The sequence below is a fragment of the Durotheca rogersii genome, assembly GCF_024521655.1.
Source record: "Durotheca rogersii strain YMJ 92031201 chromosome Unknown GGS23scaffold_21, whole genome shotgun sequence".
Lineage (NCBI taxonomy): Eukaryota > Fungi > Ascomycota > Sordariomycetes > Xylariales > Xylariaceae > Durotheca > Durotheca rogersii.
The window spans coordinates 499,542-622,211 of NW_026251252.1; the positions used below are offsets into that span (position 1 = coordinate 499,542).

At 53.3% G+C, this 122,670-nt stretch overlaps 28 protein-coding genes and 1 non-coding gene across 29 annotated transcripts; 13 read left to right on the forward strand and 16 right to left on the reverse strand.

Annotated features, from left to right (window-relative positions):
• Nucleotides 1-12,878: 12,878 nt before the first annotated feature.
• On the forward strand, nt 12,879-13,018 carry GGS23DRAFT_t68. Its single transcript has one exon. It is a non-coding gene; the product is annotated as a tRNA-Thr (tRNA).
• Nucleotides 13,019-13,646: 628 nt separating this feature from the next.
• Nucleotides 13,647-16,332, forward strand: GGS23DRAFT_579364 (uncharacterized protein). The gene has a single exon (XM_051517049.1). It carries the CDS (start codon nt 13,862-13,864, stop codon nt 15,989-15,991), a length of 2,130 nt encoding a protein of 709 aa, XP_051369596.1. The 5' UTR covers nt 13,647-13,861; the 3' UTR covers nt 15,992-16,332.
• On the reverse strand, nt 16,116-19,740 carry GGS23DRAFT_613441 (acetyl-CoA synthetase-like protein; the record flags this gene model as incomplete). Its single annotated transcript, XM_051520568.1, has 3 exons — nt 16,116-17,579; nt 17,658-18,693; nt 18,758-19,740. 3 exons carry the CDS (start codon nt 19,738-19,740, stop codon nt 16,437-16,439), a joined length of 3,162 nt encoding a protein of 1,053 aa, XP_051369597.1. The 3' UTR covers nt 16,116-16,436.
• A 1,782-nt stretch (nt 19,741-21,522) lies between these two features.
• GGS23DRAFT_579367 (uncharacterized protein) lies at nt 21,523-23,679 on the reverse strand. The gene is made up of 3 exons (XM_051517050.1): nt 22,737-23,679; nt 22,269-22,639; nt 21,523-22,189 (listed from the first exon to the last, which is right to left on the reverse strand). Exons 1-3 carry the CDS (start codon nt 22,998-23,000, stop codon nt 21,658-21,660), a joined length of 1,167 nt encoding a protein of 388 aa, XP_051369598.1. The 5' UTR covers nt 23,001-23,679; the 3' UTR covers nt 21,523-21,657.
• Nucleotides 23,680-25,606: 1,927 nt separating this feature from the next.
• On the forward strand, nt 25,607-31,393 carry GGS23DRAFT_215450 (phospholipase D). The gene is made up of 2 exons (XM_051511924.1): nt 25,607-31,166; nt 31,277-31,393. Exons 1-2 carry the CDS (start codon nt 25,756-25,758, stop codon nt 31,281-31,283), a joined length of 5,418 nt encoding a protein of 1,805 aa, XP_051369599.1. The 5' UTR covers nt 25,607-25,755; the 3' UTR covers nt 31,284-31,393.
• Nucleotides 31,394-33,290: 1,897 nt separating this feature from the next.
• GGS23DRAFT_606654 (uncharacterized protein) lies at nt 33,291-35,745 on the reverse strand (the record flags this gene model as incomplete). Its single annotated transcript, XM_051519924.1, has 2 exons — nt 33,291-35,249; nt 35,602-35,745. The coding sequence occupies 2 exons, from the start codon at nt 35,743-35,745 to the stop codon at nt 33,291-33,293; spliced, it is 2,103 nt and encodes a 700-aa protein (XP_051369600.1).
• Nucleotides 35,746-36,919: 1,174 nt separating this feature from the next.
• On the forward strand, nt 36,920-37,925 carry GGS23DRAFT_579374 (uncharacterized protein). Its single transcript, XM_051517051.1, has one exon. It carries the CDS (start codon nt 37,281-37,283, stop codon nt 37,623-37,625), a length of 345 nt encoding a protein of 114 aa, XP_051369601.1. The 5' UTR covers nt 36,920-37,280; the 3' UTR covers nt 37,626-37,925.
• Nucleotides 37,926-38,950: 1,025 nt separating this feature from the next.
• On the reverse strand, nt 38,951-40,503 carry GGS23DRAFT_606655 (DUF1479-domain-containing protein; the record flags this gene model as incomplete). Its single annotated transcript, XM_051519925.1, has 3 exons — nt 38,951-39,273; nt 39,334-40,056; nt 40,119-40,503. The coding sequence occupies 3 exons, from the start codon at nt 40,501-40,503 to the stop codon at nt 38,951-38,953; spliced, it is 1,431 nt and encodes a 476-aa protein (XP_051369602.1).
• Nucleotides 40,504-41,138: 635 nt separating this feature from the next.
• On the forward strand, nt 41,139-43,534 carry GGS23DRAFT_579388 (uncharacterized protein). The gene is made up of 2 exons (XM_051517052.1): nt 41,139-42,693; nt 42,751-43,534. The coding sequence occupies exons 1-2, from the start codon at nt 41,490-41,492 to the stop codon at nt 43,410-43,412; spliced, it is 1,866 nt and encodes a 621-aa protein (XP_051369603.1). The 5' UTR covers nt 41,139-41,489; the 3' UTR covers nt 43,413-43,534.
• Nucleotides 43,535-44,312: 778 nt separating this feature from the next.
• GGS23DRAFT_579393 (ankyrin repeat protein) lies at nt 44,313-45,458 on the forward strand. Its single transcript, XM_051517053.1, has one exon. The coding sequence runs from the start codon at nt 44,367-44,369 to the stop codon at nt 45,270-45,272; it is 906 nt and encodes a 301-aa protein (XP_051369604.1). The 5' UTR covers nt 44,313-44,366; the 3' UTR covers nt 45,273-45,458.
• A 933-nt stretch (nt 45,459-46,391) lies between these two features.
• On the forward strand, nt 46,392-48,166 carry GGS23DRAFT_579395 (thioesterase-like superfamily-domain-containing protein). Its single transcript, XM_051517054.1, has one exon. The coding sequence runs from the start codon at nt 47,015-47,017 to the stop codon at nt 47,813-47,815; it is 801 nt and encodes a 266-aa protein (XP_051369605.1). The 5' UTR covers nt 46,392-47,014; the 3' UTR covers nt 47,816-48,166.
• Nucleotides 48,167-50,489: 2,323 nt separating this feature from the next.
• GGS23DRAFT_215707 (ubiquitin fusion degradation protein UFD1-domain-containing protein) lies at nt 50,490-53,576 on the reverse strand. The gene is made up of 2 exons (XM_051511925.1): nt 50,811-53,576; nt 50,490-50,596 (listed from the first exon to the last, which is right to left on the reverse strand). Exon 1 carries the CDS (start codon nt 53,382-53,384, stop codon nt 51,135-51,137), a length of 2,250 nt encoding a protein of 749 aa, XP_051369606.1. The 5' UTR covers nt 53,385-53,576; the 3' UTR covers nt 50,490-50,596; nt 50,811-51,134.
• Nucleotides 53,577-55,746: 2,170 nt separating this feature from the next.
• On the forward strand, nt 55,747-57,677 carry GGS23DRAFT_606660 (uncharacterized protein; the record flags this gene model as incomplete). The annotated part of the gene is made up of 4 exons (XM_051519926.1): nt 55,747-57,045; nt 57,352-57,393; nt 57,470-57,569; nt 57,628-57,677. The coding sequence occupies 4 exons, from the start codon at nt 55,747-55,749 to the stop codon at nt 57,675-57,677; spliced, it is 1,491 nt and encodes a 496-aa protein (XP_051369607.1).
• Nucleotides 57,678-58,685: 1,008 nt separating this feature from the next.
• GGS23DRAFT_606661 (Actin/actin-like protein) lies at nt 58,686-60,099 on the reverse strand (the record flags this gene model as incomplete). Its single annotated transcript, XM_051519927.1, has 2 exons — nt 58,686-59,596; nt 59,679-60,099. 2 exons carry the CDS (start codon nt 60,097-60,099, stop codon nt 58,686-58,688), a joined length of 1,332 nt encoding a protein of 443 aa, XP_051369608.1.
• Nucleotides 60,100-60,709: 610 nt separating this feature from the next.
• On the reverse strand, nt 60,710-61,827 carry GGS23DRAFT_215883 (putative iron reductase domain protein). Its single transcript, XM_051511926.1, has 3 exons — nt 61,511-61,827; nt 61,179-61,446; nt 60,710-61,117 (listed from the first exon to the last, which is right to left on the reverse strand). The coding sequence occupies exons 1-3, from the start codon at nt 61,557-61,559 to the stop codon at nt 60,796-60,798; spliced, it is 639 nt and encodes a 212-aa protein (XP_051369609.1). The 5' UTR covers nt 61,560-61,827; the 3' UTR covers nt 60,710-60,795.
• Nucleotides 61,828-63,943: 2,116 nt separating this feature from the next.
• GGS23DRAFT_579433 (Aldo/keto reductase) lies at nt 63,944-65,910 on the forward strand. Its single transcript, XM_051517055.1, has one exon. It carries the CDS (start codon nt 64,127-64,129, stop codon nt 65,369-65,371), a length of 1,245 nt encoding a protein of 414 aa, XP_051369610.1. The 5' UTR covers nt 63,944-64,126; the 3' UTR covers nt 65,372-65,910.
• Nucleotides 65,911-66,121: 211 nt separating this feature from the next.
• Nucleotides 66,122-68,717, reverse strand: GGS23DRAFT_606663 (uncharacterized protein; the record flags this gene model as incomplete). Its single annotated transcript, XM_051519928.1, has 2 exons — nt 66,122-68,287; nt 68,343-68,717. 2 exons carry the CDS (start codon nt 68,715-68,717, stop codon nt 66,122-66,124), a joined length of 2,541 nt encoding a protein of 846 aa, XP_051369611.1.
• Nucleotides 68,718-71,542: 2,825 nt separating this feature from the next.
• On the reverse strand, nt 71,543-73,736 carry GGS23DRAFT_579437 (uncharacterized protein). The gene is made up of 2 exons (XM_051517056.1): nt 72,503-73,736; nt 71,543-72,424 (listed from the first exon to the last, which is right to left on the reverse strand). Exons 1-2 carry the CDS (start codon nt 73,182-73,184, stop codon nt 71,973-71,975), a joined length of 1,134 nt encoding a protein of 377 aa, XP_051369612.1. The 5' UTR covers nt 73,185-73,736; the 3' UTR covers nt 71,543-71,972.
• Nucleotides 73,737-74,110: 374 nt separating this feature from the next.
• Nucleotides 74,111-75,271, forward strand: GGS23DRAFT_599116 (uncharacterized protein; the record flags this gene model as incomplete). The annotated part of the gene is made up of 1 exon (XM_051518880.1): nt 74,111-75,271. One exon carries the CDS (start codon nt 74,111-74,113, stop codon nt 75,269-75,271), a length of 1,161 nt encoding a protein of 386 aa, XP_051369613.1.
• A 103-nt stretch (nt 75,272-75,374) lies between these two features.
• Nucleotides 75,375-77,510, reverse strand: GGS23DRAFT_216034 (glycoside hydrolase family 71 protein). The gene is made up of 6 exons (XM_051511928.1): nt 76,731-77,510; nt 76,558-76,626; nt 76,381-76,503; nt 75,931-76,323; nt 75,599-75,864; nt 75,375-75,510 (listed from the first exon to the last, which is right to left on the reverse strand). Exons 1-6 carry the CDS (start codon nt 77,191-77,193, stop codon nt 75,478-75,480), a joined length of 1,347 nt encoding a protein of 448 aa, XP_051369614.1. The 5' UTR covers nt 77,194-77,510; the 3' UTR covers nt 75,375-75,477.
• A 2,558-nt stretch (nt 77,511-80,068) lies between these two features.
• Nucleotides 80,069-82,175, forward strand: GGS23DRAFT_216179 (polysaccharide lyase family 4 protein). The gene is made up of 3 exons (XM_051511929.1): nt 80,069-80,686; nt 80,748-82,069; nt 82,132-82,175. Exons 1-3 carry the CDS (start codon nt 80,431-80,433, stop codon nt 82,159-82,161), a joined length of 1,608 nt encoding a protein of 535 aa, XP_051369615.1. The 5' UTR covers nt 80,069-80,430; the 3' UTR covers nt 82,162-82,175.
• Nucleotides 82,176-82,415: 240 nt separating this feature from the next.
• GGS23DRAFT_216200 (MFS general substrate transporter) lies at nt 82,416-84,863 on the reverse strand. Its single transcript, XM_051511930.1, has 3 exons — nt 84,680-84,863; nt 84,400-84,602; nt 82,416-84,266 (listed from the first exon to the last, which is right to left on the reverse strand). The coding sequence occupies exons 2-3, from the start codon at nt 84,449-84,451 to the stop codon at nt 82,561-82,563; spliced, it is 1,758 nt and encodes a 585-aa protein (XP_051369616.1). The 5' UTR covers nt 84,452-84,602; nt 84,680-84,863; the 3' UTR covers nt 82,416-82,560.
• A 934-nt stretch (nt 84,864-85,797) lies between these two features.
• Nucleotides 85,798-88,200, forward strand: GGS23DRAFT_606668 (general substrate transporter; the record flags this gene model as incomplete). The annotated part of the gene is made up of 9 exons (XM_051519929.1): nt 85,798-85,874; nt 86,062-86,178; nt 86,426-86,626; nt 86,731-86,814; nt 86,928-87,056; nt 87,128-87,557; nt 87,619-87,756; nt 87,837-87,995; nt 88,045-88,200. The coding sequence occupies 9 exons, from the start codon at nt 85,798-85,800 to the stop codon at nt 88,198-88,200; spliced, it is 1,491 nt and encodes a 496-aa protein (XP_051369617.1).
• Nucleotides 88,201-88,209: 9 nt separating this feature from the next.
• Nucleotides 88,210-91,708, reverse strand: GGS23DRAFT_579459 (Pex24p-domain-containing protein). Its single transcript, XM_051517057.1, has 3 exons — nt 91,118-91,708; nt 89,270-90,637; nt 88,210-89,210 (listed from the first exon to the last, which is right to left on the reverse strand). Exons 1-3 carry the CDS (start codon nt 91,127-91,129, stop codon nt 88,722-88,724), a joined length of 1,869 nt encoding a protein of 622 aa, XP_051369618.1. The 5' UTR covers nt 91,130-91,708; the 3' UTR covers nt 88,210-88,721.
• GGS23DRAFT_579460 (uncharacterized protein) lies at nt 91,584-95,920 on the reverse strand. The gene is made up of 2 exons (XM_051517058.1): nt 94,849-95,920; nt 91,584-94,748 (listed from the first exon to the last, which is right to left on the reverse strand). The coding sequence occupies exons 1-2, from the start codon at nt 95,263-95,265 to the stop codon at nt 92,244-92,246; spliced, it is 2,922 nt and encodes a 973-aa protein (XP_051369619.1). The 5' UTR covers nt 95,266-95,920; the 3' UTR covers nt 91,584-92,243.
• A 120-nt stretch (nt 95,921-96,040) lies between these two features.
• On the reverse strand, nt 96,041-104,846 carry GGS23DRAFT_579463 (FAT-domain-containing protein). Its single transcript, XM_051517059.1, has 6 exons — nt 104,456-104,846; nt 104,319-104,386; nt 102,906-104,237; nt 101,926-102,815; nt 97,132-101,619; nt 96,041-97,072 (listed from the first exon to the last, which is right to left on the reverse strand). Exons 1-6 carry the CDS (start codon nt 104,518-104,520, stop codon nt 96,614-96,616), a joined length of 7,302 nt encoding a protein of 2,433 aa, XP_051369620.1. The 5' UTR covers nt 104,521-104,846; the 3' UTR covers nt 96,041-96,613.
• A 549-nt stretch (nt 104,847-105,395) lies between these two features.
• GGS23DRAFT_579465 (DUF602-domain-containing protein) lies at nt 105,396-106,532 on the forward strand. Its single transcript, XM_051517060.1, has one exon. It carries the CDS (start codon nt 105,548-105,550, stop codon nt 106,406-106,408), a length of 861 nt encoding a protein of 286 aa, XP_051369621.1. The 5' UTR covers nt 105,396-105,547; the 3' UTR covers nt 106,409-106,532.
• On the reverse strand, nt 106,533-108,869 carry GGS23DRAFT_579467 (glucosidase II beta subunit-like protein-domain-containing protein). Its single transcript, XM_051517061.1, has 3 exons — nt 108,589-108,869; nt 107,475-108,416; nt 106,533-107,392 (listed from the first exon to the last, which is right to left on the reverse strand). The coding sequence occupies exons 1-3, from the start codon at nt 108,686-108,688 to the stop codon at nt 106,746-106,748; spliced, it is 1,689 nt and encodes a 562-aa protein (XP_051369622.1). The 5' UTR covers nt 108,689-108,869; the 3' UTR covers nt 106,533-106,745.
• Nucleotides 108,870-109,843: 974 nt separating this feature from the next.
• On the reverse strand, nt 109,844-113,103 carry GGS23DRAFT_606672 (hint-domain-containing protein; the record flags this gene model as incomplete). The annotated part of the gene is made up of 6 exons (XM_051519930.1): nt 109,844-110,600; nt 110,721-111,397; nt 111,455-111,581; nt 111,678-111,871; nt 111,946-112,253; nt 113,085-113,103. 6 exons carry the CDS (start codon nt 113,101-113,103, stop codon nt 109,844-109,846), a joined length of 2,082 nt encoding a protein of 693 aa, XP_051369623.1.
• Between the last annotated feature and the right edge of the window lie 9,567 nt (nt 113,104-122,670).

A 122,670-nucleotide genomic window follows, 5' to 3' on the forward strand; every position in this document is an offset into this window, starting at 1 on the left:
TTTAAATAATTACGATTTAAGGAAGGGTCCGATCGAGTTAGGATCCGATATAACCTAGGCCTTCCGGCTATCCGTTAATCGATCCCGAACTATAGACTAATAATTATAAAAGTAAACGAAGGTAACTTTAATTAATTCTTTCGTTTACGTCGCCCGTTACGATTACCTTATTAACGAAGATATCCGCGCCTTCTATATTATAATTAGTTACGACCTCGAAGGTAAGAAAGCGGCCTTCGAAGTAGATCCGTATTAGACGATAGGCTACCGATCGGTAGGATCGTTCGATTTTCTAACCCGCTAATACCTCCTCGATAACCTTATCTTTACTTTAGTTTTTACGATCTATACGGATCTAATAGACCCTAAACGAGTTATTACCGACCCTTTAAAGTTCTCCTAAGCCTATTTCGCCGTAGTACTATATCTTCTTAAGCCCCGAAGATTATTTAGCTTTAATATAGTTAAGGACGGCGCCTTAGATTAAGCGGCGTACGCGTTTAGCTAATTATAATAGGTATAAAAAAACGGTAATCTCGAGCCTAATATAATTTCTTAATTTACTTATTACGTCGCGTTAATAAACTAATAAGATAGCTTTAGTTACGGTTTTTAAAGCGGTATTCTACCGTATCTTATCTTTAAACGACCGATCGAGGTCGCGCGCTAGGCCTAAAAAAATAAGGGCCTCGACCTCCTTAATACCATAAGAAAATACGCCGAAGTAGTAGAGTAATTTTATAGCGTTCGGGTTTTAAAGGAAGGGGTTAATATCGTTAAGCGTTTCCGATAAGCCGTAAACTACTAGAAGCGAATCGACCTTATTAACGCTATAGCCTCGGCGTAAAATACGCCGATCGGTAAGCCCCTTAGCCGTAAATCCTCCGTCCGGTTTATCGCGTAAGCCGAAGTCCGTCGTTCTTTTATAGCCTTAGTACTTAATCCCCCTTATTTCTTCGTATTAACGGACGTAAACCTCTGCTATAATAACCTCGTTAAGGTTATAACGCGTCCCCTTCCTCCCCCCCGACTAGGAAGGATTAAGGCTTTTTAATCGGGGGAAACCTCTATACCGTATAAGTAAAGAAAAGATACCTAATTAACCCTTAAGACGCGCCCGCTCCCTTATTATTCCCTTAATTAGGAGGGCTAGGCCGAAACTAAGAAGAAGGTAGCCGAAATAAAGAAAGAGAACGCCGATCGGGTTAGATCGGTAAGAATAAACTAAGCTAAGTTAGCCGTAAAGTAATAAAGAGGCCTCCTTATTATATTAAACGAAAAACTAAAGGCCCGGCTTTAGTAATTAAATAATAACCGATGGAATAAAGTTTCGCGATAGTTTTTAAAGGGAGATATTAATCGGGATATACCGTATTATCCTTTTTAGTTTAATTATTCCTTACGGTATAATTAAACTAAGGAAGCTATAGTAATACGGTAAAATATACCCTCTTAATATATTACGTAATACGTTACGATAGGCCTTATACCTATATAAAGTAACCATAGCTCCCGTAAGTACGGGATATACTATACTTATTATCGAATTTATTACTTAATTAGATTATTATCTTTACTATTTTTACCTTAATTAAAGATTCGTTTTTACTATTAGATTTATCGTTCTCCGATTAATATATTTATTTTAATTATAGGTACTTAAGTTACTTCGTCGTACCGCTATAACCGAATAAGTAACTTTTACGTTTTACCCCTTTTCTCCCCTTACCTCTTATACCTTCGGGCTAGCGACTACTATATCTCTACGACTAAGAGGCATAACTAAGATACGATAACTATATTAAATTCCTTACCTCTCGATTAATATAGCGATACTAGTTTCATCCGTCTTAGACCATCGTACGTACTATAGTCTTCGATAGAATATACTTTCGAGTAAACCTATCCGGGTCTCTAGTATCGCGTACGCTCTACTCCTCCTTAGTACTAACGGTACGTAAATTCTTCCCTTAATTAATTAATATATAGGTATAAAGTACTATCGCTATATAGAGATAACTTTCCTTACCGCTAAATACCGAATTCGTACTACTTTTAAATCCTAACATAGAAAGGCTATTTTAAGATAAAGAACTTAATTACGGAAGTAATAAACGCGGTCGGATTAACGGGAAATATAAATATTAGCGGGTTCGTTTTAATATTTAATAATTTCCTCGTATAAGCGGTCGGCCTATCGGTATAATACTTTATATAAGTATTACTCGAAAAAAATAGGCGCGTAAACGTAAGCGATTTTAAATATTACTTCCTTAAAAGATTACTCTTCGTCCTCGGAAGTCTCTTCTTTTCCTTTTCTTTCTTTAACGTCTTTTATTTTTATATCTAATTCTTATTCGGAAGCGATAACGGGCGAAGCTACGCTAGGTATTACGATCGATAGGCCGGCGGAGGCGTTACTTACGCCGGTTAAAATAATAAAAGGATTAGTAGGTATAAAGTTAAAGGCGGGTACGGTAAGAACGGTCGATAGTCCGATAACCGAAAGGCTTACGCCTAGCTAGGTAAATTAACCGGAGTTAGTTACGCTTCGTCGCGACTTTACGGTTTCGGGAACCGCGGGTATTTATTCCTTATTTTAATAAAAGGTTAGGAGCTCCTTTATTATCGTAACGAGCTTAAGGGCTTATAAGTAACGTTAACGAGTATTAAATAACGCGGAATAAGGCTTATATATCGGTAGAACCCTCGATACGGGCGACGATAAAGTAAATAACCGATAGGATTAAAGCGTCGGCCTTATATAATATTAGCTTTAAACCTTAACGTACGGAGGTAAGAAGACTTATAAAGATACGTAAGCGTAACCGGATAAATAGCGGTAGTAACGGCCGGTACTTTAAAGAAAATCGAAATACTCTTTAATAGACTTATTCTAAGCCGTATTACGTACGTAACTTAAGTAAGGGATTATACGGCGAGCTTCGTACTTTCGATTACGGAAGGTCGAGGTAGTTCCTAGGACGACGGTAGTAAAAGCAGGAGCGGCCGGTACGACGGGGGTATTAAACGGAACCGCCGGAGCGGCCGGGTTAAAAGGAGTAACGAAAGCGGTAATAATTCCGGAAGCCGAGGAAGCGCTACGGCCTCGTTCTTATCCTCGTTTTACGATATTATTACGAATCGGAATAATAATAATAACGGCCGCTTAAGTTACGTAAGTAACGGCGATATTATTAGAGGACGTAACTTAATATACGTAAGTCTAGGTTCGGATTTTACGCGAGGAAACCTTACGAGTAATTAATATAACCGGACGGTCGCCTTCCTCGATTACTCCTTCGTATAAAGAGAAGGAGTTTTCCTCGGAGAATTCCTTTTTAAAAGATTCGTCGGTAGAAACCTTAATAGCTCGGGATACGATACCCTAAGGAACGCGAGTAACTAAGGCCTAGGTACGTTATACTAAGGCGTTAGGTACGATTATATCGACGTCGCCTTCGTCGATAAAAAGGTCCTTAAAAAGCTAAGCGATAACTAAGGCTCCGGACCCGGAAGTAAAGGGTATCCTTCCGCGGCGAGTAAAGCTACCGGCCGAAGCTCTAACGCTATCCCCCGTACGAATACGGGAGATAGGTTAAGAGCTCGCGGCGGAAAGGCTAAGTATCCTTTATTCTAGCGAGGCTACGATACCTTAAAGCGCTAATATTATCTTACGAAGCTCTTAAGTATCGGATATATTAAGAAATCGTTAATTACGGTATTATATTACTACCGGTAAATAACGAATAAGTAATAAACGGATTATCTCGAATAACCTCTTACTTATTAATATAAAATAACTAACGGTCGCTTTATTATCCTAGGATACTTTAATATTAAGAATAATATATTAGTCGTAAATAATAACCCTTATCGTAATAAGTTAAGTTATTATTCTACGGTCGCTTAATAAAAGTATATTACGATTCGTATAATACGCGAGTTACGTTTTACGTAAATTATAAAGGAAGCGGACTTACCTTACGATAATAAATTAACGAAGCTTTATTAATTATATTAGCTTACGATCGCGTAATTAATAGAATTACTTAATTATAGTTAGGTATATATACCTATAATAAATAACTTAGGGAAGAAAAGAAGAAAGAGAGGTATACTTAATTCGAAAGCGAGAAATCCTAGATATATTTATACTTAACCGCCTTCGTAAGGGAAACGGTAGAATCGGTTAGCATAGGTAACGCGCGCGAGCGCGCGCGATAGTAATAAAAGAGATTAAATCTTAGTATTAAAACCAGAGCTATTATTACTACTATTACTATATTACTTATATAGCTAATTACCGTTTAATCGAAAGCGAATAATTATACGAATAATTATACGAGTAATTATTTTCATTTATAATAAACTATGGAGTATTAAGTAAGGGATACGAAAAGTATATAACTTAAGAGAAAATATTACTAGTAATAAACCGGAGTATATACGGATAAGGGAATATAAGGAAGCCCGAGATAGGGTACCTAGTAATCGATTAACCTTAATAAGATATAGCGAGACTAGGGAATAATTCCTTAGGCTATTATCGAAAGTAAAGGACTATAGTTAACCTTATTATCGTAAGCTTAACTAAGGAATATATTACGTAGGTATATACCTTTAGTAGGAATTACCTAGCTTACCTAAGCTAGCTAAGTACTACTATATATACTTATAAATCGCTCCATATTCTCTAATAGCTTTCCTTCTTTTCTAGTTAGTTAATATATACCTTCTTACCCTTATTCCATTACTTTCTTTACGAATAACCTATTAACCTAAGCTTAGCTCTCGCTAGTTACGTAACAAAGGGAAAGTAAGGAAAGTAATTCATATTAATAAAAGTAAAAGAAAAAAGAAAGAAAAGGAATACGCGTCTAAAAATAAGCCAGAAGTAACGTATACCCGCCGATTAATACCTTTCTTTTCCTCTTTATCCTCTTATCCTATCCTTTATTTATTAATTATTAAGAAAACTAGAAACTTACTTACTTTCCGACCCCCGGAAAGTAGCGATCTTCGAATTTATTATAAATAATAACTCCTCCTTCGTTACCCGTATTATAAGCGGGTATAAGGCCTAGCTTAGATCCTTTACTAAAGGAGGGTTACGATTTATCCTTACCCGTAAGTAGGTAAACCGCTCGTTCCGGAATTTATAACGTATCCCGTTAATAAAAAAAAGGTAAATACCGTAAGAATACCTAAAGATACGATCGGGGGCTAAGGATCGGTAGGAAAAGAAGGGCTATATATCCGCGTATTTAGCGGTATCGAAAAAAGCGAACCGGCGTTCGTAATATTAATAAGGTATTTCGTTAGGTACTTTATATTATTAAATAAATAAACTAGCGACGTAATAAAGGTTTATCGCTAACCGACGGAAATATTCGTTAACTAGGCCCTTATTATTAATCTTTATAAATAACGTCCGACGGCGAAAGGATTAAACGTAACGAGCGAGAAATATAACGTAGCTTTAAAGGTAGGTAACCTCTTAAAAGTCCTTACTTATAATTTCTTATACGATATACCGGCCGGCCGCCGGCCTACCTAGAAAATAAAACCAGACGTTACGAATTATCTTATTATTAATTAATATAGCCCTCGATTAATAGATCTTATTAATATTAAGAGCTATATATCTAGCGTTATTAATTTATTACCCGAATTCTCTCGATATCTCGGAGCTACCGGCCGATGATTACTTTCGGGCTTTAGTCTAAGGGACGGAAGTACGGGGCGTATAGTACCTATTAAGGCTTAGGAATTAATCGATTAACGTCCCGGAACTCCTCGGTAAAGGATAAGCGGCGGAAGGATTCGTCGGGTTACTTATTTATTAGGTTTACCGGCGGCGGTATCGACTTAATCCGTTAATACGTTACGGCTTTCTTTTTATCCTCCTTAGCCTTTTTAAACGCTCCGGTAATCTCTTCGTCGGTAATTCCCGTAGCTTTTAACTACTCGAGTAGCTTAAAGGCGGTCGCTTAGTTTAGTTTAAGGAGTTACTTTTAAATGGTAGGGTTTATTATATATATATATAAGAAAAAGAGAAATAAGGACGACGAAATTATAAATCTAGAATTAAGAAAAATCGAAAAACGAATTAAAACGAAGATAAAGGACCTAAGGAATAAAAGAAAGGAAGTAAATCGGAACCGTAGAATAACGAGAAATAAGAAGGGAGGTCGGACGAGAATAAGAAAGTCGAATACGTTACTTAGGTCGTAAGTACCGTACTTAGAAGAGTCTCGATAATACCTACCTTAGCCTACGTTTAATTACGAGTCTACGAACGTACGTACTTATTACTTTACTAAGAGTATATAATAGGAAGCTATAAGCTAACGCGTTTCTTATTATAGCTCTATACGTATATAGGGGAACGCGCTTTCCTAAAGCGTTAATCGTAAAGGTATATCTAACTATATCGTTAATACGTCTCCCTTCCTCCTTTTCTTTTTCTTCTTTAGGTATTCTATTTCGAAAACCCCCCCCTTATAATTATTATATTCTTATTAATCTCTAGCCTACCTTTCTTATTATTAATTTAAATTCTTATTTTTACCTTTAATTTATTATCTTTACTTCTTCTTCCTTTAATTCTTTTTTTTCATTTTTATTATATCTTTCCCCCGTTCCGCCGGAATCCCTCCTTCCTTCTTCCTTTCTTCCGTTTATAGAAACGTACGTCGTACCGATTTAGCCGACTTAATAAAACTCCTACGGGAGATTTATAATAATAAAGATAACTAAAGTAATATAGAAAAGTATTAGCTTAGTATTCTAAATAATTACGATTCGAGGAAAGGTCCGATCGAATTAAGATCCGATATAACCTAAGCCTTCCGGCTATCCGTTAATCGATCCCGAATCATAAACTAATAGTTATAGGAATAAACGAAGGTAGCCCTAGCTAATTCTTTCGTATGCCTCGCCCGTTACGATTACCTTACTAACGAAGATATCCGCGCCTTCCATACTATAATTAATTACGACCTTAAAGGCCGAAAGGCGGCCTTCGAAGTAAACCCGTATTAAACGATAGGCTACCGATCGATAAGATCGTTTAATTTCCTAACCCGTTAATACCTCCTCGATAACCTTATTTCTATTTTAGTCTTTACGATCTATACGGATTTAATAAACCTCGAACGAGTTATTACCGATTCCTTAAAGTTCTTCTAAGCCTACTTCGCCGTAATATTATACCTCCCTAAGCCCCGAAGATTATTTAGCTTTAATATAATTAAGGACGGCGCCTTCGATTAAGCGGCGTACGCGCTCGGCTAGCTACGGCGGATATGGAAAGACGGTAATCTCGAACCTAATATAACCCCTTAGTCTACTTATTACGTCGCGCTAATAAATTAATAAGATAGCTTTAGTTACGGTTTTTAAAGCGGTATTTTACCGTATCTTATCTTTAAACGACCGATTAAGGTCGCGCGTTAAGCCTAAGAGAATAAGGGGCTCGATTTCTTTAATATTATAAGAAAATACGCCGAAATAATAAAGTAATTTTATAACGTTTAAGTTTTAAAGGGAGGGGTAGGTATCGTTAAACGTCTTCGGTAAGCCGTAGATTATTAAAAGCGAATTAACCTTATTAACGCTATAATATCCGCTTAAAATACGCCGATCGACGAATTCCTTAGCCGTAAATCCTCCGTTCGGTTTATCGCATAAGCCGAAATCCGTCGTTCCTCTATAGCTTTAATACCTAATTCCTCTTACTCCTTCGTATCGACGGACGTAAACCTCCGTTATAATAACCTCGTTAAGGTTATAGCGCGTTTCCTTCCTTCCCCTAGACTAAAAAGGATTAAGGCTTTCTAATCGGGAAAGACTTTTATACCGTATAGGTAAAGGAAAGATACCTAATTAACTTTCGGAACGCGTCCGTTCCCTTACTATCCCCCTAATTAAGAGGGCTAAAACGAAATTAAGAAAAAGGTAGCCGAAATAAAGAAGAAGAACGTCGATCGGGTTAGATCGGCGAAGGTAAACCGGGCTAAGTTAGCCGTAAAGTAATAAAAGGGCCTCCTTATAATATTAAACGAAAAGCTAAAGATACGACGGTAATAATTAAATAATAACCGGTAAAATGAAGTTTCGCGGTAGTTTTTAAGGGGAGATATTAATCGGGATATACCGTACTATCCTTTTTAATTTAATTATTCCTTACGGTATAATTAAACTAAGGAGGTTATAATAATACGGTAAAACATACCCTCTTAATATATTACGTAATACGTTACGATAAGCCTTATACCTATATAAAATAACCATAGCTCCCGTAAGTACGGGATATGCTATACTTATTATTTAGTTTATTACTTAATTAAATTATTATCTTTATTATTTTTACCTTAATTAAAGATTCGTTTTTATTATTAGATTTATCGTTCTCCGATTAATATATTTATCTTAGTTATAAACGCTTAAGTTACTTCGTCGTACCGCTATAGCCGAATAAGTAACTTTTACGTTTTACCTCTTTTTCCCCCTTATCTCTTATACCTTCGGGCTAGCGACTACTATATCTCTACGACCAAAGGGCATAGCTAAGATACGATAACTATATTAGATTCCTTACCTCTCGATTAGTATAGCGACATTAGTTTCATTTATCTTAGACTATCGTACGTACTATAGTCTTCGATAGAGTACGCTTTCGAGTAAACATATCCGGGTCTCCAGTATCGCGTACGCTCTGCTCCTCCTTACTACGAAAAACGGCTCTGGAGTTACGAAAATAGCTCCTGATTAACTAAAAAACAGGGAATCTCCTAATCGTCGTATCCTAAACCTATTAACTATAAAAACGGGCGCAAAAGGTCGCTCTTAAGACTAATGAGGTTACGGCTCGGGCTACTAGGTAGTCGCTACTAAACAAGAGTAGCGTAAGTACGCTAACGGAGGTACGAAACGGCTACTTAACTACTAATAACTAGCCTAGTACCGATTAACTAAGATTATAGCTATAAATAACTATAATCGGTTAATCGGCCAGCTAAAACGGTAGCTAGGAAAGGAAACTAGAAAAGGGTAATGAGGAGGATAGCTAGAAAGGCATAGCAAGAAACGAATAAATAGCTATAGGTCGTAATATCTATATATCTAAGTCTAGCTAATGAAAATATAAGTACGCGGCCTATATAAATATATATCGAAAAGGCTACGTAGTGTAGTGGTGCGGTAAGACATGCCCTCTTGATGTATTACGTGACACGTTACGATAGGCCTTATGCCTATATAGAGTAACTATAGCTCCCGTAAGTACGGGAGATGCTATGCTTATTATTTAGTTTATTACCTAGCTAGATTATTATCTTTGCCATTTTTACCTTAATTAAAGATTCGTTTTTGCCATTAGATTCGTCGTTCTCCGATTAGTGCATCTATCTTAGTTATAAGCGCTTAAGTTACTTCGTCGTGCCGCTATAGCCGAATAAATAACTTTTGCGTTTTGCCCCTTTTCTCCCCTTACCTCTTATACCTTCGGGCTAGCGACTATTATATCTCTACGACTAAGGGGCATAACTAAGATACGATAACTGCATTAGATTCTTTGCCTTTCGATTAGAATAACGATATTAGTTTTATTTATCTTGGACCATCGTACGTGCTATAGCCTTCGATAGAGTATACTTTCGAGTAAATATATCCGGGTCTCTAGCATCGCGTACGCTCTGCTCCTCCTTAGTAGCCTAGATCTACCGTATTACTATAGCCTCCTTAGTTTAATTAATCCGTAAGGAGTAATTAAACTCCTAATAGTAATAGGTACGGTAGCTCTCGTTTCTATTAAACCTAATTAACTACTAATTAACCTAATTACGATTAACCCTAATTAACTAAAAGCTAGCTAGTTTAATTAAAGGCTAATAGGATAAGTTAGGAAGAAATAAGGTAATCCTAATAACTGGGAATAATTACAATAGTAATAAGTAGGTGGTGGAGTGGGTAACTAACTGCAGCCGTACCTAATCCTAAACCTAATTCCTAATCAATTCCAAACCTATTTAATCGCTACTAACTAGGAGCTAAGCTAGTTTAACTAACGATTAATAGGAAATAATAGGAAAGATTTAATAATAAGAATAACTAGGCTAGCGGAGCTATAACCTATAAACTAACTTAATTAACCTATTCCTAATTAACCCTAATTAATTAGGAGCGAGCTAGGTTCATTAGGGCTATTAGGAAATAATAGGGATTAATTAAAAAATAGGAACTATAACGGGTAGGTAAAATAAGCGTAGCTCCCGTAAGAAATAAAGAAATAATCCCATACGATATAACGTAATCTCCGTCCTTTTCGTTTATAGTTATTAATCCTTTTAATTAATCCTAATCCTATAAACTAATTAATATATCCTATTTAAGGCCCGTTTCTGATTCGTTTCTAGTTATTCTCGTATAACCGTTCTTATATTCGTCTGGTAGTATCTACCGGGCTTCCCTTAACCCTCGATCCCTCCCCTGTACGTAGTTCTAGGGGCTCTCTAGGCTCTTCCTATTAACCATATATCGGTAAGGGCGATAAGAAGGGTCTCCGGGTATTACTATGACTATTTTCGACTATGACTTATAACTGTTTTTTTTTTTCTAGGCTATTTTATTTAATATCTATTTAATTCGTTCGTTTCGGTATCGTTTATAGGTCTCTCGCGCTAATCGGTAGGTTCCCCGATCACGTTCGTAGGTATAAGGTCTATCGGTATCTTCGTATAGTAAATAAAGGCATCGTAGTACCTTATCGGTTAGGGAGAAACCTCCCTAGGTACCGTAACTAGCTAGTAGGGATAAAATAAAGGCGATCGAAGCTATCGGTAAGCCTCTTATAATCGAAATAAATTAATCGGTAAAGAACGGATGCTTTTAAGCGCGTACGAGGTTATTATTATAAAAAAGGAGGTAGTAGCGGTAACTTGGTTAAATCAATTAAGAAAACGGCCATCTAGGTACTATTAAAAACGAAGGCGAAACCGGGTAAAAACGGACATAGCTCCTTTAAAAAAAATAACTAAGAAACGAGAATAAGATAAATCTATTAATCGACGAACGAGCTTTTAAGTAAGCTAATTAAAAGCTAATGGGAGGGCGTAGGTTATTAATGGTCGCTATGGTTATCTGCCCTTCCTATTAATTCAGTTACCTGAAAAGGCTTAATCTAAAAGCTACGAAAAATAGCTCCTAATTAATTAAAAATTAAGGAATCTCTTAATCGACGAATCCTAAACTTAATAACTATAAAAACAAACGTAAAAGGTCGCTCCTAAGACTAATAAGGTTACGGCTCGGGCTATTAAGTAATCGCTACTAAATAGGAGTAACGTAGGTACGCTAACGGAGGTACGAAATAACTACCTAACTACTAATAACTAGCTTAGTACCGATTAACTAAGATCGTAGCTATAAATAATTATAATCGGTTAATCGGCTAACTGAAACGGTAGCTAGGAAAAGGGAACTAGAAAAAGAAAAGGAGGAAGGCTAGAAAGGCATAGCAAGAAACGAGTAAATGGCTATAGGTCGTAATATCTATAGGTCTAAGTTTAGCTAATGAAAATATAAGTACGCGACCCATATAAATATATATCGAAAAGGTTACGTAGCCTAGATCCACCGTACCACTATAGTAAATATATCGATATAAGTATAGTTAATAATGTTATTAATAAATTATATAATAAATTATTAATATCGTTTTAAAACCCTTTAAATCATAAATAATTTCTTATATTATTAAGTAAAAAATCCGAAAAGTTTATATATTAATTTAATTAAGCTAATTAATTACGTAAGTAAATTTCCGATTTTTCCGATTTCTTTCCGGTTTTTTACGGTAATAAATCGTTTATATATAAACCTATATAAAATACCTAGCTCGCGAAGGGATAGTCTAGCTTACCTATTAGCCGACCTAACCAGAGGGTAGCTCCTTCCCTACGTATAATTGAATATTCAACCTGTACCTTCCTACCTACCACACCCCTAGGGTGTACGTACCGAAAAGTGGAGTTTTTTCCCAGTTGTAGCTATGCGACTCCGTATGCCTCCTTACTTAGTGTAGAGGCTCACAGCATGCGCAAATGCATTAAAAACAGATGTTCCTAGCCCCAGCAAGTTGCAATCGGCTCAAATATTATCTAAATATGGGTATCGGAATTGCCTGCCGTTTGCCGGCCTGTCACATGCTCTACATGCTATACTTTAGGGGTGCGTAACAATACGGAACTACGAGTAAGTAGGTACCTGGGGGGGTAACAACGGCGCATGACAGCGCACCACCACCTCGTTACCAGACGGGTGTATACTATACGTATACATCAAACAAACATACTACCTGTGCTTAATGAAGTACCTGCTTAAGGGAGTAGCCGCCCCTGATTAGCTAACAGTCGTGACCGCGACTAGGCTTTTTAAGCCGCCACGACCGGAGGCGACATCGCCGCGCCTGGGTTCTCATGTTACCAGTGAGCACTTCCTCCCAAGCGCTGCATGTGCCGATTCGCAGTTTTCGGCCGTAGCTTCCACCATCAAGAAGATCTGGCATTCCGCCTGCTGGGCAGCTGCAGGACTGGCACCTGGTGAGTGAGTGAGCATCTGAGAACCCGGACCGCCAACATCAACACGCTGCTTTCGGCCCAAATGACCTGCATCATACTTGGCCTTTCCGAGGCTACGATTCCGTAAATGCAACCCTAACAAAGCTCACAACCGCATAGCATTGTACACTGCCTTTCCATGCGCAAGTTGGCAAAGAGAATATAAAGACAAGTACTCGAGATTTGGTATGTACAATGATTGGTTGAAAAAGTTTGTGCTCTTAACCAATGATCCCACATGCTGGGGGAAAGAATGCCCTCGTGGCGTAATGGTTAACGCGTCAGACTTGTACGTATTCCTCTGAAGATGTCGCATGTATTTATGTTCTAACTCGACCCCTAGCTATGTAAAAAGAGCGATCTGAAGATTGCGAGTTCGAATCTCGCCGGGGGCTGTGGTTTACCTTTTTTGCAACATTTCCGTCCTTTTTATTCTTACCAGTTCAAGGCTCCTTCTGCGAACACCTTAGATACGGCATATGACGTGTACCGTAAAGGAAGGTATACTCTTAGCTCTGAAGGGGCAGGCAATCCTGCTGTCTCTTCCACCTTGTTTTCCCAATACATATATTTCACGCTTGCCTCAGGAGTTCGCAGTAATAGGCTTAACAACAACTCAATTTTATAAGCAGCACGGATATGATCTCGGCACCATGTAGGTATTTAGGTACTGATGCACTCAGGGAGGGAAGCCCCTTTTTCCTAGAGCTAATAGAGCTTCTGTCTCCTGGGTGCCTTGATGGAATGGGGGGCTTGGGGGCTGGTCAGAGGTCTCCTCTCCCCCTGGGGGCATTCCGAGGCTCGTCTGTGTGGAAGTCCTAATAAATATACCTAAGGTACCTTCCTACATAACACAGGGTATGGAGGTACCTGCCTTAGGGGAGTAGGTACCTGACCCCTAAGATAGGGAGCTCCTAGGTATTGTATTGGTCGGAAGGCTGGATGAGAGGCGCAAGAAGTCACGTGCTTACTTATGTACGCTACGCTTTTGGGGTTGTTTTTGCTGAGGCGGATAAGGCTGGTGATATTTGTTGCTCTGTCAACGAAGGAGAGAACGAGGCCTGACCTCTTGCGGCAGCACAACTCCTTGAACAAATCCATTTCCCATCCCGCCCTTCCCGCCTTTCATAATTCTTGCTCCTACCACAGCAGAACACGCATTAGCACCTTCGATCTCTTTGACATAGCCAAGAACAGCGCACGCGCATTCGCATCTTGATAACCAATTCCGTTCCTGGATGGCCTTGCCACTGACTCCCGCCCAGAGCAGCATGCTGAACATCGCGACGCCTCCTGCAAGCCGCCTCCTCGACAAATACGAAGCCACAGCCCGCACAACTGAAGCAAGCAGAGAACCCGCTGCTGACCGTCACGATATGTCGAGCCCCCCGCCTGCCCCTCAGGCGACGGATGAGAAGGGCCCCGCCGGCCATAACCAGGAAAATGTCTCCCCGTCCAAGTCTCGCCATTCGAGAATACTGTCTGGTACCGAGCTTTCGCCTCTGAAGATCCTAAGCGCGCATGATGTGGGCCTGGACCTCGACTCTCAATCACCCCGAAAGCAATCGCCCTTCACCAAGAACCCGCGAAAAATCTCTCGCTTCCCTGTTAGGATAAACAACGGCAGCCTCTCCCCGACGCCTGACAAGCAGCCCAGCGTGCCCCCGGTGCGGGAACAAGAGATGAGTCTCGAGGAGGCGCTGCGTCAGAATGAGGGCCTAGCAACCGCCATACAGATCTTTGAGGATGATGATACCGCGCTGGACGATGCCCATGAAAACGACCCTAGTACTTCAGTAGCGGCCGTGTCTACTGGTGGCCAACACGCAGACGCGGACTCGGACGAAGACCCCTCGGCAGATGACACCGCGATTAGCGCCTTGAGCACCTTCTCCGCTGTGCCCGACATGACTATGTTTGCCAAAATCGGGCATAGTCCGACTCGGTTTACCAATGCCGGCATGTCTCCTGCCTCTGTTCGAAGTCGACCCGAGCCATCGCCTTTGAGAAACCCCAGGCCTCCTACCATGCATGAATCCGGAAATACGACAAACCTACTCATGGACTTCACCGATCAGCTCCCAGGTAGACTCTCCTCTTCTAGAGCCCCACAGAGCGCGGTCGCTGCGACACCCCATCATCAACAGTCCAACCTCCTCGACTTCGAGATCCCACCTCTCCCCACGCCTCGCAGTATCCCTACCATAACGCCCAGGGAGCTGGAATCACTCAAATCCGGCTTCCTCTCCGAGATCAGTAGCTTGAAGGCATCTCTTAGCGGCAAGGAAGCCGAAGTCTCGTCGCTCAAGACGGCGGTTGGCGATGCCGAGAAGCGCGTCGGTGAGTGCATGGAGCAGCTTCGCGAGGATAGGGCCGCCAGAGAAGCGTTGGCCGAGGAGAAGGATAGCTGGGAGAGGCGCGGCCGGGAGATGGAGGCTGTGCTGCGCAAGGTGAAGGAGGAAATTGTGATCGGCCAGCGAGAACGCGAAGAGCTCGAGTTCAAGTTCGAAGAGAGCGAGAAGCGACGCGAGGCGGCCGAGATGATGGCCCAGGAAGCCGAGAGCAAGATGGCGGGTATGCGAGCTGGCAAGGCAACCTCAGACGCGTCCTCCGACCCCGGCAGCAATAAGTCGTCTGACAAGACGAAGAATTCCGGGTCCCGCGATGTCGAGATCGCCGTGGAGCGTGTCGCTCGCGAGCTCCACGCACTCTATAAGAGTAAGCACGAAACTAAGGTCGCGGCGTTGAAGAAGAGCTACGAGAACCGCTGGGAGAAGAAGGTCCGCGAGCTCGAGGGCCAAGTAGGGGATCTTGCGGAGGAGAACGAGCGACTAAAACTTGGTCGGGATGCCACCATGACTAGGGTCGACCCCAACCAGAGTATCGTCGACGAGGAGCGCAAAGCACAAGCTGCCAGGGATTCCGCGCAGATCAAGGAACTGAATGCCGAGATCCAGAAGCTCGAGGCTGTTGTCCATAGCATCAAGACGGATAACTTCGAACTCCATCGGCTTCTGGAAAAGGAGCGTGTCGAGAAAGGAGAGCTTGTCCAGCTGGCCGAAGAGATGATGTCGATTCAGAGTATCGTCCAGGCCGAACCGACTCCAGCCCGGCCTGCCATTCCCAGGGTCCAGCCGACCAGCTCCGGCAATTTCCGCAATAGCATAAGCGGACGTCCATCGGGCCTCAAGGCTCCCGGCTCGGCGAAGAAGCCCACCGAAAGTAGGATTGGCGGCATCTCTCACGAACGGGCCAAGAACGGCGGGTCTCAGGGCGGCCTCCCGCGTCCTAGTAGTGGCATAGGCATGCGGAGCGGCATCATGAGTTCTATCGAGAAGATGGGGAATTATAGAGGTCGGGGTGAATAGGCGTCGATTGACGGCTTGGGTCATGACGGCTTACGGTTCGGTGTTACGATCCCGGTTTCGGTGTAGATATGTTGATATCGCTTTGTACCTATTACTGGCCACACTTCCCGTCTCTGGCAGGGTGTTCACATCCTAATTACGATCCGTTTAATTTTCCGAACTGTACGAAGTATCCAGCCCGTAAATAGGTCACCACCATAGCTATCGTGTATACCTGCCAATGTGTATCCTGCTTTGCCGCCGTCGATATGTCGATACATTGTGGATGTGAGCAAGAAATCAACAAGTTATTTTCTACTTGTCTACTGGACGTGGTTCGGGCTCCCATCCCCCCCCCCCCCTATCAACCCTTCTGTTTACGTACACTCCGCCAGGAATGTACATATGCCCAGCACGTATCCATAAGGGAGGAGTGGTGTCTATGGACGCTAGCCGGGGTTCCAGGTCAGGGTATGTTCGGTATGGCGCCTCCAACCCAATGGTGGACCATCCTAGAGACGAGCCCGGCCTTGAGAATCTGCGGACAGAGGCGGATAGCGCTGCTGTCCCGACACGCCCCCTGTATATCGTACCTTAAGCCAGCACCCGAGCCGACGCCTGAGCCGCTGTACGCATCCTCATAGTAACCTACAAGCTTGATGGCTGGCAGTCTCGCTTCGGCAGCAGGGCCGAGCTCTCCGGCCCGCGCCCGCAGCCTCTCCAGCCACTCCTGGAAGCCGACACGCTCGAACTTTAAGCCGGCCTCGCGCAGCGCCGGCAAGAACTGCTCGTTCCAGGAGAACCCATGCGGCGGCCTGACGTTGTAGAAACGCGCCTCGTTCGCCCCCGCCTCGACCCTCGCGGCGAGTTGCAGGCAAGCGCGGGCCGCGATGTCTACCGGCATCCAGTCGCAGACGTCGTGGCCGCCCTCGAGGCGCGGCAGCGCGCGAAGCTCGACCCCGCTGCGGACCATGATCGGGATGGCCTCCTTGGCGTTCCAGATGCCGCTGACGGTGTCCGCCGAGATCTGCCCGATGCGCAGGACGCCGACCGCCGCGCCGCCCGCCGCCGCGGCGGAGCAGATGCGCTCGCCGATCATCTTGGAGCGCGCGTACCCCGTCGCCGCGGCGTACGCGAGGGACTCCACCGGCCCCTCGGGCACCGTTGCCGGCTTCGGTGTCCGGAAGGCCGCCGAGATGCTGCTTGCGAAGACGAGGCGGGCCGGCTCGCGGAACGGGACGCTCAGCGACAGATCGACGAGGTTGCGCAAACCTGCGATGTGGGGGAGGAAGCTCGCCAGAGAGACGTTGAAGTTAACCGGCCAAGCCGCGTGGATGATGAGGGTAGCTGACGCTCGCAGCGCCGCGTAGTCTTCGGGGGCCAGGCCCAGCTTCGGCGCCCCCAGATTGTTCGTCGAGAGGGCCACGAGCGCGCGAGCTCGTCGCTCGTCGCTGCTCATAGTACCGAGCCCACGGACCTCCATGGACTTGCGGATGCGGCCCGGTCCGTCACCGCCTCTCACGAGGCAGATGACCTTCTCCACCTTGGGATCGTCCAATAGTTGACTTAGCAGATGTGCTCCAAGTGCTCCGCTTGCGCCCGTGAGGATCTAGGTTCAATCGTAAGTTGAGCAGTCTCTCGAGAAAGGGGTGAGGCTAGAGGGGGAGGGGGGGATTATGCTGCTTACCACTGTGTGCTTTTCAGGGTTCGCAAGTTTACCTGGCGTCCACGGCTGGAACTGACCGAAGTCGGCAATGATCCTTTCCATGTTCTTTATCCCATCCTCGTCGCCCGCATGTCCATTTTCCAACTTCTTTCCTGTGCGCATTGCGAAAAGGACCTGGGCGAGCTTAGCGACGGAACCCGAATCGTACACCACGTTGGTAGGCAGCACGTGTCCTCCAAGATCGACGTCGTGCTGCAGCAGCCTGCGTATATGGGCTGCGCGGAGGCTGTCGACCCCAGCGGCGAAAAGGTCGGCATCCCGGTCCAGCGCCTCGACTCCTGTTTCCTTGCACACGAGTCGCATTATGAACTGCTCTAGCTGCGCGACATCGAGCTTCAGGTGCTTGCTGTCTTGCTGGTCGGCAGCGACATCATCCTTGTTGTAAAGGGACTCGATCACGTCCTTGAACCGAGCGTACGCTGCTGCACGAATGATGGTGTTCTTGTCCGTGGTGGGGTATTCGGCATCGGAAGCGACGGGGAGTATCATGTCTGGGGTGAGGCGGGCGAACTCTTCGGCGATCTGATTCGCCCTGTCTATGTAAGGCATGATGGCGCCGACGAACTCTTCATCTGATAGACTATCCGCAACTGAAGAGCGGAATACTAATAGGCCGGGCACGAGACGATCGTTCCCGACCATGAGGGCGTCGCGCACGAGAGGGCTCTCGCGGACGATCCCCTCCGTGTTCAGGGGCATAACCTTCTCCCCGCTAAGCAAGGTAATCCTATCATCGGCGCGAGCGACGTATTTCCAGGCCCAGTCTATAGTTGGGTGGGGGGTGAAGAGGTCGCCCGAGTGAAAGGATCCCGGAGGGTCCTCCGAGTTGCTCCCTATGAGCGCAGGGTGAGACTTGAGGTAGACACTCTCGTAAACATCATCGTGGACTTTTTGGAAGGTCATGTGTTCACGTATGTTTGGATACGGCCTGATATAGTTCCATGTGCCATCGCCGGGTTCGCGATGGATAGAGTCGCCAACGTGGCCGACCTCGGTTCTTTAAAGAGGTCTGATTAGTAGGTATTCTCGAGAAACGGTTAGGGGCCCCATGGGAGACGAACAAACCATATATGAGGCCGAGCTTTACGCCGGCTTGGACTACCCTATCACCGAGCTCATCCGGCGTCCTCGCACCAGCCGACGTCACAACCTTGCAATTTCTGAGGACGTCAATGCCGTCCTCCTCCTCGGCCATCAACTTCAGCACGTATGGTACCGTATGGCAGATCTCGGGCCGGATCGACTTGAGCGCCGCGATCAGGTTATCTGCCGTCAGCGGCAAGTTCGAGTTGAACAGATGGGTAGGCCTGCGCATCCACATTGCTTGGAAGGATGTCATGACACCGTGAATGTGGTACCATGGCAGTACGTTAAATGCTCGGAGGCCCGTTCCCAAGACTACGGAGTTCAGGAGGCTTCGGTGGGACAGTAGCAATGGCTTGGGAAGCCCCGTGGATCCAGACGAATGCATTACGAGCGCCACCTGTGCGTGTTCTGCCTCTATGTCGGATATAGGACGATGGAAGGGTCTCGAGGGTCCTTCTGGCTTATCAAAGTCCTTCCTAGCCGGTATCTGTATGAGCTTGAGATCTTGACGCGCGGTCCCGATCTCGGCTATCGCTGTCGTAATACGAGCCGTGGTCCCGTATAATATTGTATCACAGTTTGACCGCTGGAGCAGGTTGATACATGCTATCTCGCTCAGGCGGATTGACATGGTTAATACCTTACATCCGAGGCGGAAGAGGGCGAAGAAACAGACGACAAAAGACAAGTCAGAAGGCGCGAAGAGGGCGACAGTCCTGTGTGAGTTGACCTTGAGGCCGGCGCTTACCAATACCCGACAAGCTTCATCAACCATACGATCGAGGTCCTTCCCCGTGAAGTATTCATATTCAGTAGCGTCGTGTTCGTATCTGGGGTAGCCGAGGATGGGAACTTGTTCTTCGTCCCTCCCTCGCACGCGGAGAAGGTCGTCTATCATCCATAGCTTGCCGAACTTGCGGATTCGTTCTTCAATAATCTCGGATGAGATATTGGCCATGACGGGTGAGCTTATAGTAATATCAAGTTACTAAAACCCAACAACGACGGGAAGAAGTCCTTCGCGAGCGTCGGTCAAAGTATGGAACGTGTAGTTGCAAGGTAGTAAGGGGGGAATAGCTGTGGGCATGGCTTCGGGTGTGTACGGGGTGCATGCTATGCGTACGACTTTATACTCTTACAACGGCCTCCTGATGCCTGCAGAGCGGCAGCTTTCACCGCTTGACTGGACTCATTGTTGTTGGCACGTGGGAGCCGTGTGTCCTCCGTTCTGTTGGGTCTACCTCGAGATGCATCAACAAAGCGATAGTACTGCCACGGCAGCCCAGGACTCGTGTTACGATCAGAAAGATATTTTTGTAATGCAACACTTACTTCAATACCAATCCTTTGTATCTCGCCGAGGAAGCGATCCTTTCATGTACACCCGCGAACTCGGGATGTCACCGAAGACACGGGATATATCGGCATGAACTTGGCAACTAATACCACCAACATCACTCCGCTCTATGGCGTCCTCTTAGACCTTCGATTCTGCGAGTAGTTCAGAAGCCAAATGCGACTTTTGCCACTTCCCTTTGATATGCAAATAGGGATGCTTTGATCAACCGGCTCTCTACCGCTAAGAAGTCGGGTTTCCTCAGCCCACCTTTTATACTGGCTTTGGCACCACTAGTCGATGGGTTTTATCTATTAGTTACGGGCTTAGGTGAAATCCCCCTCTCGTCCAGGGCGAGTACGGTGAATATCACGGCACGGATGCGGAGGGAAATAAGCTGGTTCTTTGATGCATACCCTCCCTCGTTTAAGGAGAGGGGATACTCTAGGTGTGGCTTGTTTGTAGTTCAGTCAAGCTTCACCAGGCCCTAGTGCCCGTGAGAATAGACCGGTAGACCGGTCTACGTAATGCCTTTGCAGGAGGGGGCCTGGGCCTGCCGCCGAGAGGGCTGCATGGGAAACTGGCCAGGTTAGGTTGGAACGTCCGTGATTATCCACATATCCCTCCTTCTCCCGCAGGATCCTTGCGGCCTACGCGAGACTCTATAGGCCGCCGGCCACCACTGCCGGTGCGAAGGATTCTGTCCCTGGTTTGAAGGGTGTGTGCGTACCGCAATGGATATGTGATGCCTCATGCAAATGGCGACGCAGCAACAAATGGACGACATATTGATATCAACCATCTTTGTGAGAGAAACTTGTTTGTAGTGGGCTGTAATAGTTGGAAGCCCAAGGGGGCGGTGGGTATCTACATATCCTCATTGGTTCGCACTACCTAGTAAATTCCCATCCCTCGCTTTGTGCGCTTTGACGAACTATACACCTACTTGCAGAGATATAGGTGCGCGTCACGTACGGGATCGGCCCTTATAAGCCTACGTCTGCAAGTCGCAGAATGTAGGCGTCTACGTTTTGCGCAACCATCCTTCTTTCTCTCGGTATGTCTAGGATGGAGCCGGGTAGTGGCAAGTAGGTATATTTCCGAGTGAAGGGTTTCATCCGGTGGTAAGGAGGTATTGCAACCGGCGAATCCTCCGGCGGCAGCAAGTAATTCTGCATACGAACTTCACATATCATGTACTCCCCACAAAGGCAATTCCGTCGTAGATCCTTTATCTCGGACCTTCGCGGTGCCGCGAACTTGCAGAGTTGTTAGCCTACTGGTCGCCGCTACAGGGCTTACGCGTTATTGTACTATTAAGTGTAGCTATATGTAGGTAGGATATGGTAGCATATCTGTAGGACCGACCGCTCATATGGTTGCAATAAGCCTCGGGGAGCGGTATTAGGTGATAGGCAGGGTCAAGAAGCCAGCCACATATATTATTAAGTAGGTACATTAATATTTTCCCATTCAGGTTACATGTACAAGAGGATTATACCGCTTTTCAAGGGGTGAATCGCGAGTTTGAGTGCTGTTTTACTTGTAATAGTCTTTCCCCGCGCCTAGTGCCGTGATCCGAACGAAGTGACTCGGCTTTCCATTGTGCAATGGGGAATGGTTGGGATCTATCGATATACCGATATCCGTCTTGACGACAATTTCAGCGAGCCCAAATGCCGAGCCTCGACCGTCACCGCTTAGCCCTCCCGTGGTAGTCAGGGTTAATCCGCTATCCCTCCCTCGCCTTGTGAGCGCTTCTGTATCCGAGTCGAGCAGGTCCGGCTCCCGCTGTCCGCTTCCGAGGACAATGTGGCCAGACCTGCTCGCGCCTTTGGCAGAGATACCGTATTGTCTCGGACCAGTACTCTCGGATCCGTAGGCGGCCGCCGAGCTACCAATTCCGAACCACCTGAATACGACAGGTCGGACCGCGGGGAGATTGGCACAGATAAAGCCGATTTCCACTTCGATCGTGCTCCACAGCCCGCCAGAAACATTACTGTATGTGAAGTCGGTCGGGTCGATCTCGTACACGCCAACGATGCGAAAAATACTCGCGATGCAGACGCTGAGTTATCGGGGTCAGCAAGAAAAGCGAGTTTTCCTTCTTCTCTCTCATACTTGCCCTAGGTGGAGGCTCGACTTACAAGGTACCTAGAAGAAATAGGAAGCTCAGCGTCCATTTCTTACCCCTCGAGGTATGTAGGCCCCAGATAACTGGCAGCGGCAAGGCGAGCACGGTAACGTCACCGACGACGTTGATTACGGCAGACGCCAGATAGAACGAGTGCTGATCGATGCAATCCTCCGGCCTGGCCATCCAGAAGCTCTCGATCGGGGTGCATTGGAAAGTGAAAGAAAAGAAGTTGGAAACGAACATCCCGACCGAGAAACAGCCGACGACGAGTGCTGTTGCGCGGAAGGCATTCGTGTGAAAAACCCGCCAGTAGAACAGAAGGATGCCGACCTTCACACTGAAGACGCCTATTGACCAGAAGATCATGTAAACGTAGAGATTCTAGGCCGGTGGTATATCGGAGCTCTTGATTAGCAGGGCCGTTGTAACATCCTCGCCCGCGGAGAGGACGAATTTGAAACTTTCGTCTCCCTCATACCTTCATAAAAGCCATCACTACATCCTCGTCCAGTTCCGCCTGGTGCTTGCCGGACCCGTATACGAGTCCGATGAAGTCGTTTGTGCTCATGGCTATACACACAAGCATGGGCAGGGCCATCCAATAGTCGTCCCACCAAAGCTTCGCGGCCGAGACGCTTCTAGCATATATCCGCAGGCCAAAGGATAGGACGGACATCCCGAGGCATACGACAACGATGCCGATGGTGAGCCTTTGGGCATGGGTGTCGATGATGGACGCCATCGTTCCGCGGCTTGGTCTCGGCAGCCTGGCGAAGACCAAGTAGGATTCCCATCAGCTCGCCCAGAGGAAGTAAGCCCAGAATGGGTCGAAGTAAGACGTATAAGACGAGAGGCCCGGCATTTGGTACGCACGTTGGAGGAGCGAACAGATGTCTGGCTTTTACAGTTCAACCATCACGGGAACACGTCCAATCTCTGGCCCAGCGGCGGAGGAGGGGAGGGTGGGGAGTAGGGTTTGAAACATCGTGACAACCACCAGAACACCCACACGCGCGAAAAGAGATTTGGAGGGTTCTCAATCACGATCGGGGGAGGGGGGATGCAGGCGGAATTGGTGGGTTGGGGGCGGGTTTGGCCTTCAGCTTCACTCTGTCGTGGGGAAATGAGTTGGCTATGGGATGGCGGGCTTGGGAAGAATAAAATCAAGGTTTTCCATCTCGACACATGGGGCCTCTGGTGCGTCTGGAGGGACCCATACCGACGAGGACGCAGCCAGAGGATGGGACTTTGGTACACAGGTGGGATTTGGGATGGATGTCTTAAGCTCGTTCGCGAGATGTTACACTGGAAAGCGGTCGAAGGGTTGCAACGGAAGAGGGTCAGTAAAAACATATGCCGACAATTAGACGATGCTGCAGCGGCCTCGCCATGTCCCGTCGCCGCGCACCATTACTACACGTATATGTATGTAGGTAGTATTCCCTGTAGGTCGGATATGCGGCCAGGGAAGGGTCATGCATGCGTGATCATGCCCATCACGTCGATACGGCAACCTTCCGGCCCCTCGAGGAGTCCTAGCCAGGAGCAAGCGAAGGGAGCGTGAGGCACTAGGCTGCCTCGGACGACGCGATACGACACGCCTCTTTTGGTCTCGAAGCCTGGAAAATAGAAGGAAGGGGAGAGCATAGAGGGTTAGCGAGGTGGGTAAATGCTCGCTGCAGAAGCGATACAACTGGGATAAGAATAGAAGACTACACATAGTCGTCGCTTGTCGATCAACTGGGGGGGGGAAGGCTATACTAACACCTAATGCACAGGAGGTCGGTAGTTATATGGCCACTGGAGATGTCAATGAAAATATTAAGCACCTCTTACGTACCTAGGCATTTACTATGTGCGTAGGTAATGTCAGAGCTTTAAATATTTGATCGTGAGCCTTCCTGGCTTCGGTCATATTCAAGTTAATACACCTGACCTGCGTGGGTTACCCACTGCGAACTTAGGTACCTACCACTTACCTACCTCCTCTAAATCCAACCAGGTAGTTGTAATGCATATGACTCTCACCTACACTTCACAATGACCAACATTTCGGTGCAAGCTGGCCCTTACAACTGCTTACGATTGAGGCTGTTTACCAATACATATATGCCGACCCATACATGCTCTACAACTTGGGTATTCTCCGCGCCTGTCGAGGCGACACGACCTGCCCTGCAAATGCCGGTGTTTAGGGACCTCTTCGTTGGCGACCCATGACGCACGGGCCGATGTGGGCATTCGGCCGGGATAGACGGATATAGGAGGTGCGTAGGAGGTACCTACCGTAGGTAGTGTTATGGGTCACTTGCCTTGGCGCTACCGTTAGATGAGCGTAGGTGCCCACATCCATATAGGGGTAAGATACCCCTGGATGGACAACCAGAGGTATTCCACGCTGTTTATAGATTGTTATGTGACCTTGAATACATTGGCAACTCTAAACATGCACACTTCCTTGAGCAGAATTCGGAATAGACGCTTAATCAAATGCGAACCGTACATCATTCTAGAGCGTGAGGTTTCCTAGGTGCCTACCTACCGTCTACCTAGGTACCTACCTCGTATCTGCGTAAGGCACCGGTGACGTAGGCTACTTAGGTATAACATATCAAATGCACGTAAGTACGTGTGTGTTACACTAGATATATATGCTGGTGGGTGCACTTAACATGAGCTGTTCACTTACCCCTTGGTACAGATGGCGATATGATTGGCCCCCTTCGTCGTCCTGTCCTAAGAGGGTTAATCGATAGCAAATACCGGGGGCACTCTTGCCATGCGCTTTAAATTAGGTAATAGAAACAGGTACCTAGGTACCTCCGGATCATATCCCTCCCCCTTAATGTAGGTACCTAACGTCTCCTGGGTTAGGTAGGTACCTAGGTAGGTACCTCCCCAGGTGAGAGGTAGCCTTACAACATCTACAGGTACACTTCTCTACCGCCTAGCACATTGCATACCTCGTTTTACCACCTATACCAGACACACCTCCCACCACACTTCATATTGCATTACGCAGGCCTCTTATCGAACGGTTCATGACTCCGACCCAACGGCTTCCCCTATTCGTACCGGCACCGACTCCATTCCTACATTTGCCTCCGCGATTCGAGACATAGCCGCAACGACTTGCCAGCCTGTCCCACGCGACGCGACCGCTAAAGTCGCCCGGTCCGCACGTCCCGGGTTGCCCATTTCACAACCTCGCAACCTCAATTTTGTAGCGCACGCCGCCGAGAGAGAGAGAAAAAGGATGATTTAGAGGGAGACTCGGAACACTCGCCGCACTCGGGAAGCCTCAGATCCGCGCCGAGACGTGTACGGCATAACCGAAGCACAATAGGATTATGCTACTGAGAAAGACACCGTCAGACAACGGGCAGCCTTGTTATCTGCTCGCGAGCAGGTAGACCTAAGTCGCCGGGGCTGCAACAGAATTTCCCGCCTTGCATCTCGACGCTACGTTTCTGCTACCTCTCAGCCTATCAGATACCATGTCAACCCCGGGTCGAGACCATTCGACCTCTCCTATGGCGAGCACTCCTCGTGCTCCTCCTGTACCTACACTCCCTGACCCACCGCCCTCTCTGCCGACCGCCGCGAGCAGCCTCCCGTCTGTCTCTCTTCCTTCCCATAGCAGTCCTCCCGACGATGCCGCTTCTCGTCCCCCTCCGGCGCCCGAGTCGGATCCCCCGTTGGATTATCTGAATGGGGGCCCCTCCACCGCGAGCGGCGGCCTGGCGCCCGCGTCTTACCGCCAACCGGCTCCCGCGCGCTCTCTATCTCCCTTGCGAAATACCCTGTGCCAAGAGCCCGATCAAGGTACCGCCGCACCAGGGGAGCCCGTGTCTCCTGGGAGACCTAGCGTGCAATTTGCTCACGCCGATGTGTTATTCGATCCCCCGCGACAACAGTCTCCGCACGGATCGTGGGACGAAGGAGACCTCGACGCCAGGAATAATAGGTCACGCAGCGAAAGGTGGGTGTCGAAGCTGAGGTCCACCCTAGGCAGTTCGGCTGCTCTTCAGCCGCCGAAATTCTCCAGTGTATCGGACCACCCAGCTCAGCCCGCGAATGCCTCGCCTGTCGTAGGCAGGTCTCATAGGGTTCCAGATACCCTCGATGAGGAGGAGGGGAGCGACGCTGATGTGGAGGCAAGCGGTGACGAGGACCAGAATAGAGATTTGCCCAAAAGTAGAAGGAAAAGGATGCGGCGTCGCCTGAGGCAGTTGGACGTATTTACCGCCCCCAGCAGCCCTAGACCCATGGACGACCTCGACTCTCCTCATCCGGGCCGTTTAAACACAATGGCGAGGCGCTCGACGATGCCCGAAGCTGCTGAACATCGTGGCGGCTTGTCCGAGGGCGAGGGCCGCGATCAGTTAATCGGCCGGAGACCCAACTGGGCCCGCGGTAGCTCGTGGATTGGCGCCCAGCGGACTAGAAATGCTACTGCTGAGGATGCCGAGAGCCCGCAGCCTCGCACCCCTGGCCACCGGCGCCGCATCTCGGAAATGTTTGGTGCTGGTGGGATGTCTGATGGCGATTGGCTGACGACCCCGAAACGACCGTTCTTAGGTGCCGATCGAGCTGCGACGTTCGGCGTCCAACGGTGGAAGCAGGTGAAGAACACGCTGCGAATGCTAGGTAAAAGGAGGACGGACCAGTTCGATTTCTACAAGTCTGCAGAACTCATGGCTGAGCTCCGAGCGGTGACGCCGGCCGTTGTCATCCTCGCCAGTATGTTGCAGAGAGATGAACACGGGAACAAGCGCATACCCGTTCTCCTCGAGCAGCTGAACCTGCGGGTAATCAATAGCCGACCCGAAGACAGCACGAGCGAGCGGCATACCATCTTCACCATCGCCCTGGAATACGGGAGCGGGCTTAGCCGGATGAGATGGACGGTTACTCGGAGCGTCAGAGAGATCTGGAATATCCATTGGAAATACAAGCTATCCCTAAAGAATGATATCACACTTCAGGCCACGACGAACCAACGGATCCGCCCGAAGCAACCTCGTTTTCCGAGGAAAGCATTCCCTTACCTGCGAACCTACCAAAATCTCGAAGAGTCTGACGAGGAAGAAAAGCCGCCTGGAACTAGAGCCGATGACACCGTCGCCGAAATGACTGCGGGCGAAGCGACGGCTGCCGAGGGGACGGCCAGCGACAACGAGAGGCGGCCGAATGCCTACCGAAAGAAGTCCCGCATCAATACCTTCTTGCCACGTCGGCAGTCGACCGGACTAGCGGAAAATGGCGAGGTGCCCCCGGCAAACTCTCAGAATTCCGCCTTGCTGAAGAAGAAGTATATCGAAAGACAGAGGAAGACGCTCGAGAAGTACCTCCAGGAAATGGTCCACTGGCTCATGTTCCGCGCCGACAGCAATCGCCTCTGTAAATTTCTGGAACTCTCTGCCTTAGGCGTGCGGCTCGCTGCCGAGGGCAGCTTTCATGGAAAGGAGTGCTACTTGCACATACAATCTACGAACGGCATCGACTTCAGGCGGGTACTAAGCCCGCAGAAGGTCATCGCGCGGCATAGCCGCAAGTGGTTCCTAGTCAGGCAGCATTACATCGCTGTCGTCGAATCGCCATCAACGATGAATATCTACGACGTCTACCTGGTTGACCCGCACTTTCGTGTCGTGTCCAAGAAGAACAAGTTACGGCGGTTCGGCGCTAAATTGCGGGTCGAGGCGGGAAAAGGGAAGCAGAATGAAGGTGGCCACCTTACTGACGAAGAGTTCCACGAAAAGCACCATACCCTCAAGATATATTCAGTCGACCGAAAAATCAAGCTCTTCTCCCGGAACCAGACGGTCTTGCATCAGTTTGAGGAGTCGGTCCTGGATATGCTGAAGCAGACACAATGGCATCAGAGCCACAGGTTTGACAGTTTTGCGCCTGTGAGAACGGCCGCGTTCGCTCAGTGGCTCGTCGACGGGAGGGATTACATGTGGAATGTTTCTCGAGCCATAAGCATGGCCCAGGATGTCATCTATATCCACGACTGGTGGCTCAGTCCCGAGCTGTATATGCGACGTCCTGCCTGTATCAGCCAGAAGTGGCGTCTTGATCGGCTGCTGCAGAGAAAGGCTAGGGAAGGTGTCAAGATATTCATCATCATCTACAGAAACGTGGAGCAGGCCATCCCTATAGATTCGGAGTACACCAAGTTCTCCCTTCTCAACCTGCACGACAATATTTTGGTTCTGAGGTCCCCAAATCAGCTGAAGAAGAACCAGTTTTTCTATGCCCACCACGAGAAGGTTTGCATCGTCGATCACGATGTTGCCTTTCTGGGTGGCATCGATCTCTGTTTCGGCCGTTGGGACAACCCCCAACATCCAATCGCGGATGATCGGCCGACTGGTATGGAGCCCGACGGAGACAGCCCTAGAGATGCAGAACATTGTCAACTGTTCCCCGGCAAGGATTACTCGAACCCCCGCGTGCTAGACTTCTTCAAACTAAATGAGCCCTACGAAGAAATGTATGACAGGAGCAAGGTTCCTCGAATGCCCTGGCACGATATTGCGATGCAAGTTGTGGGCCAGCCAGCACGCGACTTGACCCGCCACTTTGTTCAGCGGTGGAATTACCTGCGACGGGAGCGCAAGCCCACTCGGCCAACACCCTTCCTTTTGCCTCCGCCCGATGCGAACCCGGTGGATCTTGAGGCTCTCGGTCTGTCGGGCACGTGTGAGGTCCAGATTCTGCGTTCGGCTGGCGATTGGTCTCTTGGCTACCCGAAGGACTTGAGAGAGCACAGCATCCAGTCAGCGTACGTAAAAATGATCGAGGAATCGGAACATTTCGTCTACATCGAGAATCAATTTTTCATCACGAGTACCGAGACGATGAATACGAGGGTAGTGAACCGGATCGGTGATGCGCTCGTCGAACGCATTATCAGGGCTCACGAGAAGAATGAGGAGTGGCGGTGCTGTATCATCATTCCCCTCGTGCCTGGTTTCCAGAATACGGTCGACCAGGCCGAGGGGAGCAGCGTGCGTTTGATTATGCAATTCCAGTACCGCAGTATATGCAGGGGCCCGAACTCGATCTTTGGTCGTTTGCAAGCGGCTGGGATAGAGCCTGAAGACTACATCCAGTTCTTCAGTTTACGGCAGTGGGGACGCATCGGTGCCGACAACCAGATTGTGACGGAACAGCTGTATATCCACGCCAAGACTATCGTCGTGGACGACCGGGTTGCCCTAATAGGGTCGGCTAATATCAACGAACGCTCGATGTTAGGCAACCGAGACTCCGAAGTCGCTGCCATCGTTCGAGACACTGAAATGATGTGGTCAACGATGGGTGGGAAACAATACCGGGTCGGCCGATTTGCTCACACTCTTCGTATGAGGCTTATGAGAGAGCATCTTGGACTGGACGTCGATGAGATAACCGAAGAGGAGAGGCAGGCAGAGATCAGTGCAGATGCCCGCTTTGAAGCCGAGATGGGGAATATATATGGGGACGACGATGAGACACCGGGCGGGCTGGGTGCGACGTCCGCGGGGCCTAGCACTTACCACCGCGGAGCCAGCTTTAACCATGATGTGGCTCCGGGAGAAGACGCCGGTTATACTTCGTCCTTGTCCTCGTCCTCAGCTTCTTCGAACCCCTCGAGCTCCTCAAAAGGCAAGTCCCTGGATCGTGACTCGCGGGTTCACGATAATGAGAAACATAAGAGAGATGTCGAGGGGTATGGCCCGGATAACTGGAAGGCGGCACAGGCCATGGGGCTCGACCTAGGAAGCGATTCTGTCGTCATGAATGGGCACGAGGTTCTCCTCCACAGGGCCAATCGTTCCCAAAACCACAAGGACACCAAGCCTGGTCGGACGCCTCGGGAAGCATCTGCTAAGGGCTCTTCACACCGGGGTCTCGACAAGGGCAACGCTCAATTCCCCCCTCCCCATCCAGATTTGTCCGTCAAGCCTCAGTTGCCATACCCTGGCCAGCCCCCAGCATTACCGGTGCCGGATGACGCCGACATGAGCGGCGCTCAGGGGCGCCCAGAGGACTCCACGAAATCTGGAAATGAACTTCCGAACCCTCTACTGGCCGATATAGTACCCGCCAAAATCGACAAGGATTGTATGCGTGACCCGGTCGACCCCGATTTCTGGGAGAATGTTTGGATGCGTGTCGCAGTCAATAATACGAAGCTCTACCGGCGTGTTTTCCGGTGCATGCCCGATAGCGAGGTGTCTACATGGAAGGAATACGCCGAGTTCGAGGATTACGCGCGCAGGTTCAAGGAGAGTATGGGAGGCTCGAGGAATGATGAATCCGAATCAGCACCGACTTTTAGTCAAGGAGGCCCAGAGCTTTCTGAGAAACACGCTGTCGATCCGGCTGAGAATAATCCGAAAGTTTTAGTCTCTGACGGGAATGCGCTGAACGAAAAGGCGTCTACATTGGACGGCATCCATCCTATAGAAAGTGGACAATCTCACTTCGGCCCTGACTCCGAGAAGGATCGCGGGAAGAGTTCTGCCGAAGCATCTTCTCCAGTCCAACCAGCTGGGGACGTCCCATTCCCCTCCTATGATGGCCTGCATGACAACGCGCACTTAGACATTCAGAACGCGGGACGGGACCGGAAAGCAACGTTCTCGTCTTACGAAAAATCAGCACCGGAACCAGGCAGTGTCACAAACCCATATAATCACAATTCTACTCGACGTCGACGGCGGGCCACGACTAAGGGTAGCCGACGCGGAGCCGGGATTCCGTATGAACTCCTGAGCCGCGAAGAAGCCGAGGAGCTATGCGGGATGATTCAAGGAACGGTTGTGCAGTTCCCCTACGACTGGTTGGAGACTGAGGAAAAGGATAACCACTGGCTGTACCAGGCAGACCTGTTAGCGCCAAAGGAAATATAGTAAGCCTCCACCCCCCCCCCCCCCCCTCTCTTCCCCCCCTTTGATACCTGGAAAGCTTGTATCTAGGCCCCGAAGTGAACTCTTTTGGTAGTTACTAACGTGATCTTAGCGACTGAATGATTCCTCCCTTCCTTTCCACGAATGCCTTGAGTTCGAGGTTGTCGCATTCTGCCTCCTAGACAGTCTACTAGAAGCACACGGTGAGGCTTTGTGACTGCCATATTTGAGAGCCGAGGAGAAGGGACGGGAGAGGAAGTAGAAGAGAAAGGATAGGGGGATTGCACCGTGTTTTAAATCGTTCGCCATCCGTTTACCTATGTATCTGATAGGTAAAGATGGCCTACCGCGCACCCGCCGGTATCCCCCCGCACCCCATAGGTCATAGACTTCTTTTTATAAAGCGGGAAAAGCCGCTCTTGAGCAACTGGACAAGGTACTCTGGGAGGTTTATAAGCCTTTGCCTTGTCGACATTATAGTGACCACTGTCGCCGTTGTCATACTCGTGGGGAAACGGGGTGGGGGAAAGGGGCTAGTGTATGTGGGTGTGGGTGCATGTACATAGGTAATCATAATACAACTGCGGGAACCTCGCATAAAAGGGGAGAAGGGGAGGGAAGGGAGAGGGTGATAGAGACGGGGAGAGATACAGGCAGATTGTGGTCCAACTTTTGTTGGTAATACACACATACACACATGCATATATATATATATATATTGGTACATATTGTCACAGTATGATATTCCCTATCCTTGCTCCGTTACTACCGTGGTACGGATTCCCTCGCAGACGTTGCTATATATATATATATATATACACATACCTATACATATATATACTTGGGTAAATATACTAGGCATATGTGCACAGTCAGGACCACAAACGGCTGAAGTCCATACATGTGTCAACCCCCTATATCCCTCGCAGAGATCCTGGGGACATAATGGCAGATATGCAGTAACAAATGAGCAGACAGGCAGGCGTAGAATTCTTTGCCCAGACGTTTGGAGTATATTGGACGTTGAAGATATGTCACGTAGTAATTGAACCAGCCTATATAAGCCTACATACCGCAAAGCGTGAATGTAGGCGTCTACGTTTTACGCGACAAGATATTATAGATTAGTATTATTATTCTTTCTCTCTTGTCCCGTCTCTCCTCGTTCCTCCCTCATCCGACAGGAGCAAGCTACCCAGTTGTTAGGATGCTTCCCCCTTCCCCACAGGTAAGAACAACCCCGATACTACCTGGGAATATTATCTGATCACTGTTGTGAATATAGTCTGAATATGTACACATGTAGAATGCTAGCCGAGCGGGCGGCTGGGACGCGAATAGGCCTATGGATGTAACAGGAGAAGGAGTAGATAAGAAGGTGGCTGACGCAGCGATGCGTACATGGATAGACACCCGATAGACTTGTCCAAGGGGGGTAGGTAGGTAGATGTGTAATAATAATAAAAAATAGAAAACAAGGATGAAGGCGTCTGTTCCTCTTTACGCTGGTAGAAATGGTACATATGCTGGACTCTTCATCGCTAGGCTATCCTTCTGGATGCTTAAACTACGCGACTGTCGCGTTGCGCCTTTTTCAACACCTGAGACCGAAGATTAAAAAGGGGGAATATGCTGTTGTGCCCATAACGGCACGATATCCGTTCAACGCCAAACACCAATGCTAGTGACAAAGGGGAATAGAAGGACAGATGGCCGGCAACCCGCAATTGGGCTGCCTAGCATTTTTTTTTTGGAGGGCCCGCCCTGGGGCCGCGGGGGCTGGGGGATGGTGGTAAGGGAGGAGGATAATACAATAGTATGCCTTCGCAGCTCGTCGCATATTCACCAGCTACCGATTCCTGCCGCCCAGTTATAAGACATCTATAACGTCCTAGTCTCGGATCGCACATACGGACAGTAGTTGCGAATACCTCAGGGGGTGGCGGTGCGTGGTATGGGGTGTATCTTGATCTGTGATTGCGGATTGAACGCCCCCGGAACGTAATGTTGAGATGCAGACATACGTATATAGGACCGGACGGGTTGCAGCCGATCTCCTGGGTTGTAGGTGAACAGGTTTGAGAGGTGTGAGCAACCGAGTTCCCCGTAGTTCTGCTGATAATCGGTTATGACTGTATATTTTCAACGAGACCCTCCATTAATGCGTCGCGATCGACCACGTCGGGTTGAGTGTGTGTGGGTAGTGTTTTTCGCTGCGCTGCGACAGCATGAGGGAGAAACCCTGGGATCGCGCCCGGTTGGTTGATGCCGGGAGGGCGGCTCGCCGCCTTCTGGCCACCCTTCCCTCTGTTCGTTTTCGTGGATGTATCGCTACTCGCATCCGAAATGCCGCCTCCGCTGGTCCCTCCGAGGCCCCCTCCGCCCCATGGCCGCCAACCGACCCATTTCCCGAGTCTGGACGAACGAGAATCTCGCAAGGAGATCCCCAAGACGGATTGTAGGCTCCCCACAGGAGAAGTGTCGGAATCTTCACGCAGCCTTGCGCTGCTTCGATTTGCATTCCGGTGCGAGAGCATGGGTCGTGCAGTAACGATGCTACTGCCCGTTACGGAAGCGGCAGAGCCGAGATGACGTAGGGTAAGCTGACTAGGCCGCGATGTCAATGTGTGAATATCCAGACCGCCGGAGAGTGATATGATAGATTCGTGCGATGGCGGTCTTCGGAGGCGGATCGATGGCGTCCGATGGTCGCCGGTATCATCGATGGTCACCGAAAGTTCGTCGTCTCCCATATCCTGATGCTCCGAGGACGTTGTAACGTCATCTACGGTAGAGTCGTCGGTTGCGGTGGTCAAATCCGGGGGGGTATCCTCGTCGTAGGATTCCTCGATGACGGGATGGGCCCGGGTAGGCGTGTGCACGATAGCTAGATTTGGGAATTGAAAATTCCGTGAGGAACTTGAAAGTTGTTTGTGGTGAGTAGCATGCCACGAAGGCGACATGGGGTCTATACTGGTAGTCGGTGAAGCTGGGGTGGAATCGGTTACATGATCGAATAGCGAGTTCCGGTTGTTTGACAGAGGCGAGCTGGGCACCGAGGAAGGCGCAAAATCAGACCAGTAGTTAGAGAGTAGGGAGTCTTTGTGAGTGTGCAAAGACCGTGCCGGACCATTCGGGGGTGTGCTAGGCGCCGAGCTCGAGGGAGGTGTGAAAATTCCAGGCGCCAGCCCTGCGCGTTTCTTTCGGGGCTTCTTCGCCTCCTGCTTCGACTTTTCTAGGTGGTAATGGTGGTGGATGTGGACCTCCGGGGCAGGTTTCGGCGAGGTCACAGGAGAGGCCAAAGGCTCAAGCTCTGCCCGGAGCGTCGACATGGTATTCGCCCGGTCGTCTTCCAGCGGCTGGTGGTATGCGAGCTGGTCCCGGAGAGCCTGTATCTCGTCGTTGGAGTTCATGAGCATCTCGCGCAGCTCCGCGATGCCACACTGAAGATTGGCGTTATCCTGGAGCAGATCGCGGACGAAGTGCGACACGACACTGCTTCCTCCTACGTTGCCGTTGCCGTGATCTAGCGACTTAGCAGCAGCAGCTCCCTTCAGCCGGCCAGCCGCGGTGTTCAGCTCCTTCTCCATCTCGCGCTGCCGCTCTATTCGACTTATCATCTCGACGTGGTGCTCTCTCTCTTCCTTGGCTTCCCTCTCCATACGTTCCAGTTGCTCCTGTAGGTCGTTGATGCCCCGCTCCGCCCGCTTCCATCTCGATGCGGCAGATCTGGCCTCTTCCCGGGACAGAGACAGGTGGCTTTGCAGCTCCGCCTGCTCTTGCTCGAGAGCTAGGATCTGACGCTCTAACGCGGCGGCGCGAGCCGTGTCCCCCTCTAGCCGGCGGATGGTCTGCTGTGACGAAAGCAGGGTGGCCTCGAGGGATTTTATGCGATATTCGGAATCGACAATGGAACTGTTGAGGGCCTCGAGATGATCTAGGAGGTTCCTATTATCCTCTATCGTCTTCGCGTTTCTAGCCTCGAGCTCTTTGTTGTCCATCTCCAACTGTTCAATCCGAGCGGTGAGCTCCCTGCGATCTCGCTCTGCATCGGCCATATAGGCCTCGTGGCGGGCCAGCAGGGCCTGCAACGCAAAGGTCAGAGACTTAGCAGCCATAGTTGTGGGAATGGACGGTTGTTGGGGGATTTTCGAAATGTAGATTCGAGCGGGCGAGAAGCAAAACTACATAGCAGCACCGAGGCGCATTTACAGTGGAGGGTTCTGTAATGGTTCATTCACTTGATCCCGACGCTTCGAGACTAACAAAGCAGGCTAGGAATGCGAGGAGCTGTTTTAAGAAAAGAGAGAGACGGAGAGACAGAGAGTTGGGGAAACTCGAGATGAGCTAGACTCGCTGGCATTTGGGCCCCTTTTGAGGGGTAGGAGAATCTCGAGTGAGTTCGCAAGTATTATTAGTTGACGGAAAGAAACATACCTGACCCATCCGTGCCGCCGTATGGACATCCTTCTCGACGCTAGCGAGGACGGAATAATTGTGTCTCAAGAAAACGCACCCCACAGAACCGCAGCAGCACTTCATAGACGGCGTTTCTTGACGCGCTGCCGAGAGAGCGTCCATGGTGTGGTGGTTGTCACTGTCAGCCGGCAGAGCTGCAGGTAGGTGATGAGGGTTAGCCATGACGACCGTTAGGGGTCGTTAGGGGTCTCGTGGTCGCTTGGACTTGGCCGGGAGATCAGCATGCTGGGTCCAACGGGAGGTGGTTACGATGCATGTACAAGTGATAGGGGATGGGCCGGAAGTAACCGTCTTATTCTTGTATACATCAAAGATACCTCCTAGGACCTTAGGTACATTGGTAAAGATAGACAGAGTGCGCATGTGTATATGAGCGCGTGAGGGGGGAGAAGAGAGGGGAGACGAGATGGACTGGGTGGACGAGGGGGTGCAGTCCAACGTCACGGGTAGTGAAAGAAAGGCTGAAGGCCACCACTAGGTAGAGGATGCGAGGGCACGTATAGTAGCTACAGGTGAAGGCAGTCAGGCGACAAAGGAGAAAAGGAGAAGTATACACGGTAAGGGGGAGAGGGATGGGGAATGGAATTTTGGAAGGCTGAAAAAAACACAAAGAAAAAGGAAGAGTATGATGATCTACAAGAGATTCCTACTGCGCGTCCGCGTGCTGGTGCAGTCAGTCAGTCAGTCAATAGAGTGGAGGCGACGAGATCAATTGACCCATCTCGCCAAGTGGGGCTCCTCTCTATTTATATGGTACATACCTACCTAGGTAGGTATATAGTATAGGTAGGTAGGTTAGGAGGTAGGTACCTGCATCCGCCCTGCACCTACAAGGTACCTACATGCATGTCCGTCCGTTGCGCGCTGGTTGGATTGGATGTACACACACATGCGCTCTATTACCTGCCTCGCCTGAGGTGGGTATGTGCGGGCCCGGAACGTCACCGGTTCACTGTCCACCTGTAAGACGGGACTTGGCAGGTTACCTCCAATGTTACGGTAATGTTAGGTAGTATGAAGTACCTACCTTAGGTACCTACCAAAGTGGATTAGGTAGGTATCTTAGTGGGCTAGGTACCTAATTTACCAAGGCCACTCTCAGGGGGAGCCAGATGAGGCCACCTTGAAGCCCTGTCAGGCCCTATAAGATTCCAAGCCCTATGTATTTGTAGGGCACTGGCATGCCTGTATTAAGTATCACTGATGATGGTGGGGGTGGCAGTCATAACGCGGATGGAGACCGGATGCTCTCGCCAAAGAACACAGTCCGGGAAATATTCAACCTTCAATGATCATATATACACGGGTGGGCCAACAGCGGTTCGGAAAAGGCATGCTGGCTAAGCCAGATCTATGGAACGGCCGCCACTCTTTATCTCGGGCGAGAGACAACGCTGCAGCAAAGTCCGCTTGATGCTAGATCGCGCATTCCTAGACCGGTGTAACGGGGGCCAAGCTGGGTGAGCCAGCCCAACGCGAATGGCCATGCTTATGACGAGGCATAGCGTCACCCTTCCACGCTCCGTACCATCCGAGTATCTCGCGTTACGAACATACGGACACCACCAAGGCCCGTCCGTAGCGCTGCGAAATATCGGGGTGAGGGCAGGCGAACTAAGAATTAGGTTACGCAGAGCATGCCGCAGGCTATGAGTAGACTGTTCCTAATACCTACCTTGAAGCTTGCCAATGTGCGTGGGCCAGCGGAGATCACCGTAGCTTGCCTTCCGTCACCATATTCCGGAATTGAAATCGTCGCTGATGATTATGGGCATTTTACCCATCGGCTTCCAACGACCTCAGGAATCCATAGGTTCCGAGTCCAACTTAATGAGATCGCCGAGTTGATTACGCAGATGTCTGCGTGTACAATCGTGGGCGCAGCTGCTTCCTTGCGACCCGGTCCGTCTCCGGACCTTCTCGTTGCTTTTATCGTGTTCGACGACGGCTTTACGCGGGACCGGGCCGGGTTTATAAAATGAATTCAATCTGGACTTCCCTTATCGCTACTATTCATGAGACCGGCCTTAACAATCGTCTCGACAGACCGGATATTACCACTGGCCTCGGCCTCGGCCAACGGCAAGACAGATAGGAGTGCAGTACCTACATAAAGTACCTATTCCGACGTCCGTGGATTCCGGCATCACGGACATTTTCGCGCGCAGCTTGAGCCCCTGGGACTGATCGATGAACCAAGTCTAGGAAGAGATCCCCACGACCCGAATGGCGCCTGGTGTTGGGATCAGACATAGCCAACTAATCTTTCAAGAACCTGCCCGGACACCCCCCCCCCCCCAATTCGTGGGAAGTTAGATCCTCGCTGTAAACTTCAATCTCTCATCGAGGTTCGGTTTAGTGTAGCAGCTTCTGTTTCTATGCCTAAATTCTTCCACGTTAGCACCTCAAACAGTAGGGTAGCTCTAGTTGTCAATGCCACGCCTGCACCTCACTATAATCACAGACCGTTCGACAGGCCAGTAGGATCCTTGGCTCGGGAAGTACGGCCTGTACGGGTCGAGAGGCTACCGTATCCGTGAAGTAGGCGCTTCTCAAGGCCTCATGTCGCTTCACAACAACCCGGAGAGCCTCTTGTAGTCTTGTCAAGTCGAACTAGCCATGAAAGCGGCCATAGCAGCCACGTTGTACGCATTATGCTGAAGAAACTTGTTTGGGAAGTACACCTGGGCTTGGGTATGGGACATGTCGACTCTGATAACCGACTTGAGTGCCCAACTGCTCTCATTTTTCGTCGCCAGCGGCAGTCCGGGGCGATCCTCGGGTGACACCCCAAATCCGGGATGTCTGCCAAGTCTGTGCGGTTTAATGTACGGTTGATGTCAAGGTGACTCGCAGCTAAATTGCGACTACCGCGGACGATTTGTCTATTTGTGTTTTTGATCGTCATCTTCGAGTTTCTTATATTATAGTCTTAACGATTCCGGTAGTTTGGTTAGCACTTCATCGCAGACGCCATGTAATGAAGAACTGTTCAAGAATTTCAAAGCTAGCGCTACAATTTCCATTATCTTCAAGAGCAAGGAGCGCATTCTCACTGACATCCAGCGAGTCAGACCAGACTCCGGGTGACCGGAGAGAATTGCCTGAGTAAAAGTGGCGTGAAAGTCGAGTTCTGCGATAAGGGGCAGATCATCCTGGCGAAATCGAGCTTCAACAGTCGAGGTCGTCAAAAGTGCGAAGCTAGCTGTGACCTATATGCATGCTCAACTAGGTTAGGTAAGCTAGATTTGCTCTCCACATATCAATAGCTGGAGGCATATCCCGACGTGACAACTTCGTTGATAAACTAGAATCCGAGTATTTCGTTAGCTAAAGAAACCATATTCCTTGCCCCGACGGTGCTTGCGTTATCTGGTGCGAGCTTCTGGAACCCACACGCGCGTAATCCCTCTGCGGTAGCAATCGAGCGAAGGTACCTTTCCGTTGGACGATTAATATGGTCGGCCTCGCCTCGTCCGCCCGGGAAATCGGGTCCGGGGGTGCCACTTAAGAACGCCTCTCTTTGGCGAACAAGATACCGGGCATTCGATTCCGTTAACGGACATACTGGTATGTAGAGAACACTCGAGTCTGACTGGCCCTTATGCACCTTGTCGACGGCATGTATGGCTAATTGACGTGTCAGCCCCTCCGCATTGTCAACCTAAAGGTACGCATCCAGCTACTTACTGTCACAGTGCCACACCACAAGGTCTCCCGGCTTGATAGGCGGAACGTGCACCATGGTGTTCTCGAGATCCAAGTGAGGGTGTAACACCGTGCTCAGCTCTTGACCATGCCCGGGGGTGGCTCCTTGGAGCTCGCTCGTCATCTCCGAGCCCGCGAATTCCCAGTTTTCCGCAGCAAGGTAGTCATCAACGGACACACGATCGAGATCACTTATCGGCCGGAAGAAGGGCCTTAGGAGAAAGTAGGCAGTTGAGAGCTTGATCGCTGGATTTACCATGAGTGTCCCCTCGAACGGATTTGTGGCGCTCATGCTCAGCCAGCCCTGGAACATGCGGAACATCGTGCAGGCTCCCAGTCCATTGTGGTTGTCTATGACTGCCGACACTCGCGTAGTAGCATCCCACGGGTCGTATTCTTCCCAAACGCCTTCGAATATTTTATTATATACCCCACCGCGACCGTACCCATCTGGTTCCCACCTCTCCACGCTACCTCCATCTACATGGGGCCCGAGGGCAAAGGAGGCGTCGCCCGGCTGCCTAATACGAAGTCGGTCGGCATACGATAACGGGGACATGGATAAGGCACTTCGCGGATCCGACGTGCGCCATAATTTCTGCATAAGAGCGGCCTGGACTCGAAGTAGATTCGGATGGGCTCTGGCGCGGATCTGCGGCGCCGACCAATAAAGTTCGTACACCTGAGGATCGTGTGGGGGGAACGCTTTCAACAATCCAAGTCAGCTATGTGAAACTAGGTCTTGATAATTAGAAAGACATGCGGACCTTTTGTATGGGGGTTCTGCGTTACATATTCCTCGATTTCACTCTTGAGTGAACGGGCCTCTTCTTCGGGAACCACTCCCTTGACGACGGCAACACCTCGTCTCTCGATCTCGCTGCGGAGTTCTACGAGATCGCGGTCTAAATCTCGAAAACGGATGGTTGGAATGATTCGTGGACCTTCCCTGTAAATCGTCTCGTTCTCTCTCTTAAGCTGAGGGAGAAGTCTATTCCAACTATCGATCACGTCTTTTTCATGGCCTTCTACAAGGGCCTTTTTATGTTCAAGATATCGCTGGGGAAGGGGAGATCGGGCAATCCCCGATAGGGACACGAACGCATCGGCGATACTGCCTTCTCTCTTACCCTGAGTCGGGGCGGCAGCCATCATGACCGACCGCATCTGCAGTGAGGCACCGGCCGTGAGGCGTCTCGCAAGCATTCTCACGCGACTGGCGATCAGATGAAGACCCAAACAGACCACCTAGGATCGAGAGATATTCGGAGCGAGGTAGGAGAAGAGACATCGAACAAACCGGGGAATCGAACAGGAAAAGGCGGAAGTCGATTCCCCTTCGAATATCAGAGGCAGGTGTTTAATACGCCTAACCATGATGTCGAGCATCGGTCTTACCTTGCCCCCGCCATCATCCCGCGACTGCGGGACTACTAATTCGGGTCCCCAAGCCTACCTACGCTGCGGCGAGGGCGGGTTTTTTGTTACTCGAGGGTGGAGGGGATCGACTCTTCTAGCTCGTCTTCCAACACCGTTTGTTGAAGCAGCTGCTTACGATAGGTATGTGACTACGTCGGAGATCCTCGATGCGTTGCTGGGCAATTATACGATGACATGGACTAGACTAGCGCTGTTCCACTTCGTTGCCTGCTGGGTTAGTCACAAGCCAAGATGGGGATTCCGTCGTGATCCCGCAAGCGGAGTTGCTGCATCCGGTTAGTCCGATACAACTGCGAACCTCCTGTGTCGGATATTATGGTCCTCGCCCATTATCCGTTGTCGTTGCACGCTCCGCCCACAACTATGATAGCTGCTAGAGTCAACGCATTCGGAGTAACTCGATCGTCCGTACCACACTTCCTTACTGCGGCTTTTAGGACTGCGGCGGGTGGTGTATCGTGTTTACCAAGGTACGCATTTATTCGTCTCTGTCCCTGGCCTATTACCTGCCTCCCCCTACCTCTATGCTTTCCGTACCCTCCTGCCCGCCGGACTCCGTCCGCGCTTTTCTCTGCTCCCACCGACACCGACTATATGCAGCACGGCGCGCCATGGGTATGGGAGTGGCTGAATAAGAGGCAGAGTGCTCGGAACGGGTCGGAGTTGACTTCTCTAGAGCATAATTGCTGGCCGCTGTCATGGTCAGATTCGTAGAGTCCGACTCAACCGGCTTGCCACTGAAGAGGAAGCAGGTTGCTCAGGCTTGTTCAAGGTGCCGTCGGCGGAAGAAGAGGTGTGCTCATAATGGGGGTGGCGTCGATGGCGATTCGATGCCCGAGGGTGCACGTGGTGTTACTGTCCAAGCTTCTGCCGACCCCTTAAGTCCTCCGCAGGTTGACTCGCTACCTGGACCCCATGCCGCCCGAACCGAAGCCCACGAGGGGCCGGCCTCCCGGTTCGTAGGCGATCTAAGCCCTGAAGCAATTCTTATGGAGGCAACGAGCCTGTGCTCTACTCGCGATGTGTCGGTGCGTGGTGGATTGGGGATATGGCAATCTCGGGAAACCCGGCCATCCGAGTTGTCCGGGCCTCTCGCTCTCACCTCCCCTTCACGGCAGGCAGTTCAAGATATGCTTAAAGCATACGTATGGAAGAATTGCCTAGTATGTCGCCCGCCGGCGCCGGATTATGCCGTCCTTCGCCGGATTTATCTGGAGAAGTTGCATCCGATTTTCCCCATCCTGGGCGGTCACGTTGTGTCGGCTCCCCAGGATGAGGTTCAGGGCAAGGTTTTGAAGCAAATCATCAGCCTGGCCGCTGCTGCAGATCCGGAGGCTGCTCGTCACCTTCGCCTCAACGCCGACGGCCCCTTACTTTCCCGTCACGACTTTTGCACCTCGCTTTCCAATTCGATCCAGACAATTCTCGATGCTCGGCTCATTACAAACCGGGTGTTCCTAACACGTATCCTAGCCGCGCTGTCTTTATATATGCAACCTAGCTGTTCCGATGACGCTGACATTCCTGCGCTCTTGAATGGCCATGCTGTGAATCAGATGTACACATTAGGGCTCCAGATGGCAACTGGGGACAATCATGAGAATAGTCAAGTTGCTCGGTCGCTTCTCTGTTGCCTTTGGGCACTGGACCGACTGAATAGCGCATTCTATGGCCGGGCCTGCATGATACACGAACGGGATATCGGGTGGAATTTGGACAACTGCATCTCTGAACAGCCGCCTCTTTTCCGTCTGTTCCTTATGATTATCGGGTTGCTGGACAAAGTCATTGGCCTGTACCGTCCGGGCAACCGACTAGAAAGAGAAATAATCATCGACCTACCCATTTTCGAACAGATGATCCTAGACGCAGGCGCAACGCGTGCGCCTAGTTCCTGCCTAGGTGAGCCTCCCCCGAGTCGCCTAGCCTTTTCGTACCTTAACCGCATTCCGTCTCAAGCGTCTCTGGAGATTTTCTACCACTCGGTTGCCATCCTCTCGAGCCAGTCTCCGGCCGAGAATCGCTCAACGGCACTCCCGGCTCCGGCAACAAATAGTCGTCGGTCTTTAGCTGCAGACCGGATTACATCCATCGTTAGCCATGAGTTTCATGGCCAGTTGTCGTATATGCCCATCATTCCGTATGGCCTCTCCTTATCCCTCAGCGTCTCCTACCGCAAGATGCGTCACAGCAACGTACCAATGTTTAGAAGCAGAGGTAAAGAAGCCTTTAGAGTCAACACTTCGCTACTAAAATCCCTCGACGACACCTTTTGGACAGCGAAGACTATCGTGGCAATGGCTGAGCAAGTCCTCCAAGAAATGGACAAGGCAGTTGCCTCGATTACCCAAGAAACAGGCCTCGTAAACGGCTCAAAGAGAGCGGAGCCAACTCAACGGAGAGAACGTGAGCCTCCGCCTTCAGACGTCGGCGATACTGTTATTGTCTACTCTAACCATGAGGGTACCGACTTACCAGGTCTTGAAACAATTCCGGATTGGGACGTCTTCGGTCATTTCGACCCTACCTTTAACTTGGGCGCTGTTGATGCTGCTCTTGATGGGAATCTCGACTTTGGTACTTCCTCAAACTGGTTCGACTGGCAACAGCTTTGGGGATAATTTAACTTTTTCGTTAACCACTAGACTAGCGGTCGTACTAGTTGGCGGTAAAATATACACTATGTTTCACTTAACTACAGGCCACTCTCTGCGGGCTACCTTTTAATATGCCTAAACATGCTGAAGCTTAATTTTTTATTATTAATTATACTCTCATAGTATTAGTGTCTAGGTATTGTAGTATTACGGTAGGACTAAGCTACGTAGCCTTTCCAATAAGTATTTATATAAGATCTCTACTTAGTTTTTTATTATTTAATTTTTATTCTATAAATATTATAGTTTAAAGTAATTTACTCTTTTTAATATACCTTTCCAGTTACCTTTTAATATTTAATCTTTTTCTTACTAACTTTTCAGTTAGTTAATTAATAAATTACAGCTATTTATAGCTATAATCTCGTCTGATCAGCATTAGGCTAATTATTAGCAGTTAGATAGCCAGTCTATTATCTATACGGATCCTCGTTACAGCGTACCCACGCTGCTTTTCTTCAATATAAGCAGCGGCCTATAGCTATGTAGCTTTCGGAAAATTGCCGAGTATTGAACAGGAGCAGCGTGGGCACGCTGTGATGGAGGCACGAAAAAGGGCTACCCAACTGCCAACAACTGGCCCAGTGCCGATCGAACTAGATCATAGCTGTAAACAGCTGTAATTGGTTGATCGGCCAGCTGAAAACGGCAGCTGGGAAAGACTAGAAGACGAAGATAGCGATGGCAAGAAAAGGCATATCAAGAAAGGAGTGAATACTATAGGTCGTGATAACTTTCCAATGGCTATAGGACTAAGTCTGATCTATGAAAATCTGTGTGCGAAACCTATATAAATACTCATTGAAAAGGCTACGTGGCCTAGTCCCACCGCACCACTACAGTATATATTAGCATCCCTTTAAGATTCTAGTTGTGAAATTTTACATTTCTATTCTTTTTCCTTACAATACCTTCAGAATGAACTCGGACTTCGACGACACGAGGCTCTTTAATTACACGGAGGCAGAACTTATCAGCCACATCACTTCTCTTCCCAGCTTACCTGATTTTTCTAATATTATACCACTATCTTCTAAGTATTTAGCTAAGGGCTATGCAAAGGATGAGCTTGAAGATGCTACAGAATCTATGAAATTCGCATCTCAGCTTGGTATCCGTGTCCCGCACATTCAACGAATTATCCAGGTCGATGATGGCTTTTATTGCATTATGGATCGGATTCCTGGAACAACACTTGATATGGCGTGGCCAGAGCTTGGTTGGGTAGCAAGCCTGCGGCTTGCCTTCCAACTTCGTCGCGTCATCCGCCGCTTGAGGTCGGCTGCTTCAACCTCATCTGGGTCACTAGCAACTAGCAAATGCAGGTCATATTGTCTCGAGGATTCTTTCGGCTTGCCACCTAGAGCAACCTTTCACCAGGTCAATGCTTTCTTGAATTTCTGGGCCAATTTTGTCTCGCTCCGCCAGGAGATCAAGAAGACGCCGGCAGAGCATGCGATCTGCCCAAGGCCGGTGTTTTCATATAGTTGCCCATTCGTCTTTACCCATCATGGTCTGGCGCCTCGCAATATCATACTCGACCGCGAAGGGCAACTATGGATTATTGATTGGGATTGTGCGGGATTTTATCCCAAGTTCTTCGAGTACGCCGGCATGTATAACTTCATTCCTAAGGCGTGGACCAAGTTCGCGTTGTGGCGATGGAACCTGTTCGCCTGGATTGCAGGCGGGTTTTACGATAAAGAATCACAGTGGTTGGGAACGATAAGATATATATTTACGCGCTTCCGCCCAGCACGTCGGTTCAACATGAAAGCAGGAGGGTATGCTGCTGCTGCGGGTAGGATCGATAATGACTCTTAAGAAGCAGAGCTATGTGGGAGAGAGATTTCGGGTTGGGTTTATAGTAAATGTTCGACTTTGTCATTTTTTTTTTCGAAACCGCCCGTATATAGAATTTTTCCTATATTTTTTTTTTACGATTTCAAATACTTTTAAAATTTCCTTTTTCGGTAATTAGACCTATTTATTTTTGTTCTTGTATTCTACCTGTGCGTATATTTAAAAACTAATACCGCCTTTCTGATTATTAACTTAGCTAGCTATTGCTTTCTTAAGTACTAACATGGTGTTAGAAACCATAGTTGGGAGGGTACCAACAGGTACGAGTTAAAAGATATAAGAGGGGAAGGTACGGAAGTTCTAAGTAGAAAAAGGTTATTTCATTTAATATTACACAGGCAACGCCTTTTAAGAAGGGCGATAATCGCCCGCCCGAGCAGTAATCGTCCGCCTTAGAAAGAGGGCGCTCGTAAGAAAAGGATTATAAGTTACTTAACTATAATGATTCATATAAAATTAGAAAATTCTCTTACCTTTAGATAGTTTTGTCCTTAGTTCTTAGTTATTAATTTTAAATATATAATTTACTATTAATAAGTATCCTAAATCATTAGATTAAGAAGTATATAAAGTATAGGTTTTATAACTATAACTAATTTCTTGATATATTAAAATAAGTAGTATTATTACTTATAATACTAATAAGTATAGTACAGTTATAATAAGAGATACCTAGTAGGCAGGGTAATGCGACTACTAAAGCTTTATCTAACTAATACGATAGCTTTAATAAGTAGGCCTGACTACCGAAAAAGGAAATTTTAAAAAGTATTTAAAATCGTAAAAATAAAATCTAGGAAAAATTTCATATGCGGGCGTTTTCAAAAAAAAAAAAACAACTAAGTTGAACGTTTACTATAAACCTAATCTGATACTTTCCTTCCACAGGGTTAAACGGATTATAACTATCCCTCAGATAGAATAAAGGGGCAGCCTATGGAAGGGTATCTCAACTTATAGCTTGGCTTATTATGGCAACGTGATCTTCTAGAACGACCTGTCTTTCCTTACTGTATAAAGTGCAAGTTTAGCTGAGGTTATAGTTCTAAATTAAGTGCATTCCCTGCACCTAAGTATGCGTAGAGTAACCGGGGCGCAGTATGGTTCAGAAGGTGACGTATAGAAAGTGGCATCCAGAAAGCACCGCAGGGTTGATCTAATACACACAGATATAGTAGGGCAATAATCTGCGAGAGGTGCTGATAAACTCTGTTATTTCAAAGAGTCGTATAGCGACAAGAGTCTCTCATAGAACTCCTACTCGGGAGCCGATTTTATTACCTTTCCTAGCTTCATCACACTCCGGTGCTATATAAGGTTGCAACAAGTCGAAACGGATCGTGACGGGGACGGGGACCGAGTTCGGTTTCCGGCTTATGTTTAGTCTCACTCTCACAGCTGTAACCCAGATTCGTCGCCTGCAGAAAGACTCAAACGCGCACGCGCGCATTGTCGATAGCCAGCATGTCGTCTCGCCAGATCATTCCCTTTTCCGAGGCGACCAAGGTAACTGCCCTTGACGAGAAGTCTTACGCAGTGCGGCTGGTTGACGAGTATTGCTTCGGCCGAGGTAAGGGAATCTCATTTCCTGCCCACCCCTTTTCCCTCCCCTGAGCGTCGTCGCCTGCGTGCGTGGCTTACCTCCCACGCATTCAGTGCCAAATGGGGGCTACGTCGCATCGTGTATTCTTCGCGCCGCGTCGATGCACATGCAGTCACGCGGCCAGCCCGACACCATCACGGCGCATTTCCAATACCTCAACCAGACCGAGGCTGGCCTCGCAGTCCTCATTGTCGACGAGGTCAAGATCGGCCGGGGCCTTTCCACGCTCCAGGTCACCCTCTACCAGGGGGCTATCCAACCCACGGCGCCGTGGGTCTCGCCGAGCTCGCGGAAGGCCATCCTCGGACTCGTGACGAACACGCGGATAAGTCTCGAGCGAGGGATATCCCTCGCGACAGGATGGACGTTGAGGTCGCCTCCCAGCCCCATGGACCCCGAGAAGCTGTTGCGGGGCGATGACGAGCACTGGGAGCTGAGAACAAAACGTTTCACCAAGGACGACTACGTGCGAGCGCTGGAGAACATGGATCTATTCGTGCCTCGGCAAAAGCCCACCGGCGGCGTTCTGAACCTTTGGTGCCGGCTGGTGTGCGGTGAGAACTTCACCAATGTGTCCTTGGCGTATCTCGCCGACGCCTTTCCTTACGTCGTCGAGTCGTGGCGGCCGGGTCCCGGTGACAAGCAGACCCCGTTCCCGCACGACCAAGTGTTCTGGTATCCGACGATCACTCTCAACCTCGACGTAAAGAAAGATTTATCAGAGGCCGAGGTAGAGTGGCTATTCGTAAGAAACACGGCCAAGTCCATCCAGAACGGCAGATTGGATTTAGATGTTGTCATTCTAACTCGAGAAGGCGAGCTTGTTGCTACCAGTAGGCACGTATGTTTGATACTGGGCGCTGAGAGGAATCTCGGGGGTCAGAAGAAACCAAAAATGTGAAGCTTACCAATTTGCCGTTGGTAATGCAACCACACAGCGTAATAGAGAGGCGAAAAGATCACGAAACGCTGGGATCGGAATTGCACTGCTACTAAACGCAGGTGGATAACGACGAAATAGAATCCAGGTTTCGGTTAAGGAGACGAGAGCTCAACGGCCTCCACTCAAAAGTCTCTCCACGGCGAGGGAAAACTTGCGATTAAAACAGGTGTAAAGGTGGGTAGATTGAGCCTAAGACAGGAGACAGAAGATCGACATATTGAAGACCCAAGCCATAATACGTAGTAGACTAGATGATGTTAAAAAAGAAGACGACCGTTCTATACCCGCCCAGAGGTAATTTAAGGTGGAAAAGAAACCCCCCCCCCCCCCGAGAAACTTAGAGCCATCCTGGGCACATACGCAGGAAGAGAGGATCCCCCACTTCATCTCTCCCCCCCCCCCTCCCTCCCTCCTCGGCCCCCTGCAAACAAAAGCATGCGATAAGTCCGGTTCCATCCTTGGAGTAGTTATTAATATGCTGGGCTGAGTTACTCGCATGCATGCTCAGTCACCGATCGCAGACGCTGCAATGTCCGTAGGAGCTTTCACGACGGTAGGATCGTAAATGGGGCGGAAAGCAAGATTCTCGCCGAAAATGGACTCATAGGCAGCTCTAGCATGATGAGAAGAGCAGCTAGGCGCAAAAGTCTCCGGGTTCCTTACAGGTGGGTGGCCGTCTTGATGAAGAGCACCCCGGTGCCAAGCGCGTATCTATCAATGCAGCACAACGCCAAGTCTGCCTATTGCAACATTCCGAAAGGGGCAATGAGAAACCGAAGCTGTTAATGTTGCGGGTTGGAGGATGCCGAAATCACCGCGCGTAGGCCTCCGCGCTGTGCGCCGACTGGCCGGCGATATATCGATGTGTCATATGCGTGGGACGAGCTCCCAAACCTGAGGCAATTGATCAGGAGAGCGCCCTAGAGGAGACTCAGAAGCCCACCTAATCCCGCCAAACCCCCCCCTCCCCCGTGCGGGAGAGGGGATCCGTCGAGTTAGCATTAGCTAAGAAGGCCAGCACCATGGTCACGGTAGAGATTCGATCACCCCACGGTGTTAGCTAGGTAACGTTTATCTGTCCGCCGACCTTACTAGGGACGTAATGAATCCGTCAGGAGACTGAGAGGCTGTACGCGGGAGGGGGGGAGGGGGATGGGCGTCGTGGCACCGCATTTCCGCGTCTTGCCGCCTGGATGGCCGTGCCCGGCTTTCGTAGGTCCAAGCGGGCAGGCTGTTGGTCCAGCAGGTAGGTAGGTCAGCATAATGTCTTATGACTTGGTTGGACGGGATTCAGCTGGCTCTGAGTTGGAGCGTTAGTGCGAGTCTTGCTGCCATCCCGCGTAGTCCTAGTCCTAGTTTTGGAGGTCCTCCAGGATCTCGCCGTTGTTCTTCTGCTTTCCATACTCGGATCCCACCCTACCCAGCAAAAGTGCTCTTTTAAAGAGAACATGGCGGAACATGCCGTCCTGTACCAGGCGCGGGAACCTGCTAGATAGGTACACGCTATCCGTCGAGATCAGGGTGTTATCGGCCCTCGTGACTCTCAATACAACGCGGACAGAGATAGCACGGTGACGAAGGCAACCCACACAACTTAACCTTGGCTATCATTCGGTGGAGGGAGCCGAGACGGGAACCATGTCATTGGTCCCGGTTCGTTGGATCTACCCGCCGATTCCGACACCGAGGACTGGATCCCACCAAGGCCAGCGTGCGTAGGTATCCCAACCAAGCAGCCCCGAGAGCGTGACCGGTGTCGAGGGCGTTCATCGCATGCAAGCCAAGCCTGTACGTCTCCAGAAGGGGCGAGGGATCGGGGACAGCCGAGTGATAATGACGCCGCACCTGGCCACGCACCCGCGACTTAGTTCACCGCGTAAGTCCCACGCTGCTGTTGTGGTCGTTGCTAGTGGCGTGTGCGGCAGACCCGACTCGAGGTACGGATAGGAGAGCTAACCCGGGCAGACGAAGCGCGGACACGGCCGTATTCCAGACTGAGAAAAGCTCGCGGCGCTGCCCACAAAGCTATGCTTCTGCCAGCCTGGATTTTCACGTAGAGAGGCGAACAGCAATCCTTCTTTGTTCCCATACTCGATAGGCCAACCTCCCCTCTCATCATATCCAGGTTGCTGTATCAGACGCAAGAGAGTGTTGGTAAAGACGAGTATACCTCCATTGTAGATCTGGCTTGGGTAACACATCCGGTGCCATGTATGTGCCACCCTCCCTCCCTTTGCCCCCCTTTCCTTCTCGCTCCCCCCCCTCCCTTTCACCTCCCCGCTCGTATCCTTTCGCGGACCAAGCTCCGGATATCCCACTGGGCATCACGATATGAATGGCCGCCTAGCATGCCATGATAGGTCGTGCAGGCCACGTAGAGCGCCTACACACCGGCCCACCCACCCACTCATCCATCCAGGGTCAGCAAGGGGGGAGGGGGCGTGCGTAGGCAGGCGATCGGATGAGGGTGAAGATGGGGGGACAGTGTCCCGGGGGGCAGGATTCGTCACGACTTGACTAGTGGCTCGGACAGGTATTTAAGGCCATCAAGCTCCTCGTTTTCTCGACAGCCCGGAGCCCGCTCGACACCACCGACTTCATGCAATAAGTCTGCGAAGTAACACTCTCAACCCCCCAGCTACACACCAAATACTATCGATCCAACAACCCTCCCCCCCCCTTAAACGCCAACACAATGGAGCCCGCTACCTGTGGTTGTGCCACCTGCTCTTGCAGCGACTGGTAAGCTGCCGCCGAACTCCTAAATCCCCATCGGTCCCCCTGTTCCCCCCCTGCATCCGCTACCCTTACCCTCCTACACGTCTTGGAAGCCCACGGAACCATCGCTGACACTAGACGTTGCAGCAACTCGTGCTCCTGCTGCGTAAGTTACTGGGTCACACCCCTGATCACCCTTCCGCTGCCGTACTCATGTTGTAATCCGCAGAGCCACTAGGCGCAAGAGCCTCGCCAGGCACCCCGCCGGGGATCCCGCCGGATAGAGAGGGCGCGTTAGGGCGTGTTGAGATGGAAAGGTTGGACAGGGGTCATAGCTGTCGTTAGCTGTCCCCGGGGGTCGCGGCGCTGGTCATGATATGTCACACTTATTACCTAGCAGAGATTGTCCGACAGCACGAAGAATTTACACACCCCTTGGCGAGAAAGATCTGTCTGATTTCCCTTTACTCCCGGTCATGCTCGCATCTGGGTATCATCGTGTGAAATATGTACTAACGCCGTCTATTCCGCCATCCGTAACTCGTCTCGTTGCTCTTTACTACTCCTTCGAAGGGGCCCAGTTGATCAACCAGCCTCGCGCCATATCTAGATCGGGGCCCTCCGCCTCACATGCTGCTATGCACCACTCCAGATCCCAATCTTCCTCGGCCGCCATCGCCTCCGCCAGCTTCCTCCTCCGCTGGTTCACCTCGTCGACACAGAAGTAGAAAGCTGCGTGCTTGTCTCGGATCGACTCCATCAGGGGCTTGATATGGGGTAAGGCAAGCTGCGCCGTCGACGGCTTGGCCTCGAGCTTGAGATTCGCTCGTCCCGTCTTGCACCATTCGTTGACGCACCACCTCTTGCCACATCCCTGCATGAGCTGCGTCAGGTATCGCCGCTCGATCCGCCGCTTCAGCGCCTTGCCCTCGGGATCGTACAGGCTCACGTATAAGGGCGAGAAGCATAGCGAGCACAACCCGATGTCATTTCCTAGGCCTTGACCCTGACGGGCGCTAGAATTCACCGTCCCGTTTCGGCCCACGCCGTACAGAGTACGGCCGCAATTAGCATTCCGGCACGCGGGCGGCTTCGGTCGCTGCGCCTTCTCCAGCTCGTGATATTTTAGATGGGCCGACATCTCGCGGAGCCGGACGATCTTGGAGCACAGGTGGCAGTCCGTAGTCCTCGCCCCGTCGATAAGCTCATGTTCCGTGAGGCCCGTGTGCAGCGTCTCCGTGGACGGGTTGAACGGGTCGCCTTCTTGACATACCTCCAGATGGCAAAACTGGCACAGGATGATCTTGGCGGGACACAGGGTGGTGCGATGGAGGGCGAGGTCTGGCATCGACTTGGCGGTGAAGGGACAGGACGGGCACGGCTGTTCGGCGTGAAAGAGGCGATCGTGCTTCGCTTTCGTGGCCGGCGAGGAGCCGTGAGCGTCGTCGTTAGGGCAGTGCCAATGCTCCTTCCACTCGGCCGATGTCTTTTGGAAAACCGATTGACACTGGGGACACACTACGTTGTTCCGAAGACAGAAGTTCTCGTGCAACATCATGGTGCGCTTGGGGACCCATTGTAGACAATTCTTGCACTGCTCTTCATCCGGTAACCGCTCTTGGGCGTCTGGATCAGCGGGGTTCGGTGCCGCGGCCGTCTCTACCGTCTTGGCATTCCTAACTCTAAGGCGAAACGGGCGGGGGTTGGTAGCGTCCGGCGAGCCGGGATACCCGTGGATGGATATCAGCAAGCTCTCGGCATTCTCGAGCCCGGGGTTGCTAGGCTGGATGGTTATCCGCTTGCTGCCGTCCTCGGCGTAGCTGAAAGCACCAAAGACGTGCTCCGACTCGCGGGGCGGCACCCTCTGCCGAGAGGATTTCGGGCTCATGAAGAGGTCTACACCATACTCGTCCCGCAGCTCGCTAATCTCGATTTCCAGCACCCTCGACCGAGCCCACGACGGTAATTCGTAATCTACATAATCGCCGGGGAGGACTTGCCCGTCGACCACTTTCCAGATAGTCAGTTCTTGCCCGACAGAGCTGCCGCCGGCACTCCCCGGCGCCCTCGTCTGCTTGGCTGTGATCTGCCTCAGCGTTTCCCTGGCCTGTGCCTCGTCCAAGGGTTCAATGTCAACCTCCAGGTCGGTGTTAACCACGCAGATGCCGTTCCCTTCGGGCCGAAATCCATCGATAAGAAGGCGAAACACCTCTCGCCTCGCCCCCTGCACTGACAAGATAGCGCCGTTCGTGAGCGTAGTGAAGTTCTCCCGGAGCTGCCTCTCCAGCAGAGACTTCCAATCATCGGGATTGTATCCAGCCTCGAGCGGTCGCAAGCAGACATACGTGCCTTTGGGCAGATGCTCCGCATGTACGGTGATGCGAGCTGCTGCCTCGGCAGCATCAGAATTGTTGCCATCCCCGTCGCTGCCGTCCGAATTGATCCCCAGGGCCTCCATGAGATACGGGCTGAGCAGCACCTCGCCTTCTTGCGCCGAAAACTCACGGATTCCAGCATGAACAGCGTTGCCGCTCGCCGAGTTCACGAGGCGGAACATAAGAGGGCTGGGAAGCTGTTGGTGCGAATTGTGGTTATCGGACGCGTAGGGAGGGCGGGCAGACGTCGACGGATACGAGTGTCGTAGGGGAGTGGAGGCCGAGGCCTGGGCAGGGACGGGAGCAGAGCTTGCGGCCGAGAGCAACTGCTCTAGAGCTGACTGGGGGAGGATGATCTTATCGCCGTTAAGGTCTCGGGTTGCCTTCCTGGCGTCGAGGGTGACCGACCACTTTATCGAGGGTTGTTCAGCCATGGTTACTATACTGGTGGGCGACGTAGGTGTAAGGTGAGAGGTATTGGGAGGGTCGGGCGGGTTGTCGGACTAGAGCGTCGCCTTTTGAAGGGGTTGCGATTAAGTAGAAGGTTATTTAGGGATGGCATCCCCTGGGAAGAGGAAGATAGAAACCAAAAAAATAGGGCAGGGTTTGTAGAGTATGTGCATAGACAGACGGACAGACGGACGGACAGACAGGCCTGCTCGCGCGCGCGCACGAGCAGTATGGGACCGAGGGCAAGCCAGGCAAAGGTGGATGAGAAATGAAGCAGTGGGGAGGAATTTATCGCGGTGGCCGCGATGAATTAATCACGTCCCGGCTTTCCTCGGGAGCATGATGAAAATCAGTCAGCCATTTCCGTCATGTTCCATGACGCAGCTCTCGCGCTACCCCAATGGGGACAAGCGGGAGATACATGGTCAATACTTATAGTAAACAGACCTAGAATACGAGGTTACTTGGGCGCCGCCCCGGTGCCCAGGGGGGCGGGAGGATTAGATAATGTACACATTATAAGCTCGGAAGTATGGCTCTTGTACCTACACAGCTAGGGTGAAGGTACTTAAGACAGGAGGCATGAATGTACCCGCCTTAGGTGCTTCTATGGACGTTAAGGGAGTACCATGGAGCGGCCTCGGCTTCGAAGCCCTCTTTTTTACACGTATTCCCATCCTAGGTCCTTTTCTGGTTCCTGGATTCAGGGTTCAGCATCGTTATTACAATCTACCTGCCAGCCCCCGTAAGAAGCTCCTGTTTTAAGAAACGAGTATCCAGAGGAAATCTGATCGTCGGTTCATCCTCGTCTGTACGCGTTGAGGCTGTTGCTTTCTGGCTCCTGGTTCGCCTCGAGAGTACTACTGACGCGTTATATAAGTAGCAAGATGTCTTCTCAATTTTGCTTCCGGGTCAGCGATGTCCAGAGTTCGTGCGTAATTTACCCTTCTCGTCTGTGGATAACTCTCCTACGTGCGGATTACTCTAGGATCTAGGTAAGTAGCCCCTCAGGACGTATCTCGGAGAGGGTGTCTAGCAGAGATGCATAGTGAACAGGTGCCTATCAATCAGGCCGGCCTAGGTGTATTATAACGTGCGCGTCTCCAAGCTATCGTCCCGTCGGCATTCGGTGGATGCGAGGTTTCATGTGCCGTACCGAGGATCGGACCGGAAGCATTGCGGGAGGCTCGCCGGCCCGACCTCTCCCTGGCCGGCCCACCTCGGATAGAGAGGCCACTTTGTTAACCCGTAGAGCGCTGTAAGGCGGACGGGAAGGTGCATAAGCAGGTCTGTAGCGTCGAAACGGCGGAGAGCAAATCGAGAAGCAAGTTCATGTCTCTCGATCCGCCAACTGGCCTGAGGGTGGTCGAGGTTCTACCCGGCGCGGGCGCTGGGCTTGCGGTGCGGAAGGTGGCGGAGCTGAAGAACGGCAGGGGAGGCAGGGGGAGTGAGCTGTCAGTTAGCCAAGGCTTTATACTGTAAGCTGGCTGGGTCAAAGAGTCGCGAGAGCCCCAGAGTCACGGCGAGTCGGAACTTCCGGTGGGAATACCTAGGTAGGTGTAGGCAGCATGCTTTTACAGCTACCCCCGTCCGTAGTAGAAGGCATACAGAGCGAACCTATAAAGGACTTGAGATGGTATAGCGCCCAGTACGGGCTACATGCCTAACACATGCGTGTCTCCATACATGCCCTCGCCAGGTCCCCACATATACAGATGAATATAGAGGCGGGCGGCTGCTACAGTTAGTGGCCGAGCCGGCTCCGAACCAATACCTAGAACCTCCGATAACAGGTACACCCTAATATGCATGTGTGGGGGGCTTTTACGCATATGCATGTATGTGCATATTTGAAACCCCGCCTCAGATAACCTATAGGCACCCAAGGTACTTATCTGGTAGGTATCTGCACCTAATTGCTCTAGGTACCTAGGTACCTCGCGGGTCCATCCCCTTACATTCGTCATAATCCGATACCCACCTCCTAGATCAATACGGTAGGTATATGCATGTTCCTCCAATAAGCACCATGTAAGATCCTTCATTTGCCTCAAGTACCTTTGTAGCGAGTAAGCACCCGGGAGGTACCTCCCGTACATGAGAGCGCCGTTAGTGTGGTTCCTACCCAAAGTAGCAGTACCCAAGCTGAGGTCAGGCCAGGATGTTATGTACTTAAGACCAAAGTATCCCTCTACCCCACAACCAACTTGTCCATGAGGCTGCTCGACACCTACAGACTTACCTACCTACCCGTCTACTAACCTGGAGATATATATCCCGGACTCTGAACAGGTCTGACTCGCATCACTTCTCGCTAGCAGCTGGCCTGTCTTCTCTTCACATGTAATGGCATCTAGAGACGTCCAGGAGAAGCAGCACGCGCGCACCGTATCCGGCTCCGACACTCTCGACCTACTCAGCCTACTCGCCAACACCCTCGTCCTTCACCAGACCATCCCCTACCTACCCATCTCGAGCCTCCTCAACCTCGCCGCCACCTCGCCGTCCTTCCGCGACCTCCTGCTACGGCGCACCCCCGGCGTCTTCCGACATCTCGATTTGACCCGCCTCCGAACCGCCCAGTTTGACACCCACAACATCGACCGCGGCGGCGAGGTATGGCGTAATGTCCAAGTTGACGAGAACCTGACCGAGGACGACTTCTACTCGGGACCGCTGCGCGGCATCTTCCAGAGCATCCGTAAGCGTGACATCCTCCAGCATGTGCAGACCCTCGTGCTCGACGGCCTCTCCGTCACGGCCGAGTTCTGCAACGACATCCTCGTCGACCCCGCCATGCGCGTGCGCATCCTGTCCATCCGCGACGCCAAAAATCTCAACGAACGCAAGCTCATGCAGTCTCTGCGCTACGTGTGCCGATCGACCCGCCCGGACGACACCCCGCGGCTGAAGGGGCTGTACGTTTTCGGCACCAGGGACGCGCCGGCGCTCCCCCCCTCGTCGACGGCGAAGCCGCCGCCGCCGGAACCCGCCCGCCGGGGTGCCAACATCAGCGCCGGCTGGAACCTCAAGTCCCAGCACGCACTCGAGGAGTCCATCCGGAGTGAGGGCGACGATTGGTACCACAAGAAGGGCCGCATTCTCGGGAGACACATCTCCGACGGGTGGGCCGAGACGCTCCTCGACTGCCGCGAGGTAATCCGGTTCGACGCGGTGCTCTGCACCGGCCCCCGTCACCAGAATTCTCCCGCATTCGGCACACTTCCGTCGCCCGGGTTGTCCGGTACGGCGGCGCCCGGTGTCGAGAGTCCGTGGAGCGTTGCCACCTTCGCCCTGGGCGGGTGCGCGTCCTGCGGGTCGGCTCCCGAGGGCTTTACCGTGTACGGAGAGTCGCCCGGAGAGCAACTGCCGCTGCTGGCCCCTGTTCCTCTCCACTCTTCCACCGTCAAGGCGGCCACTTGCCCGAAGTCCGGCGTCGGGCCCGAGACGGGCGGATCGGACCCAAAGTTCATCCCGAGGTGCCTCGAGTGCATCCGCGAGCGGTACTGTTTCAGTTGCGACCAGTGGTGGTGCGAGGCGTGCTATCAGGTACCCAGCCTACAGGAATTAACCGCGCAGCATATCCACATCCCCGACCAGACATACGATGATCTTCCGGAAGGTCTCAAGCCGTCTACTGTCAAGGTACGGATGGGTTACTGTCCTAGTTGCAACCTGAGGTCCGCGGGTCACTCAGAGAACCGGAGTCCCTTCCCAGCCTAAGTGGTCCCTCCCGCCACGACGGCGCTACCCCGTGGCCCACCATCATGTAAGGGTGACAAGAGCGGGCATCGGCTCGCTTACGGTCATCCTCGGTAATTGTATGCGGCGAGATCCCCCCCCGGCATGGATATGCCTTCCCCTGGTGATGTTTTGTCGTCGTCGCCGTCGTCGTCGAATTCGTCCTCCTCACAGAGCGAGAAGCTACAGCTAACTGTTCTGACTGCATAGAAACCCCGCGTCAGTCGGAGCTGCTGGGAATGTGAACATAACGTACGTGTCGCCTAACCGATTCGCTTCGTGCGGGATCTATCCACCCGTCTATTCCCAGCTAACTCGCCGGCTCCAGTGCCTCGATTGTATCGCCAGCACCCAGAAGCTCTGCAGAGCCTGCGGCGGCGGTTACTGCATCATTCATTACGAAGGCTCCACGCTCACATTATGCGACTGTATGAGAGGTTCTTAGCCGTCTCCGTGGTTTATCTGTGCTAAGTAGAACCTGTACAGGGTGCTCGATGCGCCGCGGCCGCCTGTTTCGAAGGGTACATCAGAAGTAAAACCCCCGACGAGAGCCCTCGGCTGTGATGGGTCCCGACGTTTGGACACGATCTGCGAACCCTCGCCACCACCACTCTCCCCCCTCCGCCTTTGGTATGATCGCCCTACGTTGTTACGTTGTTACGCCGTCTGGTCCTACCATATAGCCGTCATTTGGGGGCGTCCAGGTCACCTCTACTCAGTTTCTTTTGATTGCTATAGGCTCGGTACGGATTCGAAGGGAAATCGGGAATTTGCTACAGCGGGATCTGGAGTTCAACAAGGCGCACTCTCGCAGTTGTTGCACGCTTCGGTAGGCCCGAAGATGATACCCAGCCCCAATACGATAAATACGCACACTTTTCACGCGTAAGCTCCGGGAGTCTGTCCAACTACACATTATAGTAGGCCGCGTTTCGCGTGTCATAGCATTGCGTCACGCGCTTTGATATTGCCCCTCGTCATATATCGTAGTTTGGATATGCGTGTAGGACTCTGTATAATGTAGCTGCTACATTCATGTTCAAGCTCGTTGACGGGACCCTTCAACCTAGGATAGATGCCAAACTACATGGGGGCAAGTACCCTACTCTTCCTCAGGCTCAACCGTCCGCTAGAATTCCCAGTCTCGCCTACACAGCAGGTAATATGAAGATGTCGACGACAAATGAGCAAATAATATAGCCTATTGTCTCAGTTGATCCAACAAGATATAACAGCTGCGAAGTATTGCTGCGTCGAGAGCTCTGATTGCTGCGCAATAAAAGAGCGCCTTAACTTGCCAGTTAGTATAGCTGCACTACTAAACGTAAGGTCGTTGAACGCTATCGGAGACGTATACCTGATGCTCGAAATGTGTGGGGCGCATGATCCTACGAGGTCCAGGAGCTCCAACAGTTGCGCGGGCTCGGAACAGATGTGGTTTTAGTTTCACCGTATGTTGCAGAGGACTACGAGCCGGGCGTTCCGCGGTTGGGACGCGTATGCGCGAAGAACGACACTGTCGTGATTCACGACTACGTAAAGTATCACGTCCCCAAACTGGTGGAAAACTTGCGGGCAACCCACGGCGCGCCGTATTCTTCGTAATCCTGTTTCGTGACTGAGAGGAGGTTGATATGTTCGTGTCGAGCTAGGTTAGCACCGCCTAACCAGGTGCTCGTCAACGGGTCTGCGGGACGGCCAACTCGAACGAGGCACTCGTCGGGCGCAAGCTGAACGATTTCTTTCCGCAACCGCTCAACAAACCCCTGGAACAAAGAGTTGCCACCTACGACGATAATGTTAGAGAGGAGGCCGGGCCACAACCCGACAGGCAACACGCGCAGAGATTGCATGACGAGATCTGCAATACCCGGTTGGCGCATGCCAATATCAGAAGGATGGAACAGGAGCTCGGGGACAGTGAACCGTTCATTCCTCAGAGTCAGGACGTCCTCGCTCGACTCGCCAGCTCTCACGGCCGCCAGTTTCTTTGCTCTCGAGGCCTGCAGGGGGTCGAATTCGCGCACAACACCTTTGGTCCTCGAGTGAAAATCGGGGAGGACGTAATCCTTGGCTATACCTCCACCATCGAGGTAAGGTTGCCGCCGCTCGCCTCTCGTACCTTTCCACGTACGTTCAAGATCGCCCTGGAAGTCGAGAGAGGTGTAGCATACGGCCTCCTTCATCTCGTTCACGATGTAAGTCTCGTTGCGCATATCGTAATGGCGGAGCGAAAGTAACCGTGTCAGATAATTGGTCAGGAATTTCCCCCCGATGTCAAGCCTTCGGATAGCAGGGTGAATCGGCCTGCCCTGAAGGACGGGAGTGATGGTGGTGTGGGAATAGCCGGAATCGATAACCAAGACGATCTCAGCCGGGAGCAGGGGGGCAGTTCCAGAATCTCGCAGGGTTCGAAAATAGGCCTGAATATCGTGGTAGGCATTGAAGGACGGGCCTAGCACGACAAGGGTAAGCCATGGGCGGCTGCGAAGAGTCGGAGCCGCCACGGGCGCCAGCAGGACACGAGACAGACATACCGATGCCGCGATAGTAGCTAGCAAAGCCAAACTCCTCGAAGACCATCTGATCGCAATTCGTCTGTAAGGTGGGGAGGGAATTGGGGGCTTCGGAAAGCAACAGTCGCGTCTCGGAGGGGTCGCACGACTGCGGTGCCTTGTCGCCGAAGAACTCGCGCTGCCAGATCTCCCGCTCGGCCTCCCAATTCACGACGAAGCCCTTCTCGATCGGGCGCCGAAATGCGACCTCGCTGAAATCGGTGCAGTTGGAGAGCTCGGACCCGACGTAAATGTTCTTGTATCGATCGCGCGCGATGCAATTCGGGATCACGCGAGGCTCATCCACGGCCTCGCCCATCACATATCCTGCTTTTATCGTGTGGGCGCCATTGTCGAGAACGAGCGTCCGGGAAGGCGAGGACAGCCTGCGAGCCGGCGCCATAGGGACCAGAAAAGGTTAAGGACCGCGTAAACAGCGGTGATGGACACACAAAGACGACGGAGGAGGCGGAGGAGGAGGAGGAGATTAAGAAGCAAGCGGGAGGGAGGTAAGGCGAGAAGAAGCTACCTACTTAGAATGGCCTAGCAGCATGGATACCTCGCATATGCAAGTCCCCTGAAAGTAATACACCCGCCACGCGCATAATAGCGGCTAATTTAATCACTCTAGGTACGCGCCTAAAGGTACCTCCCGAGAGACGAGCCAAATAACGAAGACCACCAAGTAGCGCTGTTGGGAATCGAACCTATCCTCCTTTAAATAACCCATTGATCTCCGAGGTGAGGATTACTGCTAATGACCTGTATGAGTACCAGGAAGGTAGGTACATAGGTAACGGGCAGGCAGGCAATAGAGCCATCATACACTTACACGTGTGCGCATTGTATAACTACCTACATCGTCTATCAATGGGTACCCGAGCCGAGGTAGGTACTGTATTTCATCTTCACTTGCTCTACCCATAATACCCACGTCTTATCCATCACCTGTCCTCACATTCCGTACCCTCCTTCTCCCAGGCTACGGGCGCCTTCTAAACCGTGCCATGATAACGAATGCCTCGAGTATTATAGTTCCGTACTGCTCTGATTAGAAGTCCGAGTTGCCACGTTGGACAGCTAGCCGTCATAGATACACCTACTCAGGCGTGTTCGTGGCTATCCATTCCGCGAACTTGTCCGATCGCGCGCCGGCCAGGTCGTGAATCCATCGGCCGACGTGGTCGTGAATGCTGAAACCCGTCTCCGGGTTCGTGGGCTCTTCGACAGGCGACATCGAGTACGCGTAGGCGAAGTTGGTGTCGCCAGCGCCGTTCAGGATGAACGGGTTCCCTTCGAAATCGGCCCAGCTGGCGCAGCCCGCACAAAGCGCGGTGAACTTGAAGTGCGTCTCGTTGACGCCGGTTCCGTCAAGAACCGTGTACTGGGAATCCGGGTAGACAGCCGGAACGTAGTATCCGCTGTGTCTGGTCAGCCAAAATCGAACGCCCTCGCGGATCCATGCAAAGCAACATCACTCACGTGGCCTGCCGCGGAGAGTGGTGGACCGTGTTCCCGTCGTGCCACACGATGGTTAACGGATTGTAGACCATTGCGCCGCCCCAAGCCCAGCCGGCCCATCCCAGTTCCACCGGTGCCACAACCTGAAGGATCACATCGTACCCGGCCTCATCCGTAGCATTCTCTGGAAGTGCTAATCGGTAGGTGATACCCTCCGCGCTGGTGTAGGATTGGAAGGTTATACCAGTGTCGGCGTCGACAAAGGGAGTGGAGTCTAGCTGGGCGAGGACTATGCTGCGGTAAGCCTCCCCCCTCGCATCCGAACCACAGCTTAGTTACGCGGCACTACTCACCAGGGCTAGCCAGGCCAGCAATGCCGGCAGCGATCACAGACCACTTCATGATTATACTTCCCTGGTACAGCTGAGACAGTAACTAGCAAGACATGTTCGGTGTCCGAGGGGATGAGAGAGAGGACGGTTTGCTTGATTTATACCATCGAACATCGGACACCACCCTCCACGATCGCATGTCAAGAGGTGACATCGACAGAAATAATACGGTAATTTAGAGATATCACTCCGCAGCGGCGGATGCGTGTGTGGCAATATGACCGCCTCAGAGGGGGGGAGGATAAATCGAGCCATCGCGCATAGTGCCCTTCATCTCGTTGACGATCCAGGACCCCTTCATCACGAACGACCCGAAGTGTCGCTTACAGACACACAGGCACTAACGCGGCTGAAGTAGACGGGCTAGGATAATCTGTGTGGCCAAGCGCACGCCTCCCGGACATGGGAGTATAGGTCATACTGTGTACCGCAGGCCCCAGAGCCCTCTCACAGAGATAGGTCAACATTTAGGAATGGAGCCGGCCACTCCGAGTGGTGACTCGGAATCGCGACGATCCCAGGCCAGGGAAAGGCGTGACCACCCTCTTATAGTAGCACGCGTCTAGGTAGCAGCAGGATAAGACCAAGAGGTGTCGGCGCATGCCAACTCGAGCGCCCTGGGCAGGCCGAATTAGTATTGCCTCGGACGTGATTGGAAGGATAAATGCTGGCTTAGAGCAGGCTAGGTTTACGAGTTGATTCCCATGTGGGGATCCGAGGGGAATGGCAAATGATTCTCGACGACGGGCTGTTGTCAGGGCCCCGATTCGACAGCCGGGGGAAGATCGTGCCAGCCTCGGCAGGCGGTTCATTCCCAGAATTTCTCGCGGAGCGAAGAGGTCGAGAGAGAATATTCAGGCTAATCTCGCGGCCGGAAACGTGTACCAGAGGCCCGACAGACCGACAGGATCCCATGTTTGCCATTCTGGTGTGAGATAACCCGAATGCCTCAATTCCGGTGGCTGCTTTGCTTCGGCTCGTCGTTCTGCTGTATTATATAAGACATTCGTGCCTCCTGGCTCGTTTGTCTGCCGCACACTAGTCGCCGACGAACCCAGGGGTACGGGTATGTCCATGCAGGAAAGGAGCATCACCGATGATGTGGCCTACTGTGTAGGATGACGACGACGAGCAATTTCCCTTGGGCCTTGAGATGCACCTTTTAGTATAATAACAGCTCGCCTAAGCTCGTCAGCTGCCACGTAACTTCTGGGGACCTACCGGCGTCTCCAACCGTTTATCTAGTCGTATCTGACTGAGAATCACAACCACCTCTCACCGATCACCTCCTCGAAGCCTCGGTCGCGAATTTCGGGCGGCGCATTACTATACGCGCTCCCGCATAAGTATTGCTCATGATCGACCGGGAGATATGTCTCGGGCGATGCCATGCCAGTCGCTCATAGGTGCTGTGCCCCGGAAGCCGGTGGCGTCAGAATGGAGGAGCGCAGCAGTAATGGCCATTCCGGGGGGGGGGGGGGGGGTAGCGAGACATGCCTACGAGGAGATAGGCAAATTACCTACAAATCGCCAAACCCGCCCGGACTGGTAATTTGACCTGGCTTCCTCCTAGTCTTCATGACCTCACGACAGCATCGGCAGGGTGCCAATCCAGGCGTCGGTCAAAGGTAGGGCGGGAGACCGGCAAGCGTGAACGTGCTTTCAGATTATCCGGTCGGGAGACGTTCGTGCGAATCGGCATCAGGTTGACGCCCGAAGAAAGAAGTCGATGCGAGGGAAGTTGATAAGAGGAGGGCTAGTATCGAGATTGTCAGACGGTTGACGGATATGGTTAGGTGCATAATTCCTCTGCGTTCCGGCTTTAGGTCTCGGTAAGTACCGCTGGTCCTCCCCAACTGCCCGGGTAAGTACCTAAAGTATCCAGATACAAGGTACCTATGTCAGTGCTCACCAGGTACCGAGGGTACCTGAGGCAGGGGACCTTAACATGGAGTTTAGGTCCCTCCTTACAGGCGAGCCAATGTATTGAGCTCAAGCGATCGGATCAGGCAAGATGTTCACGGGATGGCGTGCTACCGACTTCCTTAGGTACCTCCCTATACCTGTAGGTACCTAACGTTGGAGGTGTTAAGATAGGTACCTCTGGGCCCTAAGGTGCCCCTTCATAAGGTCTAGAAGACGACGCTCTACCTCGCACCCATCTTGGTATAGGTAGAGGTACCTCAGGTACAGCGCGGAGCCCACGGAGGGAGGTACATGAGAGTACTTACAAGAAGCGTGCCTATCAGGTACCCAATGTAGGTAGATCGATCTACCTTCTATAAATACGCACCTTCACGATCGGTCCACTTCTCATGGGCATCTATCGCTTATCAGGACCCTGAGAAGAAACACCCCTCTGACTCCCACCATGTTCTTCTCTTGATTCTCGCGCCCGCGCCCGCGCCCGCGCCCGCGACACCAAGTTGTGGCAGAGACCAGCTCTTCTCCAGACTCACTCACTCACCATCTCTGCTGTTTAGAGAGAGAGAGAGAGAGAGAGAGAGAGAGAGAACTCCCTCAAGGTCGTTGTCATCCGGTCGGCCCGCCTTCCCTCCCGGGCGAACATCGCCACATATGGGCTCTCTCCTTCAGGACGCGGGGCCGATGCGGCGCCCGCTCCGTGAATCTATCCCTCCTCTCGTCTTCGGCACGGCCACGTTCAATACCCAATATGTCCCCAACCCGTTCGATCTCCCCGCCCTGTCTATCGTGTCGCGCGCGCTCGACCTTGGGGTCAAGGCCTTTGACACCTCACCTTACTACGGTCCGTCCGAGCTGATCCTCGGCGGCGCGCTTTCGCACCCCTCCATCACCGCCAAGCACCCGCGACCCTCGTACTTCCTCGTAACTAAGGCGGGCCGCATCGCCGGCGACACGTTCGATTACAGCCCAGCCTGGGTTCGATACTCGGTGTACCGAAGTCTGGAGCGGCTGCATACCTCCTATCTCGACCTAGTGTACATGCACGACGTCGAGTTTATGTCGCCGCCGGAAGTCTTGGCCGCGGTACTAGAGCTTCGCCGGCTGTGCGGCGAGGGTGTGATCCGGTACGTAGGCATCAGCGGGTACCCCGTCGAGAAGCTGTGCTCGCTTGCGGAGATGATCCACCAGGAAACGGGTGAGCCCCTCGACGCCGTGCTGAGCTACGGTCACTATACCATCCAGAACACGACCCTAGGCGCGTCGGCCATGGCGAGATTCGAACAGGCCGGCGTCGACGTCGTGTTGAACGCCAGCATGTTGGGTATGGGCTTGCTGACCACAAGAGGCGCCGACGCGGGCCCGTTGGCCAAGTGGCATCCCAGCCCCGAGGCTTTGAGGAAGGCGTGTCAAAATCTGGTACCTTTGGCGACCGCCGCGGGCGAAAAGCTCGAGGCTGTCGCTATCCGGTGGGCGCTGGACAACTGGTCGCGGGTTGGTGCGCCGAGAGGCAGTTGTATTCCAACCCTCCCAGCCGCAGGCCAGGTGGGCGTGAGTGTGATGGGCATCTCGAGTGTAGCCGAACTAGAGGAGACGTGCCGCGTCTTCCAAAGTGTGACAGAGGGCCTAGCACCCGAGACATCAGATCAGGGCCAGGCGATGCGGAGGCAGTGGAGCTTGGACCGCCGCCGAAAGGTCCAGGGGCTCGTAGAGCAGATGTGGTCCGTCCTAGGGAGCTGGAAGGACTACAGCTGGGACAGTCCCGAGCCCGGCTTTATCAACGGGAGAAAACCCGCAGACGTCGGCGCCACCCCCGATGACGGTATCCTTATCAAATACTCATCCAAGCAGCATCCCGTGCGCTTCAGAGTTGAAGAGCTGCCGGAGTTGGCTGCTTGAAGTCGTTTGTTTTAAATGTGCCAATTTATCAATATTCATGTTTCGTGGAGCTGTACAAGATAGACGAGCCTAAAAGCGTGCTTCGTAGGAAAGGCCCGACACTGCACCACAGGCAAATATAAGAAACCTTTCCTCATCACCTCTGCTGTCGCATTCATGAGCTGCAGTCCCGTATATAATACCCTCCTCCCTTTCGTTTTATACGAGTTCCCCTAGGGTTAAGGAGCTTAGAATTTGCTTTTTCCCCTAATCCACCACGATCACAAATCGCAAGGCTTTGAGATTATCTAGGGAAGGGGGCCGCACTGCGCGCTGAAAGATCTGAAAATCCTTCTCTCTTTACCTTGCATTGTGATGAGATTGATTCTTCTTCTCCACTCTTCCCGGCCAATATCGCCGAATACACTAGATGATTCCCGAACCGAGCATTCATCGAACCGAGCATTGATGAATGCAAAAAGAAAGTTTCAACCCCCGAGACCCTCCGGTGCACCTTATCGTTTCTTTAGTTCAGCCGAGAAAATTGCCCTCCTTTCCCCCCCTTCCCTCCCCCCCTAAACGGCCATTGGGTGCCGAGTATAACCCTATTTATAGAACTCCCAACTCCGGGCGGGTGGAAAGAATAACGACTACCCTTCTTCGACCCAAATATCCATAATGGCCAGACCTACAGTTAGCCTTCGGACAGGGAACGGGTAAGGTGCGTAAGGAAATATAGTCTGGGTGGGGTTGAGAGAGAGATTTCATTGTTTATTGGGTGACCTCGTGCGGGCGCTCTGTGGCATTGACATGCCCGAGTTGCTTGAAATACTCGTCACCCCCCGCCGTCCCGGGGGTGTCGGGCGTTACTATGAGATGGGGAAGCGAAGTGCCGTCTTCTCTCCTCTCTTCCGAGCCCTGGACGTATCCGCGGGTCTCGATTTTTGGCGGAGTCTCGTTCTCTTCGCGTGCGTTGCCCAAGGCAGCTAGGCTTTGGGCTTGTTGTATATGTCCCCCCTGGGCCTCATCGACGTCCGCGCCTTTGATGGTGGGGCTTAGATCGTCACCGTTGTGTGGCTGGGCTTCGCCATCTATCGGAACACCGACCATCTCCGCCAGACTCCTAAAGTTGAGCATTGGCTCCGAGTTCGAATTATCGCCGCCCTCGTCGTTGCGACTGCCGAAACTAGGACCACTCGACCGTTGATCCTCGACTGGAGCACCCGATCCTCTCCCGCTGTAACTACCATGCGCGGTGTCGAGTCCGCTGGAGCTAACTGAGCTAGCATTGCTCATCTGGCGGAGATGAGACGATCCCCGCGAGGGCTGCGATGCTGCAGGTATCGGTAGGGGCGAGACGCTAGGTCCGCACGTCAAGACGTCCTCGGCCTTCCTGCGATCGATCGCCTTCCCCTTGTCATTTGATGCTACCGCCGGGGAAACGGGCGCAAGTACGGCAGCGGATTGGGATGCACTCCCCTCTTGGGTAGCTGAGGTACGGCTGGCCTCAGCGATACTCGGTTCCAGGCGCAAGTTGCTGGCGGCACTGTTATCTCGTCTGCGCCCCAGCCCTAGGGTGAGAGAACTGGCGCTGGCGCTGCCGCTGCTGCCGCCATAAACCTCACCTTTCCTCTTGGCAGCCTTACGGTCTTCCTTCTCTCGTTTTTTGGCATCTTTACGAGCTTCCTTTTCTGCCTTCTTACGTCGCTCCTCCTCGTCAGCCAGACTCAATCGTATCGCTTCCGCCATCATCAAGTTCTCGAGCTGCGCGGCGTCTAACCGTTCGCGGCCTGGGCCGGCTCGGCCTGACGTGGTAAGGCCCGCATCGGGAACTGGAGGGTCATCAGCTCCATCGTTCGGTTGGAGGTTAGACGTGCTACTGGGGCTCTCAGCGGCGCGGCTCCCACCCACATTCCTACGGCCGAACCGGGATGACCGGCCGAAAAATGTGCGGGATTCTTGGTTGCCTATCACAAATGCCGCATGGTGCAGAGCATCGGCAGCTGCTGCTCTCCGCCGCTGTTGCGCACGTGCAGCGGTCAGTTTGGTAAACCAGTCCGGGCGGATGCGGTCGGTGGTGATGACTCCTGGCGCGTTTGCAGACACGCTCTGTGTCCGTCGACGGGTAGCGTTCTGGGCCGCGGGCGAGGCCGGAGAGAGGTTCGAGCTGAGAGAGCTTGATGATGACATGGCGGTGCTCATAGCTCCCAGGGGAACAGAGTTAAATGCATACGTCAGACCACGACGGAAAGGGGGAGGGTCGTACGTGACGCCGAACTCGGTCTGCGTGCAATAGGGGCATTTGGCTGCTTCTGTGATGAGTTCACCCTCATGCTCTTCTGTGCCGGCTTGGGCGTGAGACCCCTCGTCGTCACCATGATGTTCGGGAAGATGGGGATCCGGGCGTTTGATCTGCACAAAACATTCGCTACAGATGATCTGGCAGCAACAGCGGGTACGGTTTAGGTACGGCGGGTAGTACATAAGGCAGAGAGGGCATTCTAGTCCCTCCTTGTAAAGGAAAACCTCGAGTGGCTGACCGTTGACATAGGGGTCATACGGAAGACTAATCTCGCGCGGCGTGATATCCGTGTGAGACCCGTTCCGGGACAGATTCAGAGCCGCTGCGAGGGATTTGTGCGGTTTGAAAGGCGAACTGGCCCTCGGCGAGACGGGCGAGATAGGAGAGGGTAAGACCGAGCCAGGGATCGAACCAGTCCTGTCAGAGGAAAGTGTTCTGGGGCCTATCGGGACGGTGAGGTTCGGCATCGAAGCACCTGGCGATTCGGCCGGTCTCGGTTGAGGCATTAGATTCTCGGGAACCTCGTCGGCCGGGGGGATGTCGAGGCCACGGGCGGCTGCGACGATCTGATGCTCGGCCCAGTTTTGGTCGAAATCATCCAGGCCGCGCCAAAACGGTGCCAGTTTCCGCTCGAGCTACCGGGGATTAGCCTCAAGTACAGGGATTTCAAAATGATACTAGGCGACTCACCTGCAATTGGCGAACCACCGGCTTGCTAAAGTCCTCGGATGCAGTGTATACGCCCATCGTCACAAGATAGCCGCCATCCGCGTGTTCCTCTCTCATGCTGCGCTCACGCTCCTTGGCCCGTGCTACTCGTTCCCTCTCGAGCCTCCGGGCTTCCTTCTCCTGCCTTGTTTCCCGGTGCTCAAAGGGGACGTCCTGGTGCCGTGAGCTAGACGACGTGCCGAACGGCAGCCCCAGGCCACCCAGGTCGGGCCGGCTAGCACGTCTCAACCGATCGGATGGGTCTCCGTGATAGCCGGCGCCCGAGGAACTCCCGTTGGGGTCCAGGTGTGACGTACGGCGACCACCCCCAGCCTCCTTCGTATGCGTATTCCCCATCTTCAGGACGGTACCGAGGGTCCTCCTCAGTGATTTCCTACCGTAGTCCCGACGAAAATATGGCCAGGACTAGAGAACAACCGTCCGGCGCCCCGTCTGTTGTTCGAATTCTGTCTAGCGCTTCTTTGTCTTCGTTGCCGTCGCCGCCGCGGAAAGCTGTCCACGGGAGGGTAGGCTCGTGATCGTGTTGTGTAGTTGAGTGCGGTATGGTGTCTCGTCGTGGGTGGTCTTTGCTGTCAGACCACCAGAATGAAATCGACAGATGCCCGAGAGCAGACGGCAGCATATGCACACGCACCGGATCGGCGTGGTTCAATCAGAGGAGCAGAGTGCCTATGAATGGCAGCGCTAGCAACGCATGTCGTCGATAGCACTAGGTGGCGGTGTGGGCCTAGCGGCCATCTGTCAGGCGGATGGCTTCTCAAGTTGGTGAATCGGAGCGTGAGCGTCGATACGGAGTGCGGGTGTGCGAGCGTGCGGTAGACCAGACGATCCAGTTGCTTGAAAGGGATAGGGTGTATGCAAGGAACGGAGCCGACCGGCTACCTGATCTCTCTGCGCTTGGCTTCGGCCCTTGACCCTATGCTATTTGCTAGCTGGCCTGGATGCCCTCGTGGCCAGTGATCCCGGATCAGGATTCCGATGGGCAGTGTAGGTAAGCAGACGAGCAGGCAGGCGGGAAGATCGATGGAGAAGAGGTATATAAGGCAGGCCGGTCTTCGGGTATCTGTGTATCGCGGTTGGCAAGCTGGCTCGGCCTGGACGGGCAGAGAAGGAGAAGGAGGAAGTGGCCGGTTTGGGGGTGTAGATGGTGACAACGACGCCTCTGGATGTCTCGCCTCCTTTTGTTCCCTTATTCCGTGGCAGGAAAACCGGAGGATGGGGACAGAATCAGTGTGATGGTATAGGTCAGAATGTCATGCCAGGCGTGCTAGAAGTCAGGTCAGAGATGGACCCGGCTCGGAAGCAGGATGGGAGAGAGACTGGGGCCGGGATTGGGCTATGTGATGAGGTAATATTGAATGAACCTAGTCTGTAACCTCAGGCATACGTGTGCCCAAATGCGGGAGGGCGGGAGGTATATAATTCAGGTACCTCCTAGGTACCCATCCGAGCCACCTTAGGCTACAGGTAGGTAGGTGCCTCCTAAGGTAGGTACCTAAGGTACCTACCTCTCTCTTACGGCCATTCACTTCTGCCATTGCTGCATTAGGTAACATGATACGGTACTGAAGCTAACGTCGGTAGAGAGGTAGATGCTCTTCATGTACATAGGTAGGTATCCAGAGCAGGTAAGCCAGGTACTTCTAGATATAAGTACCTCCTCTTCTTTACCTGAAATGATTTCAAAATTGGAAGTTAGGTACCTACCTACTAAGGTATACCTAGGTACCCTCTACTTAGGCACCTAAGATCTCTACGCTACGTGAGGCGCATTCCCAGGAGATCAGGATTCCTAACAGCGCTACTTGGTAGTCTTCGTTCTTTAGCTCATCTCCAGGTGGCAATACCTGCCTTGGTATGTTGGATACCTGTAGAAGGTACCGAATATCCAGATACTTTAGGTACCTCCTAGGCACTCAAGGCAGCGTATTATAGGCTGATGGGGCGGGTTGCCCAGGTACCAAAGGCCAAGGACAAGGCGTGGTTCCAACAGGTACCTAAGGTAGGTACCTAAGGTATAAGGTGATGGAAAAGCGTGTAAGGATAAGGTAAAGCACCTAAGTACCTAGGTACCTCTGTGTAAATCATAGACCTCTCAACACATAAACCTACCTATAGAATCCGGTCCATGGTAAGCGACCTTATTTCCATTATCACTACTACCCCCTCGCCAAGAGGTAATGACCTACCGTGATGGCGGTATGCCGATCTTAGGCTGGTTATACGTCCCCAGATCCCTTCTACGTGGCACCGACAACCCCCATAGTCCCCGGCTCAGGAACGACATTGCTATTAGGTATAGGTAATATTAAACCAAGTTTGCCTAGATACGCCGAATTCACCACGTGTGTTTAATCATGTTAGATTCCTCCCCCGGGGTATTAAGTAGGCAGCCAGATAATATCGTTCTATTCACACTACTCAAATGATATACTTGGTCCAACAGCAAGCGAAAACTTACCTAGTATCCCGGTTCCATATATGTTGCAGGTTCTCATAGGGTAACAACAATCCGACTATATACAGCGGGCAAGCTACCACCTTTTAAAGTACTTAGGGAGCCAGCGACGCTGAGGATCACTCTTTAGAGGATTCAAGTATTACGACTCATTCCGTGGATAGAGGCACGGAATACGTGATGGAATCAACCTAATATAGTACGAGAACAACCTCCGGGTTCGACATCAAACAACGTGCCTAATCAGGACGATACAACCAGAATGTTGAAGTGAGACTCCTTGACTTGATATTAGCAAGATAGGCCCTCGTAGTAAAACACAAAAAAGGCTACCTCAATCATCGAGACACTAACAGTTGTGTTAGTAAACAACGAGGGCCTACACCCCTCAACCGCGGCTCGGTATTAGGAAGGGCGTATTTGCGTTTACATACGTGTGTTAGCGATAGTGTATTAAGCCTGGCAAAGGTTGCTACGCTTCTCCGGGCGTAATATTTAGCATTCTAGGCAAATGGTAACCCCGTGCAAGCGGACCAGCCAGTTTTCTTTCGTGGATCCAGAGGCATCCTTCACTATTAATACAATGCATCGTCGCACACAAAGCCATTCTAACTTTTCTTATAACAGATGTTTTAACAAGAACTACCTAGGAGCAAGCGCAGGTGGCATCGTCACTTGTGCATACGGTAATTTGGTTAATGTCATCTGCCCTCTTACCGGAGACTATAAACTTACGAATCGCGATGTTAACGGAGGAGTTCTGGTTAAGCACGGCGTTAGGTAGAAATATATTGATAAAAAGACCTCCTTTTCCTTACTTGCACCTGTGTGTACGTTATGGCGTAGAAGAACCAAAGCCCGATTAAGCCTGCGTATCCAGAAGAGGAAATATAGGGGTCACCATTTTCACACGACATAGCAGAAGTAGTATTATACTTCAGGTCTGCAAATACATGATGCCCTCTGCCTGAAACGTTGATGGTGTAGTCTTCGGACGTCGAGGTGCCCGGAGCCAATGCTGTCGCGATTCCATCCCAAACATGAACTCTTGCTTGGGAGTTAGGGCCGCTACAAGCCACACGTCTCTCAGTATCTCTCCGAAGCTTGGTCGGTCCTCAGGAAGAACCTAGGATTCACGGCTGCTCGTGTGCTATGGCAAGTCCCGTTTTCTCCGCCTGGGCCTCGAGGTGGTGTACGTGCGACCCTACAAGCGGAGGACAAACGCTATCCAGCCCCCTGGCTATCGTCTCCTTGAATTCGGGCAAAGCACTGCATGAATGGTAGTAGGCCCGGCTTCGCAGGTCCAAACTTAGTAATTTATTTGCCATATCTTGCACGCTTAACTGAACATCTTCGGGTTTGGGGATGGGCCACATGTCATGGCTTGTGAGGGAGCGGATAACGGCACCGAGCATGGTAATCTCGCAATCGATTTTTTGTGAGTCGTCAACAAAACCTCTGGATCCCCTAGCTTGACTACAGAGGCGCTTAGTGCTGGTAGTGCCCTGCATGAGGCACTCGAGGACGTCCCTGATGGGCTTCAGCATATTCTCGATCGCCGCCAGCCGGCTGCGCTTGACTAGATCTGCTGCCGAGTAAGCGACGCCGTCTCGTTACGTCCTCGTCCGGGGGAGAGGGGGGGGGGGGACGGTAGCTTGCTTACCGGAGATGTCGGGGGGCTCGAGGCTGTCGGAAAATAGGGCCCTCGAAAATAGCGAAGAAACTCGGTAGCACAGCAGTCTGCCTTCGGGATCGATAGCGCAGTTCAGGATCATGAACTTAAGCGTCCTCTTGAACATATTCTTGTCTCCTAGCTCCCAAGAGACCCAGGCAGCCTGGTCCATATCTAGCTCGCCGCGCCACGCGAGGGAATCCTTGGGAGGGCCGGCATCAGCCACGCCGTCCATCCAGCTCCTAACCCAGGGCCGGAGGATCCGGGTGAGGTCGTACTTATCAGTCAGCACAGTGAGAGAATACAGTTCTACAGGTCGGAGATAGCCACGAAGAGCGGGACGGTCGGTTTGGGGCGGGCCGACGTCCGATTTGGCATCAAGGGAAAGGGGCACTCGGTCGAATAGACAATGCATGATATTGAGAAGTATCTCCATGAGCCCGGGATTGTCCTCGGGGAGCTCTACCGTCCATTCCTCGCCGCTAGATCTATCTGGCTGTACGGACTCAGCAAAGCCACCGTATAGCAGCGTCCTCAACACCGGAGATGCCCGAGCTAGCGTTTTGGCGCACACCACGAAAGCGACGGCGTTCTCGCCTCCGACGGTCAGGCAGAGTTCGCCGTTCGGGTCGACGACGACTCGCTGGGGCTTGGCGGCGTCCGTCGAAGCCATCGGCGGCGTCGAATTGTTGCCAGGACGGGGTAGGCAGGGAAGTTCGGTGAGGTCGGGTCGGGCTGGGTAGGTAGGTTGGCAGGCCGGTATGGGAGGTAGGTTAAGAGGTAGGTAGGTAGGTTAGGCGAGACAAGCAGAATCAGAGGTAAGCTCTGATAGAAGGGATCGTAGGTAGGATGTAGGTAGGTAGGTAGGTAGGTAGGTAGATACCTAAGGTAGGTAAGTAATACATACACACCTGATCCTGTAACCTCTTACCCAACAACTCAAGGAATCAATTTCTTCCATGTCAGGTGAGGTCACCTCCTACCAGCCTGTATTCTGCCCAACCAAAACCTCGACTGCTGTGACCGCCAATGATATGCGATAAGTGCATTAGGCGCTCGTACTAACGGATTACCGCACTTCGTACGCATATACTACTACCCAGGCATCTACCTGACGTAGAGGCAGTAGACGCGATGATGCGATAATGAGAGGCAGGCAGGCATTAGGTATGCAACATTGGGGTGTGGATCCTCAGGCATCCAGAATTGGAGGCCTGTGATTGGTGGAATGGAAGAAAAACAAGCAACAGCTAACTATTCGTAAAACGCTGTATTTAAGCCCTTTTAGTAGTTTAGTTTTTATACCTTCAATTGATCAACTAGGTTTACCTCTCAACTCGTCTTGCATGCCTTACAATGAAGGCAGCGAGGCCACGAAAGGAACCACCAAAACACACAGGGGCTCTACGTTGACTGCTCCCCGCCGATTAGTACTTACTTGTACTTAGGTACCTGGTGGGTACCTAACGCCAGTAGCGGGGTGGGGTGTCCCAAATGTCTTTTTTCTTGCTCCCGGCTCCATCTAGGTATGAAATAACCCCTCTTAACCCCCCCCCCCCAACCCACTGCCGTCGCATACAAATCCTACCCGGCCCAAGCATGACGACGAACAGCAGCACGGCTGAGGATGCAGCGGTGTCCCTTACGGCGCTGGTGCGGACCACGACGGACGTGATATCTCAGATCGAAGCAAGCGTCCACTCGACCGCCGTTGGCAACACCTCCGATGTCACCGCTCCGCCACCGTTGTCGTCGAGCGCCGGGTCCATCGATCCGCTCTCCCTCGCTCACGACTCCGCCATCCTGATCAAAGCTCACACCACGAAGTTATCCCTCCTCATCATTAACGAGCCTTTTACGCCCTCTGCCATCGCCAAGGTCCTGCGTGAGCTAGTAGCCAGCCCCGTGCCAGCCATTGCCTCCGCCGTCCAGCTTTGTCACGTCGAAAAATACACCGCAGTCCTCCGTCAGGACCTGGCATGGCGGTGCCTTCGTGTATTGAAAGAGCTGAAGAGCCTCGTCGAATTGATCCCTCTCGATGGGAGGGTCCTCCCAGATACTCAGAAGAACGGCGGCCAGGGAGGCAAGGGCAGCCTTGCCGCAACGGGCGTCATCTGGGCGGCTTGCGACGACGTCGTTCTTCTGAAGAATATGGGAACCGTAGGGCTCCTGGTCAAAAAGGCCGAGGAGTACCGAGATACGCTTAAGGACATACTCGAGGAGTTGAAAGAGTACAGAGAGGAGGTTGACGAGGAGAATGACGGAGATAGCGATGGAGACCAGACGCAAGCGGCCGGGATCCCGAGTGTTGCCGTCCATATGCAAAGCACACACCTTTCCGCCCAGGAGATGCTGGACGATCTTATGGCGCCCAGGCGTATACCGCGGGGTGATCCCGACAAGATCCGAGAGCGCCTAGACTCGTGCTTAAAACGGCTACGTCTGACCACCCTACTCTACGCGGCCATCGTCAAACGACGATTAAAAGCTCTCCCGTCGCTGCCCACCGCATCGCAGTCGACGATCACGCAGCGCCTAGATGAGGTATTTCCCTTGCTGAAGAGACTGCCGCATCGGTTCGGCGAGGTGGCGTGCGCATTTTATGAGCTAGATCGCGACTCTATCGACCGAGCAATGGATTGCTGCTTCTTTGACGCCTTTGCCGCGTCAGAAATGCTAATGAAGCCGTGGGAGGGCCAGAGAGACGAGTTCACCGAGTGGGCCGAGAAGTTCCAAGTCGGCATCAAGAAGCCAGACTAGCGACGCACACACCGTTCAGGACCATTGAGACACTTAAATATATGTGTATATATCTCTCTCTATATATACACATCTATTTATCCGAGCCAAGGGGCCAGCCGTTTTTCGCACAAGAAAAGCATACAGGGATCTACCTCTGCGACGGTAATTATCACACGTGAGAAGCACAACTATGGACGGAGATCTCCCCACCCGGCTACGCAGACTCACAGCTGGATAGCGACCGAGTTGAAATTGACCTGTTCCACCGTCAGTTTCGCAAATATGAATTTCAGCATAACGCTCCGCGAGGACGGGAGGGGGGGTTGAACCGAGTTGGACACTCACATGACCGGAAGCGGGGCAGGCGTTGGTAATTTCGGGGCCGGTTGTGGTCTTGCAGCCTATCGTCACGGTAACGGCGCCGGATTGCCCGTCGAACGGGACCTGGTAGAACGAGGCTTTGCCTACGGTATCCGACGGGCTGACGGTCTGGGTCGAGCCCCCGATTGTGACGGTGATGTTCTGGGGGGAATTCGAAAGCGCGATGACGGAGATGACGTCCCTCGTCCCGCCCGCCGCCGACGCGTCTCCTCCCTGTCCCCAAACGGTACCTACGATCGGCTGTTAGCTTACACGTGAAATATAACATGCCCGGACGTGGTTATCGCGCCGCTTACCGCCATCGGAGCACACGGAGATGGGCGTCGTCCTGTACCAAGCCACGGCCCCTTCGGCCTGGAGCTCCACGTCTCTATTTCCGGTCTTGTAGGCGCTGATAAAGTAAGGCAGGATAAAGCGGAATGCCGAGTGCGCGAACCCGTCGACATACGTCTCCGCGCCGCTTACTATCTGAGCTGGAATGGGGTCGTTGATGTAGCTAGACTCTCCATAGTCATTCCCTATGCTGGTCAGTCCCGGTTGACGTGGTATCGTCCGCCCACCAGCATACACGACGCGCTTACAAGTGATGATTTCGATGTACTCTGGATCAATTTCCAAAACCTGCTTCCAGCGGTCGTACCACAGAGAATCGCTCGACGAGTACCAGTTCTTGTTGTACTGAGGAAGGTCTGTTGTTCCGATTAGCTTACAGGCCTGGTCGGGGTGATGCCGGCAGTTTCCCATACTCGTGTAGAAGTAAGGGCTAACACCCATCATGTAGGCCTTGCCCTGGAGGGCGGACTGGTAGGCTATGTCGTTCCCGGTCGATATGGTGAGCTCGTTTGCGTTCGGCCAGGCGCCCCAGTTGACTAAGTAGGTTAGAGTGCGTACGATACGAGGGCGGGAAGAAAGAGTTCACGTACAAGCGCCGTCGATTAGAGGAAGCCTCTCGCCAACGCCGGGAGCTCCTAGCGAAGACCAGTCCGGAACCACTATTATTTCGTCGCGAACCGAGTTAGCGGCTGCCCACGCACGGAAAACAGTTGAGTGGCGCCAACCCGGCTCTCCGGGACTCGATATTTGCTTCTTAACCTACAGAAGATGTCACCAGTAGCCGAACGCACAGAGGCCCAGTTGTCGACCCAATCAGTGCCTTCGAAAGTGGAGACCAGGGGCTTGCCGTCGACCTTGAGCTGGCTTCCCACCTCCTTGTACTGGTTGACTAGCGAAACGACCTGGTCGATGGACCAAGAGCTGGCAAGCATGTCGAAGGAGAGAAACAGGGAAAACCCGTGGGATGCGGCAGTGTCGTATGCCAACTGCAGCTGATCGGCGTTCCAGAAATCGGCCGATCCGATATTGAGAGCAAAGCCGTCGATGCCGGCCGACTGGGCTTCGGTGATGTCTTTCTCCCACTGGTCTCTGGTTTGGCCGTTGGTCAAGCCGACCATGTAGTGGGCAAAAACCTGATGTTTCCCATCTCCCTGCCTCGGCAGCACTCTGGCTATTGCGGACCTGGCCAGTAACAGGGCGGCCAACCCGCAGTTTAGAAGACGCATCGCTGCTCGTTGTCCGTTGCGGTTCGTGCGATTGATTACCTGCTAGTTTTAGAGACTAAAAGCGAGGAGAAAGAGTACGGCAAATGAACGAGAAATAAGAAGGGAAATGAGTGAATTGAAAAGAGACTATGGCGATGTAATGAATCCCATCAGGCATCGTTTGACGTGGGGAGATGGGGACGTCGTGCTTATATACAACTAGTGGCGCGTGGTGTTGAGTCCGAATTTGAGTCTAAGTCCTTCCCTTCTCTCTGTGACATCGGGGCAGGGGATTCGGGCTGTTCTGCAGGGCTGGGGCGCAGACGCCAGCAAAAGCCGCCAGGATCGATGGACAGCCGCAGGACCGTCCACAAGGGGGGTTAGGGGAGGTACTGCTGAGAATATCTGAACCTCAGCTGGCCCCTAGCTCCCTCCTCTCTCCTTGTCTAGTCGGATATAAGGTATAACAATTTATCAGCCGATGGGCTCTAGACCGGCCACAGCCGGACAAGAGCCGGGAGACGAGGGTGCGTTTATGGGGCTAGGCGACGACGAATAAGCAGACACACCGTCTGGCGGAGGAGGAAATGACGGGTAGCAGAGGCAGACGGTTATACTAAACGCATGTTATGACCGCGGGTGGTTTATTGCTTACATGATACCGAAATATTGGACGGGCGGGCGGGAATACGGTATGAAGTTCTACGAGTTCGTTCTAGCTCGCTCCCACTATTACTCTCCGTATGGATGCATAGCAACCTGCTTCAAGATCGACCTGTCTACCTACCTATATAAAGCCTACAGGAGGAAGTAGGGAGTTATGGGGGGTCTGCTCATACGTGTCCACGGGTACGCGACAAGATGGCACCACATCGTGAAGGAATCTATACCTGGCTATTCCCAGCCTAGGTTCCTAATCGGGAACCTATGTAGACGGGAACGTAGGTAGATGGCGTCCGCGTCTCGCGATGACACAGTAATATACTACCCGATACCTACTCCTCACGATGCATGTCAGACTCGTTATATTAACAGTTATATCTATGCCTGCGCGTTAGAGAGGGGGAGGGAAACCGGCAATAGCCCCGTCGGGACACGAGGAGAAGAGGACTATAGGGAATAGCTCTTCGCTCGGTATTAATAATATGTGTGCGTATACCCAGGTATGTCTCAGACGTCCTAGAATACTGTGCATAGGCTTATAAGAGCCTCCCGCGCGGCACTCTCGCTTGCCTCTGGGCGACCGGCAGAATTCCAGCAAGCTCTGCCTTGCATTGGCGACAATTGCGAATGGCCACTCACTGAAGTTGGGAAGAGAAGCTCCCGATTCGGCGTGTAACCTCCTATATAGGTTACTACCTACCTATATAGGTAGTTGGTTTCTGTAATAGATATTTCTCCACTCCCACTGCTACCAACCCCGTGCTCCTGTTGCTTACCTACCTGCTCATACATGACATAACCCCACACGACTCGACCTTGGGTGGCGCATGAGCGGCTATTTATATCGATGGGAGACCCGGCTGGCGACGTAGTTGTCGTCTCTGGTAAAAATAGGGAGCTTACTTAGACCGCCCCAGGCAAGACAGCAGGTGGTTAGAGATGAGCTAACGAACGAAGACTACCAAGTAGCGCTGTTAGGAGTCGAACCTATCCTTCGTTAAGTAACCTACTGATCTGTTAGTGGGCCGACGATGGGGTTTCTTGGTAGGTTACTGAAGGGCGCGCCCCCGTTCGTTCGTCTTTACATCCACACACACACACACACACACACATTAGCACCGAATGAGGATCCATCCATCGTCAACATGAGATCTGGGGTCTGCTCGAGTGCCATTGAGTACGGAACCCAAGATACCGAGTATTACCTACACGTATACGTACTGTACCTCCTATCTGTACCTACAGGTATCTTCCGAGAAGTACAAGGGACAGGTAGGTACCCACAGACTCTTCATCACCAGGTACGGGCGTATCTTAGGTACCGAATAAGTACCTATCCCAGCCTATAGTGCTGGGCATCTATCGCTAATGGACGGTTATGAGGTCATGTACTCGCGGCAGTAGTAGGCAGGTACCTCGGGTTATGAAATATGGGTAGAGGCACGCACGGATATATACGTAGGTATATGTGAGGATATATATATATATACGTAGGTATGTCGTCTACCGAGAGGTATGCACTACAGCGGTATGCTTGCGTGTAGAAGTGCAAAAACACAAGGTCCCCTTCTCTCCCCCCCTTCCCCCCCCCCAACCCTCGCGCTCCTTTCATTTTATTTCCTCCCACCTCCTCGAAACATCATGACTGGTGCTTTCGTATGCCTTTCTGTTTCCCCTTTCCCATGTCCACCTATATATATGCGCACAAGTACCACCCTCACGTGTTCGTACCTCGCATTGACACAAGGCGTATAGGTGCTATCGCATCTCCGGGTTGATGCTCTCCTCTCTCCGTAAATAGTACCGCCTCTGCTCGCGGTGCCATCTATATTGATGAAACCGACGGAACCGGCAAGCCTGCCCCAACTGGTAGGCCTCGGAACGGCGTCAGCGCGGTGGGCGCTCATTGTCGTTCGACTAACTCCCCCAATGTCGTCAGCATTATCTGTATCCTCCCTCTCTCGCACACACACGCGCGCACACAGACACACACGTGTTTATATCCTCCCTTCCCATATCGTCGACCTCGCGCTGATCTTCATTCCGGCCAGCGTTGCCACCCGGGGAAGCGCCGCTCCATTTCCAGCCCCGAGACTACGCTCGTTCATGGGTGACGCAAGAGCCCATCGGTATATATATATGGATATAATGGACACGGACGTGTACGCCGTCGGCTCCTCTGTCTCGATTTGTTCAGAGCTCCGGCGAGGCTAAGTCGGATGATACCTTAGTTCTTCCTCTCCATAACAAGGACGACCAATTCCGCCAATCATGGACATGTACACGTCTCTCGGGCCGCGCACGCACTCACGCTCAGCGGGATGTGGGAGCCCGTCTCGGTCCTATACTGAACCGAATCCCGGTTCAGGGGAACAAGAGCACGTCTTCCACCCCGGGGTATTAGCTATTATATAAATATGTGTATACTTATGAAACGGCTAAATCTTGCCGTCCACGAGATGAACCGCCGTCCCTGCCTCTCCGTCTCTCTCCGTCTCTCTCTCTACCTCACACTCTTTCTGCCGTGTAGTAGTTGGGGTGTCGGTTTGGTCTGGTCCTGTTAGTTACCCTCACCGATCGCCGACGAAACTAGCCATGCGGCCTCATCGCCTGGTTCTACCCCTGTTGACTTTCGCCTCCTCGGTGCTTGCTGCTTTTGGCTTCACCAAGTCTGGCAGCAACTATGACATCGACGCCGGCTCAAGCAACTCGTTGGTCTTCACAGTCAACGGCGGCAGCTGCGATATCACCTCCATCAAGTACCGCGGCACGGAGCTGCAGGACTCTCAGGGCACCCACCTGTCCTCTGGCCTGGGCACCGCCACTGTCACGGTAGAGTCCATCACTGCCAGTACGTCCTCCCCCGAGAGGATGACCACCGTCCCGTTCGTTCTAAACTCTTCTCGCCCTAGGTTCCGTCAACTATGTCAAGGTTACCTGCACCACGTCGACTCTGACCCATTACACGGTGGTTAAGGAGGGGGAGAGCAATATTTACCTCGCCACCTTCATCAAGGAGGAGCCGTCCGTGGGGGAACTTCGTTTTATCGCCCGGCTGAAATCGTCGATATTGTCCGAGGAGTACCCTTTCGGTAACGCATCCACCACCGCTGGCAGTTCGTCTACCGTCGAGGGCTCCGATGTCTTCGTTGTCAATGGCGAGACACGGTCCAAGTTCTACTCGAGCGCTCGATTCATCGACAAAGATGCGCATTGCGTCTACGGCGGATCCGACGTGACCCATGTCTGCGTCTTGGCGCCGCACCCCGAGTCGTCCTCCGGTGGCCCATTCTTCCGCGATATCGAAACCAACAACGCCGGGGCGGCTACAAACCTCTACTGGTATATGAACAGCGGTCACGTCCAGACCGAGGCTTTCCGAACCAACGTCCTTCACGGACCCTACATTCTAACCTTTTCGCGATCCGGCATTCCTAAGCTCAGGGAGAGCGACACGTCCTTCTTCTCTGGACTCGGTATCACGGGCTACGTACCGGAATCCGGACGCGGCTACGTCTCCGGAACGGCCTCGGGGGTTTCCACGAGCTTTCAGAACGTCGTTCACTGGTTCAATGCCGAAGCCCAGTACTGGGCGATCGCCTCCTCCAACGGTGCCTTCACGTCGCCCGCGATGAAGCCCGGCACCTACACCATGATATTATACCAGGGCGAGTACAAAGTCGCCAGTGCCACCGGCGTTTCCGTCACGGCCGGTAAGACTACGTCGAAGAGCATCGCGAGCACCGAGACGACACGGAATTCGCTATGGAAGATTGGCGAATACGACGGCAAGCCGACCGGTTTCCTCAACGCCGACAAGTTCCTCCGCATGCACCCCTCCGACTCGCGCATGGCCGCCTGGAACGTCGTCACTTACACCATAGGCACTTCGACCTTGAGCCAGTTCCCCATGGCGCTCTTCAAAAACGTCAACAACCCCGTTACCATCAAATTCAAGCTGGCGTCCGCCCCCGGCAGCGCCACCCTCCGGATCGCTACCACCCTTTCCTTTAACGGAGCCCGTCCGCAGGCTCAGGTGAACTCGTGGACTGGATCGGCGCCCGCGGCGCCCCAAAAGATCGATAGCCGCGGCGTGACTCGCGGCGCTTACCGCGGTTATGGGGAGGTCTACGATGTCAGCATCCCCTCAGGAACTCTTGTTGCCGGTGATAACACCATTACCATCACTGCCATCTCGGGCAGCAGCGGTACCACATTCCTGAATCCTAATTTTGTAAGCATCACTCGTTCAGCTACGCGCATCATCTCCCACAGGCTAACCGCTAACAATTGCAGATCTTCGACGCAGTGGAGCTCTTCACATAAGGGTCTCCTTGGCCCGCTTCAAAGTAGTTACATATTTTTTAATCTACACCTCGCAACTTGCGCGTTATTTCGAGACCCCCTGTCTGCTTTTGTATACGCTTGTGCATGTGACAGCATGTTACCCTTATTCATCTGACATGATCCGTATAACGCTCGGGCGAAGTAGACGCATCCCGGACTCATTGAGGAGAATAGGCAGCACATTCCCTCTATATCTCTCGACTTGGTTTGGCAAGCATAACGTACTTCCTCTCCAACCACCCGTGATCACAGTCAACTTGGGGCGCTTGAGCAATTCGCTGTGAAAACTCTCTGAGTTACTACATCTATACTGAGTGCCCCTCTGTCCCCATCCCAGTTGTTTTATCTCCGTATCGAAGAGGTCGACCTCTCGGGGGACTAACCAGCATCCCTATCGACGGCATACGACCAGGCTAGGGCAGCCAGGGCGACGGTGAGTAAGTACAGCCACCAGACCAGTCCAACAATCCCTCTCTCGACACCTACGGCAAAGATGTGCCCACCAATCGCCGGGCCGATGGCGCGTGCCAGGCTCGCTAGCATATTTCCGGCACCGTGGATCGTGCCCAAGACCGTATTCGCTGGCGCTGCCTCCGTGAGCAGGATGACTGTGCTCGGGATCGCCATGGTGCGCGCCATGATCTGGGCGCACACAACCAGTCCCAGGAGCACCCACCGGGCAGCGGGCACGCCGTCCGCTAACAGCGACAGGTACGGCGCGGCCGCGTACGTGGCAGGGAATAGGAACAGCGCGATGCGGAAGACACCGCGGGTGCCGATGCGCGCTTGCAGACGCGGATAGATGAATAGCTGTAGCAGGATACCACATATGCCGAACGTCGAGAGCCACAACCCGATAGTGGAGGAGCGCAAGCCGAGGCCCCCTGAGAAGGCGAACGCTGTGGCGTCGCTGTTGTCCTCCGGCGGGCTGCTAAGATAGACGGGGAATATGTGCATGAAGGCTGAGTTGTGTAGCGGCAGCAGCCCGAAAGACACCAGCGCGCACATCACCCTGCGTGTCCAGATGCGTCTGAAAGACACCTTTCGGCGCCCAGTAAGGGGTGTGTCATCTGGCTTCGGCGTCTCCTCTTTTGACCCGGCTTGGCCTAGGAGCGTATCTTCGCTACTCTCGGCGACCATGTAATACCCCTGCCCCCTTTTGCGCGACCACATGCGCCTGAGCAGCTGAACGATCGCTGCCCCGATCCTAAGACCAACGTCGCTTCGATCATCCTTACCCGGTAGCGTTTCCCTAAGGCCACACACGGCCAGGAGCAGTGACGCTCCCAAGAAGACAGCGTTCAGCAGCACCGGGAGTGCGTACGGGTACTCGAGGACCCAGCTCACGCCTTCAAGATTTCCGCTCGTGTTCAGCAGGCCGTCCGGCCCGAAGAGCCAGGGGAGGTTGACGACCGGCTCGGCGAGGCAACCCCCCAGCGCCAGGCTCGCCACCATGCCCGCGTTGAACACGAGCGGGAGCAGCAGGAACGCCTTGGTCTGGTATTTGCGCTCCCGGACTATCTCGGCCGTGACGGTGCGCATGATTCCGACGTTGCCGTTGGCGAGGCCGGCCAAGATCCGCCAGAACAGCAGAGCGCCGAACGACTTGCTGAAGCCGAAGGCGACGTTGGCGGCAGCCGACACGGTCAGCCCGACGATGATGGATAGGCGCCTGCCGCGCTTGTCCGACAGCCAGCCCCACGGCAGGCTCACGGCGAACTGCGCGAGCGGGAACGCGGCCACGAGCAGGCCCGAGTACTCGGACACCCGCGCGGCCTCGTTGCCGCCGCGGCCGGGAGCGTCGGCCTGGTTGACGTCTTCGGCGGCGGCAGCTAGCACCGAGCGCACCAGGTAGAAGATGTACGGCAGGAGGCAGACGTTGGAGAGCGGCTCGGAGAGGCGGCACAGCGACAGGATGAAGAGCTGGTCTTTGTTTGGCAGGTCTCGCCACCGGACTTCACTCGCCTCCGCAGCTATGCCGTCTACTTCTAGACGTAGCTCGCCTCTCGCGTCGTATCGTGTCGGCGAGGTAGTGGTTACAACGTCGTCATCTATAGAGCCATTGTCGATTTCTTTTTCTCTTTCTTCTTTCTTCTGTCAGTGCAAGATGCTTCAGTCCCCGTGCACGGCACCATGCCCGTTGTCGAATGTCAGTGCCTCTTTTTTTGAGGCAAAACCAAGCCGGTCGTAGCCCCTATATACCAGAAGATCACTCACCATTTTCCGAGCGTAGCGGTGCCCTGGCCTCTTCGTCTACCTCTCGGCCCATCTTATTATACTCGAACTCGCGGCCACGACAGGACAAATACGAAGTTGGGCTCCGCACGGTGGTGGCTCACTGAGACTCTCCCTTCTCATCGCCGTCTCGGGTTCGTTTGTCGAGTTTGCAGTCTTCTTCTTCTTCCCCCTTTTGCTTTCCTCTATATCCGTCTTTCAGTGATTCGCAAGATGTGAATGTCGATATCAACTTCTCCTCTGAGGAAAGATAGCGTATTACCTATATCCTCGTTGACAAACAAGAGGTTGGTAGATCGTCCCGAACATGTACGTTTATATGTCTCTATTCTAGCACCCCCATGAGGCTCCACGCGCGCCTCCACGTATACGGCATATCGTCAACGGAGGGCCACTCCGTCGGAGCTTCACAGGGCTAAATGCCATTCTCTGGCAATCTCACGAACTCGCGGCCGCCTACCTCTCTTAATTTACTTGGAGCTACGCCTTCACCACCTGCAGCCTTTATTGAACCGCTCGAATCCGGTCGAGGCCCCATCCCCGGATCCTCCGCCAGGCTGTGAATCCCGACACGGAAATTTATGCGTGTCTGGGTCCGTTTTACCCGCGTCCAATGACGCCGGATATAATCCATGTAAAGGTAGCATGCGGACAGGCAGCCGGTGGGATTCGGTACTGCTACCCCCGCTTCCCTTGCTACCCCCTTTTTTACGCGAAAGGTCACTGTCGTCGTCATACGTTGCCCGGAATCTTGGCCTACAGCTCAAGAGGGAGGTCGGGGAAACAAATAGAGTACCGTGTGCTGTCCTCGGCCAGGGTATTGTGTGTCCGCTCGTCCCCATCCTCTCGCTCATCCCCCCCGCGCTCAATGCCACTCTACTATTATGGCGCGGAGAGAGACGCAACGGTAGTCGGGCTGTGCATGTGCATGCCCCTACGTGCACCATGCAAGAATACCGGGCCATCAGGCATGTGTAGGCATACATAGGTGTATCTATATGAATAGGGGTGCCATGACCTGACTAGCGAGCAGGCAGCCGAACAAGTCCGGATTTCTAGACGCATAATAACGTGGTGCTGCAGGGAACGACATCAGAACAGAACAGGACGAAGACTACCTATATCTCGATCCGATGGCAGCGTAAAGCATTCCCAACTTCGCGTCCGCTAGGCGGCATAGATCGTCCCCGCTCTTGGAGACAGCATCGCCCAGAGATTATTACCTATTCTCTTGTACGAACCTGGACCGAATCCGGTCAGGCACGGTTGCGTCGAGTCTTCTCTCACTCTTTCTCTCTCCTCGTCCGACCATCGCATATCTTGATATACCGGTTTAACGCCCGCGTGGGAAACGAGCCTGCGCATTCGTTGCTCACGACGATGGCGTTCGCGACAAAGGCGGATATCCGGCTGCATCTTCTCTGCGTCTTCTTCGCCGTCGGTTCCTTCGTCTGGGGGTAAGTAGCTGCTGCTCTTCCCAGTCACGGCCCTCTCTGTCGCGCCACCGAGCAAAGCATCGACGGCCAGCCATATGGATGCAAGGCTCAGCCGCAGAAACAAGAGATGTCGATTTCCTTTGGGGGGGGGGGGGGGGGGGGTATTCAGGGCTCTAGAGCTATCGTTAATTGTCTGGTCTCCCAACAGATATAATGTCGGCATCCTCTCGTCCGTCCTGGTTCATCCTGGGTTTGTTAGAGCGATGGGCCACCTGAACCCGTCACGGAAAGGAGTGATCACTGCTATATATTACCTCGGGACTTGGTGCGTATGACAAGTGGAGAGACAGCATATTTTTGTAGCATGTGGTCGATCCTTTGAAAACATCCTCGCCCTGCTGCGTTTCGCGCAAAGACTGATAACCATCTAGTAAGTCCAACATCCCTTTGGGCTCCTCCCGCCAGCCTGGTCCACGCCGTATTATTCCCTTGTAGAGCCAGTTGCTCTTGGTGCGCCGTTGTGCGCCACGCTCGTTCCCGCTCGGATATGCTAAAGGGTAGGAAGGGTTGAGCTACGTCTTCGTCTCGCACCCGGTCAGCGATGCCTTCGGGCGGCGCTACGCTGCCCTGGCCGGCATCTTCATCGTCGCGGTAGGTAACGCCTTCGAGTGCGGCGCCGCTGGGCCGCGCGCATACTCCCTGATGATCGTCGGGCGCATTACATCGGGCCTCGGTGTGGGCATGCTATCGACCTCCGTGCCGCTGTACCAAAGGTTGTTGTTTATCCCGCTTTTCCCTGCAGCCTTCTATCGGCGGGGAGGTAGAAAGGGGGAGGGATGATTCTCATGTTAACCATCGTTTTTCCGTTCTCTTCTAGTGAGGTCGCTCCGGCTGGTAAGCGTGGCAGATATGTCGTTCTGAATCATGTCGGCTTCGTTGCCGGCCTTGCCTGCGGCTTTTGGTAAGCCTATCCATGTTTTCCTCTGCCTTTTTTTTCCGTCCCCCGAGCCTGAATTATCGGATGAGGCAGTACATAGTTTTCATTCTCGTTATTCCTAACGAAGCGTCGTGTAGGGTCGGATACGGAGTGACATTTTGGAACGGCTCCGAGTACGACATATATGTATCGTGGCGAGTCTCGCTAGCGGTTATTCTGTTGCCGTGTGCCATCTTTGCAACCGGACTCCCATTTCTTCCCGAGACGTAAGTCAGGCCGGCCCCCGGGCGTGAGAACCGAACGCGTCGACGAGGAAATGCTAACAGGCCGCAACAAGCCCACGGTGGCTTATTGAACATGATAAATACGAAGAAGCCAGGAGGTCCCTGGAGTGGCTACGGGAGGGCAGCTTCACGGACGAGCAGATCGGCGCCGAGTTGGCGCACATCCGCGAGGACGTAGAGAACCACAGGGCGTCGGGAACGAACTGGCTGTCGCTCTTCAGGGATCCAAGTCTTTTCAGCAGGCTCTGGCGCGCTTCGCTCCTCCAGTTTATGGCCCAGATGTGCGGAGCAACGGCGATGAAATACTACCTACCGACTCTTTTCGCGAAGCTTGGTCTGCCCACCCGCGTCACCCTGATGGCCGGGGGCATCGAGTCGACGTTAAAGATCGGGATGACGGTCATCGAGATGGTCCTCATCGACCGTCTGGGGCGGAGGATTACGCTTACTACGGGCTGCGTGGCGATGGGGTTTGGCATGTTGGTAGGCGAATCTGACATGTTGTCAGCAGACGCCGAGACAACAGCTAACTGCCAGATCCCAGATCAACGGAGTGCTAGGCCAGGCATATCCCGACAATACTAACGGTGCTGCCGACGTCGCCTGCATCGTGTTTATCTTCGTCTACGCCATAGGCTACAGCATGGGCTTTGGTCCGGCAGCGTGGGTATACGGCTCTGAGGTTAACACCCTGAGGAGATTCCACGAGATCTAGTATTACACCAGTCGGGCGAGCCGCTAATACGCGATGGATGAATCTAGATATTCCCGACTTCCGTTCGCGCACGCGGTCTCAACTTCTCTGCTTCCGGCGGGGCTATTGGCTCTATCGTCGTCGCTCAAGTTTGGCCCGTTGGCATCGAGACCATCGGTTCCAAAATCTACTTCTTTTTCATGGCAGTCAATTTTGTCTGCATTCCGGTAGGCCGCTATCCCTTGCGCGCTCGACTGGTTCTTGACCCTCGGCTAGATCATCCTTTTATTCTACCCCGAGACAAAAGGCTGGCCGCTCGAGGACATGGACTTGCTATTCAACAAAGGGGCAGCTGTCAGGATCAGAGGAGATGCTGGTGAGCATACCGAGCCACTTCTGCCGAGGAATAGCAGTCGCCCGTCTCGGAGCTAAGGGTTTCAAGGTTCCTAAAGCTTGGTCGAGGATAGCATCACCGCCCGTCTTGAGCTCGCCGGCCGAAAGTACGGAGATGAGAACGAGCCACTAGGGACCCGGCGGGTACCAGATTCATTTGCAAGCCGTAGGAAGTTGAGCCCAAGTATGCTTCATATGCAGCACGAGCTCTTATGAATTTTAAATCCTAGTCCTAGATAGCCAAAGCTAGGAGAGCGCAGAGCAGGCAGATGGAGTAGAAAATGCAAGCGTGATTCCAAACGTGCCACCAGTCTCCATTCACGGGTTTGTGACGAAAGGGCCCGCCATCGTGGGTTAGCTAATGGACCATCGCCTCCGAACCGCTAGAATCTCTTGATACGAGATACGAGTAGGATCTTAGACGCGGGTTGGGGGGAGAAGGGGGGGGGGGAGGGGAGGTGAGGAAAGAAAAGACAAAATATTCACTGGTATCTACCCAAACGCCTTCCCGATGCTATCTGTGATGTTTACGGTAACCAAACGACGCGACGCCCGGCATCTCACTCGAGACCCATCTGAGCCTCGTCGCCGATACCCCATTGGCCTTGATCTCGCTGGTGCCCTTGAATCTCTAGCTCGAGTGCGGGGGTTAAGCAGCCCCCGTCATCATTCGAACGTAAACTTGCCGTCTCGCTCGTCCTCCTAGATCGATGCGTACCGCCGGTGGTGCGTCGGCGCAGCGGGGGGCCAGATAACCTAACCTTGGATCTGGATGAGGTGCTGAGAAGGGATACGGCGTCGTCTTCCTCCTTCGACCTGTCCCTGTCGGTCTCCGATGGCGTGGATGTTTCCGGAATGGAGGTGGAGAGTGCGGACACGTACTCCTTCTCCGGATTCAGCGTTTGGGCGGGGAGTGGCCGAGTAGGCAATTCCGGAGGTGGTGTCGAGGCTGTGTCATCGGGCGTCTCGACGAGTTCGGCATCGCGATACCACTTGCGTCGACGCGTCCAGCGGCCCCAGCCATCGCTACCACGCCGGCCGTTCTGCCACTGTCCGGCGGTGAGAAACACCAAGCTGATCCGATGGATGTCCGCTGGGGAAAACATACCTTGTTGTCGTAGAAGATCCACCCGTTCTTGCCCGCGTCGGTGTCGTAGTCGGCCTCGTCGAGTTCAGGCGCGCCATCGACTCTCCACTTGCTCTCCGGGACCCACCTCCACTTCGCGTGTCCATCCTCGACCTCGGGGAGTTCGAAATCGTCCTTGGGAGGAACTGAATTGTTGTGCTCGTCCGTCCAGGCGGCGCGTTCGTAGGCGAACAGGCTGTTGGTCCAGCCGAGGCCTACCCAGCGCCTCTGATTCTCGTAGAGGATGAAGGTGAAGCGCAAGCCCGAGTCTTTCGCACTGGAGCGACCGCGGCGCTGCAGCGCCGCGGTGAGAGCGGAGGACGAGGGTGGTTTGGCAGGTACGCTCGACGGTTTCGCCTTGGAGGTGGCGGAACTCGTCGGGTTTCCGTTGGCGCCCTCGGGCTTCGTCCTCGGCGGTTCCTCAAACTGCAACCCCGTCACCAACCGGGCCAGCCTCCGGATGGAGGCGCTCCGCCACAGGAGCGTCCTAGACACTCGGCAGACCCTGGAGTGCCAGGTGAGCACCAGAGTGCCGAAGACCAGGATGACCCTCTTCGTGCTTATGATTCGTAGAGGCGGCAGCGTCAGAACAATCCAGGCGGGGGTGACAGCCAAGATGCGGACGAAGAGCGTAGTGAGTGCCGGTCTGGTGGTAGCGCTGGTGGCGGTCCGCTGGGTGGAGAGGAAATCGGTCATCTCGAGCAAGGGCTCGAGCAGGATGTTGCACCGGGTGGTGAAGGCCTTGACGGTGTCCACGATCTCGTCCAAGGTCTTCTGATGCTTCGTACTCGTTATCTCGCTCGCGTTTCGCTGGTGCGTCCCGGCCACGCCACCTCCGGCGGAGGCGCCGCCAGCCTTCCTATCCTTGCCGCCGGCTAGGCTCGGATGCTCGGCCCAGCCGCTGCTGGAGAGAGGACTGTACCTTCGGCCATACATGCCCCCGATGATGCCGACGACGACGGCGATGGGGCCGGCGAAGCGCACGACGGCATCGCCGTACTGCACGGCGGCCCAGAAGACCACGAGCAGCAGGAAGCTCTCCCAGGGGTCGCCGGTGGTCCAGGTAAGGAGGCCGACGAGCTTATTGAGGGGTAGGAGGAACGGGTGGCTGTAGGCGAGGGCGCGAGTGATCTGCGGGGGCGTGGCGAGCAGCAAGGGCGACTTCTGGTGCACGAGAATGGTCGACCTGCGCTTGGCGGCGGACGCGGGGCTCGAGAGGTTGGCGGGAGAGAAGGCGGCGTAGGTCGGGGGCGCGTAGGTGGGAGGAAGTTCGGGGGGGCTGGCAGGGCCGTCGACATCGCCGCGGGAGGCAGATTTCGGGGTCGACATCTGTGTCAGCCAAGGCGTGTCCTGAGGCGCGGGGGCAAGAAGAAGATGGTAGGGTCAGCCTCGGCGCGGAAACATGTCGGATATCACAAGCGCGGCATATCACTAGCCGGTGGTCGTGTTGCTGACGTTGCGCGCCGGTCTCGTCTCGGTGCGGGTTTTGGACTGGTGCCGCTGTCGCCGCCCGCCGTCGCGGATCTGGATTGTTGGGCTAGGATGGGGGGTTTGCTGATTTGCTGGTAACTTACCTACCCCAACCAACCAACCAGGTGAGGATGGAGGAGCACGGGGACGGGGACGAAGACGACGACGACGACGACGATGGGGACGACGGCTTCGCCGAACTCTTAAGAGACGGGAGACAGGTAGGTATAGCCGCAAGATGGACAAGCGTGTATAGGTAATGTTCTACGGGGTAGGCGGCGAACGAGAGAGCGAGGGACACGAGATGAGGCAAGGATGGGACGAGATGACGGTGACGAAAAGACGAGGTGGATAGCTTACCAGGGCAGCCATCAAGGGCCGTGTACTCGAAGCCGTGTATCGCGACGACGGGGGGGGGGGTTTCGGCGGGTTGACAGGACCCTCTTGGTGGATTTGCGGTGGAGTGGAGGTGATAGAAGGGGAGGTCGAGATGGCACTGGGCGCGGCCGGGGTCGGTTTAATACTTACCTTGTAGGTACCTGTTATGAGTAGTAGAGGCAGGTAATAATGGGTTAGGAGATACCGTTACCTACCGGATTGCCGTCCGTCTCCTCTTCTATCGAGTACCTGTGCACGGGCAGGTCACGTACTCCCTCCCAGGACGCGCAGCGCAGCCAGGCGAGCCGAGGTACCCTGCTCAGGCGATGAAAGCCTAGGGAGGAGGTACTTTGCCCGAGAGCTGTAGGTACCTACTTGAGTCAGACGTCACGCGTCAGGCCGTTGCTGATCGCGGCTTGCTGCTTCAGGATCGGCCCAGACTGCCAGACCGCGACGTCATTACAGGTTGGATCCCGGTTCCGTCCCGCTAGGTCAGGGGCCTTAGGTACCTAGGTAGGTACCTACACCGAAGATAGGCCCCCAAAGGTACAGGTCCTAGGGCAAGTCGGAAACAGGCCGGACGAGAAGAAAAGATGCGCGAGGAGACAGCGAGGTCTGATAACGGCATCGACCTCTGAACCAAGGGCACCCTCATGCACGAGCGTACGTGACATGTGCGGACACACCCCTACATGGGAGGTGGGCATGTAAGTGCCCACTAGGTAACCTCACAATGCCTGTATCTTCACATGCAAATCCGTCCTCCTCCCTCCCCGGCCGGCCTTTTGCGATTCATGTGCGTGCGAATTGTAAGCGGACTCATAACTGCCTAATGCGTAGTAACCACCTAGGATTATGTACCCTGCGAGGGGGCTAGATAATACCGACCTCGCCGCAAATCTCGACAGCCTGCGACACCAACGCCTGGCCTGATGCTAGAATCTGTCCTATTCCCTATTCCCTCCTAACGCTATCCCCTGGTCTATACTTGACAGCTGCCGTCGCGTCGTCTCGGAGGAACCGCCGGCTGTCCGCACTTCGGATCCCCTGCGCCTGGTACCTCGCCGAGACGGCCGAACGCGCCCCGCGAGACGGCGTCGCCTACGCTTTAGCTCCGGCCCTGTTCCGGCTCCAGACACTTGATGTCCGCGTTCACGCTGCGGAGCCAGCGGATGAATCCGCGCGCCTGGATCTTGCCAGTCTCCAACTTACTCCCCGTACTGCGGTCGAAGACGAGCCTCGAAGAGGACCCGTCCCCGTTCCGCAACACCAGAGCGCTGTTCCCGTTCGAGCCCGCCACGCTTTCCCTCCAGAAGCCCGATATCTTTCCCGGGTCGATCGTGATCCGCGTGACGCCCCTTCTCATCTCCATCGTCCTCCGGTCGGCGCTGCCGAAGAGTTGAGCGCAACCTCCTCGCTCGTCTTCTCTCTTCCACGACACGTCTCCGCCAGTGTAAAGCGACAGTTCAAAGTCGGCCTGGCCGGCAGGCGTAGTATCCGTCGGTGCCGATACCGCCGCCGGCGATTCGGCCGGAGGTCCGGCTTCGAGACCATTCGGTAGCGGCTCCACAGCATCCCCCCCGGCGCTAGAACCCGAGCGGGTCGACCGCGGGGGGATATTAGCAGATGTCGAGGACGCCACGTATGTAGTGTCGAGCTCGGCGAGCTTGGTAGTAGATTTCGTGCCTTCTAACACGCTGGCGGGGCCCTCGTCTTGCTTAGTTCGTTCGACTACTCGGCTGAGAACGCCTCGATCATCTCGAGTGACCGGCTCAGGAGGTGTAGCAGCACCTAGGGCTGGTCGCTTCGGCTCGCTGGCATTTTTTGTCACCTTAGGAACGGGTGACTCGGGGGATTTCCGAGCATCCGTCACGGACGAGGAAGCGCCCGGTACGGAGGAGTGTACTAGTTTTGTAAGTCCGGGTGTCAGGCCGGTACTTTCGCCCGCTGCAGATTTGCTCAAACCTTTCTCTTGCGCCATGCAGGCCATGTTGGCTGGCGGCGCTGTCTCCTTCGCATCTACTATGCTCCTCAAGCTGTAAAACGCCCATGGGCGCTCAGCACCATTATTAGCCTCTCTGCTAGACTGGCGGATGCAGTTCCACTCTTCGGCCTCCAAGGCGAGGCCATTGTCAACCTCGGATTCCGAGTCCTCGGAATCCTCAAAATCCTCGTCATCTGTAATCTCGCCCCCCTTCTCTCGCCACTCTTCCAGAATTGCCTCCGTCCCCGCAGATGTTATCGACTTTGCATCCGATTCGGAAGCCCTGTCGTCGTCGGAGTCTTCGCCCTCCGCAGGTACGGCCGGGTTAGCAGCGACAGCCTGATGGACCTCTCGATCTTCGGCCACGAGAATAGTGTCGCCCACGCGGTCGGTTGGGTCGAAGGCGGAAGCAGCGACGTCGCCAACTTTCACCTCCGCTCGGTTTGCAGCATCGGCGTTACCTGATTTCGTCAAAAGCGTCTGTGCAGGTTGATTTTTGCGGCTCCGCGCTCTCTCCCGATCTTCCCATGTTTTGAAGCCTTCTTTCTCAGCGATCCAGCGACGGGCCGCACCGAAACTGCGAGCGTGCTTCTTCGGCACATGTTTCTTAGAGAGATAAAGCGGGCTTAGGTCTTTGGCGGAAACCCATGCCAAAGTCCGCGAGGGGTCAAAAAACATGGCAGGAAACTCCCTCAGCTGGACCTTTGAGCCGCCATGTTCGTATCCGGGTGCCCAGGCGACGATGGTATCTAATTTATAGATATAGCAGTCCGGCCGGCGCGCATTCTGCTTGAGGAGATCGGTACAAGTAGGGTGGCCGTCTCTTAGTCCGCTTCCATCCCGATCATGCCAGCCGAGGATCACGAGTGGACAAACTTGGCCGACATCTCTCCAAAGTCCGTTGTAAATGCGAAACGATCTGGGGTGGGCAATTCCGTTCCGCGGTCCCGATACGCTTTGAGGCCGAGGTGATACAGCTAAGGCCCCAGGTGCCTTGGCCGTCGGTATCGACGGACGGGTCGAGGCAAGTTTGGTAGGCCCCTGCCCACTTCCCTGCTTTCCTTTGCGAGCTATGCGATGTGACTTTGCCAGTTTAGAAACCGGCGGCTTATAGCCGTTTGCGTAAGCTTCATCTGCGGCCTGGTTGTTCAAGCGCACGAGGCTCTCCGTACAGCCCAATACCCGGTAGCCGAGCGTCTGCACAGCGACCGTCCTATTTCTATCAGGGAACCCGTGGCCTAGGCCGTTCAAGTGCTTCGCGGCACCCAGCACGGCATTTCTCGAAAAGTGAAGGTCATGCTCCTCACACTTTAATATATACCAGTTCCGACTGCCAACCGGCCATTCCACTATGGTGTCTTTATACTCGGCGTTGCCCTCTCGGTAGACCTCATCGAAAGTGACGGTTCGGCTCACAGCCATTAGTTCAGCAGCTCCTGACCCCGTAGTTGCTCCTTGTAAAGGTCGATATGAGTTGACCGGGGGCGTTACGCTAGGGGTACGCGGAAGGTCGGTCAGCGCGTTAATGCGTGGCCGCTTAGAAGGGGGAAGGTCTCGGTCTACAGGTATCTTGCGTTTCTTGGACTGTACGCGCATCATTAGATGGAGTTCCCCGTAAGCAAGTTGGCGCTGGAAAGTGCAAATCAGTGGTTTTTTCAGCTTAGGCAGCCACTGGCCTCGGCCAGGGGATGCCGTCGCGCATTCAAGTAAAACCGACGGTGCAACTTACATCGTATTGCTTCTGCGAGGTGCAATCGTCCGGAGCAGTGGGCACAGCGGCCGACGAGTGCTCGCTGCTGGGAGTCTCGACTCGGAGGACCTCTTGGAGAGCGGCTTGGTGGCGGTCGCAATTTTCTCGGTGCAGGTTCTCGATGATTTCCAGCTGCAATTTATGGCTATTCTCGATGCGCTGAAGCTTCAACTCAAGACTGTCGTCAGCCATCCGCACACAGATGCTCTCGTAGATCTCTTCAGGCACGTGGTCCTTCAGCACCCGAAGCTCGTGCTCGATACGCGCTCTGACCTCCTGCTTCATCCTCTCGAGCAGCTCTTTGTGCGAAGACACGACCAGTTCGTGGCTCCTTCTCATCTCGGTTTCCCGTTGATTCCAGGTTCCGTGGAAGTCGAGGGCAGCGGAGAGATCCATATTGAAAGGACGGGTGAGTTGGCCAGGGCGTTGCCCTCGGGGCCCGGGCCTTGGAGAGGAGACTGCTCGGATATGCCGGCCCGTGAAATCAAGACAGGGCGGTTAGAGGTTGGCGGAGGGTAGGTGATGGTTGATCAGGTCGGCTATCGCGAAGAGAGAGGGAGGATTCACCGCAAGGCACGAGACGTGCCTACGCGCCCCCAAGCGTGGTTAATCCTCAGCTTAGTCGTCTGGCCAAAGATGTCAGGATCTGCACTGGTAGCCGTTGACCCCGATACCTGGAGATCGGCGGTTCTGTCGGGGGGGGAGGAAGAAGGCAGAGAGGGGATAGAGGAGATTGTCTCGCGCTCGTGGGCATCAAGGGCCGCCAGGCTGTCCGAATTGAGGGCCGGGCGCTGGTAGCAAACGCCGGGAGATTCTGTTGCTGATGGTGGTTTAGAATGAGCCGCCATTTCTTGGAAGAAAAGGAGGAGGACATGGTTGGGCTAGAAGACGAAGACGAAAACGAAGCCCAAGCTGAACAGGCGAGTCTCCGGGGTAGGAAAGAGGTGGTGCGATGTTAGCCAAGGGGGTGCCTGCCCTGCCCTATCGATAGCCTAGGAGGTAGGAGGTACTTAACGTAGGGAGGTACCTAAGGTACCTAAAAGGTACTTACGCTATGGCGGGTTGGGCGTCTCTGCTTACAAATAGGGGCTGCCTAATAAGGCACCGAATTACGGTGAACAGGCATCGCGTGAAGAAGCAATGCCAACATGAGCATCAATCACCCTGGATATTGCCATCTAAAGCGTTTATTGCTGCATCTATGTACCCGTCTCTGTATCCCCGCAGGGGCCAAGCTTAGAGGCGCCGACCTGTCAGAATCTCTGTGTATAACCATGCACACTTACACTTACGCGACGAGCTAGAATCCATCCACATGGCTCGCTGCAAGAGCCGAGAGGTAGGATGAACAAGGATTAACCGCCCCCTTGCAACAACAACGGACGGTTTCTGTCTCGCGAGGCCGCCGAATAGTAGAAAACCCGTCGTCCCTCTGCCGTGCCCTGATTGAACGCCGTCTAAAGAACAAAGTAAACCCCACAATGTGTTGCCCATCGGATTTCGAGGAGGACAACTGGGCAGGCCCTAGGGCTCGTGTGAGGCTCGTGTGTGGCCGTTGCGTAAAACGTAGACGACCACGCTTCCTGTTTCTCCGTTACGTCTTTACTATATCAAGTCAAAACACAAGTGCCTCTCCCATCAGACCCGGCCCCCTCCCCCCGGGGTTAGATCGGTACCGCAGACTCCGCAATTACGGCAAGGTCTTGAAAGCTTATACTCATCCTTCGAATAGGATGATATTCATTCACCAGAACGAGCACCACCCTATGTAATGTTGGCACAGGTTTTCTAGGTTGGTAGCCTCTATGATGAGCTTGTTGACTTGGGTCACCACGTCGAGCTCGTCGGTGGGCTTGAAGTCGCGCCCGGTCAGCTTTTGATTCACGCGGTCTAGCACCTCGACCGCACGAGCGTTCTGTATCTCGGCCATCTCGCCCTCCATCTGACCCGCGCCGTTCGCTAGGCTAGAGTTCGTCCGTGCCCTAGCACGAGAACCAGGAGGACCGCCGGGGTGTGCCGAGTCTGCCCCGGCCTGCTGCGCGGCTAGGAATTCGGACGGGGGGTGTTCGGCGTCGAGTATGCTGGGTCTGCGAGGTCGCTGAGCACCCGCGTTCAGCGAAGATTCCCGCTCAGAGCGGAAATTAGGGCCGACAGGCGATACCGCGTTGGTAAGACGCCAGGTAAGTAACGGGTCGTGGATAAACTGCACCACCCTCCACGTCAGCAAGCACTACCCGATTCGCAATATGGGACAAAACTTACAGCTTCCAACACCGCCATCACGCTCTCTTTATTCTCGCGAAGTACGCGCATAACATGCTCGCATGTTATCCTAAAGCTGCCCTCGATGTTGCTTACTTCCATGGCGTACGTGAGCATTCTGGTGAGGCGGAACGGGACCCTCTCGGGATATTTGTCTCGCTTCATGGCGACCTCGAAGCAGTCGCCAAAGTCGATGTGGATGATCTTCCCCGTGATCCGGTCGAGCATCAAGTTGCTTGGGTGTCTATCGCCGAGGCCGAGGATGTAGCCAACCATACTCATCACGCCCAGGCTGCGCGTGTAATTCGTACGCCTCTCCAACCAAGCCTCGGAGCTCTTGCTCTTCAGCCACAGGACACGGTAGAGATCTTGCCCGGTGGTGTTGTCGAGGGCATAACCAAAGACTTCGACCTTCTGCATAAGCGTGAGATTGTCGTAGTCCGGTGCCATCTGGAGCATGATACGATGCTCGATGTTGAGGAGGATCTTGCGACTTTCGCGGTATTCGCGAATGAGCACATGCAGCGTATCGCTGTTCGGCACCCAGCCGAGAAGACCAGAGTTCTGGCTTAGCGGTATCGCCGGGTACCGCTGTATGCCGAGGTGCCGTTTATAGCACTCTGAGTCGTTAGCAAGGAGGGTATTGCACAGGCCGAACAGCTGCATGACACGCTCGTCTTGTCGAATGTCTTCGTGCCCCTTCAGCAGGAAAGCGTACGAGTTTCCGTCGCTGCCGTTCGTGTTCAGCTTTCTAGGTCGCTGTTTCGAGTTTATCACGCTGAAGTTCGTGTCGAAGGATAGTATCTGAACGATGGGGCCACCGCTGCGGTATGTGCCTGGGACGGCCAGATCGAGGTTCTTGGCAGCCAGGAGTTTCGGCGAGCAGTAGGCGAGTTCCAGTGATGTCATCTGCGGGAGCTGTCTCCCTATCCGACGGAATACTTGATAATACAGATCCCAAGCTTGGTTGAGGTCGTTGACGTCGCGGCTCGTCTCATACTGGCGGCACCACTCCCGCGCCTCTGTAAGGTCGCGACCGAAGGTCTGCGCGAAGCTGATCTCACGCAGCGTCTCGGGGCCTCGCTCGAGAAGCTCATGAAGCGGTCCAAGAGTGGCAAACATACCCTCGATATTGTGGTCTCCGAAGTACAGTCGGGATGCCTCCTCGAGTCCTTCGTGCCAGAGCTCGTGCCACAGCACGGCGACACGGATGAGCTCGTGGCTAACGGTATCGGCTTGCTCGACAAGCTTGGCGCTGTGCGCGCGCATGCTATCCATGATCAAGGCTGCGGATTTCGATCTTCTAGAGCTCTGGGCCGATTTCATCGCTACGGTGAGCGGATATACCAGGGCCTGGGGGTGATTTCGTCCAACGTCCGCCAGTAGGTTATGGATGGATTGGCGCACTCGCGTGTTTGGTTGGTTGATGCGTGCTATGAGCTGAGGTATTACCTCGAGCCATGTATCAACGCTGACAGTCCCGAACCCTTGCGTGACTGCTGCATTCACCTCGCTGTTGCCACCGTGGGCGAACCACAGGGTGAGGAGACGGAGCGTGTCCTGGAGGGAGCTCCCGGACGACAGCGCGATGGACTTGAAAAATCCCTGGACGGCAGGGACAACGTGATTAATAACGATAGAAGAGTCAAGCCTGTGAGCATTCCTATCGGCCGACGACGCGAGCGCTTGGACGATCTCGAAGTTGGCCAATGCCCAAGCGTGCCAGGCCTTGTACCATTTTGGATTGTACTGGGTAGCCTTTAGATAGGAGGTCAAGATGTCCTGGACGTTGTGGTTCTGCCAGTCGTGCTTGTTCAGAGCCACCTGCCACTCCCCTTGTTTGAGGAAGCACTTCGCCAGCAGTACCGTTTGGTCGTGGATTATCTTCTGGGCTCTAGAACTAGGGACTCCCGAATCCACGCTGTTATGGAAGCCGTAGTCACCCACCGGGTCAACGCCACTAGGCGCGGCCTGCAGAGAAGCCCTGGCGAGTTCTAGGTTGTGAGCAGAGTCGGCCGTGAACTTGCGGAGGCAGAAGAGCGTCTTCTCGGGATGACCCGTCTGGCGCAGTTTCGCTTGCTGGCCATACTCCCAGTAGAATTTCAGGACGGCATAGACTACTTGGGGGGGGATTCTTGTCGCAGCTCCCTGCTGCGGCTGGCCATTTTGGGACCAGCACGGTATTATGGTGTCGAGAGCGTGATCGGTGCCGATAAGCTGCTTGAGAGACTTCTCGGCTAGGCCCATCCTCCCAGACTTTCGACAGAGGTTCGCGAACTTGATCCACATGTACATGTTCTCTGCTGGGCTTATGACAAGGCCGCGGAGCCTCAGCATGCGCTGCCAGACCTCGACGTTTCTCTGACACCCCTTCAGACGAATCTCCCAGGTGCGGCGCATTGTAGCCTTCTTTCTCTCGTCGGCCTGCTTGTAAACGATAATCTCCTCGAGCTCCGCAAGCATCTGCACACGAACAATCACCTGATACGCCCGGTTGTATGACTCGCTCACGAGAGCACTCAGCTCGGTATCGAGGCCTTCCCGTGTCTGCTGGATGCAGGCCGCGGCCTCCCGGAACTGGTTACGATGCAGCGCCAATATCGCACCGAAGAATGAACGGTCCGGAGAAAGTCGCTTCATGGATTGCAAGTAATTGTCCATCGAGTCCCACTTACCCAGACCCCAGGCAGCCGCAGTCGCAAGAGGTGCAATACGCCTCTGGATTTCGGGTGCTGAGTTTGCCCACGTGTTGCTAGTCAAGCTGGCCAGGGCATCCCATTCGCCGAGGGCGTGCAGGCAGCGCATCTTTCCCATGACGATGTCGATCGGGGGCGCCTGATCCGGTGGTATCTCTGCCTCCCTTTTGTTGTAGAACTGCAGAGCCTCCTCCCACCGTTCCAGCTTCTCGAACCACGTTTCCCTGAGCTGGATGCCATCCTTGTAGAACTGAGCCTTGCGGAGGATGCCAATGGCCGCGTCGTACTGCTGAAGCTGGTTGTTTATGACGATCAAAGCCTCGACTGCGGGGCCGCTCTGATCCTGCAGAAACTCTAGCTCTTTATAGTGGAGGGCCTTCGCGTACGCATGGCACCGGCCAGCCTCCCTACCGAGAACCCTAATATCGATAGGCAAGGCTTTGTCGTCATGCTCCATGAATTCTGCGAGGTTGAGTAGGAGGCCCAGCAGATCCGGAGGCACGTTCTCGTTGCGGATGGCATTTTCGATGTTCTGGATAAGCTCGTCTTGGAACTGCTCATAGAGCTCGCTCCAGCACGAGACGAAAGACGAGTTAAACAACTCGCGGGCGAGGGGAAGATGCACACTCCCGAGAATAGCACAAGCACGTAGGGCGTGGTTCGGCGACTCGGTCAGGAGAGTCGTGCTGAAGCGCCGCAACCACTCTAGCCAGTCTTCCTTGGTGGATTTTCCTTTCGTGTCCCACGCCGCCTTTAGGTGTATCGCGTTCATCTCGAGCTTTTTATTGCCAAGCTCGGCAAAGGACGGTTCGTCTTGCTGGTCTATAAACCTCGTCTCAGAACTCAGATCCTGCGGAAGAGCCTCCCCCTTCTGCAATTTGCTAACCAGTAGGTCGTAGTTCTGGTGTTGGATCTGATTTGTCTGCAGGACTTTGTTGACAGTGCCCATAAAGTGCAGGTAATCCCTCCCGAGTTGCTGGATCAGGGCGCACAGGGTGTCGAGCGCAGCCACCCGCAGGGAGGACTCTCCGCTGGCGAGAATCCTAGTCAGTGGGTGGATGATCTTAGCAGCATAATCGTTCAGGTTGACCTGGCGCGATATCTTGCCCACGGTCTCGATGGCCGATTTTCTCAGGAACGTCGGCTGGCCCTGCTTCTCGAACGTCCGCACGATCACGGGTATGATTAGATGCATGTACTCTTCGCTGCTAGAGCCAAACACTAAAAAGGCGTGCAAGACTTTCTCAGAGGGGATCCGTTTCGTAGTCGCGTCCTTCTCTAGGATGCCGAGCATCACAGGGAGCAAGCCTGCCAGATAGATTTTGAACTCCCCTTCTAAGGACCTCGATATCGCCTCGATCAACGACAGTATCGTAGCCTGGAGCGATGGTGATACTTCCCAGTAGCCGTGGAGGCAATCTATGATATCGGACAGGTAATTCCTAATATGCTGCCGAACGATGCTGACAAGGGTGGCAAGTTGGTTGAAGTACGATTCCAGACGATTTGTCGATGACTCTCTAATCACATTCAGGAATGCCGGTATGATACGATCCAGGAAAGAGACACACTCGAGGCCCAACGTTCGGAAAATGTTCATGATGGCCTCTATCACAGCAGCGTGGTGCGTAGAGAGCGAACCATCCTTCAGAATGTTCAAGAGAGCATTGATCACGACGGTAGGATAGTATTCCTTATTGGACGGGGTGAGGCCTGTCATCATTAGCGATATATCGGTCATCCGGTTGGTCTCGACACGCCGTTTGGCGTCGGGGGTGCGCTCCTCGACTTGCTGTTTATCATTTTCGTTAGCGTCCTGTTCAGCTGACCTCTCGACTTTCCTCTTATTCTTCCTCTTCCGATGCCGCGGCTGCTGCCTCTTCCTCCCCTTTTTCATCTTCTTGTCGTTCTGGGAATTCACGTCTATCGGGGGCGGCCACCGGATGGGCGTCATGACGATGCCTCCATCTCCACTACGCCTCGGCCGAGCGCTGGGCTCCTCGTCCGAGTCAGAGGGACTATCGTCCTCGTCGTCTCGCGATAGGCCCCACCCGTACGCACGCTGCCAAGAGGTATCGTCGTCTTGGGGATTCTGTACCTGATGTCTGTATGGATCTAGAGCACCCAAAATTCCCATCAGCTTGATGGTTTCCTGACGCAGAGGCCCACGCTGGGACTCGGCGCAGATGATGTTCTGGAGGAGGTCGAGGAGCTCGGGATATTCGAGATAGGGGTCGATGACGTAGCCAGAGTTGCTGGCCAGCTGGCCCAGCGTATGCAACGCGGCCTCGCGCTTGCCGGTCGCAGCATGGTCTTTTAACACGGCTATGATTAGGGGCATCAGTTGGTCTTTGTAGGGGAGCATGTCTTCTCCTCCGACCGTCGCGAGTTCGCCGATGGCCTTAAGGATGGTGGCCGCGACAGCGGGATTACCGTCGACGGCTTTCGGGAGCAGCACCGATATCATGGGCTCAACGTAAGGCTTGATCAAGCCCTGTGCGTTCTGCACCAGGTGGCTAAGCAGCTTCGCGCTCTCCTCCTTGTTTCGAGCGGCATCCGAAAACTCGAGCTCGGTAAGCATCTGTATCAGTGTCTTCCGCAACGAGGGTATCACGTAGGCTGGATTGTATCGCGCTAGGCGGCCTATGATTGAAATTGCTACTTCCCTGATTTCAAACACTTCGTCGTTGAGCGCGAAGAAGAGGGTTCGGATGTTCTCTGCCTTCGCGAGGTGAGGGTCGAACCGTTCGTCGAGGGCCGCGAGGACCGTCCTCCGTATGGTCGGCTCCGGATCGGACACGCCTACCGTTAGTAGCTTCTCGATGACATCGCCGACAACCTGCAGCGCGTGGTAGCTCGTCTGGTTCACGATTGGGTCTCGTACGTAGAGTTGGCAGCACGTCAAGGCAGCTGCTTCGCGGATCTCGGGGTCGTCGTCTTCGACGTACTTGATGGCGACGTCGCGGACGAATTCGTTAAGGATGTGGCCTCGATCCAAGGTTAGCAACCATTGTCCACAGCGGCGGTCGTTGCCCCGAATATAGGGCTCAAGGGTGTCAGGGCAGATCTGTCGTTTACCTGAAAAGTCGAAGCTCCCCAGCGTGTTCAACGCCAGCTTCACCTCCGCCTTCCGATGCTCGTAAGCCTGCAGGTCCTTGGCGTCCTTGGGGATGATAGGCACGGCCGAGAGCGTGTTCGGGGTGGGGGCTCCGAGAGGCTTGAAGGGCTCGCCGCACAAGACTTTGCTAAGCATGTCGAGGAGTCTCTCTTGGATGGTCGCCTTCACAGGCGGTATGTAGAAGGCCATGTCAACCAAAGCCTGAGTCAGCTTTGGGGTGAGTTCGCAGGCGAAGATGGGATCCAGTAATGCCTCCATATACTTGCTAAGGGTCTGGCCGACCGCGACGGCAAGTCTACTAATGCAGTCGAAGACTGGGTCGACGGAGCCTCGCTTCCGAGACTGAATGCTGAGGCCCTCCCGAACATAGATGAGGACGCCGTCTAGATAGGGGGCGATCGCGCTCTTGACTGAGTTGGCGATGTTGCCGATGGCTAGGAAAGCGTCGTTGCGCTCCTTGTCTTTCTTGAGCATACCGGAGAGGTAGAGCATGAACTTGTGCAGGTAGGTGTGAGCAAAGTCGGCCGGAGAATAGTTGGCCAGGTCGGGAACCAGCAAGACAACGGTTTTTCGGATCGTCACGTCACGGTGATCCTTGTGACGGTAGACGATCTCGCAGGCCTCTTGGTAATGTTCCTGCATGTACATACCACCCTGTTCCAGGAGCTCCTTCAGCACCAGCAAGGACGCGTGGACAGACTCGACGGTGTTGATCTTGAGGCCAAGGAGGGTATCGTTATACATCTTGTTCATCCACGCCTGCTTCATCTCCTGGTCTCTCTCGCGGATGATCCGGAAACAGGCGCTGACGGTCTCGGCCGATGTTGCGCGAATGAGCTGGCGCGGGTCGCGCAGGCCAACCCATATCAGGTCGAAGATGAGACCGACGTAGGAATACATCAGGGTAGGCGCCTGTCGGGCCAGCTCGCGGAGGACCAGGACGGCACTATATCTCTTCTCCTCCACCCTTTCCGACTGCAGCCACTCCAGGGCGGTCTTGACCTCGGATTCGACCAGCTCGGATATGAGCGAGCCGCCAGGGTAACAGAGCTTCCCAAGAGCTATGGCGGCAGGTTGCATAGGGACGATATCCTTGCCTCGCAGGATGGTCTTGAGATTTGCGGTGAAGCGGGTGTATTTCGCGGTAACATCAACGCCGTCGAAATCGACGAGGGCATCAAGGGCATAGACACCGCCCAGCCGTTCGGAGGAGTCGTTGCCATGGAGCATCAAGGTTGTGATCTTGTTATTAACCGAATTGTAGAATACGTGGAACTGTTCGGCTGGGAAGTCTAAGGAAAGGAGGATGCGGTAAGCATTCACGACGAAAACAGACCGCATTGGGGAGTATAATAGCAGACACGGCCACGCACCTCTATAGCAGACAGTGACCAGATCCCTCAGCTGGACTGCCGCTCGCTTCCGCACTTCGTCGCCGGCCCTATTCAAGAGTGATAAGATGTCAGATCCAAGGCCCATGCCAAGTGTTTCGCGAAACGGAATGTCGTACCTTGACTTGAGCTCCCTAGTGATGGAGTCCAGGGCCTCAAGGGCCAGCTGCTGCTGTTGTGCCATGACAGGCAACAACTAGGTATGGCTGTCAACCCTGCTATCGCGGCGGCAGGTGGGCAGTAGCCTCGTCAGCTGGCTGCGCCGAATTGACGATGTGTTCGCATCAAGGACAAACGATAGAATCGAGAGAAGAGGACTAGCGGCAGGCAGCGGCAATCGCAAGAACAAGCTGTGGGCGCTAGCCGGCCAACGCCCCGAGACAGAGAGAACAAGTATGAGGACGACGGCAACAAGAGGGAAAAGACGAAGAAAGAAATAGAGGAGTGTAAAGGACGTCACTTTGTCTTGGGAGATGGCATGGGGAATTTGTAGGTGGGAGGGGGAGGGACAGAGAGAGTTGTGAGAGAGAGAGTGTGTGTGTGCCCACCTCCCGACCTACATACAGGCTGATTGATGGTCGCAAGTGATACACGTCAAACGCCTCATTTTTTGGCGACTCAAGCTTCGCGGGACAGAATGGGAGAGAGGAGAGGCAGGACGCGGTGGGGATCCATATATGTATACTCGTATGTACCATGGTACATACTGAGTTTCTAGCTGGGAGGAAGGGAGGTACCTGGCTGTAGGTACACATGCTAGGGAAATACTAGGTACCTCTCTGCCCTTGGTGCACATACCTACCTAGGTACCTAGGTACCTGCTCAGGGTCTTGAGAGGACCAAATGCACCTAACTTTCAGGTAACCCTAGCACCCATGGTGCTAACCTCGAGTGCCTCAACACGTCTACACGCCCCCTACAATGGACCTTATGCGCCAAAGGTGCTGAAGTACCTACCTAATGTACCTCCCCTACAATAGCTTTATCTTATCAGTAGCCTAGAGGTACCTAGGTACCTAAGAAACAGACAACTAATCCTCCTCTTCTCTCCTCTAACAGCGCCACCAACCGAAACCACCCCTTCTTCAACCACCAGTGGCTTTTGTGCACGTTTTTACGTGTATACACACTCTTCACACCATACAAACTCAACACACTCTTCCCCCTCCGTATTCAACCTTATCCATCGTTTACTTCCTGCCGTGCGGACCATGGGGAACGACGGCGGTTCCATCCCCAAACGCCGCGAGCTCGTCCGCGAGGCCGCTCGCCTACCGACCACGTCCGAGCTAAAGGCCACCGCACTCGAGTCGCTTTCTCACGCCTGGGCCATGTGCCCGCTATCGGATGCGCCGCTAGACCCTGCCAACACCGCCTCCGACTGGCGGGGGCGCCTCTACAGCTACGAGGCCATCTTGCAGTGCCTCATACCCCCTTCGTCGACCGAGCCCGCGCGCCCCGAGGCCCAGCAGGCCGAGTTTGCGCGCACCGGCGTCAAGACGCTCAAGGACGTGGTCAAGCTCCGCTTCGCGCTGCGCAGCGACGAGAAGGGCCGCGAGGCCCGCGCCTGTCCCATCAGCCTCAAGGAGCTGGGTGCCGCGACCCGGAGCGTGTATGTGGTGCCGTGCGGCCACGTGTTTGCCGAGGCGGCCATGAAGGAGCTCGAGGTGGCGGGGCCGGAGACGGAGAGGCAGTGTCCCGAATGCAGCGCCACCTTCGTCGAGCGCGACGTCATACCAATATTGCCCACCGATGAGGCGGAGGTGGACAAGCTCGCCAAGCGGATCGACGAGCTCAAGGCATTGGGCCTGACGCACAGTCTGAAAAAGGACAAGGGCTCCGGGAAGAAGAAGCGCAAGGCCGAGGAGAAGGAGAAGGGGACGAACGAGGATGCGCGCAGGGAGCCAGATGGCAGCAGGACGGAGAAGAAGGCGAGCAAGAACGGCATCTCCAGCCGGATCAACAACCCTATGACGGCCTCCCTTACGGCTAAAGTATTAGCGGAGCAGGAAGAGAGGACGAAGCGGAGGAAGATAATAGAGGGGCACAGGAGAGGCGAGCCCGTTAGGTGAAGGGCGGGGCCAAGTTGGAAGAAGAATGCTACGACGTAGTGCGTAGTACGTGATGAATTAATGATACTAATTGGCATACTACCTGTCCCAGGACCCATCCCTTGCTTACCGCACGATCCCCCCCCCCCCCCTTTTCGCGCAGTGAGACCGGGGCGATATAAAACGTGAATAGGCAGCGATTTCGGGACATTCGTCCCCCCCTATAAGTATTGATCGCAAGTATCTGTCGCAAGATTCTAACAGTTAGCCGCGTCTGTGCGGCCCTTATTACTCGTCATCGTCATCATCGTGTCTCATCATGGCTCTCTCGCCCTCTTTTTTCTTACGCATATACACATCACAACTCATCCTTGACGTGCCCCGGCTCAGCAGCCGCCTCCTCGCAGGCGGCGGGCGTGCCCACCTCCATCTTATACACGCACTTCTCCAGTTCGCTGACCCGCCACAGCTCCTCCGTCTCGGCACATGCGAGCCACACGTCCGTCTTCCGGTTCGGGCCGTTCCAGCAGCCCTGGCCGTTCTCGTAGCGCAGCACCAGTCGCTTGCCCCGGCCGAGGCCCTTGCCGTCGTGTCGCTCCTCCTCGTCGGCCTCACCCCAATCGAAACGGTCGAAATTGCCCATGTTGGTCTTGCCGCCGCCCTTCTTGCTCTTCTGGCTCGTCTTGTCCAACCAGCACAGCTCATACTCGTACTCGCCGGCTTCGGTCGCGATGCACTTGCCCTTGAGGTATCGGAAGATGTCATCCTTCCCGTAGTCCTTCTCCAGGTCGCGCTTCTGGTCGTCCAGGTCTCGCACCTTGGCGTTGACATCGTTTGCGACCGAGTCGTGCGCTTCCCGCGCCGCCTTGACGAGACGAGACTCGGTCTTGCCGGAGCCGGTGTCAGCCAGGAGGCCATTCTCGATCAGCCAGATCCGGAAAAGGTTGATCTTGGTGTGGAGGAATTCACGAAGCGAGCCAGGGAGGTAAGCTTCGAAGCTGTACACTACATTATCGAGTTAGTCAGCACACACCCCGATCTCCCAACGCCATCTTTTCATAAGATATTTAATAATACTGCGACGTACGAATGTCCGTGTCAGTGCCCTCTTCCTCTTCGTATTCCTTCCAGTTGATTCCAGATTCCTCGGTATCTTCCTTGGTGATTTCTTGGATATCAACCTCGTTGAGCTCCTCGGTAACCTCTGCAGCTTTTTTCACTGAGTAGTCCTCCCAAGCTCGAACGGCCTTCTTGACACCTTCGTCATTGAAGTTAGGATTGTATTCGTCCTTGAATGTCGTCAGAATGCCTTCGAGTTCCGAGACACGCGCTCTGAGCTTATTATGCTCACTCGCGACTTTTCTTAGAGTCTCGCGCAGCTCGTCGACCCTCTTCTTGGCCAGGCCAACAAGCACGCCCAGCTTGCCGGTTCCTTCGTTCTTGACGACCTTAAAGCGCTCCTGGCGCTCTACCTCGTCGAGCTTGGCTTTAAGATCCTCTCTCTTAACCTCGAGCTCCTTGATCTCCTCGGTAAGAGTGCCGATCTTAGCCTCGACCCGGCGGCGTAGTTCCTTAGACTCCTTCACCATGGTTCTGCGGCGCTTGTTGGCTCTCTCCAGTCCGTCACCCCGCTCTTTCTCGATCCGTCTATACTCCTTTCCGATCTCGGCACATTTGTTCTCGCATTTGATGCCACCGACTCTTCCGTATTCTTCGGTGCCGTCGCAGCAGAGGTCATAGTCGCAAACGCCGTCATTCACGTACAGGAAGGGGACATAGGCACCAACGTGACCCTTGTTGGCACACCAGAAGCCGGGCAGAGCATTTGTGGTATTCGTAGTCCCCGTTTGAGATGAAGGAAAGGGCTGCTCTGGAGAGAGGCGGTCCAGCAGAGCACAAGCGGCAGTGCCAGGCTCGTCGGTACCGTCAGGGCAGTCGCAAGAGTTGTCGTTCACCCTCGAGGAAGGAATGGCTATGGAGGGGTGGCCGATGCAGGTAAATGTGTCTTTGGTTTCGTAGAACTTGGCGACTAGAGTTCGGATTGATCAGCGCCACGTCCACAGCCATTCAGCAACCATCGCCGAGAGGGCAGCGATTGGAATGAATTTTGGGGGAAGGGGGGGGGGTTGATATTGAGGAGTAGGAGGAGGAGGAGGAGGAGGAGGAGGAGGAGGAGGAGGAGGAGAAGGAAGGGAACCAACATTCAGGACTAACACCTCGTGGCAACGCAGAGCCAGCTGTGACAACCCCATTCTGAGTTATGATGCCCACCAGCACCAGAGCCTGATGAGAGGGCCGCATTTTATAACCAAGACTGAAAGGAGGGTCGAAGGGTAGTACCAGTGGCACAGTCAACTCACGAAAGTTGAGGCGGTGGCGGAGAGAGAGGGGGGGAGACGTTGAGAACGCCAATATATAATAAAGATGTCTGTCAATTAAAGGGCACTGCTGTGTGTTGTGAGGCCCCAAAAAAGTTGATAACACGAAAGCATCTCCAAAGTGGTGCCGATGCCCACTAGAGCTTAGAGGGGGTACCTCCAAGTCCCCTGCCCGGCCTTGGCATCCAATGCAGACGTCAAATAAGGATAGCAAGAATTGAGTACATAAGCCAGCTCCAGGTAGGCGTAGTAGGTACTTTCTGTCTCACGTATATTAGGTGTACAGCCGCGTATACTGTGGAGTTACGTCAGGCAAGTAGTACTGAACCCAAGTACTGGGTACAGGGTCAGCTTGAGCTAAAGCACCCGAGGTGTCTTAGTACCTGTAGGTACCTACTTATAATGTTAGCTACCTCCTAACCCCCTAACTGTCCATAAGAGGCACCTAAGAGGCACCTATAAAATTAAGAGACTCCTCCTGTAATACGCCTACCTACCTACCTATACCTGCCCACATCTCAAGTAGAACTTCAGGTCCCTAGCCTTCGCTCACCTACCTCCTGAGGTATTGCTTATCACCGTCCTCAACTCACCTTTAGCACCCATCATCCACCCGGCTTCACTCTAGGCTGTGTGCCTATATATACACACAGGCCGGTATGCTGACATCTACCTTGTCAGGGCATGGGTTGGTATGTAGGTGTGTGCCATGCCTAACGGATCCCTGATTCCTGGCCCCTTCTCGGGTATGACGCCAAACATACTAAAGCTCACCTTTCTCCATTCACACATACCTTTACGAACTCCCTAGGTGCCTCCTAAGAGGCGGTGCCTTTTCTTCATATTCGTCCATTGCTAGTGCCCAGCTCCTACCTGTGCTCTTACTATATATATATATATATTCACACACCAGCCTATACACTCGTGTCTCGATTTCTGCTATGTACAACCGGATAACATACCTAGCCAGCAGGCGTCTAACCCTCCAGTTTTCCTGGCAATCCTACCGGATATCTGACTCCCTGTATAAAAAACAAACCACTTCTCACTGGGCTGTCGGCGCTGAAGCTGCAGGCGTTTAACCTGCCACCATCTTCTCCCGCGCACCAGGAAGACACGGTCGGTCGGGCGGCCGGAACCCGCAAACGAGACCGTCCGAATCCCGTCGCAGAACCCCGCCCGTGATCGCGACCCCGTCTTCTTCTCTCGGCTGCAGCTTCGCCATCGCCTTCACCACTTTTCGGTAGTCGCCCAAGAACGGGTGCGCGCGTACATCCCCGCTGTCCCGCACCAGTCCATGCCCGAGCGTCACGCCCCAGACCCCGTCGACCAGTATCGCGTGAGCGTCGCTGTCCGCGTCCGGTTCCAGGAGCACCGAAACGATGGTCCCGGAGTATAGCACCACCTGTGGTTCCGCGTAGACACAGGGCGGTTGCGCCGGGAAGAACCATTCGCCAGAGCTGGCCCTGACCGGGTGCCAGGGCGTGACGACAAGGCTGCCAACCCGGCACATGGGGATCTCGCTTACAGGCGTGTACAGCACTGCCGCCACCGCCCGGGTCCCCGCCGGCGTGAGCACTCTCGAGCCCCGCTTGACCTCCAGGATGGGTTTCCTGGCGCCGTCGTCCATCGCGACCGTGCTCGAGGCCGCGAAGCAAGGCTCGTACCGGCGGTTGAGCCGCGTCATGTCGATCAGGCCCGTGGTGGCGAAGTTGGAGCAGGACGGCGTAGGTGGCGGGAGGGTGTCGAAAGCCCGGTCGAGCGCGTCTCGGCACTGCGCGAAGAATTCGTTCCGGTTGTACATCAAGGGGCCGGGGTCCTTGAAGGAGTTGCACCTAGCCGACTAGTGTTAGCCGCCGCGAGAATGAGAGCGCGGAAATCAACAGGCAGGCGGGCAGAGAAACTTAGAGAAACAGCCCTCGGGTCGGAGGACGACGAGCAAGGGGTCGGCTTACAGTTGTTTCGCGTGCGCGTTCCACAGGCTGAAGAAATAATGGCAACCCCATTTCTTGAAGTATTCGCCGTTCGACAGCGCCAGGCTCACCTGCCCGGACGGGGACTCGCCCACTAGGTCCTCCATCAGGGATTTGTTGTACTCGTCGTCAAAGTTCCTCGCCGGGATACTCGCTAGCAGGAGGTCGAAGTCGCCCTTGTAGCGCCTCGGGTCGGCTTCTTTCCGCGTCTGATACTCCCCGTCCTTCCGGAGCGGGAATAGCGAGGATAGGAAATCGCACACCCTCGATCGGCTCTGGTGGTAAGCGATTTCGGCCGCGGGGAGGTCGGCACCCGCTAAGAGATTTTGCTGGGCGAAGGCACACGATTCCGTGGCGCCTACCCGCGAATACTCGAGCTTGGCGTCGATGAAAAGCTTCTCGTCGCTAGGCGCCCCAAATGAGGCCTTGCCGCCCTCGCCGTTGACATTCTCGAGATATATGTCCCGAGACTGGCCGTATTGAAGGTTCCCGAGGTCGATGGTGATCTTATTGCACGTCTCTTCCTCTCGTACTTGTTTATCGATGGTCTTGCCGGCCGTCGTCCTCAGGTTCACACTCTTGGGGGTCGTGATTTCGAGGGTGCATCTTGTCGCGTATGTGGACTGGAGATGCGCGATCGCGTGGACAAATACCGTTCCCTACATCACCTCGCGTCAGTCCCAGTTGCCTGAGAGGAGTGGGCTCGGACTTCGTACTATCATGCCGGCGTCGGGGATAAAGGCGTAGTTACCCCTGCCGACCTCGGCAATGGACTTCAGCAATCCCGACTTGATGTCGTAGCCGAAGCCGAATGTGTGGAGGGTAGTCGGGAGGGCCCCAAAGCTGCGTATCTTCGAGACGTAACCTTGCGCGGGACACCTGCGATCCGTATTAGTGCCAATACTAGGAAGAGGGTGCTAGGATCTGGCAGGCAAGTACATGTGGTTAGGCTGCCCGTCTGTTAGGATCATGACGGCGGGCACGCGTTCCGTGCTCTGCTGAGAGGGGAAGAGGCTGAGCCCCGACTGGATGCCGTGCCAGAGGTTGGTCATCATATCGGGGGCCAACGCCTCGATCCTAGATTCGGCGAGCGCCTTGTTCTTCTCTGTCATCGGCTGTAGCTTCTGGACGATCTATCCGCGGGCCGCGCCGTTTAGCTAAAGTCACTCACGGTTATGAGGCATGGGGAGGGCGGAGGGAGACTTACCCTCGCGTTGGTGCTGAAGGTGACGATCCCGAGTCTGTCCCCTTCGTCGAGGGTTGAGAGGATGGTACGTGCGGCATGTTTCGTGAGGTCCATGACGGACAACCCGAAGTGCTCAGAGCTGGGTTTCCCGTCTTCTCCGTTCATCTTGGTGGGAGCCGGGGCACCCATACTACTCGAGACATCAATAACCAACACGATATCGCACGGGACATGACGAAGTTTTGGCCCGTTTGGCTTTGCCGGCGGTTGTACTCGAACGATTACGCCGTCGGAAGACGGGATCGGGTGTACGCTCAGCCCGACTTCTTCTCCCGTCGGGGAGGAGGTCGTGAAGGCGCTGTACGGCGGGGGGTTCCCCACCACCAACAGGAACCCATCATCCTCTTCTTCCTTTTGCACCGGAACTCGCTGCTCCTCTTAGCCCGGCCCTGCTATGGAGCGCTTATCGGTTTCTCTGGACACAGCAGCTTACCATCTTGATAGCGACGGATAAGTTTTCTTATCGATACTCTAGGCGAGCCCCGAGGCGTTCGTTTCCCTGTACGGACGGGTTCTCTGTTTCCAAATGCTCTTGGGTGCGCGTGCGGGCGGCGGTCGACCAAGACGCCGGGATTCTTCGTTTTCTAGGAGATATACTTGTTTGCTGTGGCGCCACGCCTGAACGCTGTCGCCCACGCTCGAAGCTGGACTCGGTAGACGCCGAATGGTAGGGGGCACAACTCACGAACCGGGGGGGAACCATCTACGAGGTCACCGTCTGACTTTATACCTATTGTCTGCCTCCTTAGCTGTCGAAGTTGTGCTTGGCGCAGGGAGGGCCGTTGGGGCGATGACAATCCGAGGCAGCTCCCTCCCCTCCTGGCGGTATGGGCCACCGACCTACTGATTTCGGATGGACCCTCTTCCTGCTGGTTTCGATGCCGGACTGGCCTTGTGGGGTTGGGCTGTGGATAGCGGCGCTCTCTAGGAAGAAACTCTCCAGGGGTGGTACTTGTAGAAACTTGCTCGCTCGGATCTGCTCGTGCTGGTGCCGCCGAGACTGGACAGAGCGCACCATATTAGATCTTTAGTTCGATGTGTAGATGTGTCCTCGTTAGCATTACGTGCCCACAGCGTCAGACGAAGACAGTTGAACGTACCTACGTCGATACGGTGCATGTGTGTCTATGCATGTGTGTACCTAGCTGTCAAAAGCATGGAGCCCGGAGGCGACGAGGGTCTCTCGGATCTTACCGTCGGCAGGCGGAGTAATGCTTACTGATATTTTACGGGGGATTCGCCAAAACATCGTGGACAGATACGGGCGGTTCCTGTCCAGGGGGATGGGGTGGGAGGCCAACCCCTCTGCTGTCGCCAGAGCCAACGCGCACTTGGCAAGCGTGTAGTAAGTGCGCGTAAAGAAGTTGGTGGTTGGGGAGTTTGCCGAGAGTCTCTCGCACCATCGCACCCTCGCCCTCTCGAAGTAGGCAAAAGGGGAGGGAAGAGGAAGCAAAAAGAGAGAATCGGGTATGACGCCGAACACACCTAGCCCGGCCGTCGGCTGATCGGGCAAGCCGGGTTCTCTCCTGGGCGCTGCGCTGGTGATTGGCGAGGCAGACAGGAGGACTACGACCTCACCTCTCTCGGGCTCCTCCTCGTACACTTGTCTCGCATGGTGTCGTCTGTCACGATGTTACCTACCTATATAAATATACCTAAATACAGATATACACGTATATATAATATATATATATAGGTATGCTAAGAACCCCTGCAGCGTGCGACCGACCCCGTTCCCCCAGCGCTGTCAGCCGATGCCGCCATTGGCCAATTGCTATCGGGATATTAAAGTACCTGCTTGATGCTTCATGTGTGGCTTTGCCTGCACCCGCTCAGCGCCACCGACGAGGTTGAGGCTGTCCACGTCGCCAGTTGGCTATACCTATAGTATGTGTAACTACCTACACGACCTGAAGGATGACGCCAAATTGATGGCGACGAGCCACGAGGACGCCCGTGATCATTAGGGATTCGCCGCGCAGGTACGTTTCATTCCACACTCCTCACTTTCTACACACCTCAACAGCTCTTATTTTCATTTTTTAAACAGCTCTTCTTCTTCAGGGAACCCCCCAGTCTATCCCAGTCGAGCGCAGCCAGGTCATGTCTCGGAGGCATCCCACCCACGGCTTGTGAAGGGGTCCGGGAATCCGAGAACGCCCAACATGATTAACTCCCCGCACGGCCTTGACGGCAAACACACACCTTGCGCCTCGCCAGGCAGTTTTCGCATGGTCCAACCACATCATACCTACGCCTAACTCCATACTATGCCGGGGGCCAGATCTGAGTCTCCGCGATTGGGTTCTGATGGGTCACATCGTTAGGTGTAGTTTTGCGCAACTGGCTAGCTTCGCGCTGGAACCCTGCCTATCCGTCCAGCACTACTTGGTAGCGGGCTACGATGGCGTAGGCACAGCGACATGGCGTTGGAGACCTTGTTGGAGACCCATCGGGGACAAAGTGGCAAGAGATTTAAACCGCGTCTGAATATAAGTAGGTACCTAAAGACATACGGACATATGACGTCGCGGAAAGCGGTGCGGCCATGAGGATGAACACCCCTCTCTCCCCTTCGTCCTCGACCTTCCCCCCCTCCTCAAGCGCCGTTGCGTTTTCGTATGCCCACCATTCGCATTAAACCGATACCGTCGCCGATGCGCCGGAGACCAAAAAAAAAAAAAAAAAAACAGCCCAGGCAGCCCACCTGGTTTAACGAGAAATCGCAGCTATCGTAGATTTTCGCATTCCGTCGCCCAACAAATTTGCCTGGTGGCGACTGCGCCTACCCCGAGCGCAACTCTGATCTCTGATGGCGAAGAGGAGCCTATGGCTTGTTGTTAACTTCACGGACTTTCTACCTTTTTTTTTGTTTCCCCGGCGGAACGGCAGCCTGGAGAGATAGATAGCTGACCTTTCGCTTTGCTCCGCGTTCCCCGGCCTTAATTGCACTCGGAGCACTCCTTGTGTTTGCACCAACTGCAGTCGGTGTTGATGACGAAGACGCCACCGCACTTGCAACAGTGAGCCGCGTACATGGTGAATGTGGACTTGGCGGCGTAGTTGTGTGGTGAATTACGAGAGAAGATGAATGCGAGTTTTCGTTCTTTCGTAGATGTATACGTGTGTATGCGTGTGTGTTGTGTGTGTGGGTTGGTATATTATCTTTTCCCGCTCTTTTTGCTCCTAGGCAAGGCTAGCTGGCGAGATCTGGACGAGCGATGATGATGAGAGTAGGAGAGAGAGCGCGAGAGTAGTATGAGAAGGAGAAATTGGGGCGTTCCCTGATCATGGGAGCGAGAGGGATAGAGGCCTGATATATATATACCTGAATATGGATTTATATGCGTGTGTAGAGGCGCCACCAGGGCCAACTTTGCCAGCCCTGCCCATGCGTAAGACGAAAAAAACTCGCGACCGGCTTCGTTGGCTGCCCGCGTTCGCGCTCGCTCAGCGCACTCGGTGTACTCCTATTGTGTATGCAGGGTCTTAAGAGACCGGCCGGGGAGGGGGGGAAGACGGCACAACTGGGTGGGAGTCGCACGACAGAGAGTTGATACCCCGCATGTGCGGCCAGCTCGTGGAAACGAATCGAGGCCTCGCCAGCAGATGCAGCACAACTCAATAGGCAAAGGCTGAGGCTTGGAGGTGGTGGTCAAGGATCAACTGGGTGGGAGTCCTGGGATCCCACCCCACGTTTTCTCCCTCTCCATCCGCGCCGCCCGCCCTTCTTACTGGTGCGTCTCATTTCCTTAGACTATCGCAACACATAATCCCTTTCTCCAGAACGTCTAAAGGGCCTCGAGATCCTAGAGTGCCGGCCGCCCCGCGCGCAGCGGTGGCGACGGCGACGGCCAGTAGCCTGGCCCTTGTCATCCACGCTTTATTGGTCATGTCTCGCGGGAAAAACCGGGTGAGATGCGAGAGAGGGGGAGAGAGAGAGAAAGGGAGGGAGAGAGAGAGAGACAGAAAGGGAGGGAGAGAGGAAGGGAGAAAGGCCACACTCAGCGAGACGTTGGTTGCTGGAGCGTACTAAAGTGAGACGGGCTGTTTCTTTTCTTTTCTTCGCTTCTCTTTTCTTCTTTCTGTTCGGCGTATTCCCTCTCCTCTCTACCTCTCCCTCTGCAGTGTTCCAGTAGGTGCGTAGCATCATGACTCGAGAAAACGTACGGCAGACAGGCCACGCGCCATTCGCCCCCCCGTCCGACCGACGAGACACGGAAGCTCATCGCACACGGGAAACGCGGATCTGGCGAGTTGCACCGCCCGTCATTGGTTCTAGACGGAGAGCATTTGAGACCCCACGATAAGACGGCGGGGATAGCGCCGGGCGCACGACATAGGCAGGCATATATCTAAGTAATGTGCGAAACATTGGACATCTCGCCACGTCGTCGCCTCTGCGCCGCCTCTTGCCTACCGACGTGTGTATGCAGGAATGTAGGTAATATGCGTAGGTATGCATGACTGCACTGCGCGCGGGCGATCAGAGGGGCGACATGATGGGGATTTTGAATTCGCGGGTCAGATGCTCACGGATTTCTGGTTCGGCCTGGGAACAGCTCGATCCGTGATTCGGCCGCCACGGCGTCGAGGGTGGTTCTTGACCCGCGTGGCGGCGACTGGCCTCTGCGTTGCGCCGTCGATCTTCCCTCTCCTCAGGTTGTATAACTATTGGGGGATGGACGACGATTTGAGGCCCTCCTCACCGGTCGTGCGGAGGTAGCACTGGTGGCTAGGGTTTAATATACTACGTGCGCGACGCGACGCGTCTAGACTGCGGGCACCAAAGCGGGTTGGCACGCTGCGGTATGTGGCCGCATACACACATACATCGTGTTTAAAAAGCCGTCTGCCCGTCTCGACCTTCTGCCTCTCGTGGGATCGTCGGTGGCGGGAAAGGGGGACGCGCCCGAGGTGCCGCCTCGGAACATGGTGTCGGCTCCCCTCTAAGCGAGCCGAAGCCTCGGGAGAGTCGAAGCTCATAGGGGATAGGCAGAAGAAACCCTCGCTTACCACGTGGCGAAGGCTTCGCCCTCGGTCTCCCGCCCCCCTAACCCGCCGTATCCTACTCCCCTGTCTGAGCATAGGTAGGGGATGACGAACACTGCGGGTTCGCTCTAGCCATCGCCTCGTCCATCGCGAGGCTTTTCTCGCAACTCCTGACACGGCACGGCGTCTAGTGTTGATGAATCCCACCGAAGCGTTTGCGTCTCACGACGATAGCGATGCCCAAGGGACCCTGGCAAGGCAGCGTCATGCATACGCACATCGGACATAACGCCGAGCGCGACGGAGTCTGGAAGCGGCCAAGATCGTAGCGTGTGCCCACGATAGTGGCGATATTTAACGAGTGTAGGATATGCCGTGATGTCTCTCTCGCCAGATACGTCGTCGGTAGTACGTGAGAAATGAGGGCGCGCTCTCTGGGCTAAGAAGCCAACATAGGACCCCGCAACGGCGCGACAGCTCCCCCTTCTAGCCAGGTTTACGCCGCGCCTTATACTTACATATTAGACGAGGCAAACGGCATTGTGGGAAGGACATGACCGTCGGCAGGTGTGTCAGATGATGTTGATGTAGTAGTGCCACCACCATCGTCTTCGCCCAACGGGAGAGGGCGGAAATTGTCCGTGACCTGTCTCCCACACATACCTACATATATACCTACATACCTACACACACAACGTCCATATTCGTGCGTGTAGCCCCAAATCTCGTGTCGAGGCACAAGGGCGGGCGTGCTACCGAGAGTAACCGACGGAAGTCTGTGCCGCGTGTGCGACGGCCATGCTCTGCACTTACTACATACCTACATATACGCATGTATGTCCATGTAGGTATGAATGTACGTGTGTATGTGTAAGTATGGCCGTGCCTAGACTCTCCGGCCTCGCTCGCTCGCGGCATAGGTAGGTATTAGGATGTAGGCGAGACGTCGGACGGGTTCTGCCAGCATCAGACGCCGGGTGCAGGTGTAGACAGGGCAACAGGCAGCTCCGTCTTCGGCTCTCCGCTCCGCTGTCCCCAAGGTCGCCAGTGACAAATTCGGGCATCCATCGCGCGGGCACCACACACATCTATATCTATCTATCTATCTATATATATATATATATATATATGTGTGTGTGTGTGTGTGTGTGTGTGTACATAAACGAGCCGTGTAAGCCCGGTCCCGGTTGGTCTTCGGGTGGAGGGGTGCCAAGGACACAGGCAAATAGGAGGCCCAAATGCGGTCGATTGCGGGAGCGTGGAATCCAGCATCCAGCTCATCCACGCGGCCGGATCTCGAGAGGTCGGGCCAACAACTGGGGCGCACTATCGAGATCCTTCACATCTCAGCGATTTTCAACGCTCCGGCCTGTGCCGACTACGGGGACCGGGGAGGGTGGATCTTGATCGTCCTTGAGTGGCGGCCATACGTACATCGGACATAGACATATATAGTAAACGAGCACATAGGTATGTACATCCCCTGCGACGGCATCCTGCTGAAGAACTCGCCCTTTATCTCCGCTGGTGTTGCTCACCTATCGTGATGTGGCATAAACTGAAACGTCGTCTCGAAAATGCGGCGGGGAATCCTTCCGGCTTCGGCTTCGTCGAGGTCCCCTTGCGATCTTCAACCCTGGCAACACGACGAGCCACCAATGCAGGAATAGGATATACGCACACGCACGCACAGATGTGGACGTGCCTCTTCTCGCAGGGAGAAACGAACTGAGACGAACTGGCGAATCTTCAACTGGGAATAAGCCCTTTCCCAATACCTACCTACATACCTACCTCCATACGTACGCAGTCTCTATCTTATGCTGGTCTGTCCTATACTCTGTGTACTCTAAGTGCGCATGGATGAGGGGGCGACCAACCCCTAAACTAGAAGAGAAATATCTCACGCGAGAAGGAGAAGAGAAACAGGGAAAAATTGATGAGGGGATGCGGAGTGGTTTTTTTTTTATAAAAAAAAGAAAAGAAAAGAGTACTCAATAGAGGGAGGAGAGAGGGGGAAGGGAGGGGAAGGTAGTACATACATATCGATAAGGATGAATAGAAGGTACCTGATTCGTATGTGCCTATCCTAACCTGCCTTGGGAGGTACCTAGGTACATTTCCTGCATCATGTACTTCTACATGACTGCCCAATACAACCTACCTCTATTTATATGTATCTATGTGTACTCAGAGGATTCGTAAAATGCAGATGCATGTGCAGGGATTTATGCATGTACTCAGGGGCCAGATCCGAACGTGGTCAAGCGCCAGGAACAGCGACGTGATTGGGCCGCGGAAGCCATAATAACCCCGTAATAAGAGGACTTAGCGCGTCGGCGCATGCGTAGCGCAGGTCTCCCACTTACAGTGTACACCTATATCTAGGTATATGCATATGTACGTACTGAGTACAGGCATACGGGCATCTCCCACCTTATACCTAGGGTGTGTAAAAGAGATAAGTGTGATGTGTTTTTCTTCCTTTTCTGCAGACACTGTGTAGGGCGAAAGAGAGGGTGCATAGCCACCTAAAGGCAGCCTCTTTAGATAGGACGTTACCCGTTGCTGGCGGGGGGTTTCGCGTTTTTATTGGTGGGATTGGTAATAGGTGTGTTAGGAGGTATCTCTCGGTTAGGCAGGTAAACCTCCGTTGCCCTTCATACGTCGGGGTTTATCACTTCCATGCCTTCCACACACACACACACACACACACACACACCATTTCCTCCCACACACACTCGCACACCACACACACACACACACACCAGCTCATACAGACCTTGAGACGCCTAGACGTCGATTGCGGCAGCGCCGCCTGCCCCCTGAATTTCCAGCTGCTCGGATGTGGTCGAGTCGACGGTTTGCTAACCGGGATTGGGGTGCGCGTTGCGTGGGGGAAGGTCACGAGCTGGCCCGAGTCGGCCCAGCCAACCGATCCATCTACGTGTAAACACAGCCGTTCTGTTTGCTGTGCCAGAGCCGGGCTAGCAGGCCGTGGTTGCGCGCAAACGGTCCTATTACATATGTGTGAGCAGGCAGCTCGAGAGCAAACTACCTGGGCGCGGCGTGCTCGTTCTTGCAGCAACTGGGAAAGGGGTGGCGCCTAGGACTCTAAGTGAGACGTGTGTCTCTCTTCCAAACAAGCGATGATGAAGATGTGGGGGGCGGGGAGGAAGGAAGTTGTGGCGTCGTCAAGGGCCTTGCCAGCTTGACCGAGTGGTGTGACGGCCACGCCGCCAATGTGCTTAGACGACAAGCCGGTCAAGCGGGGACGGCGGCGGGTGATGTGCCGCCCATGCATGGCCTGGGTCGCCAGGGTGTGATTGGAATGAGGACCAGCCGACTGTGTCTCAGCTGCTTTTATTTATTTATTTCCTTCTCTACTCATACATGTAATGGCTTCGCTTCGCTATCCCTTGCCAACCTGCAGCCACCTCTGAGATCAAATAATAGTCGATCCAACGAGGGCTGACTTGGGGAGGGGGAGGGGGCTCTCTGCTCACCACCTACCTCCTACCTCCTACATACCCACCTATGTGTTGTGAGTATACACACATGACGAAGAACCCGGCGAAGCAGCTGGCTCGTTTAGTAGTTCCTAAGAGGGAAGGGAGAGAAAAATGCCTGCCTACCTACCTACTCAGATATGTATGCACGTCGTCCATGGGGCACGTATATACATACATATATATGTGCATACTCACACGTACATTACCAGGCAAACCCCGTCGAAGGCCAAGGCGTTGACCCGTGTCAGAAATCGATAGAGGAGAGGAAAGACCTCTACTAGGTGCAAAAGCTAATATGTACTAACGAAGCTAGATAATTGCATATTAGCAACTGGGTGGCCGTGATGCTCGTCGATTTTATTCGCCGTCCTCTCTGCGTTCTGCCCGAGAAATACCCACACTGCTACGTATGTGGTAAAGATAGCGAAGCGGCTGGCTGAAGAGATGTGGTGCCCGGGCCATCTCTTTCTCTCTTTTTGGGGGGGCAATTCTCGACATCGTATACGTGCACGTACGTTCCCCTAGTAAGCAGTGTGTTCTGTCTTGTCTTGTCGGCCTGTCTGTCTGTATGTATACCTATATGTAAACACATCCCGTCTTTGGAGGTACCTATGTGTCTCTGCCCATCTAACCTACCTGACCTACGGGACCTAGGTAGGTAGGTACCTAAGGTATGAAGACATTTTATATCCGTCTATACATTATGTACCTGTATGTGTTGCATTTAGCGGTTGATCCGGGAACCCCATCATTACCTGGTTATCCTCCCCCTGTCTCATCGCCATCGTGCACATACGGAGAGGTGCTTACTTGGGATTTTACGAAGTACCTCCCAGCCTCGTAACGTATCACATGTCCACCTACCTACATAGGTAGGTACCTCATCTTACTTTCCTATGAGTACAAGTAGGTAGGTAGGTATGTACATATGGGCGTAGAGGGCGTTCGGGAGATGGTGGTGGTTAGACATTTCAAAGGCCGCCTATAGCTGAAAGCGCATCTATAATTCTGCGTCTTATGATCAAATTGGTCGTCTGGCATGGTATTGGCAATTTAACATGACATTTAGAGGTCGTAATCGAAAAATATATAGGTATGTATATATCAGCACACGCACGCACGCATACACACCATGGGGTGACCCTGTCCGCCTCGAATTCACCACCTCCGCCTCGCGTTTAGGGACATCACTTAGATAGAGGTACCTAGATAGCCTCATTATCTACCTACATCGCACCTAAGAGGTGGTTGATCCCTGTGTTGATGTAGGTATGTACACCACCTCAGAAAGGCGCCTGCGGACAGTGCGAGCAGACAGTGCGGACGAATCGGACCCGGGCGCCTGGGTAGATTCAATCTGAGGCACGTCTTCCCAGCCCTTACCGCGATACATGCCCTGATCGAAATAAACATCATGTTCGTATCCATTTTAAGGACTCGCTCAATCTACATTAACCCCGGTCCATCCATCTACTGGACACATCATCAACGGAGGCACCTGTTCAGGTGGGACGGGATCAAGGTCATCTAGGAACAGCAGCTTTCATTGCCTGCCCAATTTCGTCCCCTACCAAATCGGCGATCCTCGGCGACGGGATGGAAAACATGGAACGGTCAACAGACGCGTGTACGACCTTGGTGACGCAGATGGAGGAGGGATGGCAGAGACAGTGCAATTTCCCGCGGCGTAGCGCTGAGCGGTAGGACCCTTAGGATACCTCACCTCACCTAACCTACTCATACCATAATAAGTGCATACCTCCTATGGACGATGCGCATGCAGATATGCATGATGCATGTGCATGTACATGCCCTAAGTTGGGTGGGTAGGTATGTTAGGTAGGTAGGTAGGTACCTACCTACCTAGGTATGTACCTAGGCATATATGAGGTAACGTATTACATTACTAAATACCTAGGTACCTGTAGGTACCTAGGCAGCTTTATGTGGTGGAAGGGCCGGGGTTCTCATTGGAAACCCACGAGATTAGGTACCTGGCTACAATGCGACAACACTTATGCAGGGGAGGAGAAACCCCCGTTTCCCTCTTCGACGTCGTCCTATCCCGTCGAATCGATGGTACCTACCCATTGGGCACCTCTGCGCTACGATCGCGAGTACCTGCACGAGTCCCTGCACGAGTACCTGCACGAGTACCTGTACGTGCTGCCCAGCATATGCG

Bases quoted from the DNA above. Each gene is read 5' to 3' on its own strand.
- GGS23DRAFT_216179 (XM_051511929.1), top strand. From the start codon at position 80,431: ATGCGGCCTCATCGCCTGGTTCTACCCCTGTTGACTTTCGCCTCCTCG. The intron at 80,687-80,747 runs GTACGTCCTCCC...TTCTCGCCCTAG, and splicing joins GGTAGAGTCCATCACTGCCA to GTTCCGTCAACTATGTCAAG. The intron at 82,070-82,131 runs GTAAGCATCACT...TAACAATTGCAG, and splicing joins CATTCCTGAATCCTAATTTT to ATCTTCGACGCAGTGGAGCT.
- GGS23DRAFT_215707 (XM_051511925.1), bottom strand. From the start codon at position 53,384: ATGGCTGAACAACCCTCGATAAAGTGGTCGGTCACCCTCGACGCCAGG.
- GGS23DRAFT_579437 (XM_051517056.1), bottom strand. From the start codon at position 73,184: ATGGCTTCGACGGACGCCGCCAAGCCCCAGCGAGTCGTCGTCGACCCG. The intron at 72,425-72,502 runs GTAAGCAAGCTA...ACTCGGCAGCAG, and splicing joins CGAGCCCCCCGACATCTCCG to ATCTAGTCAAGCGCAGCCGG.
- GGS23DRAFT_216034 (XM_051511928.1), bottom strand. From the start codon at position 77,193: ATGCGTCTTCTAAACTGCGGGTTGGCCGCCCTGTTACTGGCCAGGTCC. The intron at 76,504-76,557 runs GTACGTGAACTC...TAACCTACTTAG, and splicing joins TCCTCTAATCGACGGCGCTT to TCAACTGGGGCGCCTGGCCG. The intron at 75,865-75,930 runs GTAAGCGGCGCG...AGCCGATCGTAG, and splicing joins CTCCGTGTGCTCCGATGGCG to GTACCGTTTGGGGACAGGGA.
- GGS23DRAFT_579465 (XM_051517060.1), top strand. From the start codon at position 105,548: ATGGGGAACGACGGCGGTTCCATCCCCAAACGCCGCGAGCTCGTCCGC.
- GGS23DRAFT_579367 (XM_051517050.1), bottom strand. From the start codon at position 23,000: ATGGCGTCCATCATCGACACCCATGCCCAAAGGCTCACCATCGGCATC. The intron at 22,640-22,736 runs GTATGAGGGAGA...CCACCGGCCTAG, and splicing joins TAGTGATGGCTTTTATGAAG to AATCTCTACGTTTACATGAT. The intron at 22,190-22,268 runs GTAAGTCGAGCC...CCGATAACTCAG, and splicing joins CTATTTCTTCTAGGTACCTT to CGTCTGCATCGCGAGTATTT.
- GGS23DRAFT_579374 (XM_051517051.1), top strand. From the start codon at position 37,281: ATGCCGCAGGCTATGAGTAGACTGTTCCTAATACCTACCTTGAAGCTT.
- GGS23DRAFT_579433 (XM_051517055.1), top strand. From the start codon at position 64,127: ATGGGCTCTCTCCTTCAGGACGCGGGGCCGATGCGGCGCCCGCTCCGT.
- GGS23DRAFT_579388 (XM_051517052.1), top strand. From the start codon at position 41,490: ATGGTCAGATTCGTAGAGTCCGACTCAACCGGCTTGCCACTGAAGAGG. The intron at 42,694-42,750 runs GTGAGCCTCCCC...TTCCGTCTCAAG, and splicing joins TGCGCCTAGTTCCTGCCTAG to CGTCTCTGGAGATTTTCTAC.
- GGS23DRAFT_215450 (XM_051511924.1), top strand. From the start codon at position 25,756: ATGTCAACCCCGGGTCGAGACCATTCGACCTCTCCTATGGCGAGCACT.
- GGS23DRAFT_579393 (XM_051517053.1), top strand. From the start codon at position 44,367: ATGAACTCGGACTTCGACGACACGAGGCTCTTTAATTACACGGAGGCA.
- GGS23DRAFT_579463 (XM_051517059.1), bottom strand. From the start codon at position 104,520: ATGGCACAACAGCAGCAGCTGGCCCTTGAGGCCCTGGACTCCATCACT. The intron at 102,816-102,905 runs GTAAACGACAGA...CCTTGGATCGAG, and splicing joins GGGGAGCTTCGACTTTTCAG to GCCACATCCTTAACGAATTC. The intron at 101,620-101,925 runs GTACAGAATCCC...AATGATAAACAG, and splicing joins TAGATCCATACAGACATCAG to CAAGTCGAGGAGCGCACCCC.
- GGS23DRAFT_216200 (XM_051511930.1), bottom strand. From the start codon at position 84,451: ATGGGCCGAGAGGTAGACGAAGAGGCCAGGGCACCGCTACGCTCGGAA. The intron at 84,267-84,399 runs GTGAGTGATCTT...AGAAGAAAGAAG, and splicing joins ACCGCTACGCTCGGAAAATG to AAAGAGAAAAAGAAATCGAC.
- GGS23DRAFT_579364 (XM_051517049.1), top strand. From the start codon at position 13,862: ATGGCCTTGCCACTGACTCCCGCCCAGAGCAGCATGCTGAACATCGCG.
- GGS23DRAFT_579395 (XM_051517054.1), top strand. From the start codon at position 47,015: ATGCACATGCAGTCACGCGGCCAGCCCGACACCATCACGGCGCATTTC.
- GGS23DRAFT_579467 (XM_051517061.1), bottom strand. From the start codon at position 108,688: ATGCGGCCCTCTCATCAGGCTCTGGTGCTGGTGGGCATCATAACTCAG. The intron at 108,417-108,588 runs GTTGGTTCCCTT...TCCGAACTCTAG, and splicing joins ACGAGGTGTTAGTCCTGAAT to TCGCCAAGTTCTACGAAACC. The intron at 107,393-107,474 runs GTACGTCGCAGT...TCGATAATGTAG, and splicing joins GGGCACTGACACGGACATTC to TGTACAGCTTCGAAGCTTAC.
- GGS23DRAFT_215883 (XM_051511926.1), bottom strand. From the start codon at position 61,559: ATGAAGTGGTCTGTGATCGCTGCCGGCATTGCTGGCCTGGCTAGCCCT. The intron at 61,447-61,510 runs GTGAGTAGTGCC...ACCGCAGCATAG, and splicing joins TGCTGGCCTGGCTAGCCCTG to TCCTCGCCCAGCTAGACTCC. The intron at 61,118-61,178 runs GTGAGTGATGTT...GACCAGACACAG, and splicing joins CACTCTCCGCGGCAGGCCAC to CGGATACTACGTTCCGGCTG.
- GGS23DRAFT_579460 (XM_051517058.1), bottom strand. From the start codon at position 95,265: ATGGATCTCTCCGCTGCCCTCGACTTCCACGGAACCTGGAATCAACGG. The intron at 94,749-94,848 runs GTAAGTTGCACC...TGCACTTTCCAG, and splicing joins CCTCGCAGAAGCAATACGAT to CGCCAACTTGCTTACGGGGA.
- GGS23DRAFT_579459 (XM_051517057.1), bottom strand. The intron at 89,211-89,269 runs GTATGTTTTCCC...ACCGCCGGACAG, and splicing joins GGATCTTCTACGACAACAAG to TGGCAGAACGGCCGGCGTGG.